Source organism: Taudactylus pleione, unplaced genomic scaffold (genome assembly GCF_031769625.1).
Source record: "Taudactylus pleione unplaced genomic scaffold, aTauple2 ptg000007l, whole genome shotgun sequence".
NCBI classification, from domain to species: Eukaryota; Metazoa; Chordata; class Amphibia; order Anura; family Myobatrachidae; genus Taudactylus; species Taudactylus pleione.
The window spans coordinates 1,504,551-1,648,729 of record NW_028284410.1 but is presented as its reverse complement, the minus strand read 5'-3'; the positions used below and the strand labels follow the sequence as shown (position 1 = coordinate 1,648,729).

The 144,179-nt window shown below is 42.4% G+C and overlaps 1 protein-coding gene across 1 annotated transcript; it reads right to left on the bottom strand.

Moving 5' to 3' along the window:
* Positions 1-25,636: 25,636 nt before the first annotated feature.
* LOC148542844 (protein argonaute-1) lies at positions 25,637-124,957 on the bottom strand. Its single transcript, XM_088460617.1, has 19 exons — positions 124,851-124,957; positions 52,951-53,134; positions 51,804-51,924; positions 51,502-51,683; positions 51,264-51,400; positions 49,771-49,905; positions 49,492-49,579; positions 49,252-49,399; positions 38,560-38,679; positions 36,578-36,700; positions 36,104-36,237; positions 33,849-34,033; positions 32,781-32,940; positions 32,054-32,144; positions 31,133-31,327; positions 30,909-31,043; positions 30,505-30,606; positions 28,696-28,895; positions 25,637-28,551 (listed from the first exon to the last, which is right to left on the bottom strand). The coding sequence occupies exons 1-19, from the start codon at positions 124,873-124,875 to the stop codon at positions 28,443-28,445; spliced, it is 2,574 nt and encodes an 857-aa protein (XP_088316743.1). The 5' UTR covers positions 124,876-124,957; the 3' UTR covers positions 25,637-28,442.
* Between the last annotated feature and the right edge of the window lie 19,222 nt (positions 124,958-144,179).

The following is a 144,179-nucleotide window of genomic DNA, read 5'->3' as shown; positions in this document are numbered from 1 at the left end:
TTAAAGTTTTTAGTTCAAAAATGGTTTGCATCTCCAAGTTAGCTAAAGCTGTTTCTATACCGCTTCATCTCCAGCTTTTCTTACACACTTTTATCCCACAGAAACTTTTTAAATCCTTTATGTTGCAAGTGTTGCTCCTTAAAATGTAGTGAAACATTGTGTTTATCATACCCCTTCTTGATATTTGAAGAGTGTTCGGCTAGTCTTACTTTCAACATCCTACTCGTCCTCCCCACATATTGGACCCCGCAGATACACTCTAAGAGGTATACCACATTTTTACTTGCACATGTAATAAAGGCCCTCATTCAGAGCCGGACGCTCTGAGCAGAGCGCTCGCTCTGAATGAGGGCCGTCCTCCATAAAAATGGAGCGTCCTCCATAAAAATGGAGCACCACCCACAGCACATACGAGCGTGCAGGATGATGGTCGCGATGGTCTTGACCATCGCGACCATCGCCAGTGCGACCAGAAGCCTGTGGTCGGGTTTTTCGACCACAAGCCCTGGAGTGATTTTGGCTCTATCAGAGCCAAAATCACTCCCACTGACATCACTAGTGATGTCAGTGGGGCCGGCTTCTGACGGTAGGCGTTCCCTTGGGAACGCCTCCGTCTGGCAGGCACGCCCCCGACACGCCCACCAAAGGGGGCGTGCTGTCAATCAACATCAACAGCACGCCCCCTTTGATCAGACACAACGAGCGAAGGAAAGTCCTTCGCTCGTCGCGTCTGGCGCATGCGCACGACGGAGCTCCCTCCGTCGTGCGCATGCGCAGTGCACACCATCGACCCACTTGCGAGCGGACAGCCGCTTGCGAGTGGGTCTGAATGAGGCCCAAAGTCTCTTATTTCATACTTGCGGGTAGTCACATTAGATTTATACTGAGAGACCTTATTTTCTGTCTTGCAGCACTTCCACATGCTGCAAGTCCCACAGCGATAAAAGCGCCTTTAGAGATGATTTTAGTGGTTTTCTCTTTTATTTAGTTGTTTATCGCTCTTTACTAGAAAGTTTTTAAAATTGTCTGCTTTCTTGTAAATAATACGTGGTTTCCCAGTAATACAATCTTTTAATAAAGGAACTCTTACTAGAAATTCCAATGTTTCTTAAGTGTTGCTTCTAATTGTTTATGTTGTGATGTATATCTTTTCCATTTAATTTGCTTGTTTATCCTTATAATTCAAAGCTTCCTCTCTTCTAAGATTCCTACTATTTTCTTTCGCTTTCACAACTGTTTCCTTATTATATCCTTTGCTTAGAAATTGTTTTTCCATTACGGCAGCTTGCTTATCGTAAACTTCTACTGGGAGCAATTTCTCCTCAGGCGGATGATAGTAGATTCACGGATGGAGAGATCGATAAAACCAAGATCTATAATCTAAGTAAATATAAGCTTAATAAAGACGAAGAAAATCTTCTAGAGAGAGGGTTGAAATTCACCCCATCTAATCGGATAAATGATTTTGAGGTATATGTAGATCTCCAAGGTTTTGTAAGGAAGTTAGCATTAAAAAGATTTTTTTTAGAAAAGGAGGAGGATGATGAAGAAAATAGTACTCCAAACATTAAAATCTTTAAGAAAAAGTCTACCTTCTTCCCAAAACATAAGAGGTTGTTATGTGGAAACATTCGAATGTCTTGTAAAAGGAAGATTTAGAAAGTACAAAATTTCCTAGAAAATCTAATTTAACGGTGGTCAGAGGAAAGCAATAAAAACATTGAAAAATAATGCTCAAATTGTCATCGAACCGGCCGATAAAGGCAGGGGTGTGGTGATTCTTGATAGGGAGGACTACCATGCAGAAATCCTCCGCCAATTATCGGATAATCATACATCTAAGAAATTACGAGGGGATCCCTCTAATAACATCCTAAAAAACTTGAAGTTCTGGTGAGCCTGTATACATCTGAAGGGATTTTATCGATGGATGAAGCTATTTATATTAAACTGGATAATCCTTCAATTCCAGTATTATATGTGTTACCTAAGCTGCACAAAAGCATTGAGAAACTCCCTAGATGACCGATAGTGGCAGGAGTCAATTCGATAACTTCAAACCTATCCTGCATTTTGGACTGCATGATACAGCCTTTTGTCATTCAGACCAAATCACATATGAAGGACACCATCTCTGTGATTAACCAATTTAGAGGGATGTAATTGGCAACTTGGCCACTACTTAGTGACTGCAGATGTGAAGGCTCTGTATACAATACAACACAATTTAGGTCTGGAGTCCTTAAAATACCATCTAGATAAAGACAATATGGATACAAGATGCAAAGAGTTTATTTTAGGAGTACCCTTCATTCTTAACAATAATCTTTTTTGGTATGAAGGTGAATTTTACCTACAGTGCTATGGTACTGCAATGGGCACCAGACTGGTACTCAGTTACACTAATCTATTCATGGCCCACTGGGAGGACCAACAGGTCTGGATGGGCCATGAAAGGGAGGCCAGCCTGGTGCTCTGGATTAGGTATATAGACTATGTGTTTTTCATATTGGGGGGGTGATGAGTCATCATTAGATTCTTTCTGTGAATATTTGAATACCAATAATAGAAATATTGAACTAACTTTTAATATTAATCAGGTTGAAGTGAACTTTCTAGATTTGAATATATATGTGTAGGGAGAAAGTCTTTTAACTAAAAATTATGTAAAACCAACAGACTAACTCATATCAGCCAAGAAAGTAATCACCATGCGAATTGGATTAACAGAATACCTAATAGCCAATTCCAGCGCCTGAGGAGAAATTGCTCCCAAATAGAAGTTTACGATAAGCATATCTGAAGTCTAAAGAAAACGTGACGTGAATGCGAGAAAGTACAATGTAAGTTTCCTCTTTCCATGGGGTCCCGATATATGGTATTATTGAATGCACCAGAGAGACATCCTAAAAAAATACCTTTGTTTACAAATCGGGACAGAACTTTAATGTAAGTTTAGATCCAACTGTTCGGGACTCAGGACAATACAGGATTGGATTGACTACACAGTGATAATATTATATTGATTTAAATGCAGCAAGTCAGCGCTGAAATACCTCTTCTTGTCAGTATTTCATAATTGTTTCTTTGGGACTAGGGTGTGCCCATTTACAGGTCAATAGCTGCAGACATAGGCGCAAGGTTAAAGAATTTGTTTTGTTTTCCACCAAGATCTTTTGCCTATCCGTAATCTCATCCTGGATAGCCCAGCGAGCTTTAAAATTAAACCTTCAAAACAGAACTCATAGGCCCTGATTCAGAGCCGCTCGTAAGCGGCCGCTCGTTCGTTCTGACCGATGTTCGCACATCTGCGCATGCGTACGGATTTTAATACGCATGCGCGAACCTGTCAATGCGGCCGAAAATCGTTTGTTCGCTATATTGCGAATGCCTGCTAAATTGAGTGATAGGAGGCGTATGTGGGTGGTAACAGGGGAAGGTGCTTGAAAATGGGGGTGTGGAATTAGAACGCAAGCGTGCTTAAAGGTCAAAACGGGCGTTTTAAGGGAGTGCATAATTAATACAGCAGCGTCATTGACCACGTCACTTGGTTTTTTTTTACTCAGAACTGCTCGCAAAATAGAGGTTGAAAAAACCAGCCACAAGTATAGCGAGCAGTTCATACGCTGTTCGATGTACTCGATTAATCTAATAAATAGCGGACATGACGTATGGTGCGAGCGGCAAGGGGGCGTATTTTTCAAACTTACAACCGGAAGTTTTGCTCGCTCGTTCAGACTTAGAGGCGTGAACAGACCGCAATTAGCAAACAGTTCATTTGAATAGCCACCCCTTGTTTTAGAACGAACGACCGCAAATAGCGAGCGGCTCTGAATGAGGGCCATAGTCCCCACATCCCTACCAGGGCCCCATCCTCTCCTCCCTTTGCTCTGTGTTGATAACATCTCCCTCTTTGCCACCCCCCAAATACACTGCTTAGATATCCTTGATTCCACGCCATCCTTAACCTGGCAATTCAAAATCTTTGCCATTTCCACCTCAACATATCTAGGGCCAAGCCCTTTCTTACCCCTGATACCACCAAAACCTTTATCTACACTCATCTACTGCCTCAACTACTGTAATTTTCCTACTCTCTAGCCCCACCGCTACTCACCTCAATTATTCATGAATGCTGCTGCTCAACCTTTTCCTTTCTAATTGCTCTTCAGCATTCCCTCTCTGCAGCCTCAACTGGCTCTCCACCCCTCAGAATCAAGTTCAAACTCCTGACCTTGACATACCAAACAACCACACTCCAACCTTATTTCTGTCCACACTCCATCTCTCGGCTTAGTCCAGTTGCTGCCACTACTTTACCCTGGTTAACTGCTACCATGTCCACCACCCAGATTTCTCCCATTCTGCACTTCTCCTCTGGTAGAAAGTCTGATTTGGCAAGTGAGAGTTTTCCAGTATATGGGAAAGATTTTCCAGTCTCAGAAGCTTCAAACATGCACTGAAAACACCTTTTCAGCAAAGCCTACCATCCCTTCTCCCTTGACGCTCTCTTCTCCACAGTTCAACCACCAAATGTTCCCCCCTCCTCTTAATATGAAAGTGCTCACAGGCAAGGCCCTGCCTTCCTCATGCTCATCCCAGGCACTATCCTTACTTCCAGTGCTTCTGGTCTTCTAGTTTGTTTTAGTGACTCTGAATACTCACCCTATGTAAACCTCCCAGGGACTCGCCTCTGCTTGCCCATCAAGATACAGTAAGAGTTACCCTGTCTCTTGTCCACATCAAATCTAGTGTGTCAGGTTATTGCTCAAAGATATAACAACTTAAATTTACTGCATCTATGATATGTTTCACTGTTACCTTGTATATTCCTTGCAGACACTACATGGCACCTTCATAAAAAAAATATATATATACATAATATGCTATTTTTATTAATTTTCTATATATCCCAATTGGCTTGAACTCAACTCATACTTCAAACACCATGCAACTTGGCTAGGGTAAAATGTTACAGTAGAGATTGAAGTACAGATTTCAAGTACTTTATCTCCACATGCACAGATCATTACTCAACATTTTATTTGCCCTGGACCAGCCACACCCCCATAGCCGCCTTGCAGTGGAATTCTTCTTAGCCCTCAATACGGTTTTTGGTGACAGACACACACACACCTTAAGCTGGGTAAACACTGAGCGATGTGTTCCCAGCCAATATGTCGGCCCGACTGTGTACACATCAGAATGAGGTAATGAACGACGGAATGATCCCTTCATTACCTCCAATGCGGCTGCATGCGATATATTCAGCACAGCCGACCAGACGATACCGCATGCGACCACGGGAGCGAGCATACTGGGCGTACACTTTGAGCGATGCGGACAATATGTCATTCGATTTAGCCGGAAAAGACATAGTGCCGACATCATCTCAGTGTGTACCTAGCTTTACTCTCTGTCCTGCAGGGGATTAAATAGGAGCACTTAAATTCTGATCCAGCCATTATTCCCTTTCCCCATGGCTAAACTATCAATCACCTCTACTGAGACGCACCCCACTAAGCAGTGCATGACCTAAGGGTTGTTACACTAAATACAAATAAAGACCAAGACATAGCAATGCAGTGAAGGCTTTAATTTAGACCATTCTTATAAACAGTTTTTCAATTATTTACAAGTAGCAGAGTTTCGGTTCTTCCAAAGACTATAGAGTTTATTCATCAATGTGTACTGTAACACTAAAAACCCAAACAACTGTAAAATATATGCCATTAGTCTAATGTTTAAAAAAAAATAAAAAAATTGTGCTGCTGTTGTGTTTCAGCATTATCGCTGGTAAATAATCTTTATTTTGTTATTCTAAATAAAACATTTCTTCCCCTAGACACATAACAAGCTAATGTACAGACAAACATAAAAAGGTAGCCTGTGTGTAGGTGAAATTTACATACAGCCCAACATGTGTTGGCATCACGAGGTATAATAAGATCTATCACTTGTTGAACCACAAATGTATGAAGTGCTAATCACACCAAAGATATGCTTATTGCTGTGCTAACATTATAACATTTCAAACAGGCTGACCAATGCCTGTCCACACAAGGTCTAGCTAAATTTATAACAATCATAATAAACTTACTAGAATTAAAGAATAAACAAGCCGCTTGTATGAGGTGAGCCTCACGTCTAGGTACAGTATGTGTTGCCGTCACCATTATACATTCCACTGTACAAGATTTTCAAATGAATCATGAGGTATGAAGCTGGCCACACATCTAACAGGTTATTTTACCAACCAGCTAACTAGGAGGAAAATCTGGTAATATATGGGAGCAAACCTCAATCAGCCACTTGCTCTCAAACAACGGAAAACGGTCGTTCAAACAAGTTGGTTAAATCTGTTTGAATTGTCCAACTTGTATGAACTACTGTTTTCTTCTAGTTTCTAGCATTTGTGAGCAGCCAACTCACCCTTTGCTCCTATACATTTCCAGATTTTCATTCCAACCAGCAATCTAGATGTATGATTGGAAAGAATCTTTAGGTGTGTGGCCATCTTAAGTGAGAGAATTATGTTCATTGAGTGCATTAAGAACAGAAAAGGTGCATACACACGTAAAGATTTTCTGTTCAACCATCCAACTAGTTGATTGGTTGGAATGAAAATCCGGTAATGTATGAAAGCAAATGACAATCAGCAATTTGCTCCCAAATGCCAGAAAATGGCCAAAAACTGTTGTTTCAAACATTTAACAAACTTGTCTGACGACCATTTTCATCTGTTTTCTGGCATTTAGGAGCAAATTGCTGATCATTTACTCCCATATGTTACCAGATTTTCATTCCAACCGATCAACTAGTTGGATAGAAAATCTTTTCGCATATACCCAGCTAAAGACAGATATCACAAGCACAATTAGTGATGGTTTTGCCTTTCACAAAGCACAAACATTTAGGCAGGATAGGCTCTACTGACAAAAAATATGGATTTGCTTAATAGAAAGCAGCTTTGTGATTATTTTTACTACATTTTGGGATAGATATACAGGAGTGAACTTTGATATACCTGCTCACAAATCAGGCTGCAATGCTTCATTTCCTGAACTTTTGGGTTGAATGAGGATTCCAAATGTGTAGTTCAGTGGTTCTCAAACTCGGTCCTCAGGACCCCAGAGTTCACGTTTTCCAGGTCACCCAGCAGGTGCACAGGTGTATTCTCACTAAAATTTTAAAAGATGGACAGGTGGAGCTAATTGTTTCACTTGTGATTCTGTGAGGAGACCTGGAAAACATGCACTGTTTGGGGTCCTGAGGACAGAGTTTGAGAACCTGTAGTGTAGTTTATTTCGGCATGATAAATGGAGCACAATATAGCACATACAGTAACTATAACGTTGGGGTTGCGAGATTTAGTCAATTCTCCAAACTAAAGATGCTTTACCTGTATCTAGACTCCTTAAATTGAGAGCAGAAGGAAACAGAGCAGATAATTCTACTTACAAACATTAAGACTGTAGAAATTCTACAATTATTCATTTCCGGTTTATAACATCAATTTAACACTTTCAGGACTGTAGCAATGCAAAATAATTAGGAGATTTCATAATAAAACTTGCACCATCTATACCAAAATAAAAGCATAAAATCCAAAACTATTTGTGGTCCATAGAGTGCAAACATTTTGTACATGCATTTACCAGATTAGCCTTGAGATTATAGGATATCAGTCACGATTTGTAAAAAAGAAAAATGTCAAATATGACTACTGTTGTACAGAAAAATATTAAGCAGTTATTAGCTGTTCCAGATATCTGAACTTTTGTTTTCCCAGGAAACCCAAACTTTAATTGAACCCATAAAAAACATGTAAATACAAATCTTCATCTAAATGTTACTCTTGTTGTACTGTGTACACTGTTTTAGGACGACACTACAATACACCTAATTCACATTTACAATGGAAACCCTTTATCTAGGCAGCAAAACCAGGGCAAATTGAGCACTTGTATCAATACTTATTAGCATATGTATTCAGTTACAACTATTTCTCCATTTTAATTTGTTTACCACAAAATAATCCTTTGCTATCTACTGAAGACTGAGCCTGCTCGTACTACATGCAGGTTCTATAAAACAGCTGCCAGCACCATCATTGCAGCATCATGGAAGGAACAACACAAGTTCCTGTAGTGCAGTGACAAATATACATTGCAATAGGCAGCAAATATCTCTTTACTCACTAATCAAATATAGATATGGTACAGTCAAACTATGGTATCTTAGGGTAGGAAAATATAAACATTAAAATTAAAAAAAACAACTAACATCAGTTGTTCCTATTAAAGCCACTGTAACGTAATATGACTACTTTATGATCATGCCTACAAAAAATACTGTGGCCTGCTTTTTATTTACAGATGAGTTGGCAGACATATGTGCAAGTCAGCTTTGTGTTTTACACCATTTTTAAATACCACCTTTACAATTTTTTTTAAAAAATTCTACCAGACCGTGTCCTCACAGGTGCCACCGCAGTACTTAGAAGCTGGGTACACACTAGACGATAAAGTGGACGATTTTAGACTAATTGGAATGACAAAATATCCCACATCGTCTACTGTGTACTCACTATTACGTGCTCCCGCGTGTAGTCAGCGTTGTGTGTTGGCCAACTGCACAGCCACACAATATCGCATGCGGTACAGTGAATATTAATGCAGGAAGAAATTGCCGGGTCGTTTAATGTGTACCCAGCTAGACTCTGTATATACAGTTTAGAAGAATGAGTCGTCAAGACACAGCTACACTCAACTATGGTGCCTTGTGCTGAATTGCATTTACTATCACGCTACGTGGGGGTTTATTTACTAAACAGCGACTTGTAAAAGCTGCCACTTTTTACGTGTTTAAGCCAGAAATTTAAAAAGGGCAATTGATGGGGTGTTTGCTATGAAAAGCATTCCCCTTTTAAATTTTGGGCTTGTATAGGTCAAGAAGCGGTAGCTTTATAAGTAAATAAACCACTTTGTCTCCTGTAACCTCTAATATCATATGACAACTGGACGAGTTCCAAGTGATATTTTTGCTCATATTGCAGTATGGACAGCGAAATGCAGATTGGCGTTTGAGCGACACATGAATGTATACAATGAACAAGATAATTACTGAAAAGCAAGAAAGAAACTGCTTTCATACCACCAATAATTTGTTTTGGGCTTGTATAGGTCAAGAAGCGGTAGCTTTATAAGTAAATAAACCACTTTGTCTCCTGTAACCTCTAATATCATATGACAACTGGACGAGTTCCAAGTGATATTTTTGCTCATATTGCAGTATGGACAGCGAAATGCAGATTGGCGTTTGAGCGACACATGAATGTATACAATGAACAAGATAATTACTGAAAAGCAAGAAAGAAACTGCTTTCATACCACCAATAATTTGGTGGAAGACAGTTGTTCTAAACCTTTCTATAAGAGACTATGGCCCTCATTCAGAGCCACTCGCTATTTGCGGTCGTTCGTTCTAAAACAAGGGGTGGCTATTCAAATGAACCGTTCGCTGTTTGCGGTCTGTTCACGCCTCTATGTCTGAACGAGCGAACAAAACTTGCGTTCGTTTTTTTAAAAAATACGCCCCCTGGCCGCTCGCATCCTACGTCATGTCCGCTATTTATTAGATTAATCGAGTACATCGACCAGGGTATGAACTGCTCGCTATTCTTGGGGCTGGTGTTTGCTACCACAATTTTGCGAGCAGTTCTGGCTCTAAAATAACCCAGTGACGTGGTCAATGACGCTGCTGTTTTAAATATGCACACCCATAAAACGCCCGTTTTGACCTTTAAGCACGCCTGCGATCGGATCTCCACTCCCCGTTTTCAAGCACCTTCCCCTGTTACCACCCACATACGCCTCTTTCCGTCACTCAAATTATCAGGCATTCGCTATTTTGCGAGCACATGAATTTCGGCCGCACTGAGTTGTTCGCGCATGCGTATAACGATCCGTACGCATGCGCAGTTGGGCAAACATCGCTCGGAGCGAACGAGCAGCGACTTGCGTCCGGCTCTGAATCAGGGCCTATGTGCCTGACCTCTTCTGCCATGAAACTAATGCATAACTCCTAAATGTCCTGGATTTACGAACCCCAAAAGGGGCAGGCATGACACTAAAGCAGACTCTGGGTGAATTTAAAGCAGGGGATTATTTTATCCCTATTTTACTTGTACAAGTGTTGAGAGTTAGGCACCAGTGATAAAAACTACAATTGCTTTAGCATGACTTGCAGTCAAATATCAGGATTTACATTATTTTTTTTAATTATTGCAAAATAATACATTTACAGTTTTTTTGCAATATTTATAACTGATCTTTATTATTAGTATTATGGGAAGTCAATGGCTAAAACAGTTATACTACTTGAAACCTAAAAGCTGTAAACATTTACAAATCTAAGTTATAAAGAGAGGCTAACAAAACACTGAAGAACACGACACTATTTAAAATGATTATATGCCAAAAGCAGTTTACTACTGAGCTGAATAATCTACAATAACTGGAGTGTTCATATTTCACTAAATATTCAGCATACATTCTCTCTCTCTACGCTCTAGGTGCCCATGTTAGGGGGAGGGGCCTCTAACTATACAAGCAGCTTGATAGATTTGCTGAGCAGGAATACGAGTATACTGGGACCAATTCACTGTTGCACACAAGTTGGTCACATTTATTCCCGCATTGCATGCATGGAACTAAGGACCTCATTCAGAGTCGGTCGTCGCGGCCGCAAGGTAAAAGGGGCCGGATATGCAAATGATGCACTCGCAAGTTGCGTCCTTAAGATCGGATTGTTAGTTGGCCGACCAAGGGGAGGATGCGGCCGTAAGACAAAAAATACGCCCCCTTCTTGTATGCATTACACGTCATCTCCGGCCAAATAAGGATTAATCGAGACCATCGGTAACCATCGGAACTGGTCTTAGAGCTTAAGGTTGACCATACCCTCTCTTAAGCACTACGATCAGGTCAGTGTACAAACCACCCATGTCACGTGTGCCATGACACTACTTTGTTAATTATGCACTCCCATAAAACGCCGTTCGCATAATTAGGCACGCCTGCGTTCGGATCTCCACTCCCCCGTTTTCAAGCACCTTCCCCTGTTACCACCCACAAACGCCTCATTCGGTCACTCAAACTACCGACCTGGCTGTGTTCAAGGAGAGAGAAATTTCTGATCGTAGCAGCTAGTTCGCGCACGCGCATTGCGAACTTTACGCATTCGCAGTTTAGCGAACATCGGTGGCGTACGACATATTGACATATGGTCAATATTGTGCATTTTTATCGTACTGTGGGCCTGATTCAGACCGGCTCGCGAGCGCTCGCAAGCGGGTCGATGTTGCACAAGTGCGCATGTGCACGACGGAGGCGGCTCCGTAGTGCGCATGCGCGAGACCCGAATAACGACAGCCAAGCCGTCGTTATGGGTCTTGCACCAAAGGGGGCGTGCTGTCGATGGTGATTGACAGCACGCCCCCTTTGGTGGGCATGCCAGGGCGTGGCTGCCCAGACGGAGGCGTTCCCATGGGAACGCCTACCGTCTGGGGCCGGCCCCACTGACATCACTAGTGATGTCAGTAGGAGTGCTTTTGGCTCTGATAGAGCCAAAAGCACTCCAGGGCTTGCAGCAGCGAGACCCTACTGCAGGGTCTCGTCGTAAGCCCGATGGTCGCGATGGTCTTGAGGAGAAGGGACGGCTCTGATTCAGAGCGAGCGCTCTGTCAGAGCATCCGGCTCTGAATCAGGGCCTGTGTGTACGCACCATAAGCCCTGTACTTGCTACAAAAGATTATTATGTTCTCAGACCTCCCAACACGACTCATTCTATAATATAGTGACATGGGCTGCATTGAATCATAGATATGAAGATAATGTGACTTCAGGTTACTAACACCAGTTATTTATAGGCACTTTCTCTGTGCTTTGGAGTGCAAAAATATCCAAACACAATGTATTTCACATTTAATTATTTTCAAGTTATGTACGTCGTCTGAGTGGAAGAAAGTAGTGCAGGCCCTATTAAACAAATAAGAGAATACAACACAGCAATGCATACTATGGCACAAGTCATTTGCTGTGCACACCTTCCACATTATGTAATGCTGTTCTATACTACTATATTTTTAACTCAATACTACACAATGGGATTCCCTGTACCCAATTTTATTGCTCAGTTCTTTTATACAAGTTAAAAGGTGTAAAGCTGCAATATTTCTCTGATGTCTTAAGCTGGGCATACATTATGCAATTATTGGCTCGATCTGCCAGATTATCAGCCGATACTTACATAGTGTATGGCCACGACTGATCAGCGATGATCGGACGGTTGGACTTGAAAATTCTTCCAACAAGCCCGACTGATCCCATCATTGGTTGGCTGCATCTGGCAGGGTATGCACTGCCGTTGTCGACATTTCCCCTGTTCCTTTACAGGGGAGAACAGTGAAATGTCTCCTCCCCAGGGGAGGAATCCAGATATTGGCGTGAACATAAACTGCGAAATCTCACTGCGCATGGCCACGATATCTGCTGGGTTTCAGGCAGTCTGATAAGATGTCTGTTGGTCTGACAGCCATTTTATCTGACAATGTATGCCCAGAATTAGAAAAAAAAATAATAAATCATTTACCTGAAGATTCTCCTCATTCCACAATTTCCCATAAAATATGGAATGTTTAGCATGTGCAATCTGGCCTTAAGTGCTTCCTCTCCTACCTCAGGGATCAGACCATACAATAGAGTGAAGGGACAGCTCCCAGCTCCATTTATTCTGCAAAATCCAAATGTACAATTTCTGACAAGCATAGTGCTCTATGGCATTGGGAAGCAAAAGCAATCGGCAACATTGGACCTTTGTGAATGGCCTATTCTGCAGCAAAACTCCAACTGCACAAAATGGTCACCACTTTCCTAATCTCCAGCATGAGCCATAGGTATCAAACTATCCTGTGGCTGCACCAGTGAGAAGCATAAAAACACAAAAGTAAAATACTATCAAATGGACAATGTGTATGGCAGTATTTCCTAAACAAACAGATGCAGGCTTCTCTGGTAAGACCAGTGTGATTATCAACTAACTTAGTCTATGCAGACCTACAAGAAAATCAATGTTTTGAAATCACTACTTGTTTACACATTTTTGCATAGATCTCTCCAAAAATGTGTGCACTATTTTAACTCATGGAAGAACCTTTCAAAGTAAGTTGTTACATATCAAGCAAACAAATAAGACTACTGGGTAAAGAAGCACCATTAAGTACATTCAAGGCTTCTTTACAGATGTGACTTATTGTATAACATTCCAGATGGCTTTGTAAAATAAAACACTGTTCTAGACCAGGTGTTTAGTTGCATCAAGAAACACATCATTTTGATATTTCAGGAGCACTGGAATGATTAAGAGCCGGATTCAATTAACTGCGGTTAATTACTGTGGGTATTCAATCATAGCCCGCGATCTGCAGTTAACAGATTTCAGTTTGAGCCGGAAAAGGCTCGAACAGAAATCCGCATTAAATGCCCTAATCGCAGGTGGTGCAAACCTGTTAACCCATAGCTCTGGGAATAGATCCTGGATAGTATGGCTTAACACGCGATAGTAACTTACCGCACAAGGAAAAGCGGCTGTAACTGAATAGCGCCGGGCGTTACAGCCAGAGTCTACCACCTTTTTTCTGGCGTGGTATATTACCGCATGAATTCGGGTCTAAGGGCCTGATTCAGCAAGGATCGGTATTCTGCTAGAACGCACGCACCGCAGTTGCTAATATTAGCAGTGAAATACAAATGTTTGCAAACGCATTGCAATCACAGCTTACCATAAGGACGCCCACTTCCCCTTCCACACATCCGTATACTTGGGCAACATAGCGAAATAATCGGTAACATCGGACCCATACGTACAGTTAAGGCAGGTCAGACCTCACTCAGGAATTGCTAACTTAAGCACACGCTATGAGCCTTCATGCTGCGTATGGTATTGCAGTGGATAATTTATGCACGCCCCTGCGTTCGCCCAACCACCCCCGTCACCACCCACAAAGGGCACTTCCTGTCAATGTGCTCAGAGTCTGCGTAGCCTCTGCAAACGCATTTCCCATCGCAATTGCTAGTTCGCGCATTGCGATGCATGCGAACTAAGTGACCAATTGCGTGCGTCTTTGCTACTGCGATCCTTACTGAATCAAGCCCTAAGAATGAAGCCATCAGTGTAAAGCAGCATACCAGACCACCACCACACATGCATCAAGTGTAGCTAAAGAGTAGAAAAACAGTGTTTCCCTTAAATACATATATAGAATAGGAAGGAAAGAGCAGCATATGACTGAAGTCCCGATCCCCCTGTCTGACAATGAATGCCCTCATCTTAGAAACTTCTTTCACCATTATTACTAATTTCGCTTTACAGCCACTGAAAGACCTGTCATCTCAGTTTTATAATCCGATCTGGAAGCGGACTTGTGGCCCCGCTAGCGGTGTAACTTCCGCTGCTCTCTCATGTCCTCGTTAGCAGCTGTTAGAACTTTGTGTGAATCAAAACTTCTCTGGATAAATGGTGGAACAGGCGGTTGATAATATAAAGAGTCAAATTCCAGATATTGACACTAGGTCACTGTAGACAAATCCCTTCGATGCATTTCGCTCCTATCTAGGAGCTTTTTCAAGATAGGGGAAACGTGAGAGCGGCGGAAGTTACACCGCTAGCGGGGTCACGAGTCCGATTCCAGATCGGATTATCGGTCTGGTGTGTGCCTGGCTAACACAACTAACATCCCGCCTTGCCATCACACAAGCCTAAACAGCTGATTCTCTGGCCGCGAGAGCAAGCGGCATCACCCGCAACGACACGAGACCGCTGTTACACCACAGTGCCGGTCAGGTACATGCCCGGCTTACAAAATGCCACGTTTACTCCACTACCCAAGCGGAATCATTCGCATCATCAGTGAGGACACAAGACCGTAGCCAAACCACGGTGTCGGTCAGGTATGTGCTTGATACAGAGACCATTATTGTTGCCTCGCTACCCAGAGGTGTTCATTGTCAAGCTGTTACTTTGTGGACATTTTCTCAGTGACTCTATTCATCACACCAAGTGCTATATATTATTTCTAAATTAAGACTAGCGCACTACAGATCCCAGCCAGACACAGAACCTTGGGTTTAGCTGAATATACTATCAAAGAGGATTGCCAGTGTGTATCTTACTGTGAGAAGAGTTACCTTGGTGGATTTATAGTGACATATCTTCAAAAGCTCTAATTCAAACATAAAGAGCTTTCAGTATATCACAAGTAGCGTCTTATATGCAAAACCTTTTTATTAGATGATCACTGGTTATTAAATGTAGTTGATACACTGAGCAGTGAGAAACCATATTCAATTGTATCCAAGTATAGATACATATATTCCAGTTATTTTAATTGCTACAGTGATTGCTACAAATTTGTTGAACTTTATTCTCTATAGAGATATTATGTCTATTAACATGTCAATTGTATTATGTGTGTAATACATTTTTTGTGATTCAGAGAAGTTTATGTGGATCAATTAAGGAATTTCTATCTAGCAGCAGCAACGCAACCTATCCTATTCCATTTCAAGTTTTTGTTGTGTGTGTCAGACTAGCAACTGACATCTAGGTATGCAACGCTGTTAGTAGTAGAGGAGATTTATTGATATATTGTCTTATTGATATCTATATTAGACCTCAATATTGTTATTTAACAACTAATTGTGATTAGGGAGCGCCAGGCAAGAACATAGATCTTCAGTTTTTCAATCCATAGAAAATTAGAACGAAAGTTTGCACCATAAAGTGTTAGATTTCTCAGACACAAAGCATCAGGAAAGGAATGGCAGTATGCTAGAAATTCATGGAAGTCTTCAAAGCCTCCATAGGCAGAAACTGCAAATCTATTCTGGAATCAACAGGCACTTGCTGAAGATTACATATTAAGCAGCAATCACTTTATTGAAATGACCAGGGCCGTAACTAGGGTAGTGCGACCTGTGCCATGGCACAGGGCACCACAGGGCAGGTGGCACTGTTTGGGCCTGTCAATTTTCCTGTTTATTATCATTCTCACTTGCAACTTCCTCTTCTTTTATCCCCAGCATCTCCTGGCCTCCCCATCTCTTCCCTGGCTCTTCCCCATGAGGCATTTGCCCTTTTTCAGGTGCACTCTCTTATGTCCCTATTTAAAAAAAGGTATGACGCCAATGCTCTCTCTGGCACAGGGAACCAAAAAGTCTAGCAATGGCTCTGGAGGTGACTAGTCTGCTGATATGTTTACCTTGTAATTATCAATAAATTAATAAGTATAATGAAATGGAAAAAATGTTTACAAATTCTATGTAGGCATTGCAGCTCAGGGCTCAGTCTCCTCTCCTTTAAATGTTATTCCATATACAGCATCACACCCAGAGTCATGATACAAGTGTTGGTATGTTTGTGTTTTAGAGAGTCCCTTGCAGGGTGTTAACCCCTGAAGCTTCTAACATGAGAATCCTGCCTATTCCCACAGTAGCTGGAATAGGGAGCGGTCCGAGACTTAAATGGTAGTGAGTCATTTTGGAAGTCAAATTTAAATCCACTAGATGCAAACATTAACAAAGAAGGAAATACCAAATAGGGCAAATTCAAGCTTTACCTAGTTACCCATCCCATAGAGGGCGCCTGCAAAATAAATTAAAGACAACGGTTTATACTTGAAATAACCATCAGATAGAGGAGCATAAAAAGGTCATTAAATGAGAGACTTACTAATATGAGATCTTTGCTGAAAACTGAAAATTCTGCAATTTTGAATCAAATTTTGGTAATGTAGTACAGGTTTCTATTTCATTTCATAAGATGGGAACAAATACATTTTAATAAAATAATTGTGCTTTTTCTATACCCATCTGCTCTTACAAAGAGCTACAAAATCTAATATAAAATGGCCAGAAAAAATAAGATAAGAGCTGCCTATAACAGATTGGCACCTGAAGGACATCATCGACTTGCCTAATTTTCCATGTTCCAGTGCTCAAACACAGTTCCAGTGCTATAAAATTTGTTGAACTTGATTGTAAATTATCAGAAATAACCGTAATCTGCCAGTGAGGGGGCACCTTAAACCACAGTATGCTCAGCACAAACAATTGTACTATTACAGGACAATAGAAGGGGTTATAAATGGTTTTTAGTAAACACAGATTTGACATTCACGAAGGTACAAGTTACTGTACGACTCTGGAATGAAAAGCAATCCTTGAACAAAACCATGTTTAACTAAGCTTGTCCTCATTTAAGGCTGTTTTACACCAGGTGATCTAACAGCTTCAGACTCTGGGCCTCATTTATCAATGAGTTTTATCATTCACAATGAGTGATCAAACTTGTTGCGTATGATAAATGGTGCTCCAGCCAATCAGCTCCCAACTGTCATTTTTCAAACAGATGACAGTTGGTAGCTGATTGGCTGGAGCACCATTATTTTATGCAACACGTTTTAAACACTTGTTGTGAGTGATAAAACTCGTTGATAAATGAAACTCATTGTATCCTGCAGTATTCCAGAACTATCATAACTTTATTCAAGTATCTGTCTAATTAACGGTGTAAGTAAAACAAGATGTAACCTCCACATCGATCTGTATAGTACAAGTTGGGCTAATAAAAGCCAAACTGGGTCATTCAAGACCTTGAAAAACATGTAAAACTAAATTAATTACTGCGCTTGGTATTAAGTTGTATTTATAGCCAATATATAGTGATAATAAATACACATAAATATCTAGGTTTGCTCTCCATTAATATATAGGAGGCTTGTTCAGTTTTACTAATAATGGTTTTATTAATAGGATCATAACCATATACTAAAAATACCACAAGACATAAGCCTTCAAATGTATAGCAGCAAATTTCTCAATCTGCATATATAGTCATATAAACCACAATAGCTTCAGGAGAAATAATATATAGAATAAAAAAAATTATAATATATAAGCAGTCTGACCTCTGTACTTATATTTCCCAAAAGAAATTGCTTTCTATAATATTTCAGCACTTGTGCATATAAGCATACAACAGCCAATTCTGACACTTTAAGAACACAAAACACTTACATTAGGGCTATTAGGACACTTCTATATTGATTTCTAATGTTAGTGCAGCTTTTTCTGGGGTGCAAACTGATTTCCCCAAAATCTTAGGGACTTTGCCAGTTTCCCTTTTCCGTCGATTTCGTCTTTTGGAATTGCATACAGAGATAAGTGGGAGTGCACAGGGAAAAAGTATCGCCTTCAAACACCCAAAGGCGGCGAAAACATTGCGGCTCGGCTTTTCGCGGCCAACTGAATACGAGCCCACACCACATTAGGGATATTTTGTTGTCATAAAGCCATTCACAATTTGATTAATCGGTAGCTTGTTTAATAAACACTAATCAATTGTAACTAGTTCAGAGTCCTCACTTTGCAAAAATGACCAAGCTCGTAGTTGGTAAGGAGCTATATATTATGTGGTGTGGATCCAAGTGTGAGAAAAGACAGTAGAGAGAATATATATATATATATATGTCAGGTCCATAAATATTGGGACATTGACAGAATTTTCAGATTTTGGCCTCTATTCACCACCACAATGGTTTTGAAATGAAACAAACAAGATGTGCGTTAACTGCAGACTTTCAGATTTAATTTGAGGGTAATTACATCCAAATCGGGTGAACGGTGTAGGAATTACAACAGTTTTAATATGTGCCTCACACTTTTTAAGGGGCCAAAAGTAATGGGACTATCAACTCAAAAGCTATTTCATGACAGGTGTGGGCTATTCCCTCATTATTTCATTATCAATTAAGCAGGTAAAAGGTCTGGAGTTGATTCTAGGTGTGACATTTGCATTTGGAATCAGTTGCTGTCAACTCTCAATATGAGATCCAAAGAGCTGTCACTATCAGTGAAGCAAGTCATCATTAGGCTGAAAAATCAAAACAAACCCATCAGAGAGATAGCAAAAACATTAGGTATGGCCAAATCAACTGTTTGGAACATTCTTAAAAAGAAAGAACACACTGGAGAGCTCAGCAACAACCAAAAGACCCGGAAGACCACGGAAAATAACTGTGGTGGATGACAGAAGAATTATTTCCCTGGTAAAGACAAACCCCTTCACAACAGTTGGCCAAATCAAGAACACTCTCCAGGAGGTAGGTGTATATGTGTCAAAGTCAACAATCAAGAGAAGACTTCACAAGAGTGAATATAGAGGGTTCACCACAAGATGTATACCATTGGTGAGCCACAAAAACAGGAAGACCAGATTAAAGTTTGCCAAACAACATCTAAAAAAGCCATTACCGTTCTGGAACAACATCCTATGGACAGATGAGACAAAGATCAACTTGTACCAGAGTGATGGGAAGAGAAGGAAAGGAACTGCTCATGATCCAAAACATACCACCTCATCAGTGAAGCATGGTGGTGTTAGTGTCGTGGCGTGGGCATGTATGGCTGCCAATGGAACTGGTTCCCTTGTATTTATTGATGATGTGACTGCTGACAAAAGCAGCAGAATGAATTCTGAAGTGTTTCGGGCAATATTATATGCTCATATTCAGTCAAATGCTTCAGAACTCATTGGACGGCGCTTCACAGTGCAGATGGACAATGACCTGAAGCATACTGCAAAAGCAATCAAAGAGTTTTTTAAAGCTAAAAAGTGGAATGTTATGCAATGGCCAAGTCAATCCTCTGACCTGAATCCGAGTGAGCATGCATTTCACTTGATGCAGACAAAACTGAAGGGAAAATGCCCCAAGAACAAGCAGGAACTGAAGACATTTGCAGTAGAGGCCTGGCAGAGCATCACCAGGGATGAAACCCAGCGTCTGGTGATGTCTATGCGTTCCAGACTTCAGGCTGTAATTGCCTGCAAAGGATTTGCAACAAAGTATTAAAAAGTGAAAGTTAGATTTAGGATTGTTTAGTTTGTCCAATTACTTTTGGCCCCTTAAAAAGTGGGAGGCACATATAGAAACCGTTGTAATTCCTACACCGTTCACCTGATTTGGATGTAATTACCCTCAAATTAAATCTGAAAGTCTGCAGTTAAATCACATCTTGTTTGTTTCATTTCAAAGCCATTGTGGTGGTGAATAGAGGACAAAATATGAAAATTCTGTCAATGTCCCAATATTTATGGACCTGACTGTATGTATGTATATATATATATATATATATATATATATATATATATATATATATATATATATATATATACATATACACACATATTATATATACACACACACTTTTTTTTTTTTTTACATATTTTTATTATTTCTAGGGCCTGTATTCATTTAGCCGCGAAAAGTCGGAATCCGCAAAAAAGTACCGCCGATTGCGACTCTTCGCCAAATCTCTGTATTCAATTGCAAACACTTTGTGTACGCGAAAAAGCAATGTAATAGGCGAAAAATTGGTAGAGGAAAAAAAAAAAGCTAATTTGCTATTTTGGTGTGCAAAGGTGTGGAAACCACTCAGCACCCTTGGGACAACCCCCCAAAAGGATAACTGCGTTAAAAAAAAAAAAAAAAGTGAGGAACACCACTAAAAAGCACTTTGAAAATGGGAGCAAAAAGTACAAAGTGGGGGTAAAAATAAAAAACGAGTGAAATAGACTTTTGGGGGGGTGCAAGTATGGGTGAGGTGTTTTTTGGATTGCAGGTGCTTGCTTCAGGTGCGTTTTTTACATTTTTTTTTAAACTTTACTTTAACGACTTTAAACCATGCTTGCACCCATTTTTAAGTACCCCAAATTTGACAGGACTACTTATTTTCATAAAAAAATTCTGCTTAATGCTATTCTTCACCACTTGTGCAAAGACGCCAATTAGAAGATACTGACACCTTAAGTACCCCAGATAGCTTTATTAGGGCTATTTGTTGATTGATCCCCAATGTTAGTGCATCTTTTAGGGGTGTCAGGCTGATTTCCCCAATTCTGACAGAACTTTTCGCCTGGTTTGCATTCGCCAAGTTGCTATTTCGCGTCTTTTGGAATTGAATGCGGTGAATAGCGGGGGCGCGCAAGAAAAGTTTTCACGGCCAAAACACGAGATGTCGGCGAAAAGTATGGCATTCGAAAAAGTATCGCGGCTCTATGTTATTTCTCCTGAAGCTAATGTGGTTTATGACTATATATGCGGATAGAGAAATTTGCTGGTATACATTTGAAGACTTATGGCTTGTGTTGTTTTTAGTATATGGTTATGTTCCTATTAATAAAACCATTATTGGTGAAATTAAACAAACCTCTTGTTCATTAACAGAGAGCAAACCTAGATATTTATAGGGTGTATTTATCATCACTATATATTGGCTATAAATACAACTTAATACCAAGCGCAGTAATTAATTTAGTTTTTGTATTTATGTTTGAGATTTATCCCTTTGGTCCTAACTAGACCACAATTACTTGCAGCAGGTAATTAGTAAATACACTTCATATAACAGCGCAAGGAAGTGCAGTCGCTCAGTGCTAAATTTGTGGTTGAAAGAAATGTGTCAAAAGCAGATTTAACTATATGCAAATGTATCGTTTCTACCTAGTGAATACATGCAGCAGCTGCATAACCTCTGTTACACTTTGGGAACCACAAAATAAACATTTTTTACAACCTTTTTCAGAATTACAAGATTGAAACGGGTACAGTAGATATAGCGAGGATATAGCTTTGAGGTCCTGCCATTGAACACCTTAGGATCAGGGGCACCGAGAGGGGGGGGGGGAGCGGGTACATAATACCCGGGCTTGCTGGAGGGGCCCGGCACCGCTTCCTCCCCTCTTACATCACACAGCAGCCCAGCAAATGCTGCTGTGTGCTCGGCTGCCCTGGAGACTGCTCGAAGCTGCTAAGAAGCAGCCACAGCAGTCTCCTATAGTATGCCTGTGGGGGGAGCAATCAAGCTGATTGCGCCCCCCCCACTAGTTATGCTCCGGGCTGAGGGGGCTCACTGCGCCCCCCCCCTCGCCAGTGCGCAGTGCCGCTGCAAAACTTTTTTTTCACCTACGGGGGCGTGGCCACGCCTCCCGCGATTAGGCCATGCCCCCTTCTTTATCGGGGCCCGCTGCGGCTCTGGACGGGTCTGCTTAGGATCACTCCAAGTACCTACAAAATTTACCATTTTCGCAAAAAATACTGCTTGGTTGAACAACATTTAGGTTTATAATAAAAATTGGAACATTACTACACTGAAGTGTCAAGTCATGGGATAGCAGTACGTAAAAGATAATGGTAGGTGGCATTACCGTACTGTGACGTCTCGGCAATGCCCAGACCTGCATCAATTGTAATCTGGCATTTCGTGAGTCAGTTTGAACACCGGCTAGGCTGCTAATGGCAAGGCAATGAAACTTATCTGAGTTCAAACAGAGCAGTATAGCAGGTGCCCGACGGATGGGACATTCAGTTTCTGAAGTTGTGCTGACATTCAGCATTCCTCGATCTACGGTGTTAGGGAATACTTCTTGGTAGGCATCATCACCCACCATTGACAGCGCAGTGGCCGAACACGGGTGCTTAATGATCGTGGCCAGAATTGTCTGTGGTAACAGACAAGCGACACAGGCTCAAATCACATCCACATTCAATGCAGGAGGTACCAGACACATATCCAGCAGGTCAGTGCAGTGTTCTTTAGCTTCCATGGGATATGGGAGCAGAAGACCCATCATAGTTCCCCTGTTAACACAGGGCACAGCATCTCACCTGGGTTCGTGACATTGCTAATTAGACCCTGAAGAACAGACATGTGGATGGTCCGATGAGTCACGGTTCCAGTTGTTTTGGGCTGATAGTACGGTTCGGGTGTAGCACAGACCCCATGAGGCAATGGATCCCAATTGTCAACAAGTCATCGAGCAGGATGGTGGTGGTTCCATAATGGTGTGGGGTGTGTTCACTTGGCATGGGTTGGATGTGCCTGAACATGTCACTGACCGGTAACCGATACGTTGCATTGCTTGATGACAATTTGCAGCCCTCCATGGACTTCATGTACCCCCACAACGATTGAATATTCCAGCAGGATAATGCACCTTGCCATCGGTCCCAAGTTGTCCAGAATTGCTTCATGGAGCATTCCGGAGAGTCCTGACGAATGGTGTGGCCACCACGTTCACCCAACATGAACCCACTCAAGCATTTGTGGGACGTGGTGGAGAGGTCCATTTGCACCCAAGATCCTGCACCTACAAATATCAGGGAGCTGTGGGAAGATATCCAGACGGCATGGGTCAACATCTCTCTAGAGGTCTTCCATCCACTTGTGAAAAATTGGTTCCATGTAGAGTTGCTGCACTTCTCTAGAAGGGGCCCTACATGATACTAGGCATCTATTCCATGACTTTTGGCACTTCAATGTACAATCTTTATTTTGATTTGTTTCCATCATAGCTATATTCATAGTACTCTGCAATATCTCATAAAACAAAAAAAAGTATCCTGGAATTTGGTCAAGGGCGTCCCCAAGAGTAAAGCAAGGACCAATCTCTGCCACCTCCAAGCATGTGTAAATATCAAGCAGGAGTGGTGGGTCTCTGCAGCCACCAGAAAATGCACTACCCACCCCTTAGAACTCAAATACACATCTAAACCTGAATCATCATTTGACCATTTGAGCACAATTTAAGACGCAGAGTCATCTCCAACAAGGAATACCCTATTCCAGCCAGCTCTACCCAGCAAAACAATGCTGACTTTTGTAGCCCCTGTACCACATTCACACTCCAACTAAGTGCTTTCCATCAATAGGTTTAGTTTACAAGAAAAACAGTTGTGTTAAAGAACGTTATTTGCTCTTTAGGTCTGCATTTTGTCTTTAATATCGGACTAGGTGCCATGAACGACATGTGCTATTTGTGTAAACATTGTTAGAGACTTAGGCCCATATTCAATTTGAGGCGAAAAGCTTTTTCGCGTGTTTTTGGCGGAAACTTTTCGCCGATGACATAATTTTCGCCTGTTTTGATTTTACTCCATATTCAATTTGGAAGAGTTTTCGCCTAGGTGGAAAGTCAATGCAATGTAATAGGCGGAAAAGTTTCGCCTATGAATAGCAGGAGAAAAAAAGTGCAGAATTGGGGTATTGGGGTGCAACATTGCGGGGACCCCCGTGCAGCCTGCAGACAGTCCCGCAAAGGTAAACTGTCAAAAAATTAAAAAAAGACAACACCCCAAAAAAAATCACTGAATTTGGGTACAAAAAAATAAATAAATGTTGGGGGACAAAGTTAAAAACTAGTGAACTTGACTCTGGGGGGGATCCCCAAGTATGCCCCCGGTGTTTTTTTCATTGCAGGGGCTTGCGGCAGGTGGAATTTTCATGATTTTTAAACTTAACTTTAGCAACTTTAAAATATGCTGACCCCCATTTTCAAATACCCTAAATTTGCTGGGATAAGTTATTTTCTGCAAAAAAAAAACCTGAATACTTTTCTGCACCACTTATACAAAATCGCTATTTAGCAGCTATTGAGCCCATTTAAAAACACCAAACACCTACAGCAAGTCAAATCGGGGGTAACCATAGCTAACCCCCATGTCAGAGCATCTTTTGGGGGGTGGCAGGCTGATTTCCCCAAATCTGACAGTACTTTCCGCTTGTTTAAGTTTCGCTGGGTCCCATTTCCGCCTACTTTCAAATTGAATACGGGGAGAAGCGGGCACAAGCGCGATACTTTTCCACCTGCAATACACGAGATGTAGGCGAAAAGTCCGGGAGGCGAAAAAGTATCGCGGCTCAGCTCAAATTGAATACGGGCCATAATAGGAAAAGCATGTTCAGTAACCACAGTAAAGGAACACTTACTCTGGCAAAGCAACTGCTGTTTTTATTTCACAGATTGTGAAAGAAGAAATCCTTACCAAACGAAAACACCGCTACTAAGCCATTTTACTTTAGATTGGTATTACAATTTTGGTATTTTTTATTTTATCTTGTTGCACTCCTTCCAAGGGCCGTATTCAATTAACCGCAAAAAGTGCCATTTGGAGAAAAGTTTTTTGCGGATTTGGTCTTTTCGCCTGTTTTCAAAGTATTTCCGTATTCAATTCCAGGAGTTTTTGCCCAAGCGGAAAAAAAAAAACCAGGACAAAAGTTCGCTATGTATAGGCATGCGAATTGAAAAGTGCAAAATCTCTATTTTGGGGTGCAAAAGTTGGGATTTGGTCTAGAACCCTTTGGACACCCTCCCCCTAATGTCTAATCAGTCCAAAAAACTTTAAAAAAAATTTAAGACCCCAAAAATGACATGTCGGTTTTGGGGCGAAAATAAAAAAAAAGTGTTGGAAAATGGGTAAAAAGTGAGGGGCCTCGTACTTTGGAGGGCTATATGGATGGGACAGGTGTTTTGGGGATTACACAAGTCTGTAGCAGGTGTATTTTTAAGATTTTTTTTAAATCTTCACTTTAGAGACATCAAAATATGCTAGTACCCATTTTCATGTACCCCAAATTTGACCTCGGTACCTATTTTTCCAAATGAAAATAGCTTTCTATAATTTTTCAGCACTTATGCATATAAGGATATAACAGCCAATTCTGACACTAAGAACACAAAACACTTTTATTAAGGCTATTAGTACACTTATTGATATCTCATTGATTATATTATTGATGACATATTGATTTCTAATGATAGTGCCGCTTTTTCTGGGGTGCAGACTGATTTCCCCAAAATCTTAGAGACTTTGCCAGTTTCGCTTTCCGCCGATTTCGCCCGTTTGCCTTTTCGCGTCTTTTGGAATTGAAAACGGAGATATGCGGGAACGCACAGGCGAAGGCGGCAAAAACTTTTGCGGCTCAGCTATTCGCAGCTAATTTAATTCGGCCCCAAGACTGAGTTTCCCAGTTCTATAAACTGGAATATTCACCAGGGATTACAGAAAATACACTAAGTAAATAAACACCAGAGATACAATAATGGCATTTTAGTTTGTAACCAGGATTTTGCCATATTTAAAATGTTGTCAATGTAACAATATAAAAACACGAGGTATTTTACACTAGAGACTAAAAGGGATAGAACAGAAGTTATCATGAGAAAACTGTTCCACCTATAGATCAGATTACAGTATGTTTATAAAACATGTCCAATAAATTCAGAGCCAGATAGTGTCGTAAATGATCAAGTTTAAAAACAGTAATAAATAGAGCCAAACCTATATGATTTCCTACAATATTATTTTCATACAATGGGCTATTTAAATGTACCTAAACAGGAATTATAAGACACAGGTATGTTAGTTTATCTAAATACTGTATACAAATCTGCAGCACCTGATCTCAGTACTGACTTGTGCATGGACTGTTTTGGCACTGTAGTCCCATAGCACCCTTATAAGAAAGAGAAACACCACGTTTAATAAAATTGTGTGTTTAACCCTTCTGCTACTGATCAGATATGCACCTTAAAACACACAAAAAAAAGCTTTTAAAAAACAATCCACATGATAGTGCTTTGTTACTAAAACATTGTTCAATCACATCTCACAAATTGACCTAGTTTCCACCCTTATATTTCAGGCATGAAGGGCTCAAAGGCAATGTCAGGTAAAACCCAGACTTGTATATAAGCCTCTGTGTACTGTACACATTTTCTCCATCATTGATATGAAAGTGTGCTAGAACAACATGTAACTGAACTAATTCTGAACTGGCAGTGAAACCTAGAACCATTTAAAAACACGAGGGTGCCCTGAGGGTAAGCAGATATACAGGAGGAGACAATTCGTACAATGGTATTCTAAAAGACCTGCATTCTATATCTGGGGCACATTATTAGTGTGTAAAACCAAGTAGACTGGTGGAGGGATATCCTTAGTCATTGACATTCCCACAGTATGAGGAATGGTAAACTACCATGCTTAAGTGTGTAGGGCCCTCCATCGCCAACCAATATACTGCCCCTTTAAAATACATAAATACATGTAATTTACCAAGATTAAAACCCCACAGGGTATCTGAATGGGATACTAGAAAAGGTTCATTAGTATGGTGACCTATCTTATTTTATTATTGCATCATCTTATTTCAGCAACTGAACCCCTGACTTAGATGGTTATGCTGAGATGATCCCCTTTCATGTAGCAGGTTATATGCCATAAAGGTCCTCCTTTGCACAGTAGTTTATGTGAGCGCTTACTATTGGCATCATACATTTAAGCAGAGTTTAAAAATAAGTTACCAGGTTCTAGATAATACAAATATTCCAAAAACCCAGGGAGGCAGGAATTGTGGCTCAAAGACTCCCCAGATGAGGGAACTTAAGAAAATGAGCAAGAGGGAACAGCATATAGTCCCACAACCCACCTTGTTGTAGTTGCGCAAAGACTGATGGATGTCCCCCTGGTCAGTTTCTTAATTAGCTGGTGTTTCTAGTGCCTATATGTACACTCTGTAGAGCTGGAGAAGAAGGAATAGTTACCTCTTTTCTAGCACTTTAAGGGTTCAAGGCACTTAGCACAATTTTGTTTTACTGCTACCAGTGATGCAACAGTTTCCAGATTTGTCAAGTGCATTTGTAAATGTGGCAAACAACTGTTTAGAGCGATAAAAGGCACGCAGGAGTCAGGTCATCATTGGATAAACACCCTATTGCATTGAATAACCCAGCTCCATTCTGCCTCATTATAAGAATATGGCACCAAAGAATTACAGGGTAAAAGTGGAGAGGAGAGTATTCCATTCGCTGTGGCAAGCTTGTGATGCCCAATAAGCACCACCTCTCCTCTATAAATATGGCATATATTTCATGTCTTGATATTACAGACATTCTAACCCCATGACATACCAGCTCCCTCATTCTCTACGGGGGGAGAGAACCCACAGCAAGGTCAGAGCTTGTGCATGACCTGAAGTTAGCAGAGAAAGCCAGGTCCTTCCAAACTGAGCCAGTATAACTGTGCTTGACATGTTCCAAGTGCTAGAATGTCTTCTGTAGGAACATTAACACAGGAGAAGCTTTCATGCTTACAGGTTACCTCGTTAAATATAGGTTGTTTAAGGCTCAAAACTGTTGGTCTTCTCATTTAGTCAAACATATTTTGCAGAGCACATCCAAAATGTTTCTGTTGGAGTGTAGCGTTTGCTTATTCTGCCTGCAGTACTGCATTTCCGGTCAGAGGAATTTGTCGTGGCAATCAGGAGACACCTGCTGTAATGATGCTCTCCTACATTTCCACAACATGTAATCATTGTCTGATGAGATTCCCATAATGGTCCTCCAGGACATCACTAGGTTTGTCTGTTTTGAGGTACCCATGTTCTGCAAGATCCCAGGAACACATCTCTTGTGAGCCAATGAGGTACAGTGTGGGGCAAACAAGTCTCACAGAGATAATCCACCAGGAAAGCTTTGCAATGTCAGGCAAAATACATGGTGCGCAATGTGTCTTGATGAACTTGCACGGCCTTTGCTAAAGCCTGTGGGTCCCTTCCATTGCTTTGCCCAGAAATGTGACTGCCTTCCCCACTGTAAGAGATATGAAATACAGCATTTAGCAATCCCAATGGTAAATAGACAAAACTCCCAGACATGGGAAATTTTGAAAAAAAAAAAAAAAAAAAAAAAAAAAAGAAAAGTTATATAGATAGATCTCTATCTATACACACAAACCTGTCATGTTCTTTATCCACTAGGTGGTACCGTGCTCGGAATGCAACCAGTCGAGCATAATATGCAGGTGCGGGTATGGAAACAGACCGCGTACAGCGCACATACGTGTGACAAAGCTGGTAAGTGAGGATCTGGAGCTCATCAGCTGTGAATCGGTTATCATCCCAAAGTACATAGTAATGGGAGGGACGGCTGGTGCCCTGCAGAGAGGTAAAATATTTGCTCAAAACAGTTTAATCATAAATGTATCATTGTAATCTTATTAACATTTTTAAGCACTATTGGGGATATATTTATTAAATTGCAGGTTTCTAGAAGCAGAAGTGTTGCCCATAGCAACCAACCAGATTCTAGCTATTGTTTTCTACAAGATGCTAGATAAATAAGTAGAATCCGATTGGTTGCTATGGGCAACATCTCCACTTTTAAAAACCCACACATTAGTAAATATTAGGAATTTATTTTTACTACTAATATATTCCAGGAAGAGCAACTTCTTTAATTTCATACTTCAAGCTTTGTTGGACTTATTGTTAGCAACTGCACCCAGCTTAATAACTGTTCTATGTACCCATAAGCATTGTATTCCTAGCTATATAACCTTGTGTGCTAGTGCATTTGTTCTCAAATGGATCTTTTTTGAAGACTTAAGTGAAATTATATTCCAGGTTCCTACATATAACCCATAATAACCAACATAATTGGTTCTTTAAGAACAAAAAAAAACAAAAAAAAAACCCCAGTAATATTTTACAAAACATACAACAGTGAAACGCAATGAAATGTATGGAAGTTCATAAATATTATATACTTTAAAAAAATCTTTTGGTACGTACTATATCTGTAACTGCCCCTATATCTCGTTCTGTCTTGAGATCCAGGCGGGCGACTTTTTTTTTCTTTTTTTATGCAAAGACAGTTCTAAAGTTCTAGTGTGATTAGAGGATATAAACGGAAACCAATTTTTACATGTTTTAAAGAACTAATTTCTCCTTTTTTCTCTTAAAAATTACAAAGGGAGACGGAAGATTACAAATTTGACAGTGATGTTTTAAATCAGCCCTGAATGCATGATGGATATAGGCACGGGTAGAGATGGCACACCATCATGCTTATTGTCTCTAAGAAAATGCCAACGCTGTGTTAAATGAATAGCAGCATCAAATAGTGATTGTACAGCTTACACTTACAGGGCCTGGTGCAGTGCTGAACGTGCACCTGTTCGCGGAGAGTACTGTATCTTACATGTTTTCGCAGTGCACAAGCTCCAGAACTGAGAGTACGCAAGTACAGGCGATGAAGCGTTTTATGTATTTCAATTCCATCTTCATTTAAAAGCATATACGCAGATTAGCATTCAACTCTACATTGTGCCCACAGTATATTCAATATATTTCAACGAATCATTGCAGTTTACGGATTCTAAACCATATCACATTATATAAGTTTCCCGCTTACTAGTATTCACTATTAAGTTTGCACCTGTATTGCTGGCAAGCAAAGAGCATACTATGGGGTAGAAATATCAAGCCTGAACGACTAGACAAGTGGAGAAGTTGCCCATAGCAACCAATTAGCTTCTTCCTACCATTTTATAGAATGTGATCAATGCCAACTAGAACCTGATTGGAGCAGTTTCCCATAAATAACCAAACTTTAGAAGGCATGATACATTTTAACTTCCAAGATCTCCCAAGTACCAGATTCCAATATTTCCCAACAAAACAAATTTTAATAATGTGCAACATTCACCTTCTTAACATCTGTTTGCTGATAACATGTCCCTACAGATAGTTTGTTGCATATTACCTGGATACCTGCATGACTGCACAGATAAAAATCAAACTCAAATGGATGTGTGATGTTTGTGTCAACAGTTGTTCCTGCTGGAATGTTACCACTTTTTCCGATCTGTAAAATATTGCAAAAAACTTTTAATAATTTGTTAAAAGGACAGTCATCACTGGATGATGAATAATTTCAAGCAATCCACAAACGTATTACACTACTGTGATTAGTGTAGTGTTTCCTTGTATTCTGCAGTCTGTTAGATCAGCCAGGCAAATATTTTCAGTAATGTTAGCAGTGACATCTACAGGCTACAATTATGTACAGTAATCCATAAACCACAGTTAAAAAAAGTATAAATATCACCAACGACTGCAATAAATGAAACAAAACATAATTTGTATAAAAAGAAGGCCACCACTTACTCGCTCACTACGGTCAGCACAGAAGAGACGTGTGTGGTGACGTTTCTGTACCACAATGTAGGTGATACCAGGCTGGTAGTCCTTCTCCAGTTTGATACATGCATCCCGGATAGCCAGCAGCTCATAGTGTAGTATCTGATGGGATAGACAATACAGCCATCACGGGTATTCATTTCTGAAGCCAACAAAAAGGTCTTTAAACTTGTTAATCCTTTTAAAGTTACCTGTGGGAGTTGTCCTTCTGGCACTCCATCTCGATAAAAGATGATCCGGGTAGGTTTGAATCGCGTAGACTTATAGAATTGGATGAGAAGCTCCCGCACCATGTAGGAAAGATCCTCGATAATCTCCTGCCGTGGGCGCTGCACTCTGACTGTGGCACAGTATCTGCTTGGATGAGCATCCATACTACCTACCACCTACAATAAGAAAAAGGCTCGGATGTCAGGTCCCAATTTTCACTGCAGATTTTCAGTTCATTTTAGTTGACTCTTAAAGCTAAATTTACTTTAGCGTCTCACATCAGTTCAAGAACATTGGTCTTGAGTATACTTTACATAAAACAGACCATTTAAGAGTTTACGACTTTATAGGATTTGGAGCTTTGAGACAGTGTATAATCAGTAGTATATGAGGTTAGTCTTAAATTGTGTTCTAATTATAAAATACGTTAAATCCATAAGTTATAATAAAATAGTCATTAAGCCTTTTTCCTAAAGCTGGCCATACATGCTACATTTATCGCCCCGATAATTGTAGCGTGTGTGCGGGCGGCCGAGTGTTAAATATTGCTCGGTCGGGCATGCCGGATTGTCCAGGTGCCCGTCCGATGGGATATTTATGGGGTAAACTGTCGGCTGCATCGGGCAGTGTATGCCCTCCCACGGCCGACAGACAGACATTTCCTGAGTTCCTTCCCATGGAAGGAATAGGGAAATGTCTCCTCCCCCGGGGTTGGAGCACAGATGTCGGGCTAATACACTGAGAAACCTCGCAGTGTATGCCGCGGACATCTGCGGCTGGGCAGGCTTGCAGATAAAATGTCTGTCGGTCTAACAGGCATTTTTTATCTGGACGTGTATGCCCAGCTTTAGTGAACTTGGCTAGATGAAATGGGTAGCTTTTGACATGGTTTAGTTTCTCACCGCAGTGATTGAGGGCTTCTTCCCATCACCAGCGGGTGGGTGCGTTACATCTGCTCCGAGAAAGATGACCGGTTGCTGGAAGACTGCAGAGCTGTCATGAGGTAGAACAAAGATCTTAAATATATTTATTACTTTCTTCACAAAGTAGTATTTTTTAAACAGTTGCAGTTAAAAGTCAAAAATATTCTTCACATATGGTTTTTACAAAATGAAGAGACACCTAGCAGAGATAACATAAGGTAATTAAAGACTAGGGTATTAAATCTGCTCATGCAAGCAGTGTCGACATGAGGAGTAGGATCACCAAATATGACAAAATGATCCAGGAATTGGAAACCTTGAACGATATTTCATATTCATCATTTCCAGTTCTTTAATACATTTTTTTTTTTATTTTAAATAATCTCTTTGGGTGTTAGAAATACTGATGATTGTCAAAACAGTGGAACAGTTTGAATTTAGGATGGCCTCATAAGATACCTTGAATTTTGTGAAACTCAAGATCGGCTCAGAGCAGCGATATAAGGTACTGGAGAAAATGTTTTAAGGTAAAAGATATCCAAAGTTAAGCTGGGTAAATGACAAACGACAATGCTTTGGAAAATGGAAACCTAGAATGATAAAAACTGATCTTTTTTTTTATTTATTATATCTTAATACAAATCCTCTAAATAAATAAGCTGCCATTGGTATTTATAAAAAAAAATAAAACAACAACTTGTATTACCGCTGATGAGGCACTAAGATGTTGTTGATCCCACCCAGTTTTACATTAATCTTCAGGCACAAGTTGCTGAGGGTCTGTGGGGATGTCTTCACCACATTCTTAACCTGGACACACTGGGTGGCCATGCCAAGTAGAGTGTCACCAACACGTTTCACTTCCGCTGGAAACAAAGCCATTATATTTGTGAAATGCGTTCAGCCTTGGAACAGATCTACAGTACTTGAATGACATAGAAGCTAATAAAATGTATTTTATAGAGGTTGCTTTACAACAATTAAAAAATAAATGGTATTCTCGGATCTTCCTGTAAAAATACAAACATACTATTTAAAGTTTAAAATGTTTAATGGTCAAGCAGCTACACAACATTATTTCAATATATTTCCATGAGTGCAAAACCACTGGGAATAGTAACATTGTGTAAATTTTTTAGCTGCAAGAAACCTGCTCTGCTATTAAACAAGTGATGTGGTTCATATTTCTTATGGTGCATACACATGGTCAGATTTGTCAGATGAACGATTGAACGATTGTTACAACGATATGAACGATTTCTGACAGTATTAAAATTAATGAAATCGTTAAAATCTGACTGCAAACACATCAGATGTCAGAGATCATTATCCGATATGCGGGAATGCCCATCGTTCGTCGATGCATGCCCCACATGTCAAAGATATGAATGATTTATACAATGATCGTTCATATCTGAAACAAAATCTGACCGTGTGTATGCAGCATTAGATCAAAAGATGCACCAATTCTAAATTGTCTAACAGTATGTACACATCTTATGGTCCAAACATAAAATAACAACAAGATCTGTCTTTCAGCCTGCTGGGTATTACTGCACTTTCCTTCTTTTGTCTTCACTTCCTGAGTTTTGTTTACCAAGAGCAGAGGAGTGGAAAAAGACAGGAGAGCTGGTCCCTGATAATACCCCCTAGCTGCATGATGAGAATTGCTTTGGTGCACACTGGAAAACTGTTTTTGGCTGAAAGTACAAGCGATGGAAGAGTGTGGAGCAGAGTTTGGAGGTACAGAAGAGATACTGGTCAGCTTTCTCACCATAGACTGGCGTTTTTCCTGGCAATATGACGATAATGAGCTGAAGACCAGAGTATGTGTTTTTGAGGTGTCTGAACATTGGCTCCACACTGTCCGAGCCCTGCGCGTATTTACAGAAGCATGGCTGTCCCTGGATGGGCATCCCAGCATCCTTAGAGATCTTCCGCAGCTGGTCAGTGAAATTCCTGGGAAGATTGAATAACCGCAAAGTTAAGGCATATGAAAACCAACAAGTGAAACAAGTATCATTATTGTGGTTTGGACCTATATGAGTAGCAAATTGAATATTAACCATTAATTGGATAATTTAACATGTCATTACCAGAGCAAATAATTATATAGAAACCATGATCTGCCAAGTGCAAGCATGACTAAAAGGTAAATGTCCGACTAGTCACCGAGTCATAATATCTGTTCTATGTTTTTAAAGAACCATTTTCTGATTTTCAATGTATACATGATAGATTTGTTTGTAGTGTTTTGCTTCCATAAATAAAAATATACAATACAAAGAACCATTTTCTTTATTCTGAATATTGTAGTAAGACAATTGGGAGGGGGAGAATTCAATTAAGGGCCAAACAGTCACCCAGCTTAATATGCGTGGCATCTGTCGCGCTTTACAGCAGCAGGATCTCACATAAAAGTGTTCGCTACCCCATAGGGTAGTGAGCACTTTTGTGCAAATCGGGCATTCAGCTGGCCGGGCGATGGGTGCAAGATGGGCTGCCGTTGCTAGTGTTTAAACGTTGAGGCAACAGCAATTTTCACCCTTTGCCGACAATTAAATTCCCCCCAAAGCCTCAAGTAAATAAGATATACAAAAGTAAAGAACATAACAGTATTAAACGTTTAAAGTTCCCATTTTACAACGTAAGGGTAAATGCGGAAGTCGGGATAAAAAGAGTTGGCATACACAAAAAATCCAGTGAGCTCATAAAAACTGTTAGGTAAACCATAGCGCTACACTCAATTCCTAAAATGCATAAAGAAAAAAAAAAAAATTATATTTAAGTAATTGCAATTTAATGTTGGGAGCCGATAGTCCTACTAAACATCAGCCACAGTGCAGACAACTGAGTAAATGTATATAAATAGTAAGTCATGCTTTCCATATGCACAAGAAACGCAGATTGTATTGAGAAGTGATGATAGACAAAATGTCCATTTGCTTATAAGATGAAGCAATAACACTAATAAGAAAAGTCAATTTATCAATACGTTTATTAACATCTGACAGGGGTAGGCACAGACTGAGGAATATGCAAAAAACAAAGTTGATCCCTAAATCTTTGTCATTTAAATGTTTGACTTCCCCCCCCCCCCCCAAATATACTTTCTGGGGATGTTCACAATATGTGGATAAAAGTGTCGGATTGGCTGCATAGTTTCCAGCTGGGAAAGTAATCTTGTGGATCTTATGGCGTTTGACAGGGACTAGACACCATGAATGGTCTACTTGCTTTAAGTGGAGGCAGAACTATTATCTGCCCTCTCTATATCTGGCCAAAAATGAGATGCTTACCTAAATCCTTCTCCCACTGTAGTTTTGGACAGACATGCATTTCACTTGTAGGGGATAGTAGACTATATATCAGGTGGAAATGCCTCTCTGTCCATGGGATCTTAAGCACAAAGAACCTAAATCAGAGCTGGGCACAAACAGGAAATGCATTTTGCTACCTACTCTGCGTAGACTGCTGAAGCTAAATGTACACATTACAGTAAATGGCCAGGGCCCCAAGTCAGAGGGACACTCTTGTATTTTCTGACAGATATCAAATGGGAGAGTGGGAAAGGTGTATAATAATCTCCAGAGAATATTCATTCTTACAGCTATGATTTTTCCCAGCCATGATATTCGAAACAAATGATGTAAAACCTGAATTATATTAAACAACTACAGTGAAGATGTAACTGTACAGGATTAACATTATTGTGGTAAAGAGACATTTTTCCATGCTCCTGATCTCCAGCAGACAGACATAACTTATATACAAGATATATGTCAGAACATGTAAGTTTCCCAGGCCATAAGAGCCCCAGTTCTACCACCTTCTTTAATGCATTAAAATAAGTTGGAAAAGATCGCTATAACAATATTTTATAAACCACCCACATGGAAGGAAGGTGGCTCTTATGAAATAATTAAACTTCTTGTCACGGGGGTTTCCGAAGTTTTGGGTCCAAAACCATACGAGCCCAAGGCAATTAGAGCTAGCATGCCTCAGATTTGTAGCCAATGCTGCACTCACTTTAGCACTTCCTCCCTGCATTGCTTCTGCGGAGCGAAACAGGCAATGGCCCAGACTTTAATCTCTATGCCGTTGTAGAATTGCTTTCCTCTCATGTCCCACACACCTTGGTTTGGAGTTGCAATCGCTCTGTTCTAGGAAAAGAAAAACTGATTGAGGAACTATTCTTTGACAATCACTGACACTAATCATCAAGACAGATGGAAAAACTGCAATTACACTGCTAGGCTATAAAATGTGGATGTCTCTTGCGGCACACCTCACAGTGGTGTTAACAGTTCACCCATGGACATCCTGATGAACATGCAAAAGTTTAAATTTCTCTCCTGCTTCAATGTAAATTATGCGATACAAGTAAGTGCGCCTACTGTGCATTCGTGTAACATGCAGGAAATAAGCAGGAACATATTACCCTCCATGAGATCTGAACTGCACACTTCAGGTTAGTCTTACATATCCATGCGGTAAACTTACTCTGCCTCCATACTGCAAAATGGGAGCTGGGAGGACCCTTCCTGTGACCTCTGTCATATCATCTTTCACTTTAATTCCAAACTCTTGGATGTACGGATCCAGATTGTAACTTGCATTTTTCATCTAAGAACAGAGAAAAATACTGGTTGGAACAATACAGTATAGGCTACAGAAATGCACATAATAGCAAATGACTATATATTGCCATTCTATGGCTGTTATGCATGTGTGTAATCTTGCCTCAGATATGCCAGGATAACCCACTAAAAAAACATTCCGAGCAATAGTTATACATTTTTTTGTATTAGGGTTCATGTGCCTGTCCTACTTTGTAATCAAGCACCCCAACTGCAAAGTAACTGGCTCAGGCATGGCTTACTTTTGATGGAATCCATTATTCACAGTGAACCAAGGGGTCAATCCAATTAGGTGCGATTTTCACTTCGAATTCGCTTAGCGAATTCATTTTGCAATCCAATCAGCAACTTGCACTGAATCAGTCAGACTGAATTCGCAACTTTCCATCTATCACCCTCAGGAAGGTGCGAGTGGTAAGGAAAATCTTTATTTTAAGGTTAAAATGTCGGGACCCTGTGCTGAACCCCTTGGACACCCCCTAATGACTGGTTAGGCATTTGGAAGTTTTAAATTAGCTTAATTATTTCAAAAATTAAATACCTCCCAAAAAATGACAAGTCCTCAAATGACCCCAAAATCTAATTTTTCGTTACATTAGGCACCCAAAGCGGGTGCTGCCTATAGTGTGGGTGTGTGTGTTTGTGTGTTGGGTGCCCAGGTGGCTGCTGCCTATAGTGTGTGTAGTATGTGTTTGGTTTAAACCTGAGGTGGGAACGTGTATGTCATGCACCTGGAGGACTGCTCCTGTGCTGCAGAGAGTCTTTATCTCTAGTGTCTCATCCTTCCCTTATCCTTGGAATTCTAATAGGTACCTGTGAAAGCGTCCACGTATGACAAAACTGTGAAAAACTGTAAAACAATAAAAAAAAAAAACCTGCTTATGTCTGAAAGGGGTCGATGCTGGAATTTCCCAGGTCTCAGGTGTAGTGTGAAAGGGGGTCTCGACCAAAAACCCAAGATTTTGCATAGGAGAAAATGCCGGGTCTGAGCAGGGTAATATCCGGGTCGTATGTCTGAAAGTGGTATCAATGTTCCCTGAGGAATGAGTTTGGGAAACACTGCTTTATAGGACTGCTAAATCATATTACTAGCTCGCAATGCACAATAGCTTGCAAAAAAATTATAGGGACACATCCTAAATGGATTTATAATATCCTGGTCCACAGGTTTAAAACATTGAATAACAGACATCTTAAAAAAAAAAATAAAAAAAAAAAATATTGGCAACAAAATATTCCTGCTCTCATTGGGGGCGAACTCGCGGAGCCATTCAATTCAGTGCGCTGTGCGGTCGGAGAAAGCGGTTATCGCGATTTAACAAGGGTGTTAAGGCGCACTAACCAGCATTCTCTGACCAAAGTTCCAGGCGTGCGGCTCTTAGCGCCGCGCTAAGAAGAAAAACTGCTGCGCGCCCAGAACTTTGGTTGGATTTCTCCTTGCATCCCCAGGGGGGTGCGGGAAGAAATTCTTAGCGCGCCCAAACAGTGCGGTGTATTGAATAGCTGGGGGAGCTCCCTCCCACGGCAAATCCACATCGCATTGAATTGAATTCCCCCCCATTAATACATATTTTTTAATAGCAGTTAATGAGGTTATTTTAAGTATCATCTATAATTGCTAGTGCGCTGACAAAGTAACATTTTACAAACACTCTTTATGCACTATTTAATCTGTTTACTACCTCTATTCATAACTACGCAGCAGTGCTAGAGGCAGAATGACTGAAAGCCATGCCTAAACCAGCACAGAATCATCAAGTTGACGCATGCCTAAAGCAAAATTAAGCTTTACATGTTAACTCTTTTCCAAATATCTTCAGAGAAATTATACACAATGTCACTCACCAGCCTGCTGATCTCCTCCTGCCTGTCTGGGGCAGACCGAGCGGTTGCTTTGATCATAGTGGAGGTCTGATTGTCAGTCAGTTTCTTTATACATCGCTGCCCAGCTACAATATTACAGACCTGCAATAAAAGTATAGGAATGTTTAGTGTAGGTTTCCATGGTACAATTTTACTGTGACATTCTAATTACAAGTCTGATAAAAGATATAGAACTCCTCTATCCCAAGAGAGATAGATAGAAAAAGTGGCAGTTATAAAGTATATGCCTGTATAATAATAACAACAACAACAATAATAATAATAGGGTCTTCAAAACCAAATGAGTCATGTAGAACTTGTGCCCTTCCTATGTCCTCTTACTGCAAACAGACTTACACACAAGAAAGGCTTTTTAGAACCATGCAGGCTGCAATGTGTAAAGAATAAAAATTTTTGTCTATGGACCTTTAGACCTGTGGTGTTCACCATTATTAAGGGGAGGCAAAAAGGGGTATATTTTAGAAGTGGACATGTTGCCCATAGCAACCAATCCGATTCTACTTAACATTAAACTAACACCTTCTAGAACAGGGATGGGGATCCTCAGGCCCGGGGGCCATATAAGGTCCCTGGAATCATTTGGTCTGGCCCTCTAAGCTTTTTTTGCTAGCTTCCTCAATCTAGCCTCATCAATCTATGGAGCAGTGCCGCTTGGAGCATTCTTAGAACACTTCAGACAGTCACACCGCTGCCTTACAGCTCCCCAAAGCATCCTCAGGATACTCCGGGCATTGCAGTAATCACCGGCAGGGGGAGTGGCCTGCACTGGGCCCGCGAATAGTGTTATATATATATATATATACCAATCAAAATGGCCCTCGGCAGAAGAAAGGTTCCCCATCCCTGTTCTAGAAGATAATAGCTAGAATCTGATTGGTTGCTATGGGCAACATCTCCACTTCTTAAAATCTCACTTTCATAAAATTTACCCAAAGTGTTCATGCGTCCTTGTACTCTGGTTCCCAAAGTGTGACTGTGCTATTGTTATGGTACACTAAATTGCAGATACTGCATACATACCTAAGTATCAGCAGATCCCAAATATAGATCTGGGACCAAACTTTAGAACTGGACCTGCAAGTTCTTTCATTGGTCAAGAATCATAAGCAGTAAAATTAGATTTTTTTTTTCTAACACACTAGGTCAAGCCTTTTATCTACCACTAAATGGGGTTAATAGTTCCCTACTTAACTCCCCCACTCCTCCAGACAGAAACCTGAGTTTTCATAAAGCAATAGGAGAGGATAAAATAGGATTGCCAGATCATCCCTTTAATTAGGGACACATATGAATTACACAGGTTTTGTGGCTAATTAAAACCAGGTGAGATGGAGACTTGAAGTTAAGGCCCCCATACATCAGAGATTGATTGCAGCAATCGTGCAATTTGCAATCGATTGTGTATAAAAATCTTTCCCTTTTTCAATCAATTGTGTATAGAAATCTTTCCCTTTTTTCAATCGAATGCAAATTGCACGATTGCTGCAATCAATCTCTGATATATGGGGGCCTTTAGCCAGCCACAGAATCTGTATAAAGGCCCCCATACATCAGCAATTGATTGCAGCAATCATGCAATTTGCAAACGATTGTGTATAAAAATCTTTCCCTCGATTGCAGAGATGCCACAATCGATTGAAAAAGGGAAAGATTTTTATACACAATCGATTGCAAATTGCACGATTGCTGCAATCAATTGCTGATGTATGGGGGGCTTAACTCATATGGGTTAGGAATTATAAGGGTGATATGACAAGCCTAGATTAATAGCCAATAATAAATAATCAAGTAGCAATATAAAAAAATCAAGTTGTTCTTCAAAGTGCATTATGTCAAGTAAACTATTGTACTTACTTGGTCTGAAAATCAAAGTGAGCATATGTCGCTGATAACAATGAGAGCTTGAATGGTTTGCACTACAAGCCTTAATGCATCACGTTTAATACTCTATGTCTATCATGCAAATATTTTCTTACAGTGAAAAGTGTTCCTTTTATCACAATAACCTAAGACCACAACTAACATGTCTCAAATGAAAAATATACTTCTTCCTCAAAGCAGGTGATTACAGGTATGCTGGGCTGAGACATTTATGTCAGGTGCTTGCTAATTACAAGGTCACACCCCTGCAAGACTTAAGAGGTCCACACATCAGCAACCCCCCCCCCCCCCCACCCCCACCCCCACCCCCACCCCCACCCCCCTCCAATTTGCAGATTCACCAAACTGTGTCCATACATACAGATAGTTTTCAGTGATTTGCAGATCATTTTCAGGAGAGAAAAAATTTGCTGATCTTGACCACAAACCACATTTAAATAAACTATCTAATTAATTTTCAATAATAATATACATAATTACATAGCAAAAATTATACTTTTAGAATATAAATAATTACTTTAACCACTTAACTGACAAATTATTTTTCCAAAAACCACTCAGAAATTGTCGGGTTTTTTTTTGTGATTGAATTAGGACAAGAACATATTATTAAAACTTATCCAAAACAATTTTATTATTTTTTTTTAACACAGTATACCATAAAAATAGCAATTTTTATGGTATACTGTAATGGTGGCTATTGACATTTGTACCATCGATGGGCAGTGGGCAAATCATCGATTAAACAGTTAATTGATTATTTGAGACCGCAGCCACCGATGTTGCTATAACATCGGTGGGGGTTGCCATCGATGTGCAGCATCGGTGCCTGTCAGCAAGGCAAAACCACTTGTGTGTTTTTTTTAAGACCATCAATGTTTTGCAAAACATCGATTGCCAGTGGCCATCCCTAGTGTGTGTGTATATACTATATATATATATATATATATATATATATATATATACACTCTTTACTACATATATATATAGAGACTCTTTACTGCCCGATCACTGTGGCCAGCAGTGATCGGACACAAGACAGGCAGAAGAGGCGCAGCTGTTCCTGGCCGGAAGTAATGAGGAGGTGGGGTTGTCCCCGGCCAGGAGGATATCATATAGCTGCCTGCGAGTGAGCAGCTAAGTGGGGGAGGTGAGGCCGTGTAGTCACAGCAGCAGTCGTGGCCGGCTTCCAGGAGCCGCGGCTGCTGCTTTCTATGCAGGGGTGCGGCTACCCTTGGAGAGGGAAATGGCGCCGGCAGAAGACACATTGCATCGAAATGGCGGCCGGCAGGAGGTGAGGTATCAGCTGCTCCGCAGCCGCGCCATGGGGGGTGATGCTGGCATCCCGATCACTGCTGCCCATAGTGATCAGGACTCAGCAGCAGCTGCGGCTACAGGAGCCGTGGCTGCTGCTACTATGGATGTCAGCCGTGCAGGAAGGGGGGTGATGCCGGGTGCTCTATCACTGTGGCCGGCAGTGATCGGGACACGCTGGAGAGGCAGCCGCGGGTGTAGAGGGACCAGGGGGTCCCTCTGATATAGGCGGCTGCGGGAAGATTAGCTTCCCGCAGCCGCCCAGTGGGCATTTCTGAATGGTCGAATCAGATATGACCATGTCAGGTAAAGCCCAGTCTGATATGGTCGTATCTGATACGACCGTGCCAGGCAAGTGGTTAAAATACAACATATTTTAAATGCAAACACTTACATTTTTGACTGTACAAGTTACACACAACAATAAGTAGGATTTAAGCAGTAGGTGCAGAAGGAACAACCACACCAGGGTGTATATTTACTGAAGTTCGATTTTGGATTCTGTTCGATGTGCCATTCGACTTGGGTTCGATTTCCATTTGATATTGGAGATTTACTAAAGCCCAAATTGAATAGAAAACTGATTTCATTCCAAAACATCAATGTTTTCTCATAGTCGAATATAGGATCCCTTCAGTTACTAACATTTGCAAATCGAATGTAAAATGAACTTCAAATCCCCAAATGCTTCATGCTTTCGATTTTAGCATGTGCAGTTCTATTTGACACAGATGCATGCATGTATCTTATTGTAAAAAGCTTAAGCTGAAGTCAATGGTGGGAGCAGTTAATTGGCTGAGAGAGGCGGAGGCTCACCTCTCTCAGCCAATGAACGCTCAGCCCAGACACTTCGATTTGTACATGAGCATGCAAAATCGAACATCAAATCCCTTCTTAAAATCGACTATTAGTAAATGAGGCATTTGCAGTTCGATTTCAATCGAATTTATAAATTCATAAAATTGAATGCCAAAACGAACCTTAGTAAACTTAAACATATGGATTTACTGATAAAAGAAACTTTTTTCCCATCAGCCACAGGCTCACACAATAGAATGTTCCAAAGCAGGGGTAGGCAACCAGTGTGCCCTGCCACAGTGTTAGCATGCCCTAACAGCAAAACTCTGGCAGGACATGCTGGGATGTGTAGTTCCAAAGCAGCTAGAGTGTCACAGGTTGCCTCCCTCTGTTCCAAAGCATCCTGTTAAGAGAAGAAAAGCTATTCCTTTGTCACCAATTGAAACAGTTTCCTGCTAAAATCTGCCTCAGCTGAGGAGACGATGTGTACCTGTGACATGATGGGCTTACTATGCCACCCTGGCTGTGGGGAAGCAGTTTTACAGCTATGTTTTGGGGTTCCTCTTAAGTCAGTAACGTAACCTGTCCTTACTTGGTCACTAGACACTCACTGACTGAAAGTGAGAACTTAGCACCGGCTGCAGGAAAGTATCCTCTGCCAACATCAGGCTCATTCTCCAGCAAAGAGACCTCAATCCACTTGAGATGTTATGTACTGCAGCGCTGGTCCCAAAACACATATGGTAACTGATCACAGTTGCATGCAAGATGGTTACTTTAATAGGCTAATACTCCATCTCTCTACCTAAAAAAAAGGTCATTACTCAAACAATGGAATAATATTGCTAAATTGAATTCAACTTGCTGTCAGTTTCCCTCTATTAGGGATTGGTTTAATCACACTGACTTCTGCATTCCAATAGATCAGATCATTCTGGCACTTGTGGAAAGATTTTCAGAATATTGCCCTTTTGGTTTCAGTGGTTGGAATTCAAGGGATCTCCTCCATACACCTCCCACCTAACTCAATACTCTACCATGTCATTGCTTTTAGTTATGGTCTTAAGCTCCCCATATAACTTTTCACACGCATTAGTAGAATCTTGTCTAAGCACTCTCACCTTTCTAATAGTCACTACCTCGAATTGCCTACCTGCATCTTTCACTCCATGCCAGTGTATACTTACCATATTAGTCCATATCTGATAATACCTTATTACTTCTTTGTCATTGGGATCTACTGTATATTGATATAGGGCCTGATTCAGAGAAGTACACTAACCCGATGGTTAGCATACATCTCCGATGTTTAGGGGTCTGCACAGGCGCAGCACCCGTTCTAAGCATTTTATTCCAGTGTTTAGGAACAAATGGTTGATTGTCGTTGCTACCAACCAAAAATTACCAGATATTCGCTCCAACCAGTCAGATTGGCCAGATAATCTTATAGTGTGTGCCTATCTTTAGGCTGGACATCCAGGGGTATATTTACAAAAGGTCGAATTTAATGGATTCAAAATCAATGAAAATTGAACAACATTGATGTTGTGTTTCTGGGGCTAAATCATACATTTACTGATACTTAAAATAGCAAATTTAAAAGTTGTCTGTTAGTAAAATGTGATTTAGCCCTAAAAACACAAAATGGATCTTAATTGATTTTGATCAATTATCAGTGATGTTAAATCGATCAAAATCGACCTTTAGTAAATATACTCCGCCCCCCCCAGTCTCTCACTGCCTGGGGAATGGGACTGCAGAGTCTCTGTGAGAGCAAACTTGCTACTTGGTACAAGTGAGCTATACTTGATGAAACTTCAAATGTTTTTGTAGTTGACAGTTAGGGAAGGCAAGGTGTTTCTATTGAAGTTTTATTTTATTTCTCAGCTTACTAAAACTGGATGTGGCCCGCTGTACCTGTACCCTCAGACTTGTGTGACTTCTCGTCTACCCCAGGTGATGGTACCTGTCCCCCTAATCCTGCTTTTTCAGCGTTCACATTAGCCAGACACTCTTTCTTAAGTGTGACTAACAGACTAACACCAAACTGTCTGTTCACCAAGATTTCTGCTCAAATACAATACAGGGTATTCCTGGCTGAGTACCACTCCAAATCCACACTATGGCAGTCTGTATACTTAACACCTTATTATAATTTGGCACCATCAGCACTGGAGCGCTAAAAAGTGCGTTTCTATAGCACTAATGTCAGGGGCAAATTGTTTAAAATAAACGGCAATTCTTAAGAATGCCAGTACCCACTGTGCCATCATGAGACGATAGGATCTTGCTCCCCAATGGCCGAATTGGGTGATGAACATTAAAGCTGGGCATCCACTATACAATTTTCTGTCAGATATCTGTCCAATCTGGCTGGTTGGAATGAAAACCTGGTAATGTATGGGAACAAATGACAGTCGAGCATATGGTTTTAAACACTGAAAAAAAGGACAAAAACAATTGTTCCAATTGGTTACATTTGTGTGTTTTAAACAATTTGTCTGAACAACCATTTTTGGTTATTTTCCAGCGTTTGTGAGCAAATGGACGATTGTCATTTGCTACCATACATTACCAGGTTTTCATTCCAACCAGTCAGATTGGACAGATATCTGACAGATAATTGTATAGTGGATGCCCAGCTTTAGTAATTTTGAGCTTCCAGGGTCAGTGGTATCTGCCAATACAGCTTACTCAGGTCAATAGTGGAAATATACTTTGCTCTGACAACCTCATCTATGAAAGCATCAAGGCAGGACTGCGAGATGTCCCAAGCTCATGCATCTCTTGTACCTTTATATATATATATATATATATATATATATATATATATATAATATATCTATATATATATATATCATCACAGCAGCAAATCAAAGCTACTGATCCTACATTCTCATGGGATGCCTCTAACATGAACGCCTACCATAACTACCAATTGACCCATATAAGTGATGCCACTCCGGCATTTTGAAGACTGTGGGCCTGATTTAGAGATGTACACCAACACAATCGCAGCTGCAATTCCGCACAGAAGGCAACTGCGAGAATATGCTAACGATTCCAAATAGCATACGAGCATAAGGACGCCCACTTCTGCCTTCTCACATACATACGACGTTGCATACCTGCGTAAAAATATCGGTAACATTGACGCACATCAAGCAGCCATCTTGCCCTTGCGGAAAGTCAGACCTGCCGCATATTTTGGCAGCTCTCCTGACACGCAGAGCTGCGTAAGAGATCGCAAGGCATAATTTATGCACGCCCATGTAACTGCGCTCAGTCAGACACACCTGCGTTTTTATGACCACTCCTCGTTGCCACGCTGAGAGCCTGTCACTCACTTTGCGTTGAATTCCTCTGTGCATCTGTGATCGCAGTGCGATCGCTGCGCATGAGCAGTGTGGCTTTATATGCGTGTGCAATAACAAACAATCACTCGATCTGCGTACGTAATTGCCATTGCATTCATCTCTGAGTCAGGCCAGGTGTCCAGCCCAGTGTTTATATTAGAGTGCCAAGCATGATCCACAAGGTGCATAATAAACATATTGGGCCAATGCTTTCCCATCAGCCATGTGATCAGATACTCTTTTTCACTTTTATTTTCATGTCCATCAGACACTCATAGGAGTTCCACAGTAGAGTTAACACTCCCGCAACATTGCCACCTGCAGATTTGGATTTAAATCCAGAGAAGTAAGGGTCAACAGAGATCAGTAGGAGTCACCAATGAAAGCTCCTTCCTCTGCCTTCTCTCCAAAACCTGCTCTCTTCAGATAGTGGGGAGGAAGAAGGTGGGGCCAAACTAGCGCACTCACAAGGATACCATGAGCAGTTCATCCAGCATCTTTGATGTCTGAGCTGCGTTGCCTACATCATAGAGAAACATAGCGGTGTGTCCTTATCCTCTCCTGCACTATCCCTTCATTCTCCTTCCACCTCCTCCATGTGGCTTCCTCCAAGTACAGTCCTGGATTCCCTGCAGACTTTAATGTATGTAGGGTCCCCTCTCCACACCCCATGTTTATCTCGTCCATTGTCTATACTCTACGTCATACTGAGCGGAGTACCCATAGCATTGGAGGCCACATAAGGGAAAAAATGATTGATTCTGCTGCAGACAATGGGTGCAATCCTGCAAGCACCTAAGAGGTCTCTGCAACCAGCCCATTTAAAGACGATACAGAAGTAGTAGCTATACTGATATGAACTACTGTATTAATAAACAGAATGGGTGCAGGTTATAGCAGGTAGTATACAAGTGTGCTTTGAACAGCGGCTGCCTGACTACCTGTCACTGAACAGAACAGAGCACTCTGCGATCTTGGATGGAAGGAAACAACATATGTTCAGTGTCAGTATGAAGGTGCAAGAATGAGGAGCAGGAACAAAGAATGGAGGAGATATTCAGTGGTATATTGGATATACAAATTCTTGGTAAGACCAATGGCCCCCACAATGTAATGCGGCTTTTTGGGGAAGGGGGCTGGTTGTTTAAATGATTTGGGCCTGCATATTTGTAGGCTGTTGAGTGTTTTAATGGTAGACTTAGAGATACAGCAAGCAGCCATGTACAAAGCTGATTACTAGTGTGGAGTTGTGCATCCTCACACTCACCTCTGCTTCCCCTCCGTTCTCCTCCTTCCCACGATTTCCCGGGAGAAGGCAGAATTTAATGTAATTAGCTTCCTGTCTCTCCCCTTCCCACCCCTGACCATCCTCTTCTTCCCAATGTTTGTCCCATACTCTTTGGCTGAGGCTATCTACATGCCTCTGTGGGTCTATGTCTCTTACAACCCCTCCCCCTTGTGTCTTGAAGCCCACTTTGACCCCTCGATTACCCCTTGTCCTCTCTTCATGCCTTTCTTTCCACCCCCTTTGCTCAATATTAAAGGAAGAACCAGTGCTGGTGGCTGCCAATCATAAGTAGCAACTGTGGCATTAAGAAAAACAAGTGTAACCTTGTCCATCACCACATACTGGAACCTAAGGATGGCAGAAAATAACCCATTTCTGGTCTAGGGGAGCCATGAAAAAGGGATTTACTAAAGATTTGAAAGAAGTAAAGAAGATTTGCAATGACAAGCACAGAAGGGGTGATTGCAAATATTAAAGTTATATTAGAACGAAAACTAACACAGAGCAAACACAGGATTTAAGTGGAAGCCGCATCACTCTTACTTTTAGTCCAATAAAAGTATTGTACAGAAGTTTCCTCATACATCTAGCCTCCTTGCGTGCAAAATAGCCCTTTACAGTCCAGCCATGCCGTGTCATGACTTGGTAGCGCAGACCGTCTTTTCGTGCAACGTTTTACCTTCAAATGCGTCTTATTCGCAAAGTGATGGGAATAGTTAGCACAAGTAGCTTCTGCTGATTAAAATGATATGCAGCATGCCTATGTTCTATGAGCCACTGCAGGTGTATCTGCATGTGAAACGCTACGTTACAGTGTCAGCAGCTGTAACATTGTATCGTAGCGTTTCGTATGCAGATACACCCGCAGTCGCACACAGCACATGCTGCATATCATTTTAATCAGCAGGAGCTTGTTTCGCATAGCAGTGCGAATAAGACACATTTGAAGGTAAAAAGTTGCACAAAAAGACGCTCGGCGCTACCAAGTCACATGGAGCTCCCGCAATATGTGTAGCACAACTTGTAGAGCACGGCGGAGGATAGATGTATGTGGACACATCTGTATATAAGAATTTTGCTTTAGAATAGCTGTAAACCTCATTGTGCAATAAATATTTAGACTGAATGAAAGGGCACTGTATTATTGGGATAGTGTCAACATGCCAGCGAACGGGTAGACGGCCGTCGATATACCAACGCTGGAATCCCGCCACCTGGAAAAATGCCAACACCACTATCCCGAAGGGGATCAGGATACCGGTGTCGGCATCCCGACTGCCGGATTTTCGAATGAAGGATCCTTGTAAGTATGATGCTTAGCTGGGGATGGGGGGTTAGGTCTAGGGACCCCGGGGGGAAATTACGGTTAGGCACCCCCCCCTCTCCCCCCCGGAGCGTTAGGCTGTGGTGAGGGGGGCTAGAGAAAGGCACCACCGGGGGGAGGTTAGGGTTATGCACTGGATGGTTAGGTTTAGGGTGCGGGATGGGGGGGTTAAGGTTAGGTACCACCAGGGGGAGGTTATGGTTAGGCAGTGGCACCACTAAGGAAGGATTAGGGGAGGGAGATGGGAGGAATAGGGTACTTACCTGCCCCTGTCGGGATCTTCTTTGATCTGGCTTCTGGCATCAGGATTTTAACCAGCGCTATTGAGCCGCCGGTATTTCATACCCAACCCGTATTATCACATGTTGTTCATGCATGACAATCTAGTTGTATCATTTTATTTTTTTCCTAACAAAATCTTTGGCGAATATTTCGTAACAAGTGATGCAGGGAGGATTCCATACTTAATCCACACTTAGAATACCAGTGTTTTTCTTGCACAGAAACTATGTAGTGTTGGCTGGTCCAAGGCACATCAGAATAAAACACACACACACACATCACCTTGCATTTGTCTGTATAGTTTTAACATGTATACACATGCAACTCCCTGCACATATTTTAAAATGCCTTTAATATATTGCTTCTATGTAGAAAATACAACTTGTAAACAAAACTTTTCCAGTTCTCACCTCCAGAGGTAGATAAGTGTGCTTCTGCTCCTGTCCCACCTGCAGGCAGGGGAGGTGAGGGTACTTTAGCTGCAAGTTATATTTCTGCTTGAAATATTGAGCTACTGTGCACTCAACAGTCTGACCACTCTCCAACTGCAACGGGAACCTAAGACATTGAAGACATTATAATAGGTACAATTATATACTTGATCCTTGCTTGCCCTAGCATACCTTCAGGAGCCTCTCTTGCTAACTTACGTCTGATGGCTGGCAGGCCTACGGGTAACATTGCAAACTCTGTATTTCCTTTTCATCTGCCCACAGTGTGTGACTTCAACTTTCAAACCTGATCATAACAAAGAAGTAGCACCAAACATCATTCTTGTTTACAAAATGATACATTATAAGTGATTTCACGTATCTTTAAATCTTGTCTACGAACAGGTTTTGTTTACTATGTTACTGTACTCTTTTCTTAATTTTTTTGTAGCACCTACTGATTTTAATCATGTTCTAAAATTCATAACAACAATTTACCTTTGATCTCCTTAGTGAAGCGCACCCTCTGAGAGTCTGTAAGAGGCTTGGGTTGTTCATCTATGTTTCGGATATCCAGAACCTCGCACATGAACTCTATGACTGGCTGAGCCTTGTAAAAAGCTGTAGCTGACACTGAAAGCAAAGGAAGGATTCATTAGGCAAAAATAGGAGGGAGAACCTTTACATGCAGTGTCATAGCTTGCTACTAATACTGAAACACACACATACATATATACAAACACTTATGCAATGCCAGTCAAATCCAACAAGTGTTCATCTTATCCACAAAAAGTTGAATGTGCATTGTGCACCCCATTCCCTGTCATCAACCCAAATATTCTGAAATTTGTCTTTTTTTTACGAAAAGACAAATGGTTTACAAAGGATAGCCCATAAAGCCATATGTACAGTATATTACACAACATGAGTAGCCTTTCTGTGTGAAATTTCTAGGTTATTCCATTGTTACCGAAAGGCAACAACAGACAAAACTACTTTTATTCTGGATCATTCAGTCCTCTAAGCCCTTTCTATATGTAGCACTTAACCTCATGTATCAAATTGCTAGTGCAGCAGAAAATACATGCATTACATAAGTATAAATATTAATAAATAAAATAAATGTTTCTGTATGTATTGTAAGTTTGCGAGCAGAACACTCTTATATATCGGTTTCTAAATACTTTTACCACTGTATTCCCATAAACAGAATATGCTAGCACTAAAATAAATTATGAAATACTCAGAAATGAGGGTCTGAGGATTCCTGAACTCCTAGGAAGTAAACTGGATAGGAAGCTGCTACAACACAGTTGTCCTAACTACTGTTAAGGATCTATGGGCCCGATTCAGACCCGCTCGCTAGGATGCGTTCGCACGCAGCCAGCCGATTGTTTGCATTCTGCGCATGCGTACGCATCACAATGCGCGTGCGCGAACCAGTGCGAGCGATCGGGAAGTGTACACTCGCCGCCTGTAGACAGCCCGGCAGAATGAGTGACAGGAGAAGCCGTTTGTGGGTGGTGACAGGGACTGGCCATTATAATCGGGGGAGTGGAAGTGCGAACGCAGGCGTGCCTGAGTATCTTAACGCCGTCTAAGAGGCGTGCATAATTAAGAGGCAGCGTCATAGTACACGTCACTTGGTCGTATTTCACACTGAGGTATAGTCAGCCACAAGCGCTGCGTTCCCTTCCGATGGTACCCGATGTACCGATGGTTGCATACACTTCCTGGAGATTACCCAAGTGGGCATCTTAAGACAGGGTGGTGGGCGTCTGCATACACGATGCAATCGCATGCTAAGACATAGTGGGTGTGCTAATGTCTTGCCGTGCGATCGCTTGCCTTGCCGAAATTTGCATACGCATCAAGCATGCAGGTCTGAATCGAGCCCTATGTATCAAGGGATTATTGAAGCACTGTACCAGTGTGATGTATGTACTGATGTGCAGTTCTTCAAGAATCGCTCTATACAAAGAAAAACTCACCATCAATGTTGAGCATCATGTTCCACATGGCAGGACGCACAGATTGATGGAACCCAAACCAGACCTCACGACCCCCTCCAAGTGGGTGATAGTATCCTTCAGGAGGTGAAAAGAAGGACCGGCCCACTGGGGTATACCTGCAGAGGCAACAATTTGAGAGTAGCACTAGTAGCACACTCATGCATTTTACTCTTTGCATTTAGTAACAGTCACAAACATACAAGTCCTAGCTTCTCACCTCATTGAGGCCAGGTGCCTCATTGCTACATCCAAAGCCTGCACAGACTCCAGGGGAAGTTGGATTCGGCCACTCCCCAAGGCTTCATGTAGCATTCTCCAGCTAACCACTGCCATCCATTTAATGGACACTTTAAAAATCCTGTCTTTTCCCTCACCAGGAATAGTCACCTCAAAATCAACCTGAGAAGTTTAAAGGACATTCATTCTAGCAGACCGCATTGCTATACAGTACATAGGTCAGTGTATTCACATTTACTAGTATGACCCCAACCCTTTCCTGTGCTGAGTGAGTTCTTTTACCCTTTCGTGACCAATAGGCAATGTTGTAACTGTATAAATGTTCTTCTTTCCATCATACACTGGTTTTCTGTCTCCAAAGATCTGTGGCTTGAAGTGCTGAACCATGTATTCTACAACTTCCCTGAAAGATGACATATCACAAGTCATATCAGTGGCATAAAGGATAGAAGAACACAAGTCATGCTGCAGCAAGATAGAACATAAAAAACAGAAGAGTTTGAGAAATAAAATTGCCATAAAATTAGTCACGGTCATGCAAATAATAGATGCTAATTGGAAATGGTCATGCAAATAATAGATGCTATTTAATAAACACAAAAGTGTACCTATAAACTTATCCATATGCAGCACTCTTATACGTACATAGCAGCAATACAGCCATAGTTCACAAACTACTCCACAATGCCATATACACATCTATATATCTCGTATATCTACATGGTATTCATTTTATTGACTGTTTAAATGTTTAAAGATTAATCAAATTTAATCATTGACTCCACCTCATCTTTTATTTTTGCAACTTTCATTATTATTTCTAATTCAACCCTCTACGTAACCATAAGCACCTGTACCTATGAGTCACAATCACTGCAGGCTCATTAGTTATATACACAGGGTCTGATGCACAGTTGTACAGTATTGCACAGCTGTAGGAAGTGGCTGTGTAATACTATACACTAAAATGCAGCAGGAAAGGTCCGGTGTGAATAGAAGCCTCCTGACTGCATCATAGATCTGTGTGCTGTGTCCTAAGACGCAGCATCAGATCTTCTGTGATACTATCGGAAATCTGAGAAACCCTGAGGTTACTCAGATTGCCCCTCACAGCTCCGGTGCCGATAGAAAGTCTGCGTTGGAAGCAGGCCCCGTCCACTCCTCGCCCCTAAAGGACAGCAGCCTGTCAATCAGTCTGCGGCTTGGGGGAACTGCGAGATCTCGCAGAGGGAGATCTGCACATGCTCATTACAGATCACGCACATGAGCAGGTCTCTCACAATCCTAGTAGTACGCAAGCCATCAGTCCCACAGTTACTACACTCTCTAATGTCTGCCTGTTCTCTTGCTTACAATGTGAAAGCAATTATTTTTACACATACAACTGTAAGGATTACAATACTCTGACTTTAAAGTCCCTGTAACTCACCTGTTAACACGTCTGGGGCATTTGTCTGGCTTTATGTCCACTTCATAATGGTAAACATCAATCTTAGGAATGTCCACTTCAAAGTAATTGGCAAGAAGTTTTATTGGTTTCCCGACTGTGCCAATGCCAGGGCGGCGTGGGGCTTGAAACACTTGCTGTAAAGGTGGAACATACCCACTTTGGGCTGGAATAGAAAGAAAGTAAAATAAAAAATCAGAATGCCTAACTGTAATGCAGGAAACATAACATCTTCTCTAGCACAGCATTTTGCATGACGTTCAATTGAATGGACTTGGATACAGATTTTTTTTTTTTACCCATATGTGTTGTGCACTTTTATCAGAAATGTTCACCAGGTGGATAACTAATAACTGGGATAACCATACAATATACGTGGCCTCTAAATCCAGCACCTGCTGTAAACATATTCCAAATAATGTCAGCACAGACAGGGCTAATGTCTGGTACCCTAACTGATAAATAAGATACACTGGCACCTGAAGGGCACCAGAGAAGGGGATCTGCTCTCCACACCTTATCACATATGGTAAATTAGCCCAACTGGTGTACTTATATTTTATTTCACAATTTCTACTGGTGTGAGCAAGTCTCTTCTGAGTAACAGTTTCATAACCCAATGCCACCCACTGCCACCTAATGTGTCCCAAAAACGAATCCACGACAAGTACCATTTTTTCACCCCAGAAAAGGAGAAAACACATAGGTCTGCGAGCTTATCGCGGACCCTATGTGTTTTTTCGTGAGATATATCCTATTATTTTATTCGAAATAATAGGATAGGGTGAAAAAAAACATCTGCGAAAAACGGGGATAATCGGCGAAAACTCAGCTAGGAAAGTAGGATGATGTCATCCACATAGACTCTGAGGCACACTACAAGTCCATGTATACCTAGTTGACTTTGGGTAAGCATGTGGGATTAATTCATTAAAATTCAAACTTCATTGATATGTAAACGATTATTCACTTATAACAAGGCAAATTATAAGATCAAAAGAAAGAGTGAAGTGAAAGTAAAGAGAAAATTAAGACTTAAAAATCACTTTCAGTGTAACCAATTGTTGATACAAATGGCTCCCAATTTAGTAATACGTTAAGTGATACATTACTGTATATAAGTATACAGCAGAAAGCTAATATAAAGAGAATCGTGTGTCAGTAAGGAATATTATTTCTCATAAGGCAAAATTTTAAATCAAAAGAAAGGAAGGTAACCCTTAGAGAAATTATACTATATCCTATCTGTAATGTTATTTGGATGAACATTTATCATTTGAAATGAAATAAGATATAATTTATAAATTATTACTTCCAGAGGTCACGTGTAATAGATTAAAGAATAATAGTTTTTTTTGCTTTTGGCTTATTTAATTTGAAATAGCAATAAGTATATTCTAACAGGAGGGAAAATAATAATATAATTATATATTCTAACAGGGGGGAAAAATGACATGTATAAAATATTAGGCTCATTTTATATAAGAGTATTTACATAAATATGATTCATGTTCTAGACTAGATGATAGAACTATAACGTTTTGGGCTAGGAAAAAAAAACCTATATGGTGGCAATAATTTTAAAATCTTGAGGTATATTGAATAATACAGTGACAATATATTTTATGGAATAATATAATGTATTTGTATTACTAGTCATTATGTTGTAATGGCTGGATGCAGATTACTCCTTAAAATGACACTATTTTTTCATACTTTAAGTTTAAATGGATCATGTGTGGAGCTATGAGACAATATACAGCTGTTATTTTTAATATCTTGTACATCAATAGTCTTAGTAAATTAATTTAAATTCATGTTTTTTTTTTTTGTTTTTTTTTACAAATGTTTCACATTTTTAGCAGCGATGGGGGATGAAATAAAAATATTACACTGCAACCCAGTGATTGTCCTCCTTTGCTTTAAAATGTAGATCATGGCTATATCTGCACACATTCTAGACTGATATTTGTAATTAACGGATTCAGAATTGTTGGTATATTTCATACCAATGTACAGACTTCGCAAGTTAATAACTATGGGCCTGATGCGGAGTTGGATGTATAATCGTTTGCTTACCCACAAATCTGTACTGTATATGTCACAGATATGCAGAGTTGCTTCTGGAAAAAGGGGCGGGGGAAGGGTCTAAAACGTAGGCCGTGTACAATAACGGAGTTCACGCAACTGCTAATAGATGCAGACCCGCACAGAAAAGCAGATACACCAGTCAGTAGTCGTATCTATTGTGGGCACCTAAGGCTGGTACAAATACATCCTGACAATGATGGTCGCGATCACTAGCTAGTACCTTCTGATTGGGTGCTTTTAGAGTAACCTCAGAAGCAGATAGAAGCTTTCTGCATTGATCGTACATACATTAGAAGATGTTACGTGTGCATTCAACAGAATATTAAATCAAGCCTAATAACACATGTAATTTTTGTTGTAAAAACAAAAAAACTTTGTGTGTGCTTTTAACTGGTTTTATGTATGCATATGTCACACAGTATGAATGCCTGGTGCAAACTTGACACATATGCCACAGGTGCATCTTCCAATGGGTGCAAGTTAGTGGGATGTAGTTATGAGACCAGCGGCCACAAGTCCGCCGGTTCCAATACCGACATCCAAATCTCGACAATGGACTTAAGATAGGCGTCGAAATACTGACACCTAACTTAATCCCAACGCCGGAACAGAGGTAAGTCCGGAGCACCCTTAGCGTTAGGGAGCATTTTGGGAGGGGGGGGTTAGGCACCACTGATGGTTAGGGTGGGAAGAGGGGTAGGGTACTTACCTGCCCTGTCGGGATCTTCTCCCTTCAGGCTGCCGGCGTTGGGATATGCAGCCGCAGGGACTTCATACCCATTCCCAAGTGAGCATATGGGTGAAAATGTGCTATATTTTTGGGCAGCTGATTTTTTTCTGTTTAAACTATTACATATATTTATAACAACAGTAAGTGTAGAACAAATTTGAAAGGTACAATACTTGAATGCCTTAATTTAAAGTAAACTACTCCCAACATGTGTCCAACTTAGCGTCAGGTACTATATGTGTCTTAATCCGTAACAGGCTCGTTAAGGTCTTCCATGTCTTCTTGCCATCATAACCTTAGCTACTGCATGCAAAACACTATAGCTTCTACCAAACATGCATCAATAATTATCCTGCCCTCAAGCTTGAGGTCTTTTGCTCTATTGGACTTGCAGAATACTTTCATACGGGATGTTGTCAGTTTACCTACGATCAGGATGCAGGCGGGTGAAATCCCAGTGCCCGAGGGAAGTTTAGGCACCACCGGGGGTTAAGGTTAGGCTGCAGGGGTGCGAGGTTAGGCACCACCAGGGGGAGGGGGGGGTTTAGGCACTAACCGGGATGGTGGTTAGGGTGCAGGAAGGGAGGGTTAGAGGGTGGAGGCTTAGGATACTTACCTAGCCCCTGTCGGGATTCTGAGCATCGGGATCCCGCTATCGGTTTTTTGACAGCCGGCATCCCGACTACTGGTATCCCATACCCAACCCTCATTCATACATGTGCTCCATTACTATAGAACCTGCTGCCATCTCTTTTATCTGTTATCATATATACACACACACACACACACACACACACATAAGCACAATAAAGATTAAAACAGAGAAGTGTGAGGAGGAGAAATAGATTTGGGTGTCACCAGTACTATGGTAGTAAAGGAGTTAATTAGTTCTAGAAAGAGCGGAGGTGTTAATGGAGCCTTTTAGAACCTCATGGTGTAGAGGAAGAGAAAGATAAAAGGGTTGGGTACAGGATCCCGGCGGTTAGAATACAGACAACGGCATCCCAACAGAATTTTGTAAGTAACCCTAACCCTCCCCCTAACCCACCTTTCCGACAGCCTAACCCTAACCCTAGGGCCTAACCCTATCCTTAAACCTAACCCTAACTCACCGTCAGGATTCCAGTGCCAGAATTCTGACCGCCGGCATCCTGACCGTTGGGATGCCGACTACATCCCAGTTAGAAGGAGTGAATTGAAGTAGTGGAGAACAGAAACAAAATGGGAAATTAGTTAAGTATGTATAAAAGAACTGTCTGGGAAATAATGTCAAACATGACACAGAGGTCCAGGAGAATGTACAGAGAAACACTGAGCTAACAGAGAGATTAAAGGTAACTTTAGAGAAGGGGCAGTCTTGGTGGAGTGAAGCTGATAGAAACCATAATGGCAATAAAACAGTTTTGGAGTTGTCGTGGGTAGAAAAGTCGAGGGCCAAGTTTTTGGCAGAGGAGTTAGTTAAATTAGGGAAAGAGGTGACATGACTTAAAGTAGTCTTATTTAGCATGAAAGAAAGCAGACCTGTTACAAAGATGGAATTCATATAATTAAGTGGAGGAAGTCAGCATCAGAGCAATGAAATATTTAGGATTAAAGAGTCACAAATTGGTTGCATATTAGTATCTATGTGTATCCACCGAAATTAAGCTGTTCCGAGAAATCAACAATAATAATAGAAAAAAAAAATGAAGAACAATGTATGTTAATAGTTGCGGAAGAGAGTGCAGCAATAAAGGACATCAAAGCAATGGGACAGAAAAGGTTAGGCATTATAGACTGAAAACACAGGATATTATATAATTAGGAAAGTGATGAGCAAGTGAACAATGAATCACAGATTTAGTGCTTTGAAAAAGCCACGAGTTGATTGTTAGTGGTAAGTTTGATTCTGCTTGCATAGGTTGGTGAGCTAGCTGAGTGCAGGAAGCAAAACAGAGAAGGAGAGGGGAAGACTAATGGGGAGATAGGAAGTTTATACCCCTTTCAGACATAAGCAAAAACCTGTGAATTTGCCGGGGCACGGCAAGTCGACCCAGGTCCTGCTTATGTCTGAAAGGGTCTGACCTGGTTTATTCCCGGGACTTGCAGCCAAGGTCAGTGCCCCGGCTTATGTCTGCAAGGAATGACCCGAGTCTTGATGATCAGGATTAGGCCTAAAAGGACTTCATTTGCAGCAACAGTAGCGCTTGGAGATTACATCATCCCGATGGAATACCCGGTCAGGTGTCAAGGGTGACGGCCTGGGAATAACCCGGATCCATCACCCAGGTGTCAAAGGGGGATAAATACTGAACCCGGCTTCAACCCGTGTTCAGGGTCAAGGGTCTGAGCCGGGCTAAAGCCAACTGTGGTAATAAGATTATACATGTAGATGTTGAATAAGATAATAAGCTTTTGAGATGAAGCTCAGACATGTCACTGCATAGAGGCAGGCTGATATCAATATGCTGATGATTGTAATCCCCTGTTGAAATAATTATATAGAGAAGAATCTTAATTTTAAATTGTACACCTTAGAAGGATCCAGGAAGTATCGAAACTGCGTTGGTGCGGAGAGTTGAGGACTATTTCAGGATAATTACAGTGACTAATACCCCTTTCAGACATCTCGAGATTCCCGGGAATTTGCCTCAGCCAAATTCCCGGGTAGCCGTGTCTGTCTGAAAGGTACCTACCCGGGAACACGTTCCCGGGTAGCCGCCCCTGCAATCGACCAGGGTTTTTCCCGGGACTTAAGTCCCGGGAAATTACCCTGCTTCTGTCTGAATGGTGCTACCCGGGAATTTACTACTCCTAGGCAGCACCAAGCAGCTTTTACATGTAGTTGACAGCGCAGAGCGTCCTATAGGATGCTCAGCGCTGCTGCTTTGAGCTGACAGCGCAGAGCGTCCTATAGGACGCTCAGAGCTGCTGCTTTGAGCTGACAGCGCAGAGCGTCCTAAAGGACGCTCAAAGCTGCTGCTTTGCGCTGACAGCGCAGAGCGTCCTATAGAACGCTCAGCGCTGCTGCTTTCAGCTGACAGCGCAGAGTGTCCTATAGGACGCTCAGTGCTGCTGCTCTGAGCTGACAGCGCAGAGCGTCCTATAGGACGCTCAGCGCTGCTGCTCACCAACCCCAGTGCCGGCCGGCTATGCCACAGCGGGCCGCCCGCACTCACGCTGGACCACCAGGGAATTAAAATAAATGTTAAAAAAATTATAATAAAATTTTTTTAAATATGCATTATGATTCGCCGGCTTCCGGCTGCTGAATGATGACATCATCATCATCAGCCAGACAGGGGATAGGCTAGTAGGAGCAGACAGCAGGGAAGAGGCAGGTAAGCAGAAAAACCCTGCTCTTGTCTGAAAGGGGTCTACCTGGGAATTTCCCGGGTAGACACTGTAGTGTGAAAGGGGGGTCTCGACCAAATACCCGGGAATATGCACAGGAGAAATTCCCGGGTCTGAGCAGGAAATTTCCCGGGTTGTATATCTGAAAGGGGTATAAATCACAAGTATTTTATGGAGGTATGCATGACTTCTAGACAAAGGTTTTAAAGTCTGGACCTTTTTCACTTGTTTATGGGAGTCAGTTTTGCATATTTGTTTTTTTCATCTCTACATTCTTATGTTATTTGCACTGTATCTATGGACTTTGTATGCCAGTTCCTGCTCTGATTGTTGTCCCTACAAGCCTTTTTAACATAGAGAAACTATTTTATGGAATAAAAAATTATTCTTTTACCAACTGTGCGAAATTTGTTACAGATGCCATCTGGTAAATTAAAGAAACCTCTACAGGTGGATCCCCACCGGTATTCATATGAGATGGGGTACGTCAGTACTTCTGCAGACAACACACGGCGATGTAAAGATACCCATTTATGTATTTCCAATATACAGTCAAAGTGAGTTTTCGGTACGCCGAACTACATTAATTAGTGGTGGCGAGGACCTGTTCTAGTTCTGGGAAAATCTCCCTCACTGTTCTGTTTTTTTCAACACAGCAGGGGAAATTTGCTAATCGAATCTATTACGATACTTCACATTGGTCCCTTGTTGTTTTTTGCATATATTGACTATCATTGAAAATATTGATCAAGTTAACAGAACCAATGTATGTGACGACCTGTGGTATAAGTATAACTTGTTTCTATCAGGATTGTGTTCTATACTCTAAATGTCATAGGTCTAAAAAATTTTGTTTTGGTTGTCAGTATTTGTATCGCCTTTGATCCTTTTTTCTTTCCAATATATATTGTGACAAGGTCACTGGCATCATAGTGGAAGGCAGGTATATTTGCCCTAGATTCCCAACCTATGTCTTTTGAAACCTCAGGAGGGTGTTTGTGTTAGGAGCTTTTTGGGTTAATAGCTTCACAGGAGGCTAATTAGGGTTTTCAGCTGTATGGCTGTTTTTAGTGCTATGAGGCTGATCATTACAGGGAGACACTGCCTGGGGAAAGGACAAACTTTCGTGTCTGTGTGAGAATCAGGTTGATGAAAGCAGGTAAATTAGACCTTAAAAACCCTTCTAATACTTTGTTTATTAGTGAGCTAGAATCACTTCTGTATAATTAGTGCCAGACGGCAAGGTGTTTATTTCTGTTTATATTATTTGTTTGCCTAATAAAAGTGACGGAGACCAGTTGCACCAGACCAGTGGACTTTGTGTGATTTCTCAGCAGCTGCGCAGTGCCATCTACCCCAGGAGGTGGTACCAGTTCCCCGACCTTGCTACAATATATACAAGTTAATTCCTCTTTAATAGTAAGAATGTAGAGAATACACCCTGGTCAACATTTATGCATCCAATGTCCCCTCTGGTGATTTCTGTTCTTCGCTCTCTCAACTCTTGAGTAGTCATACTTTACATGAGTTGATAGTGGGTGGCGACTTCAATACAGTTGACAACCCTAGCATTGATAATTCTTCTTCATTATCTCGTTTGCCTTTTCCCTCCTGGAAAAAGATTGTGCTTTTTAAAAATGCTCTTGAACTATGTGATCCTGCTAAATCAGACAGACAGATGATTGCAATCTGTTGAATGGTTTTGGCGCTTCTCCGAATATTTTGCTAGAACCAGTGACAGTAAGGCATTCCTGTATGTTTCCTGGGCAAACTTTGTGGATGATAACTTGGAACACTAGGATCATCCGGTTGTGGGAGGCGTCAAATGGCGGTCATGAGGGAACATATTATAAACTATGAATTTAAACTGAAAAGGGGTGCTTCTATGCAATATACTTCCCTACAGGAAGTATATTGCAGCAGCCTTTGACAGGAATACCTTGCATAATTACTTGCAAAGCTAAAAAATGTGACACACTTTCTTACATGCCCAAGCTCAAAAATGTCTTGATTATGTGAAACATACCTTTTACAGATGGGGCAATAAATGAAATAGATTACTATCAATGATGTCCAGGCCACGGAAGCAGCTAACTTTCCTTAAAACTCTTCCACGGACAGAGTCCGTGTTAAGACTCCTGAGATCTTATCTCACTTTGGTGCCTACTATAGGGGCTTTTAGAATACTATATACAGTACTTTGATAGTCTTCTCCATGGTAAGTTAATGATGGAGGCAACCTGCCTAAACTCAGATTTGCTGTCTGCAAAAATCATGGAGCAAGAGCTGTCTGACATTACAGCGCAATACCTGCTCACAAAGCACAGGGTCCAGACAGCTTTACGGGCACTTATTTTAAACTTTTACGACCTGTCTTCACCCCATCACTTCTTGAATTATTTTGAAAGCTTCACAAGCATAATCTCTCCTACCCTTCCTTCACAAACGCATTTATAACATCAGATAAGTAGATTCCTATCACCGTATCTCCCTCAACACAGATTTTAAAATTCTCTTCAAAAATTCTGGCTAATAGACTTCAAATGATTCTTCCGGACGTAATTACTGATCATCAGTTGAGTTTTGTTCATGGGCGTCATTCTGTTAAAGCAATCAGTGCTGCCATTGCTGCGCTTGTGGCTGCTTCTCAACATGCAGGGCTTAATAGCATGTTAATGAGACACCCAAAAAGCATTTGATATCGTTTTCAGTATTGGAAATATGTGATTTTGATTAATCTTTTAGAAATCTGAATAAAAGGCTTTTATACCCAACTCTCAACCATCCTATTATCATGCAGAGTGGAACAAGACAGGGTTGTCCCATCTTGCCACTGTTACTTAATTTATCTGTAGATCCTTTATTCCAAATACTGCAATCTTGGCTGATTTTAAGGACATTACTGTGGACCCTGCTGAAATCAAAATCTCAGCTTTCGCTGATGATATGTTACTATATAATTCCAATCCAAAAGTTTCCTTTGCTTTGATTTTGCAAAAGTTACAGGAATATGGCAGCATTTCAGGATTTGAAGTTAACATGGCTAAATCTAAAGGCCTCTATGTACACCCCAGGGTAACAAAAGCTTTGGAGTGATTCTCTATATTTCAATTGGACTAGAACCCATATCACAAATTGGGTTATAACTCTGTGGTTATACTGTCTCATCTTTACTACGGCAATATCGGAGATGTTGGTGGAACTGGACAGGAGGAGCCATCTTCTCTTATATTTACGCGAGTTTAATTAAAATGGTAACTGTCCCTCGTTTTATGTATTTTTTGCAATCATTACTACTTCTGACTAATCAAGATATTCAACTGATGCACTCATTATTCAGAAAGTCCATTTGGAATGGCAAACGGCTCAGTGTTAGCCTCTGAAAACTGCAACAACTTAAATCTAATGTGGATATTAACTTCCCTAACATCTCCCACTAAAATCATGCAGCCATTTTGCGGTACTTAATACACTGGATTCATAGGACAGAATTATATGTCTGCATGTCTATTGAGAAACAGTTTCTGAGTAATTATAATCTTATTAGCTTTCTACACCTCATAACGGAGAAATATCTCAGGAGGTTAAGGATAATCCATTGTTATGGTCAACACTCAGATTATGTCATAACCAAGGTTTTAACGCCCATAGATATTTGTTTCTGCAATTCCTGTGAAATCCTGAATTTCAATGTAGAGAGGTGACATATCTGTTTACTAGATGGTTCTAGCAGACATATCAGCTCATAATAAGATGACTTTTGTGCATGACAAATTTTCTGTACTTAAGGATTTCCCCATAGCTTTTTTTTTTCAAGTGCAACATCATTTTAGTCCTTCTATTCGGTGGATTACTGATCAAGGTTGGCAGAACGCGTTTGATAAATTATTTTAATCTCCCCCTTCCCCAAGTAAAGTCATCTGAATTTATTCAGCTACTATGCGTTGCCACTGATTATTCTAAAATCTGGATGACTATAAACCAATGGTTGGATTCCTTCCCGACAGTTTCCTCTGAAAACCTACTTAAAGCTTTGTACTACTTGTGTAAATTCTTACCCACCAGCCAATTTCAGGAAATAGTATTATTAATATTAGACAGTTGTACACCCATGAGTGTTTTAAGTGTTGAATGCCACAAGCAGACTTGACACATTGAATGGGACGGCCATTGCAAATTAGGATAAATACATTCCCACCACCCTGGAATAAGCAATCTTTGCTATTCTTCCCCATGGATATACTGTAGAATCACTAAGGGTTGTAAAAATCTTTTACTATGTATTAGCGCAGCTGTGCAAAATGACATAATTAGCCCTATATGTTCTACTTTAAACTTATTCAAAGACAAATATTTCCCTATCTTTAACATGAACTGGTTGGAATAAAGAAAAATTGGCGTCTAGATTTTTTGATACTTGGAAGAGCTATGTGGACATTTTTCCCCAGGCGGTTTAAGGTATAAATACAAAAACCACTGGAACAATATGGGTATAGGATACTTTATAGTGACCCTCCTGTACTATTTGATTTTTGACTTTGGACTTCCGTCTTATAGGAGCTTTACGGTTTCCTACTGGCCCACTATTCTCATTTAGCATCGCATTTCGGACGCGGTACATCCTGCCACTTATTGGGTGCACAGCGGCGTTAATAACGCTGATATGCACTTAGAATTACGATTAAAATCGCAAGGGACAGCTCTACGGAATAGGGCTGTCCTCTGCGATTACAGGACTACTGGGTTTATGACAAAGAAGTCTCTCGGGAGTCCTTCTGTGCATGCGGTGGTTGACGTGCACGATGCAGGGGACAAAGGTGAGAGATCCGATTGAATCATACTTGCCTACCTTGTAATATCTCTTCCCGGGAGAAGCCCGGGTAAGAGAAGCAGGAGGGTGGCGATGGAGATGTATTACAGCATTAAGCCCCACCCCCTCACTGTAAAACCGCCGCTATTGACTAGAATTTACATAGGGGCGGGGAAAATGACGCGATTCATGTAGAATCGCGTCATTAGGCCCCGTCCCCTACACGGAGACCCGCGATTGGCGCGGACATTCTCCTCATTCTGCCCACTTCACTAGGAAGTGGGCAGAATGCGGGAGAAATGCCTACCCTTCTGGGGGTGCGGGAGGTTAGCCGAAAAATCGCGAGCCTCCCGCGAAAACCAGAAGGGTAGGGATGTATGGATTGAATCCCTCTCAGTGAACCGTTGCGAAGAAAAGCCCATAGGCTTCTATCAGGCTACACCATCGGAAAGTATCGCATTACGGAGCTTGGCACATATAGGGAATGCGAGCAGAACTCCGGAAACGGCAGATTTCGGAGTTTTGGCCGCATTTTGCTTTTAGTACATCCCTCCCCTAGTGTTTCACTTTGTATATGGTTACAGTTATGGTTCAGGGAGGGTCCGGGAGAGAGAGAGGGAGAGGGAGAGAGATTTTTTCTGTCTTTCATACCTACCAAAATGCTGCACGAGGAAAAGTCAAATTTTAATACATTTGCGTCACACAACTTTGATATTAGTTGGAAAATAAGACAGGAACATTGAAAGATACAAAAAGTCTATTCAGAAATAACTATTTTTAATCTGAAGCCAAAATGTGTTATTACCATTGGTTAAGATTAGTGTTACAAGTAATCTAGCACTGAAACTCTTCTACAACATTCTTAATGTTAATGGGACAAACACTGTCAAATGTAGGTGGTAAAGGGGGGAGAACACCCAGCGCATATAACACCCTGGCTATTCAGTTAATAGATGAGTGAGTTACATCAATCAATCATTTTGCATATGTATTGTAGCACCGCAAGAGGTGTCTCATACGGTATAATAAATAAAAAAATAAAAATATACAAGTAGAAAGAATGTAAATATATAAATATATAAATTGGTGTATAAAATAAACAATATTTTATTTATAAATGGTGTAGCAAATTTATAAAAACTGGAATAGTAGAACAATACATTAGTGTATATAAAAATATATCTAATACAAAGAGTGTTAAAGCACTCTATATACACCTATATGGGGGTATTACTGTATAGAAAGAGAAAGTGAAACCATGTATAATGGTAGCCAATCAACGTTAGTTTATACTAATACCGGTATACAACGAGAAGACATTGGGACATTACAAACAAACATGAAGAGTGTGCTTATCTTGAGCAATACGCTAAATAGCGTTTTACTTGCTCTGCAATGTGTGTAAATAGTCCTGGCCGGGCTGAGCACAATGTGACTGCAGTCTTCTAAGTCAGTACTGTGTTCAGATATAACGGAGGTGATGGATTTAGCTCCGGATCAGTGCGGGCAATTAACCGCCTCTTGTTTTCTTTGCATAGGGCATGTGGTTACCTTCCTCCTCTAGTTGTTCGGAATCGGCTCCTCAGAGTCCCGTGGAGTTGGTTTGTCTGCCGGCAGACTTTCCAAGATGGCCGTGGTGAGAGCTGTATGGCTCGTGCGGCTCCAGTCAGGATAGATTATTCTGCAATCGACGTGTTTCGCCTTTAGGCTTCCTCAGGATAGCAGATAGCGTCCTGTCCAGCTGGGACTCTATTTAAGGCGTCTTGTGAGACAGCTGTGGCCATTTTGAATGTGGGATAACTGCCCATACCCCCAATAGCTTATTTTTCGGCGGTGTTACGGCCATTTTAGTGGTGGGAAAACTTGCGAGGATTACACTTGCCTCTTTGCAAAGTCCATGTAGATTATGGGACATCACTTACATAAACACACAGACACATGGAACATAAACGTAAGAACCGAAATGATAATAGAAACAGAAAAAATAAAATAAAAAATATATAATAATAAATGATGAAGATAATAAACCCTAAATAAAAAATAAAATAAAAATAAAAATAAACAAGATAAATTATTAAAAAAATTAAAAATATTGAAGTGTATAGCAGTATTAATATTAAATTAAATGGAGTGGATGAGGTATAAAATTCCCTAAACAAACCCTATATTTAAAAAATTCTATATCAAAAACTGTACCTCGTGTCCATACCACATATTCGTAGGTACATTAGGGGTAGAAGATATGGATGAGTACAGTGGCTTTAATGAGACTCATTTAAAGAAATGGCGCAATCTCTATATCTATATTTAGACCCTTAGGGTTCAGGGTTCCCATTCTATATATTATTTTGGTCTCTTCTTTACTTAACAAATGATCTATATTTCCTCCTCTCCATGGTGGCATTATTTTCTTAAGGCGGATGAATTGTAGATCTTTTGTATTGCTATTATGTTTTTCTGTAAAATGGATTGGGGTACTGTGGTTTTCTTTCTTGTTCTGAATGTTGCAGAGATGTTCCTGTATGCGGACATGTAGTTTCCTCTTCGTTTTCCCCACATACTGTAGGCCGCATGCGCATGTGAGCATGTAAATCACCCCTATGGTTTGACAATTAATGCGGTCTCTCATAATGAATTCTTTGTTATTACTGAACGAGGTTACCTGTTTTGTGATTTGTGTGCAATTCCCCTTAATTTTTCTGCAAGCTGTGCAAATCCCACATATGGAAAAGCCTATGGTTTTTGATAACTTCTGGCTGCGGTCTTCTCTCAGATTGCTATTCACCAGTGTGGATCTGATAGTGGGGGCACTTCTGTATACCATCTTTGGGTGTTCCGGTAGAAATTTCCTAAGATCTTCGTCCGTCTGAAGGATGTGCCAGTGTTTTTTGATACTATTTTCTAGTAATGTGCTTTGTGCTGAGTAACTGGAAATAAATAGAAGTTTTTCTGGTTTGTCTTCAGGTACTTCAAGAGATCTTCTCTATTGATATTGTACACTTTCTGTTCTTCTTTGAGGTGTTGAGGATTGTATTTTTTATCCATAAAATTGGTAAGCAGTTCTTGTGATTGTATTTCAAAATCTTCTACCCTAGAACAGTTGCGTCGTAGTCTTCTCAATTGTCCACCCGGGATGTTAGATAACCATTTTTTGTGGTGGTTACTGGTGGCTTCCAAATAACTACTGCAATCCGTGGCTTTGATAAACATTTTGGTGTATATGTCCTTCTTCAATGTATATGGTTAGGTCTAAGTAGTTAACAGTGTTGGCACTGATTGTGCTGGTGAACTCCAGATTTGCTGTATTGTCGTTAAGAGTCCGTATAAATTGTTCCAGGTTTTCTCTTGGTCCTTTCCATATGATGATCACGTCGTCGATATATCTTGCCCACAGTTTCAATTCTACTCCGCAATATTAATTATTCCATACATTCTCTTCCGCCCACTGGGACAGGAAAGGTTGGCGTAGGATGGCGCAAATTTGGTTCCCATTGCCGTTCCTCTCCGTTGGACATAGAACGTGTCACCGTACCAGAAGAAGTTATGATGCAAGATGAAGTCGATAGCTTCTATAATTAAATCAATTTGCGGTTGATGTAAACCCGAGTCCTTCTCTAACCTCTTCTTTACATTGGCACAGCCCATCTTGTTTTCAACAGACGTATATAAGGCCTTAATGTCGCATATGGCTAGGATTAAATCCTCTTCCCAGGTGATGTCCTTTAATATGTTGAGAATATGCGTTGTCTCTGATATACCCGGGTTGGCATCTCACCACAGGTTGTAGAAATTTGTCTACATATCAAATTGGATGTCAGTGACCCCACTCCTGCTATAATCGGTCTTCCAGGTGGTTTCTTAGTGTCTTTGTGTACGTTCAGCAGATGGTAGTATACCGGGATGATAGGGTCTTCATTTTTGATATATTGGAATTCTTGTAGAGTCAGGATCCCCGTATCTAGACCTTTCTTCAGTAATATTCCTAATTCTTTTTTATATTCTATAGTTGGATTTTTCTTCAGTGGTTCATATGTGTATTCATCCTGAAGTTGATTTAGGGCCTCTTCGTCATATGATTTTCTGTCCATAAGTACAATCCCCCCACCCTCATCAGCCGGTTTAATAACCAGATTCTTATCTTCTTTCAGTGCATCAATCGCTTCCCTTTCTTTCCTAGTAATGTTTCTTTTTTTCTTACTAGTTTTTTCCGTCATATTTTCTATGTCTTTTTCCACCAGTTTTTGAAATGTTCTTATAAGCAGTCCTTTTAAATGCTGTGGGTAGAAGGTAGATTTTGGTCGTAATTCGGTATGTTTGAATCCGTTCTCTTCTTCCTCCTCAGTACTTTGCCCGTTCTTATTCATTGAAGGTTTCTGAATAAAGAATTTTTTGAGGGTTAACTTGCGCACAAATTTATGCAAATCTATAAAAGTACTGAATTTATTCAGTCTATTTGCAGGTGCATACTTCAAACCTTTCTGTAGGACGTTGATTTCTGCATTGTTCAGCTGACGTTGGCTCAAGTTGAATATGCCTTTTGGTGTTTGCTCTTCTTTGGTTCCTTTCTGCCGTTGTGATTCTTTCTTTTTTAATCTTTGTTCCTCCTCGCTTTCCTCGCTTGAATTTGAACTCATTCTTTTCTTTCTTTTCCCCTTGTTCTTCTGGCTCTGCAAGTTTTTTGGAATGGATCCTGTTTGTGAATGTCTCTTTATAGCTACTCTGGATCAATTCCAGAAAGGCGTCCATGTAGCCTTCGGCTTCATCTTCCTCAACATTTGGTGAGTATTCTTTATGTGCCAAAAGGCTACCATTTCTTCCATTTAGACAGTTCATAAATGTGTGTGCAGATAGACTTAATTCTTCCTCCACACTCTTCTTCCCTTGGTTAAAGCTGTTGATAAGTTGTTGCTCGCTTGGATACTAAGTTTCATCTTCCGTATCCTTTCTGGGTAATCTTTTTGTAGTGGGGACTTTCTCCTGATGTTGGTATCCATTTTCCCTTGTATGGGTCGCTCTCGAATAGTCCATATTGGGACGGTATCATCCCCTATTCGTGTACGGAGGACACCACTCTGTCTGTTGGTATGGGGGTTGCCTATGGACAGAACTTCTAATAGGGATCGCTAATGTTCTTGTTGGCCGTACTGTCAAATGTAGACTTGTAATGAGAATTATGTTATATGATTCAGAGTTGTATTTAAACCTGATGGTGTACTGCATGTACAGATCAGTGTCTGCGAAATTGCTTGCAGTGTCCCGATTGACATGCGCCCGTTTGGGGGCAGCGACTGCCAGCGTCCCAGAAAACTTGGGCATCTTCCAACGCAGCTTCACTAACCCTGGCTGATTGAAAACACCAGCCATCCCAAGGTGAGCAAAAATGTGCAAAAAGTCTGTGGTTTGTGTCCAAAACGGTAGTTTGGGCTCCCTAACCAGGACTTCAAACAGGTTTAGCTGTTTTAAGCGGCTAAACCCAAGCAGCTAAACCCAGTGCATTTTGGTGTGACATGCGCAAAAAGGCATGGGCACCCAAAACAATTGAATATAGCACCTCGCTCTCCCGTCACTTTAGATGGAAGATCAGGCTCGAAAAATAATTTAATTGCTCCCTTAGTGTGATTTACTAACTTCTTACAATCTAGAAAAATTAAGCCTCATTCTTCTTTTTGTAGTTTGAGGAGTCAGAAGTGTACCAAAAGGTATTTAACCCTTTCATGCATAGAGGTCACTACAGTCATCATCTCCTATAGAAACTCTCTTTTGACTTCATCAGTGCCATCTTCTTTGGACCTCTACCAAAAGTAGAAAGTATGTAGTGGCAACTGTAGTGGTCAAATTAAAATGGTTGAGTTTGCCAGCACTGAGCACTCAGGGATTTCTGTAAAATCTTTTTACTCAAAGATAGCAGAGCAGGTCAAAAAAAATTAAAATAATGTAACATTTAGGGCATAATATGGTAGATGTTTAGATAAAATACTCAATTTATTTCACAGTTGATGTACAATCATATGTCCACTTCAGTGGAATGTTGTACAATACAAATATCCAGTGTTTTCCCAATATTTTTTAAACATGCTTAAAAACAATTAAATCACATTATAGACATTTTTCTTTACCCCAAATTTAGTATAATTTTTCCACTGTTAAAAAGGTAAAAATCGGCTATTTTACACTTTTTAAGAACCTCAAATACTTTGCTTATGGCCACTAATAGCTTTGTATACTGTTACCCAAAGTTTTTTTTATTTCTGGGATTTAGGGTGCTTTCCCCACTTTTTAATGCACTTTTCTAATCGAATAGCATGGAAGCATGCATGCATGCTGAAAATAGCCAGCGAAGTTCATGTTAGTTTACCAGCTGTAAATTCTCATCTTAATGCATATAACTGATATTGATGATTGAATTGACCCTTAAATATATTTTAAAGCACTGCATAATAGATGTGTATTATATAAATAACAATAAATATTTTTTGTTGAATACTAGTCTGTTTATTGTTTCAAGTATGGGGTAATATTGTAGTATAATCTCTAGTGCCATACAGGGAAATTACAATAATAACACAATATACTCAAACAGAGTATACAATATACTCAAAAATCAAATAGTGAAATCCCTAAACAACTAAGTGAATGTCAGATAACAGTAGCAGTCGGTGACCCAGTGCCCTCGGAGGGCAGATAGCCAGCTGTGAGTGAGGGTACACTGGGGAAAAAGATAATCGAGGGCGAGAATCAAGAGGTGGAGGGCACTGCCGGTGAGAGCTTAGTCATAGGAATGACCAGGAAAGAGATAAGGAATGAGAACAGAGGGCATGAGCAAAGGTTGTGAGGGTGGCTGGTAGGCTTTGATGAATAGAAATATGAGTTCACTGTATGAAACGTGTCACAAAACTGGGACTTAAGGGGCACATCCACTAGGCGATATTAATGAGCGAGTGCACGATTATGACATCGTAATCCTGTAATCGCTTATTAATCGTGCACGACAATGTCGGAAACGACCAGCGATGTGCGCTCCCGCTGATCGTTTCCGACATCAATCATTGCCCGAACATACCGGTCAATCTGCTGATAACAACAGATTGGTCATGTTCGGGGATGATGGAGGTTGCCTACACTGAACGACTAATCATTCAGTGTAGGCACTGCAGAGGATAGGGAATGATGAATCTTAATAAAGCACCACCGGACAGGATAAGTATGACTAAAAGGCACACATCCACATGCCGACTAGGGAAAGACAGTACGATTACAACATCGTAATCGTACTGTCTTTCCCTAGTCGGCATGTGGATGTGTGCCTTTTAGTCATACTATCCTGTCCGGTGGTGCTTTATTAAGATGGGCTGTTCTGTCCCAGAGCACTATCATTGTACTCCTAAGGGTCATGGTCGCAGCCATGTTCACTCTATAATCAGGTGAGCGCTTGTATCCAGTCTCTCCCTTTCTACTGATCTCACATGAATGGCCTTCTCCCTTGCCAGAGTGCCCTATATAAGGCTGCACCTGCCACTAGCACATTAACGGAACAATGTGGTTCATTACTTTTCAGCGTGCTCACTCACTAGTGTGTATGTGCTATCTGCAATCCACTGCCTGAACCTGTGCTGCTGTCTGCTGAATTTCTGCTAGCCACTGCCGCTTCATCTACTCTGCAGTTATGTGCTGTGACCAGACTCCAGTGTGCATCTTTACCAGCCTGTGTTCAAGCTGCTGCTCTCATGTGGTCCTAATCTGGTTCTATTGCTGCTATCACCGGTCCCAGCCCAGTCCAAGCTTCTGGTTCCATTCCAGTTCAAGCCTCCAGATTCCACTCCAGTTCTGTTGCTGCTATCACCGGTCCCAGTCCAGTTCAAGCCTCTGATTTCACTCTGGCTTTGTTGTTATTATCTCCGGGCCCAGTCCGGTTCAAGCCTGCGGTTCTGTTGTTACCTCTGGTCCCAGTACATTTCAATACTCTGGCTCTGTTGCCGTTACCTCCGGACCCAGTCCAGTTCAATACTCCGGCTCTGTTGCTGTTACCTCCGGTCCCAGTCCCGTTTAAACCACAGGTTCTACTGCCGTTCTGTTGAGGTTACCTCCAGCCCCAGTCCGGTTTAAGTCTCTAGTTATGTTGTTGTTTCCTCTGGTCCCATTCCAGTTCTACTACTGTAACCACTGGTCCTGATACGGTTCTAGTCCCGAGCCAATCCTATGTTTTACAATTTGGTTCCAGCCTGTGTAATAGTCTGAAGTCTCCTGGTTGTATCATAGACTATCCTAGTGCTTCAAGTGCCAAGTCTTCAGCCTGCAGTGATCCTGACTCCAAGCAAGTTCTCTGAGGATACCTCTCCTGCTTATTGCGGGTTCAAGTGGACTTTACCTGTATTGCGCTTCAGATTACTTTGCTATACAGCAATTCTACTGCTCATTCTCATCATTGCAGCTCCTAACCTAGTTTTGGGACTCACCATTGTTGCCCTGAGGGTCCTCTCTTTGAGTGTTAGGGTTCGTGCTGAGCTTCTGCTTCAGTGTTCACTCCGGTCGCTGGGGACTGGGTACCAAATATAAATTCCTCTTTAAGGGTGTATGGTCCAGTCATCAGGCTCTGGTAATTGGTTTGTAGCGTCTGCTAGCAGATTCCAGACAGGCTACTGATTACCTGCATTACTCAATGCTCTGTTCCTTGAGTTCTCAAACACTGGTTCTGGCCCCTTATTTCTGTATTCAGGGTAAGGGGTTGAATTCCACTCAATTGGTTCCAGGGGAAGACTGGGAGCCTTCCAGGTTTCACTAACCTCTCTGAAGGCACCAGGCATTTACCACATGGGTCACACCCATAAGTAGACTCCTGATACAACCACAATTCCACTATGACTTGTCAGCCCAGTCCAAGGGTCCTGATCAGAGCCACCCTAGCCAATTTGGTGCCCCCTAGCAGATAACCCCACCACGAATCTTAGTGTTTATACACGGATGCCAAAAATAACACATATAGAGATGTATATATAGAGAGAGATAGATACATATGTACACTGTATCTATAGATAGTTGAATATATACATCTATATATATATATATATTCAACTATCTATAAAGGGATATTTCTCTAAAAAAAATAGGTTCAGAAACTGGGGGTGGAGCTATAGAAAAACAATATATATATATATATATATATATATATATATATATATATATATAGTATTTATAAAAGAAGGCATTCAAAAGATACTTTAAAATAAAACTTATGTTATGGAAAACACATTTTGGCCCAGGACATTACGTCATAGTTAGAAGTTCAGGAACTGAGGGCCCGATTCAGACCCGCTCGCTAGATGCGTTCGCACGCTGCCAAAGTATGCAAATCCTGCGATCGCACTGTAAGGCATTAGCATGCCAACTATGTCTTGGCGTGATATCGCGGTGTATATGTAGACGCCCACCAGCCTGTCTTAAGATGCCCACTTTCCCTTAGCAATACACGTCATCTCCAGGAATTGTATGCAACAATTGGTAACATCGAGAACCATCGGATGCATACGCAGCACTTGTGGCAGACCATACCCTACCGCAAGCACTGCGAGTGCTTCAGTGTAATATTCAGGCATGTGACGTGTACTATGAGGCTGTGTCTTAATTATGCATGCCTATGAAATGGCGTTAAGACGCTAAAACACGCCTGCGTTCGCACCACCACTCCCCCGTTTCCATCAACCAACCCGCCACCAACTAACAAACGCCTCGTCCTGTCACTCAAGCTAGCGAGGCGTCTATACAAAGGGGGCGATCGCATGGACTGGTTCGCGCACGCGCACTGCGATGAATACGCATGCGCACATTGCAAACATCGGCAGGCTGCGTATGAATGCATCGTAGTGAGCGGGTCTGAATCGGGCCCTGAGTTCCTGCTGAAAACTAGCACTGTCTCTTTCTCTCTCTACAGCACCCCTCTCTGCCCAGTGGGTGCCCCCCTTCTCCTCCTGTCTCCCAGCCTAAGCTAGCTAACTTAACTAGAGTGAGACTCATTCGCACTGCTGTCTTCTTTCTTGATGCTGCTGCTGCAGATATGTGGTCCGATGGGCACTGGCGTCTAATACGGAGGCGAAGCTGTGAGTTGCCACTCACGGCTCTGCTCCGCAAAGGCCCATGGGAGCAGTGGCCGCGGCTATCTTCCTTGTCTCCTCCTGTAGCCAGAATGAGCTTCTATGCAGATGCTCATTCAGACCTGGCTGTTACAGTCAGCTGACCCCTGAGCTGCCCTATCGGAGCTGAGCTCTGATTGGAAGGAGCTGCAGAGCCGTGGAATGCCCCGAGGAATTCCAGTCGCCCTTGGCACTTGCTTAGAATGCCTGTGTCTAAGGCCGGCTCTGGTCCTGACTCAGATCTGAAACCGCTAAATGTGTCAAAACAAGCTCCACAGCTTACATTGGCAACTTCGTCTTGGACTGCACACGGCAGTGCCAAGAACTTCAAGCCTGTCTGCTGGTCAAGAGCTGTTGGGCTACTATGGGATAATTTGTACCATTGAGTATATGATTCTTTTCTGAAGTGGCATATACATATAATTTATTTCATTTCTGTGATGGTTTCATTTTCTTACATTAATAGAATATTGGTAATCTAATTAAGCACTGCTTAATTTACATATATTACATTTTGACACCCATCTAACAGGGGGTTTATTGAGAGGTGATGCTAGTGTGTGAAATATCTTATTTGATGATATGGCTCTATTAGCGCAAATTAAGGGCACTGTGTATATATATATATATATATATATATATATATATATATTGTGATAGGATCACTGGTAAAGTGGTCTGTGGCAGGTACATTTGTCCCAGATTCCTGTCTTTTGTGTTTTAAACCCCCAGGAGAAAGTCTGCAGTGTAGCAGGCTTGAGTCTTGGCTTTTTGAAAAGCCGGTTTGGGACCTGGGGGTTGTGGGTGAGAGGAGAGTGAGGGCTCCACCCACGGCCACTCCAGGTTTTGGTTCTCGCAGCCTGGTAACAGGCTTGATTGGGTTCCCACCTGAGGGTTACCAATATAAGCCTAGTGTGTTGAGGGCTGATGGTCTCACCTGGGAGAGCAGACAGGGAGTTTGTTCAGAGACACTTGAAAACCTAACTGTAAGTGTTGTGCTGTGCTTTTGTTGCTGGTGAGGGCATTAGGCCCTGCCAGGTTCTGGTAGTGAGGGAACTACCTGTGAAGTTAGTGCCCCAACAGGGCTAGGATTTATGTTTATGTTTTCTTTATGTTGTTTCTGTCATTGTACAATAAAGACTGGCGCCAACCAGCTTGTACTTGCATCCAGTCTGGCGTACTGTATTCCAGCTGCTGTGTGTGAAAGGAAGGAGTCCTCTACCCAGGAGAGGGACCCCCTAACCTAACTGTGTCACAATATATATATACATACACACACATACACACACGTCCATGATCCGGCACTCAGTAGGTAAAAATAGTTACTGCGCCGGGTGCCTTCCACCAGACCGGGACGCACTGCAATAAATAATCCCACAGGCGGAACTCCGGTCAATGAAAAAGCAATATTTCACACACATATTAAGCTGTGTGAAGTATTGCTTTTTCATTGATCGGAGTGCCGCCTGTGGGATTCTATATATCTATATAGTGCTTAAAGTGGTCCTGGATACGTGTTGGAACCCCCCCCGTCCTTGGCGCTTTTGCAATAAAGAGACAGTTGCAAAACAAGAGGCATGGCCTCAAAAGGGTGGTTGTCACACAATAGTATCCCCAATTCAAATTATGCCACAGTAGCACAACCTTATTCACATTACACCACACATAGGGCCTGATTCAGACTAGGTCTCTAAGAAGCTTTCGCTCGTAGCTGGCCAATTTTCGCATTCTGCGCATGCGTATGCTTCGCAGTGCACGTGCCCAAACCAGTGCAAAAGATCGGGAAGCGGTCGCTCCCCGAGCATAGACAGCCCAGAAGAGTGAGTGACAGGAGAAGCCGTTTGTGGGTGGTAACAGGGGCTGGCCACTAGAAATGGGGGAGTGGAAGTGCAAACGCAGGCATGCCTGAGCGTCTTAACGCCATTTCAGTGGCGTGCATAATTAACAGGCAGCGTCATTGTACACATCACCTGGTTGAATTTTACACTGAAGTGCTTGCAGTAGGATATAGTCAATCTCAAGCACTGCGTTCGCTTCCGATGGTACACGATGTACCGATGGTTGCATACACTTCATGGAGATGACGTGCACAAGTGGGCGTCTTAAGACAGACTGGTGGGCGTCTACATACACAAAGTGATCGCACGCCAAGCCATAGTGGGCGTGCTTATGCCTTGCCGTGCGATCGCCTGCCTTGCTGGGTGTGTGCCGAATTTGCATACGCTGGGAACGAGCGTATGCATCTAGCGAGCAGGTCTGAATCGAGCCCATATTGCCCGATTTACATTACACTACATAGTAGTGTCCTTTATTCATGTTATGACACACAGAAGTGCCCCTTTTACACAATGTCCACATTAGTGCCTCTTATACACAATGCCCACAGTAGTAGTGCCCCGAATAAATAAAATGCCCACAGCAGTAGTGCCCCTTATGCAGTGCCCACAGTAGTGGTGCCCCTTATGCAATGCTCCCATTAGTAGTGCCCCAGTAGTAGAGCCCCCCTGTAATAGTGCCCTCAGTAGTAGTGCCCCCAGTAGTAGTGCCCCTTACACAAAAAAAATACAATTAAAAATACAAACACAATACTTAACTTAAGCCCCGCTTCTGGGTCCGCTGCCATCTGGTCCAAGCACTCACCGGAACTATGGGAGAGACATCATGACATCTCACCCATAGTGCCTGTTGGGGGAGCCGGAAGCCGGAGCTCAAGAGCTCCAGCCTCCAATTGCCGCTCCGGGGAAGGAGCAGGGCGCCCGCAGATGATAAAATCTCAGCAGGCGCCCGGCAAATAAAGCCTCCCCGTGGCGCCGGGCTGACTGGGTGGGCCAGAGGAGGACATGGCAGCACTCAATGAACTGCAAAGAAAACACCACAGCGCTAGGTTTGATATGACCGACGTTTCAAATGTTTATTACATCTTTTGTCAAGAATACCACGTCGATCTAAAGGGGTCAGTCCTGGTCTCTGGATGTGCACCCGGGCCGTTTACATTTTGCGGAGTGCTGGCCACCGTTGGTATAGATATATATATATATATATATATATATATCACACTTACCAAATATTAAAATATTGAAAAGGGTGCAGTTTTATTACCATAAGAAAATGTCCTTCAAAGCTATAAGGTAACAATCAAATAGCAGGTTGATTTTGGCTAGTTGGAAAGAAAATATGGTAATGTATAGGAGTTAATGACATCAGCCGCTTGCTCCTAAACACAGGAAAACAGATGAAAATATTTAATTTAACCAATTTGTCTGACCGACCATTTTCTGGCGTTTGGGAGGAAATGGTTGATTGATATTTGTTCCCATACCAGATCTTTGTTCCAACCAGCCAACTAATTTCTAGTAACGCTAGGTGTTCTCCAAAGGTTATGTTCTTCGACCTCTCTTATTCTCCCTCTATACATTTTCTTTAGGTGAACTCATCAGCTCGTTTGTCCTACAATATCATCTCTATGCTGCTAACAGTCAGATCGACCTTTCCCCTGACCTCTCCTTACTCGTATCTCCAACTGCCCCTCTGCTATTTCTTCCTGGATGTACCAGCACTTTCTTAAACATAATGGGGGAGATGTACGAAGCCCAGAAACGGTATCAGCGCACGTTATGTGCGCTGATACCGCTTCTCCCCGATGTATGAGCGGGGGTCTGGGCGGTAAATGATTATCGGCGCTGCTATCTAAAAGATAGCAGCGCCGACGGCAGGGCCATGTACGAACGGTCTAATAACGCATGACCGTTCGGCTGGCAGTAGCTGTCGTTATAGACAGCTACAGCCTGGCGATAGCCTATCCCCACAGCCGGGACAGCGCTGTCCCCGCTGCGGCGGCTGCCGGCTCCACGCGGGGATCTCACGATACTTGCAAGATCCCGCGCATGCTCAGTGGAGCCGGCCGGGACAGAGACACAGCGGATCATCACTAGGCTGATGCGCTGCTGTCTCTAGCGGGTAGCGCCGGAGGGGGGAGTTAACTCTCCCCCTCTCCGGCCGATGAGATGTTTATACATCTCATCGGTAGTGTTTCCTGCTTTGCCTCGGTAAAGAGGCAAAGCGGGAAGCGTTATAGCGGCACGTTCAGTGCCGCTATAATACATCTACCCCAATATGTCTGAGACTCCCACCCTCCTGCATATCCTCACTTCCCAAAATGTTATTATCTATTAATGGCACAACTATCTCCTCTAGCCCCAAGTGTGCTGTCTTGGAGTTATCCTTGATTCCTCTCTCTCCTTCAAACCACACATTCAGTACCTCTCACTGCCGCTTCCATCTCAAAAATATTTGCAGGATCAGACACTTTCTCACCATGAAGGCAACTAAGACCCTCACCCACTCTCCGGTCATCTCCAGATTGGACTATTGTAACTTTCTCTTATCTGGCTGCCCTGACTTCCACCTCTCTCCACTCCAATCTGTCCTCAATGCTGCTGCTCGGCTCATCTTAGTCTCCAAACGTTCTTTATCTGCCTCCCCTTCCCCTTCAGAATCCAATTCAAGGTCTCACACTCGCTTACAAAGCCCTCATCCAATACATCTCACTTCACACTCCTGCCCGCCCACTTCGCTCAACAAATGCATGCCGCCTCTCTTGCCAACTGATAACTTCCTCCTACTCTCTTCTCAAAGATTTTACACGTGCTGCTCCCTACCTCTGGAACTCTCTCCCTATCAGTCTATCCACCTCTCTACAAATCTTCAAACTGGCTCTCAAGACTCACTACTTCATCAAAGCCTTCCAGCACGCATCCTATCCTGCTACTCCATGCTTCTTCCTCACTGTCTACTCCATTTGTGCCAGACGTCTGTCTGTCACTCCACCTTTATGATGTATGCTTTCACGGGCAAGGCCCTCTTCCCTCTACTCCAAGCTCCCCACAAGGGTACCTAACACTTCGCTGCTGACACCCTGCTGCTTTTTTTAGCGTTATAATCGCTATTGCAGCAATGTTTATAAATTATGTAATTGTCTTGCATTGTTTTGTACTGTAAGTCGCTGTTTTCTTGTTTGCTCATTTGTTTATGTACTTTGTGAGGTGCTGCGGAACCCTTGTGGTGCCATATAAAGGATAATAATTTAATCCTGTATGAAAAAGAATTATTCAGAGCTCACTCATTTTCTTGCAAAATAATTTAATTCTGTTTTACTTAACAATTTGCAAATAAAAAAAAATAAGAAAAGAGACGCCTTTAATGACATGACAATAAAATTACAATATACAGGTACAGACAATACTAGCTAGTGCAGATCCAGTCACTTTTCTTACATGTGGTATGCCTTTTCTATTAGTTTTTTTTTTTCCAAGTTATGCTTTATTTTAAAAATGTATATTGTTGTAGAGGGTTGAGTGCTGTTGTGCAAGAGAGTGAGTGATTGGAGTTACTTTATTCCTGTTATGGACTTAAAATAGCATATTACACAAAATAAATTATATTATAAGCACAGTGTTGGGGTGGGAGAGTTGTGACAGCAAAATGTATATAACACACAAAGCACTGTGAGGTTTCCTACATTTTTAGAATTTGGGGAGTGAAAATATGATGTCAATAGAGCTGGCCTCTCAGGTTTACCTGGAACCTGAGCTAGTGACTCCTTTAGGAAGTTTACTATCCAGGCTAAAATAGTACTAAAATAGTATGTATGTATGTATGTATGCACTGCCCCTCTGTCAAAGCTTGTCTGTTCATAACTATCCTACATAACTTACTCAAAGTTTCTCAATATGCTTTTTCTAGTTATCTGGTTTCTTCCTTAACCAACACCTGCCCTACAGCCATTTTACTGTGCCACAATTCAGTCATCTATGCATACAGCCATGGCCAAAAGTTTTGAGAATGACGCAAGTATAGGTTTTCACAAAATTTGCTGCTTCACTGTTTTTTAGACCTTTTTGTCAGATGTTACTATGGTATACTGAAGTAAAACTGCAATTATTTCAGAAGTGTCAAAGGTTTTTATTGACAATTACATTAAGTTTATGCAAATAGTCAATATTTGCAGTGTTGACCCTTCTTTTTCAAGACCTCTGCAATTCGCCCTGGCATGCTGTAAATCAAATTCTGGACCATTCTTGCCTAATCAATGTCGGGAGTTTGTGAGAATTTGTGGGTTTTTGTTTGTCCACCGGCCTCTTGAGGATTGACCACAAGTTCTCAATGGGATTAAGGTCTGGGGAGTTTCCTGGCCATGGACTCAAAATTTTGTTGTCTTGTTCCCCGAGGCACTTAGAGCACCTTGCCATAAGTGTATGTGACTGTCTCATCCTGCTTATTGCACCTATATTCTGCATAGAACCTCATGCAATCGTGTGTGGATTTAAATGTATGTGACTGTCTCTCTTGCATATATATATATTTTTTTCCTGTATAGTCTGTATTGGTCAGTGAGGCATAGTTTATGGTATATATCTGGCCTGGTTTTTGCTCCAACTCAGAGCAAGTTATCTCCTTTGATCAGCAAACCAATTGAGTCAGTTGTAGCCTGTCTTAATCAAGGATACCACTCCTTTATATTCAGTCTAGGGGCAGCTGGGGCTGTTTGCAGCTGGGGTTAAAAGCACCAAGTGTGATTACATAACAGTTAATCAAACAGTTGAACAAACATTGACCAACATCTAAAAGGTAATTTCAGATTAAGAAACTGATTGCTTTAAAATTAAATTTGTCTAAAAATAACAAACCTAAAACTCACCATGTACTACACATTTCTTTTTATCAACACCCTCCTTTGTATTTTCTCTAAGGATATAACATCCCTAACTCTCCCTGCATCTCCCATCTCTGGGCACACTGCCGCCCTATTGAGTCACTCACCTCCTCTAAAAACTAATGAGCTTTCTTTTCATCAAAAATTGACTATTACAGCCTCATTGTGTCACTATAAAAAACTTTTACACACCTACAACTATATCTACTTCTCCATCCTTCTGCTTTTATTATCTGGTAACATATCACCAAATCCAGGGCCCACACACACAGCGGATTTACTATGGAATAAATATCCTGCAAACCTCACGTCTCCCATCATCCTCCAAATCAATAAATGTGCCTTATAGAATTCACACTTGATCACAAGTTATTATTTTACATCTGAACATCTCTTTCACCAATTTCTACATTTACCTGAGACTGCTGGTTCACACGTTAACCAAACTCTCTAAATAGCCCTTCATGAAGTGGCTTCAGCTTCCCAGTCAAACTTCACGTAAACTGAAATAACTACCGTGGCTTTCCACAGACACCTACATATACTGTCACTACACTGATATAACAGCCATGGCTTTCCACAGACACCTACAAAAACTGCCTCTTAAAGTAGAATGTCAGTGGCGTAAATCTTAATTCAAATGACTTCCACACATCCTGTAAAATAGGAATCCACCCATTGGTCATCCTAACCTTCTGTCCCATGATCACTGTCTACCCCATCCGTGTCACCCGTCTGTGTGCCCATCCCCTCTAGAATGTAAGCTCTCACGAGCAGGGCCCTCTTTCCTCTTGTGCTTATCCTTTCTTTACTTATATTATCTGCTCTATACTCAAAAGCACCTAACCCATGACTTTTGCCATCCTGCTACTGTTGCAGCAGTGTTTATATACCATGTACTTGTCTTGCAGTGTCTTAAACTGTATGACACTGTTTTCTTGTTCTGCTCAACTGTTTATGTACTATGTTTGTGCACTATGTTTATGTACTATGTAAGGCGCTGCGGAACCCTTGTGGCGCCATATAAATAAAGGATAATAATACATCTCTGATGGTGTGAGATCTGCTCATATGCAGATCTTGTTCTTCGAGACCGCACACAGTGCTCATCGCCGCAGCATACAGCGTGCAAAGTCGCAGCAGCTCTGCAATAGCGTCCATCTCTGAATCAAGCCCACAGAGCAGGTTCCATTGCTTGAGAGCTCTGTAGGAACTTCCTAAGAATACTAGAGAAATTGCTCCAGCATTAATTGTTTTGGAAAGCAAAAAAAATACATCTAAATGAGAACCTCCTCCACCATTATGTATAGATCAGAGTACAGCACTTTAACCCCTTCACCTCTCACTCCTGTGCTAAGCACATTTTGGCTCTTTTTGCACTAATCACAAATCCAGCTTCAATATCAGATATCCATGCAGTAATTACACAAATTATTTTTAAAAGACTTTTTTTTTATTGCATTTTTTTTTTTTATTCAATTTGTTATTCTTGCCAGCATTAATCTACCTTTCCGAAATTGTAAAAGGCAGGATTCTAATGGTCATGTTTTATTTTAGTTTTTGCCATCTTAAACTAAACGCATATAGTGTGCTGGAATAATATGGTAGCCCATAAAGACTGTAATTTATCTAGAACAGTCTTTGAAATGGCAATTAGATGCTGATTGGTAGCTATGGACCAGTTCTCCATTTTATCTCTCTCCAACGTGCCCATTTATCCATAAATATTTGCAGCACCTATTTAGTATCCCATTAATGTATGACAGAGGGACCGCAAAAAGATATCTCTGATATCTGCTGTGTTCCCTCCATTACCGCCGGCAGCCACAACCCCCATAGGTTTCTGTGGGGGATGCGATACTGCCATATTTACCAACCTCGGAATGCAAAATGCATTCCAGAGATTGGCCCCTGCAGCTCCACCATCTAAAGGTGTTGATAGCCCACTGTAGCCTATGGGCAATACATAAGTAGCCGAGAGAGAGTTCAAAAGGAACACTCCCCCGGCAACTGGCATGGCGCATGCGTGGTCTGTAGACCACGCATGTGTTGGGGTCCTGGTACAAGAGTGAAGAGACCGCTGACGCGGTCACTTCACTCCCGACACATCGAAAGGGACAGGCTTCTTTCATAGCCCCTGTGCCTGCGAATGCTCAGTAATACATTTGGCCGATATGACCGCAATCATGGGTGCTAATATCGCGCCCAGATCGCATTGCAAATGCGATCATTAATAAATGGGCCCCCAAGGCCCGATACATCTTACCTCTAATGTTCTATTGTGTGAAAATGTAATTTAAAGTATAGTATACTACAAAAAAAAGAAAAAAACTGAACACCTTTATTAGACAATACATATATCATTGATTTTTAGACACGGACTGATGTGTACAGGGATCCCTTATCATACGTAAAGTGCATAGAGACCATTAATGTGGTGTATACATACATACATTACATTATACAGGACTATGGTATATTCACTACAGTGCAATACATATGTTGGTCTCTGTATCCATGTATTATATCCTGTGCAGAGTCTTCCTTTGTTTGTTTGTAGTGCATAATACGGCAATTATACTGCATGAACGATCACTATTTATTATGGGATGTAGTTTTGAGACCGGCGGCCGCAATGCCGCCGGTCTCAATACCGACATGGAAATCCAGACAAGGGACTTAAGACAGGCGTCAAAATACTGACGCCTATCTTAATCCCGATGCCGGAATGCCGAAGGATGCCAGCCTGTACGAGGCAAGTCCAGGGTGCCTTAGTGTTAGCCGCGGGGAGGGGAGAGTTAGGGGTTAGGCACCACTGGGGGGGGGGGTTGGGCAATAAGGGGGAGAGTTAGGTTTAAGCACTAACAGGGAAGGTTAGTGTGCAGGGTGGGGAGGGTTAGACTACAAGAAGGGAGGGTTAGGGGAAGGGCAAGTATACTTACCCGACGTCTGTCGGGATACCAACCATCGGGATGCCGCTGTCAGTATTCTGACAGGAGGCATCCTGACAGCCAGCATTACATACCCATTCTATTTACTATATATATTTAAAAAGGGGCCCAGACTATGCATTGTAGTATCCATGTTATCTGTAGACTATGTTCTCCCTAGTGGTTTGCCAAGCCCCTGTGGCGACTGGCCACACCCTTTAAAAATGGGCCTCTACCACTGCATTCCTCTTCCTCCAGTGGGCCCTTCATGCCTCAGTCCAACACGGTCACCACGCAATAACTACTAAGAGGCCACAGCATTTAAAAGAAGGGACTCCCTTTTTCCAAATGTGGATTCTCCTGAGCTAGTGGAAGAAAGGATTTGTGATACCTACCCCTGGACTTTCTTAGTTTTCTGCAATGTAGGTTATTACTGTCTTGTCATCACATGGATCACCATACAATGTGTCCCGACATTGTAGACACATTATTTGTTTATGCCATGAGGGATCTCCCTTTACTTTTTATGTATGTCTGGAGGATACGTTAAACTCGTCTACCACACTCAGTTGGTTAATCTGGATAACTTTCCTACTAGTAAACTGAGTAATACTGTGCAATTTCCTACAACTTGAACTGGTATCATCTGTAACAGACGTAATATGCTTAAAAAGGACATTAAATATGTTGTTGGTAATTCTTCTATACCAGGTGTCATCCCCATCCATGGAAGATAGAAAAATGGACTTCCTCTAAGAGAGGGGTATCCAAAGTTATTTTCTTAATATGGCTCTTCAAGAAAAAAGTTTGAACAAAGGGACAAAAAAAAATGTCTTAAGGGAGAGATTTTCAACCTTTTCCAACTAACGGCACACTGAGCGGATGCTAAAATTGTCATTTCACAACATCCGATTTTTTGGAGATTTTATTGTATAAAAAAAAAAAAAAAGGGTATTTTAAGATTATGCCCTAAATTCACACTATTCCACACTGTATTGCTCCCCCGCTCACATTATATCATCGTGTATTACCCCCATTTCACATTGAGGAGGGAAATAAATTAGCCACAACAAAACGTAAAATTTTCATGCGTTAACTTATCAAACCTATCACCTGTCTATTTAATTTTTTGCTTGTATGCGTGCTCCCGTTTTTCACACAATTCAATTCGAAAAGTCGTCTTCCAGCATTTGCACAATAATTCTTGCAGGTTTTACATGTGGTAAGAATAGGCGAAAATGGGGAAATCTGTTTGTACTCCAAAAAAAAGAAAAAAAAAAAAGTAAAACTTATATAAGATAACAGTATAGAACTCAATAAGTGGCCATAATAAATGTATATGGGTTTTTAAATTGTGTCAAAAGGTGAAATAATTGAGTGATTTCTAGGTTTGGAGGGATCTCTGCCTGTTGCTGCTGCTGTGTCACTACCTGTGCATTTATAGATTATAACTTGTCTCCTACATTATATTAATACTATGGGGAAAACAGGTCATGCTGCTGCAAAACTGGAACGCTTTGCCCGTTCCTCCACTCCTGTGCCCCCAGTGTGTTGTGATCCCCAGGGTACATCCAAGTCTGTGACCCCACCTCCCCCTGCTGCATCTGGGTCAGATTCATCATCAGAAGTTACGCTGCAACAAGTGCTGGAAGCAGTTACCTCCTGCCAGACTAAATTGGCAGATAAGATTGAGAAAGTTCAATCCGATATATCTTCTCTTCATCAAGGTCTCCAGCAGGTCCGCGAAAGAGTCGGGGAGGCAGAAACACGTCTATCTAATCTGGAAGATTCCCAGACCCCACTACAGGCTCAAGTGGCCTCCCTGACATCCCAAATGTCCGCAATGCAGCATAAAATTTCCGATATGGAGGGCAGACTGCGCCGCAACAACATGCGGTTCGTTGGTCTCCGGGAAAGAGAGGAGGGGTCTTCACCTGAAACATTCCTTGAGAAGTGGTTGGGGGATACATATGGCAGAAACTCATTTACTAACCAATGTGCTGTGGAGAGAGCGCATCAGATCCCTACCCGTCCCCTGCCGCCTGGCGCTCCACCGCGCACATTTATAGCCAAATTTCTTCATTACCAGGACCGTGATACTGTGCTTCGATTGGCTCGAGTTAAAGGGCCACTGGAACGCAACGGTGTGAAAATTTCTATGTTTCCTGATTTCGCAATGGATGTCCAAAAAGACAGAGCTAAATTCCTTCCAATAAAGCGTCGTCTCCGGGATTTAAATCTTCAGTACGCTATGATTTTTCCATCTAAGTTGCGAGTGGTAGTGGATGGAGAGTCAAAATTTTTCTCTACACCACGGGAGGCTGCGGCGTGGCTGGACCAGAGATCTCCTGGGAACAGGCAAATGGCACCAGAATGACTGTACTGATTGCATTTGCTGATTATATTTGTTTATGGCCAGAAATTGCTAGTGTCATTACGACATTAAATAGGCTTTTTCTGATATTCCAATATTTATATTTCTATAATAGTATTTATGTTGTGATATTGGTTGGATATTGTTCTATGTCCCGCTCCCCTTACTGGGTATATTTCTTTTTTTTTTCTCTGGTAGGGTTTTTCTTTTTCTTTTGTTGTTTATGTTGATATTTTGGTCAAAATATGGCCGGAGAGTTCCGTTGCATTGGTGGTTATTTTTATTCCAGTGCCTTTTACGCCTATAAGGATCGAGTAGTTGTATCCTGTGGGTTTTAGTGTAGTTTAGTTTAGTTTTGGGTTTAAGTATGCCTAAGTTCGGGTGGGTATACAGGGTGGGGGGTGGTTTTGGATGGGTTGTCCAGTCTTTTTCTTACAAATGTTTTTTTTTTCTCTGTACCACACTATTTTTAAGGTAACTTCAATTATGCTTTATAGTTCAATGTATTACAATGGTGAAACTTTTAACATGGAATGTCCGGGGGGTTAATGATCGTTTAAAGCGCTCTTTGGTCTTTAAAATGATTAAGCAATATGGGCCTGATATTTCTTGTCTAATGGAGACACATTTGGTCGGGAGTAAGGTACTAGCTCTAAAAAGACCATGGGTGGGATGGGCTTATCACTCCTCGCATACTTCATCATCCAGGGGTGTCTCCATTCTTATTAATAAATCTGTCCCTTTTTCTTTTACTGCCGTCCAAACTGACCCTTATGGCAGATATGTGTTTCTGGATTGTGTACTGTATTCTAAGCCCATTTTATTGTTAGCAGTGTCCATCCCCCCTCCTTTTTCATATGACGTTTTAAAAAAAGCTGCTGAATTTGTGGCCCGTTCTCCAGATACGCCAGTGCTCTGTTTGGGAGACTTCAATAATATAATGGACCAGTCTATGGATAAGTGGCGTGAGTCTTCAAGTTCTCTTTCTAAAGGTGGTGAGGGCTTTGCTAAGTTTGTAACTGACTTAGGATGGGTTGATGCATGGCGAGTTAAACACCCTGGAGTACAACAATTCTCCTGTTTTTCCTCCGCGCATCACTCTTTCTCTAGATTGGATTTGGCCCTGGTGTCCCCACCTATTGTATCTAATATAACGAACATTGAATATAAAGCCAGAGGAATCTCAGATCACTCCCCACTTCTAGTAGAATTGAATATGTGTAGTCCTAGAGGTCTCCGTTTATGGAAACTACACCCCTCTTGGCTTCTTCAAATGGGTGCAGGTTCAGAGCTGGAAGTTATGTGGGATGGCTATTTCACTGACAATGTGGGATCTACCTCTGTAGCTAATGTTTGGGACGCCTTCAAGGTCTATTTACGTGGGTCTCTGATCAAAAGGGTAGCAGAATTAAAAACATTTTATAGGGAAAAAGAACGTGTTTTGGAGATGGCCTGTAGAAATCTTGAGTTGGATTACTTGGGGGACAGGTTGGAATCTTCACGTTTAAAATGGTTGACTGCACAGACAGAGTGGACTGATCATTTGACAGATAGAATGAACCGTAGACTGTTATTCCGTTCTCATTTATATTATATGCAGGCTGACAGAACTGGTAGTTTTTTGGCACACTTGGTTCAAGCTGATCGTCCTTCTGCTGTTGTCTCGGAACTAATTGGGCCTGAGGGTTCTATGGTCACATTTACACAAGATATTGCAGAGGTTTTTAGTTTATTTTATAAAAACTTATATCAAACACAGTTGACTGAGGACGTGAATGCTTTGTCATTATATGTTGCTTCTGCTAGGCTTCCAAAATTGTCATCCGAGGCTCGGGCGTATTTAGATGCCCCGTTGACCCTGGAGGAGGTAGATGCTGCGATTAGTTCCTTTCCCGGTAACAAGGCACCCGGATCTGATGGGATTCCCATAGAGATATATAAAAAACATGCTCGTATCTTTGTTCCAAGACTTTTAGATCTGTTTAATGGGCTCTATGAAGAGAATTTGTTCTCTCCATCTATGTCTGAAGCCATAATTGTTGTGCTCCCTAAACCCGGGAAGGACCCTAGATACCCTGATTCCTATAGGCCAATTTCTCTAATTCCCACAGATGCCAAAATTTTGGCTAAGATCCTTTCTATTCGGCTAAACACTGTTATTACTCCGATTGTTCACCCAGACCAATCAGGATTTATGCCAGGCAAGTAGACATCGGAGAACATTAGAAGGCTGCACACTCACTTACAAGCCTCCCATGGCGAGGAATCGTCCTCTGTTATTGTGTCATTAGATGCTGCAAAAGCATTTGACTCTGTGGAGTGGCCCTTTTTGTGGGAGGTCATGTTATGTTTTGGGTTTGGGCCGGTGTTCTTGAAATGGGTAAAGTTTATGTATGCGAATCCTACTGCCAGGGTGTCAGTGAATGGGTTTATCTCCCCTTCCTTCCATCTGTCTCGGGGCACAAGACAGGGTTGCCCCTTGTCCCCAACCCTGTTTGCATTGGCTATTGAGCCGTTAGCCTGTATTATACGTTCTCACCCTGATATTATAGGTCTACAATTGGGTAATAGAATGGACAAAGTTTTCTTATATGCAGATGATTTATTACTTTTTTTGTCTGACTATGTAACAGCTATGCCTGTGGTTCTTCAAGTCATAGAACAATTTGGAATTTTTTCTGGTCTTAAGATAAACTGGGACAAATCATCTATCCTTCCTCTTAGGGGGTTGTATCTGACTGTTCCCATTGTCACTCTCCCTCTCTGTTGGGTAAATAAATTTAAATATTTAGGTATCTGGATAACTAATTCCCCAAAGGACTATATAGTATTGAATGTTGAGCCTCTGTTTGTCTACTTAAAGGGCAAACTTCTGTCCTGGCACCGGCTCCCTCTTACCATTACTGGTAGAATTAACTTAATAAAGATGGTGCTGAAGCCAAAATTTGTGTACGTTTTGCAGCATTCTCCTGTTTTTATTACAGATACATTGTTTAGGCGTTTGAATAGTCTTCTTTCTTCATTGGTCAGGGTGAATCGTCGACCACGTATTCAACTGGCAGCTCTGACCCGATCTAGGTCTGGGGGAGGTTTGGCTCTTCCAAATTTCAAATTTTATTATTATGCGGCGCAGATGGCACATATACGGTTATGGCTTCAAGATGACTGCCCTAATGCCCTGCACGTTTTGTTGGTTTCTCAGATTTTCCCTAACTTTACACCATTGCAGGCCTTGCTTGCGGGTAGAATTATACAGAAAGGCCCTCCCCTGTTGATGCAAGCTATTAAGATATGGAAATTGGTATCTAGTATTCTACAGTTTACGGGATTAGATCCAGACACTTCTCTATGTAGTTATCGTATATTACCTGAACTGGCCTCTTTACAGCTTGAGGTGACATGGGGTTCCAACGGTGTAACTACATTGGGTCATTTATATGACACTTCAATTCTTAAATCTTTTGCACAACTCCAAGAAGCTCATCATCTCCCTCAATCATATTTCTATAGATATTTACAATTACGGCATGCTCTCTCGGCTCAATTTTCAGATGGCCCTCCTCTAATTCAAATATCCCCATTGAAGTCATTCCTTTTATCTTTAGGTCCCCGGAAGACGCTTTCTTCTTATACTCCTATATATTGTCTTCTTATCATAAGGATAGTTTACCACATCTTAGATCAAAGTGGGAGAGAGATATTGGCCTTATAAGTGATACGGAATGGGATAATGCTCTAGAAGCTCCTCGTATTTCCACGACTTCTATAAGATTTCAACAGATTCAACTGTTTATTCTACACCGTACCTATTTAACTCCTGTTCGTTTGCTAAAATTTGGGGGGAGAGCATCTGACATATGCCCTAAGTGTAAAATTAGTAGCGGTACTTTCTGGCACCTTCTATGGGATTGTCCGGGGGTTAGCACTTTTTGGAATAAGGTTCTGAGAGTTTTGTCCAATACAGGTATTGCTCCCACTTTAGCTACGCCATTGACGTGCTGTTTAGGCTCTATGGACGATGAGGTAGTGGACAGATATCTTAAACAATACATTGTCAATATGTGTACACTAGCTAAGGTAGGTGTGGCTCGGTCGTGGATGGCTCCTACAGGACCAGATTATAATGCTTGGCTGTCCTTGGTCCGTACCACTGTTGAACATGAAAAACGTGTTTATTTGTCGCAAAGCTGAGAAGAAGTATGAACGTATCTGGAGCAGTTGGCTTAAATCCTGTTATGCCCGTGCACTGCCTAATGATTGACCGGTATATTATTGTTAGGATAATGAGGTAGATTATTACTTTGTTGCAGGTAATGTGCTATGTGATAAGTTGAGAATTTATTGGGATCTAGTTGATTTTGCCAATTTTTCAGGTGATATTTTTGACAATATTCCAATATTTGTATAGTGTGGTATTTTTTTTTATATGTTTTATGTGTATATATATATATATGTATGTGTATATATATATTTTCTCTGTTTATTGTTTCGGTATACACATTAATATTATATTTTTTCTAAGCAATGGATCTGGGATGCAGTTTGTAGATCTAGGTTTTATATTCCAGATACTGTTATTTGATTATGTATATATGTGTATATATATATATTATTATTATTTTAATTTTAATTTTTTTATTATATATTTTTTATTATTTATTTTGTTTGGTTATTTGTTAATGTATTTCTATAAAAACCAATAAAAATTTACTCAATTTAAAAAAAAAAAAAAAAAGGTGAAATAATTATAGAAAGCAAGGGTTTTTTTGCAAAACGAATGTTCTACTTAAATTGGGTGGGTGCATAAAAATGCCTATAATTATTTATTTGTATCATTTTAAGCCACTTTTAAAAAAACCTTCAAAATAATATGAGATATGGTAAGAACTTACCTTTTGTTATCTCTATTTCTACGAAGTCCATAGGGTTCCACAGGATACCTTGGGGTATCGCCGATGACGGCAGACATCCAGGCACCACAGAGTTAAAAACTTCTCCATCCTCCCAGGATGCACTGGGGTCCCTCTCCTATACCCCGCCCCCGAGCCTCAGGCACTCAGTTTCGTCACAAGCCGGAGGAGGAAAAAGAGAGAGAGAAGAAAGTCTGGAACACACAAGAATCACATTCTCACCAGAGGAAGACTGAAAAACCGGTGACCAGAACCACAGCCCATCTGCAGTACAGGTGCGACAAGGCTGGAGTCCTGTGGAACCCTATGGACTTCGTAGAAATAGAGATAACAAAAGGTAAGTTCTTACCATATCTCATATTTTCTACATCAGGGTCCATAGGGTATCCACAGGATACCTTGGGGATGTCCCAAAGCACTATCCTTCAAGGGTGGGGACGCTCCTGTGCTGAGAGGAGAATCCGTCGCCCGAAGGAAGCATCCTTAGAGGCGTAGGTATCAAAAGCATAATACCGTACGAAAGTATGGACAGATGACCACGTGGCCGCCTTGCAAAGCTGAACAGACCTAGTGGAATGAGCCTTAACAGAAGATGGAACAGGAAGGCCCTCGTGAGCAAAAGCTTCAGAGATAGCCAGTCGAATTCATCCTGCCAATGTTTGTTTAGTGGCAGGCCAACCTCTTTTATGGAAGCCATAAAGGACAAACAAAGAGTCTGACATCCTATAGACAGAAGTGTGGTCCACATAGATTTTCAAAGCCCGCACCACAGCCAAGGTGGCCTCACCGACCGAAAGGTCCAGTGAAGTAAACTATGGTACAATAATTTCCTCGTTGATATGGAAACTAGATACCACCTTTGGAAGAAACCCAGGACGAGTGCGCAGCACAGCCCTGTGTCTATGAAAAATTAGAAATGGAGGTCTGCATGAGAGAGTTCCCAATTCTGAAACCCTTCTGGCCGAAGCAATAGGCAGAAGGAATACAGTCTGAATGGGTAGCCATTTCAAATCCACTGAGCCCAGTGGTTCAAATGGCGGTCCTTGAAGAGTCCCAGACCACAGCCAGATCCCATGGTGCCACAGGTGGAACAAAGGGAGGCTGAATAAGAAGCACCCCTTGCATAAAGGTGCAGACATCAGGAAGCATAACAATCCTACGATGAAACCACACTAAAAGTTCAAACACCTGTACCTTCAGGGAAGCTAGGCGAAGACCCTGGTCTAAACCCACTTGTAGGAAGGCCAGAACCCTGGACAATCTGAACAGCTGAGAAGCATAACCTCTAGTGCGACACCACTGGAAAAAAGCCTGCGACACTCTATGGTAGATGTTGGCAGATGAAGGTTTGCATACTGGGAAGAGGTACGCATACTGGAAGGTCCACTTGACCCGAACATCGGCAGTTTGTTGTCGTGTCGTGAGGCCCTGGAGATATATCTCTGGAAGGCATCACTTGTTCACCAGTAGCTGACACACTTCCTGGTGAAGAGACCAATCTCCTGGATGCACGTCTTGACTGCTGAGAAAGTCTGCTTCCCAGTGGAGAACTCTTGGTATGAACACTGCTGATATTGCGGTGAGATGCTTTTCCACCCATACTAGAATGCGGGACACCTCTGTCAGAGCCGCCTGACTGCGAGTCCCTCCTTGGCGGTTTATGTATGCCACCGTGGTGGCGTTGTCCGACTGTACCTGCAAAGGTTTTCCCTGCAAGACCTGTCTTGCTTGCTGGAGAGCCTTGAATACTGCCCGCAGTTCCAATATGTTTATTGGAAAAGCAGCTTCTACCGATGTCCACCTTCCCTGAAAGAAGTGTGGTCCCATCACCACTCCCCAGCCCCGGAGACTGGCATTCGTCGTCAGAAGGGCCCAGTCTGCGATCCAAAAGGGGCGCCCCTTGTTCAGGTGAACCGTCTGTAGCCACCAGGCCAGAGATAATCGCACCTCCGGGGGAAGCACCACAGTCTGTGTCTTTATCCTTTGGGGTGACCCATTCCATCTGGAGAGGATCAGCTTCTGCAGAGGTCTCGAGTAAAACTGGGCAACCTCCACCATGTCGAACATAGATACCATGGGTCCCAGTAACCTCATTGCCGAGTGAATAGACACCCGGCGACTCTGCAGGCAAAGACAGACCTTTGCCTGTAACGCAGAGATCTTTTCTCCCGTCACCAAGATCCTCTGATGTTGGGAATCCAACAGAGCTCCTAGATGGGGCAACCTCTGGGATGGTACCAGGGAGGACTTCTTCCAATTTATCAGCCAGCCGCGAGACTGCAATACAGAGACTGTTAGTTGCAAATGGCGCTGAAGTTTCTCTGAGGACTCCGCCAGTAACAGGAGATCGTCCAGATAAGGTAACAGGTGGACTCCCTGCAACCGCAGGTGAGCTGCCATAACGGCCATAACTTTGGTGAACACCCGAGGTGCTGTAGCCAAACCGAAGGGCAGAGCCTGAAACTGGAAGTGGTCCTTGACCACTGCAAATCTGAGGAAGCACTGGTGTGCTGGGACAATAGGGATATGCAGGTAAGCATCCTGAATATCCAGCAACACCATGAAATCCCCAGGTTCCACTGCTAAAATAATGGAACGCAGGGTCTCCATCCTGAACCGATCAACCCTCAGAAATTTGTTGAGGGATTTGAGGTTGAGTATTGGCCGGTAGGACCCATTGGGTTTCTGCACCAGAAAAAGATTGGAGTAATACCCCAAACCCTTCTGAGACAAAGGAACTGGCACTACAACTCCATTCTGGAGCATCGAGTGCATTACCTTCTTGAGTTCCTGGGCCTTGTCCTGATTGGACGGAAGGCCCGTAGTGAAAAACTGGCGGGGAGGCCTCCTGCGGAAGGAGAGGGCATACCCCTGAGAGACCACTTCTCCGACCCATGTGTCTGAAGTGGTCAGACACCAGCTTTTTGGGTGAATTTTAGAAGTCTGCCTCCCACTTTGAGGTCCCCCAAAGAGAGGCCCGTCCCGTCAGGCCGAAGGTTTGTCATCGGACTTGGGAGTGGGACGTCTGGTACTCCAGGCCTGCGTCCTGGGCTTTGCAGGTTTCTTGGTGGCAGTCCTCCTAGGAAAGGACTGTACCCTGGGTCTGTTCTGCGTTCTATAGGCCCTTTTTGGAATCAGCATCCGCCTTCCAAGAATGCAGCCACAGGATACGACGAGCCGCCACTGCTGCCGAGGAGATCTTGGACGCCATGAGGCCCATATCTAAAGCTGCCTCATTAATGTAGGTAGCTGAGTCCCTTAAATTACCCACCAACTCCACCTGTTCAGGTGATGAGTCTGGGTCTAGGGATGCCTCCAAGGTATCAGCCCAGAGCTCCATAGCACACGGCCAAAGCCGGCATGGACACGCCTCCTGCAAGGGAACATTTCTACCGTACGATCCGTTGGATCCTTTAAGGAGGACATAGAGGGCACAGGCAACGTAGCACTCTTTACTAGACGTGTAAATCCACTTGTGGCGGGTTATTACATTTTGCTAAATAATTATCTGCAAAAGGGTATGCCACCGCAAACTGTCTAGGGGGCTGGTAACGCTTACCCGGCGTTTTCCACGCCTCCTCTAAATGATCCACTAGCTGATCAGATAGGGGAAACACTGTAGTATCACTTTTAATATCCTTAAAAAAGGCATATTTTGATTTAGCTACAGGAGGAGCGCCATGCTCAATAACCAAGGCCATGCGCACCGCACGTATGAGCCATCATCTGTCGTCACAGCATCCTGATCTTGATGAGGTTGCAGCTGATGTTTCTATTCCCGCACAGACGACTAGCCCTGTAACACCTCTGACAGCTGTTGTACTGAGGTAGACAGTGAATTAGCCAATGCAGGTTCATGGATGACCTGAGGGGGCGACAACGGGAAACTCTAAGGTACGATTAACTGTTTAGGAAACCCATGCATAGGGGACGACACCATAAACTGCTGTGAGACCCCCATCTGGCCCACCAGGATAGTAAGTGCCGCAGCAAAACAAGCCCATGGTAGCTCCTGCACAGGTGTAGTGACAGAAATCGGCCGTGCCACCGCAGGCACGCCTTACATAATCCATCAGAGTTACCATCACCCTCTGCCAATGGTACCTTGCATACAGTACACTGAGGCGGAATGGGGAAATCATGCTCACTGTCAGACATACTAAGTGTGTGACCCGGAGCTGTATGTGACCACCGCACTTCACAAGTTGTATAGTGAGGTATAAACCCCCTTGCAATACCGCACCGCAAGGGCTTGTTAGCAGAGAAGAAAAACAGGGATAGGGAAAATAGCTGACAGTATGTGAAAGTGAAAGTAACAGACAGCAGCGCTAGCCCAAAGTCACATACAACGCAGAATATTGAAAACCCTGCAGTATCTGCGCTTCATCAACTAACCAGACCTCAGCCTGGTAGGAAACAGCGCTGCATACACTGACCTTGCACCGGAGGAGAGGTATGCAGGGGGGACCCAGACCACGATGCCCGCGTTAACAGCTTCCAGCAGTGTTTGCCACATGTATTAAAATTGCCACCGAGGAGCACAAGGTGGTTAGGCATCTGCATGCCGTCCTGGGGCGGAGCGCATGCAGATGCCTAACCACCTTGTGGAGAGGCCGAGTGCAGCGGGGGAAGCGCAGGTTGCTTAGCGGGGAAAGCGCGCTCCCCTGGCATGCATTTAACCCCTGGGATGCTGGACATTTACTGTTTCTGTCCAGTCCTCAGTCCCAGGGGGTAGCGGAAAGCGCAGGGATCAGTAGCCTGCTTCCACACTGCAGCCAGTCCCCAGGGAGCCCCCTGCCTGGGGACTAAGGACTGTGCTATTCGGCTGGGACCCACCGCGGGACCTTGCCGCGTACCTGAACCCCCGTAAATCCAGCCACAGTCTGGGCAACCGGGGCCACCGCTAGCTATGACCCCAGTCACCCACCAGCATCCCCGGGTCAGTACCGGCGTTCTGGTACCATCGGGGTGTAGGAGCGACGACATGGACGTCAGTACAGACTGTCCATGTTGTCGGTTCGTTAGATGTGCAGCCTCAGCTGCATTGAAGAACTTCAGGGGCCTGCAGACCCCCACTCTGTAAGGTGCATCCGACTTCGGCCAGGCACCGACGAAAACTGAGTGCCTGAGGCTCGGGGGCGGGGTATAGGAGAGGGACCCCAGTGCATCCTGGGAGGATGGAGAAGTTTTTAACTCTGTGGTGCCTGGATGTCTGCCGTCATCACCTATACCCCAAGGTATCCTGTGGATACCCTATGGACCCTGATGTAGAAACACCTCTAACACCCATCTGCAATGTTAAACACACCTGCCCCATTCATACAGCACCCTCATATACCTGTCCCACATTAATTAACCCATTTTCCTGCACTTTGCACATTTTCACCCCAAAAATGACGTCATTTTTGGCCAAATAATATAAATCTAATTTAAAATATTTTTTGCCTAATTAGTCATTAAGGAGCTTGTCCCAGTAGTTCTGAACAAAGTCCCGACATTTTTACTTCAAAATAGGGCTTTTCCCCAACTTTTCACCTGCTCAGGAGATAGTGAAAACAAAATTTGCATTAAATCCTATGAAGAATCACAGACAGTTAACAAGCAGCTTTTATCTTTCTTATGCACAGATATCTCCAAATTGGCAATATGGATAGGAAAATTGGTAGCAGAGAGAAGAAAATGGGCATTATGGGCACATGACTTGGACATATGTAGAATAGAATGAGGGACAGGAGAGTTGGCAATAGGGAGAGGAGAGTGGGCAGTGGAGACAGAACCACTACGGCACCCTGCTTATACCCATCTTTGGGTGTAAAGTTGTTAGTTCCACATGCAACTCTGTCAGAGGACCAGATTGCAGCAAGTGCGCTGCTTGAACCCCTTGCTCTAAAATTTCTATGTATGGATCCCATTTCTGATAAAATGTTTTGACTCCTAACTTAATTGGAAAGGCAGCTGGCATATTTCGATATAATATCCTTCTTGAATGTCTACAGCTAAGGAGCAAAACGGGATGTCCACAAACTATCAGCCTTTTAGCAATAGTAACTATTAAAAAAGGATTTACGTTTTTTTTTTTTAATAATCTCCAAGAAGAATGCTTGAAATTGGCAAATAGAAGTGCATACTAAGTCTCAAGATTAAGCTTTTGTTGATAAAATGAACAATTTTAAAGCAAAATGTGGTAATCTATCTACAGCTCCATAGGTTAAGGACTAAGTAAACTTGATAGATTTTACATTTTATGGACATGGACATCTCCTCCCCAACCAAGGGGGAATTGTAAGATATGGCAGGGCTCGACTAATTTTAGGAAAATCTAGGAGCCAGACTATCAACCACAACCAAAATATATGACAACTTATACAGAACACCATTCATGCCACTCTGGCTTCCCCACATGCCATCACACCCAGAAACATGCTCATCTATGGTGCCAAATACTCAGATTACCACACCTCAGTGCCCTCAATATACAGAATGCCACACCACAGTGCCCCATACACAGAATGCCACACCACAGTGCCCCCAATACACAGTATGCCACACCACAGTGCATCCAAAATGTGTACAATTTAAAATAATGTGTGTAGGGAGGCAAGCTGCTATCCCTTCTTCTGATGTCTTGGCTGGGCGCTGAGATACCAGCACAATGACCTGTCTGTGTCTAATTTACTCTTCATAGGTGGGCAAGTATCTGACTTACTTGTAGCTGGGCAGCTGCAGGAACAGGATATGATGTGGACCTAATGTAGATGTATTTATTAATGTTAATATCAGAATCATAATGCCCCTATGTCCTAAAACATTTACACAAGTGTGTACTGGATGTGTCCCAATGTGAAACCATTAACACTATAGGGGAGTGAACAGGTCACTGGGATGAAGGCGTTTACTGTAGGGAGTACCTTCCTCGTATAGCTTGCACTGTCTCTTGCAATACATCCCTTATACTACTGTGTAGATAATAGCAGACCCCCAATAGGTTCGGAATGTTTGTAGAGAATGGATTCGGTGTCCCTCTCCCTGGTGACACTTACCAGTAAGGTCACCGCTGTGACTGCAATCAAGGTTGCTCCTGTGTGTCTTCAGGTCGGAGGTCTAAACAGATGCTGCACAGTCCTGGGGTCTACTTCCCTTGCGCCGCATAAAACGGTAGTAGGGGTAGCTCCTTGTCCTGAGGAAATGTGCCATAGGTCTTTAATCATGCTCACTGGCGAGCTGTGCACTCTCAGTCGCTAGCTGGTGAGGTGCTGTGGGTCTATCAATGCAGGGTCGCTGACACTGCTGCTGCTGCTCCTGGGAGTCCTGTGTGTTACTCACAGGCGGGCCAATACTCTTGTCAGTACTGCAGCGCTTCATGCAGGGCCTGCACAAATTTTCAAACAGAGCACCTCCAATCACAAGATGGGAGCAGGCACTCATTTAAATTACTATCGCTGGATGCGATAGTCATGCAGTGCTGAGTGGACAGAGTAGAGTTTTGTTTCTAAACGAAACCGCACTCTCATCACGGACGGGCCAGGCTCTGCAAATCCAGCAGGTGTAAAATCTTAGTTGCCATGGCGACCTGGCGTCCGAAATTTCTTGAGCCCTGATATAGGGTACAAGTTTGAAAAGTGCGGACTTATTTCACAAATTGGTCATGAGATTTAAAAAAAATTCTATTTTTTTTTTTAAAAAGACAAAACTAATAGGTCTTTGTCTTAAAATATATCACAGCTTTAAATCAAATGATAAACTGCCAAAATATCACTTTTACAAACTCGTACCCTAGTACAACTCGCCAAAAAATATGTTGATATTGTATATGAGCTATATATGCCCTATGGATTACTACAGTGCAGCAGGGTGTAGCCATTTCATGATGTTCTAAGGGAGTCAATAAAGATTAGAACCACTGAGAGCAAGGTCAAAGGTTTGCCAAGTTGCCTCCAATCACAACCACACAACTAAATGGTCTGTTAAAGTGATTTGATTTAATTTAGGATGCAATCAATGTCACTTTTACTAGTTTGTTCTGAGAATTCTGAACAACATGTGCTGCATGCAGAGCCAGTTGGCTGAGGGAACATCGCACTGGAGAGGGAGCACTTCACGGTGGAGGAGTGGTGGCCCGAGTCCATCTGCAGGTTCAGCATAAGGATGGACATCGGAATGGTTTTTGTCCCGATGGTAGTGGAAAGCAGTCGATGGTGTTTCAATGATTGTTTTTTTTTTTTATCTTTTAATTCCGGATAGCAATGCCTCCTCTGGCTCCTTCCTGGCTACTGTGTCTGCATCAGGGCATCTTCATGGGTTTGTTGGAGGCTCTCACTCGCTATCTGCCTCATACATGTCCCAGACTCACTCCCCTCACTAGGCTGCTGCCTAGCAACAGGGCACATTGCTATCTGTGATTGGCTCTCACTGCCTCTTGCTGTTTCAACACCCTGGCCAACTCCTATACAGAAGCTTGGTGAAAGATTTTGTTCTGTGACTTTGCTTCACTAAAATCTTCCCTGCTCAGCTTCCCTTTTGTCACAGATGAATAGCTCATACACCTACACCTTCTTTGATCAATGCTGTCTAGAATAGTGAAAACCCCATCGAAAGCTGTCCAGTGGTTCAAGAGATTAGTCCGAACAAACAGGCAGACCCTGAAACCGGGGGCGGAGCTATAGAATATATATTATTTAGAAGATAAGGCACTCAAAAGGGACTTTAAATAAAACTTATGGAAAATAAATTTTGGCCTAGGACATTACGTCATAGTTTATAAGAGATTCCTGCGTGGTCCTGCCGAAAAACAGCACAGTATATATTATATTGGTCCGTTTGTTTGTTGTTTGTCTAGTTATGCATTTGGACACCCCTGCCCCAATTGGGATGAAACCAATGCGAGGTGGTCCAGTTAAATTCTAGCCAGGTTTTAGGGGGGGATTGGGTCCTGGTCGGATCTCTTGGGGTACGCTGGGCCTTCCACTGGATGGATATGGATGAAAACTCCACAGAGGGGTGGCAATTGGTCTCGGATGCCTAATGGAGTGGTTGGAGTCCCAGTCGGACCCCATGGCGAAGTGTGACAGGCAGAACTTTGACCCAGGGAGCCTGTTCTGGGCCTTCCACTGGATATATTTGGAGGACATCACATAATAAAACTTAATAACTTAATTATTTAAACCTGGGCATGCAATGTGTGGCACTCCAACTGCTTTGGAAGGACACATCTAACATCTTGCCCTACCAAACTTTTAGCATGCCCTAAAAGCAAATTATGGCAGTGCATGCTAGGATGCATAGTTCCATAGCAATACACTAGGGGCACATATGTGTATAAAAACCATTAGCATATGTGCTGCGCATTGTACACTGACTACTTATTGCGCCCTTCAAAAAAAAAAAAGTGTTCTCCTCGGTGATCAGCACCGTGCCTTGAAAAAAAAGTGAACTTACAGGGTACAGTCCAGTCCAGATATGTCCACCTTGTTAGCACCACATTGCACACTTAAGGGAAATATGGGAGAAACAGGATTTACAGAAACCACTGAGACTCAATGTAGCAACTTATTATTAGCAAAACATTGGCATGTCAAGATATATAATAACAATGGGCACGATTCTATTCAGCACGATGTAAATAGCGCCAGGAGTGAGCTCCCGGAGCTTTTCAATACACCGCGCTGCTAAGTCCGACTAATTATTTCTTCTCTCATCCCTCCGGGTATGAGAGAAATCCGACAAAAGTCCCGGCGCGAGGCTGTTTTCTGCCCTTCACGCCTGGAAAACAGCCTCGCGCCGGGAAGTTAGGTCGGGGAATGCCCGTTGTCGCGCCTAAACACCCTGTTTAAAGGCGCGAGAACGAGCCTTCCCCGACCTAACATCGCGATGAATTCAATAGCTCCGGGAGCTATCTCCCGGAGCCATTTACATTGTGTTGAATAAACATGCAAAAAAAAAACAAATGTCATTTTAATTCTTTATCATTTCATTAACACTTATTGATTTATCTTTACACATCTTTTCTTTATACTTCACTATCACCTTTTTCCGTGTGATGCCCTGGGGATGGCCCTTGGTTGGAATTTTTTTGGGGTGCCTTGCTTCTCGGACGTGAACCCCTTAATGCTAGGGACGCCAGTATAGAGGAGCCTTGACGATTGGCCTGGCGCTTATTCATATATTTGCAAATGTGTGTAACTAATACCTCTAAATCGCTATTATCATGTAGGATTTAAGTATTGTTTTTGCTGCAGTGTGCTGGGGAGCAAATCTCTCTTTTTTTCTGACATCGCGTTGAATAGAATCGTGCCCAATGTAAATAATAAAACCCTAAATCAGGGCTCGACAAATCCCGGGGGCCAGGTCACCATGGCTACCAGATTTTGCTGCCTGGCTACTAGATTTTGCAGTGAGGGAGGAAGAAGATCCTCATCGCGGTGTTCATATCATGCACAGGAGTGCATGCGCTGAGTGTCGCCTGCGGTGACTGCTGTGCCTCTGTCCGACCCGGCCTGCACTGACGACTCCTCTCCATCCTGGTCTGCCCTGATCCCTGCTATCTGTCCCAGTCTACACTGATCCTCCTGTACGTCCTGGCTGTCTACTGTCTCCCATCTCCTATCTCCGGCTGCATAGAGCTCTCAGGTAGTAGGGTCTATGCTTGCCCAGGGATTGCGGAGCGGCTTCATAGGGATAGTGGTGTGACTGAGGGAAGGGGGATTTTGTTGTACTTTCTGGCACCATTGTTTAATATGAAATGTGGTCCGTTATTACTGGAGGGTGGAGCAGGGGAGCTGTGCAGAGCAGTGAGGGGGCCTCCATTTTACAGTATCCATTCAACTGTGACCATTTTGTGGACTAGTATAGTGTGTATAACAGTTGCATAACGCACAAAGTTGTGCTCCTCACTCACTCCTGTAATTTTTTTGGGGTGGACGGTGATCTGGCTCCTGCACTTTCATCCTGGCTCCTAGATTTTAGAAAAATTTGTCAAGCCCTGCCCTAAATCATATAGAAATTCAATATAAGGTATTCAATTGCTGCTCTGTTCAGACGCGAACAGCCGCTGGCACCAGCATTTCAGCATGCCCCCTCCTGAGGAAGCAAGCAGAAATGTGTGAAGTTTGTGATTTGGGCGACCAAACCGAAGGGAAAATTCCATTGTTGCTCCGTCTGAGCATGATAGCCGCCGGCGCCGACATTTCTGCTCGCACCTTCAGGAGAGTGCGAGCAGAAGAGTGTGAGAACCTGCAGTTAAGGCACCTTAACCAGAACTTTAGCGGCTAAACCCGGTCTAGCGTGAAGAGGGTAATAATTAATGAGCGCCCAGAACAATTGAATTGCAAACTGGGTGGTCATTAATTATGACAGCCCAAGCAACATTTGAGTCACCCACACTGAGCCTAATGGTGCATACACATGGTACGATTTTAATGAACAATGACGATATCGATAAATTGTTCATTTTTATGCTGCCAACGATGCGCATTCCCGCATGGACGATAACTATATCGTTAATCGTCCATGCATGCAGGCCAACTTGGACGATTTCAGCACGATTTGCATGTTAAGAGATGACTGTACTGAAATATCTATCATAGATATCTATCAATGTGAACAACCAAAACAGTTTGCCCTGTACTAAAGAAAGATGAAGGGAAAAATCTATCAGTGATATCGTTGGTTGTGCAGGTTGTACCGTGCATACCTAGCATAAAGCTGAGCATACACTGTCAGATAAAATGTCTGTCGGACAGTTCCCCGTTCCTCCCCTGTGAAGGAGCAAGCGAAATGTCGGTTGGTTGGCCCCGGCAGTGCATACATTGCCAGATGCAGCCGATAAACGATTGGATCAGTCATTTATGTATGTTGCAAGATTTGTGTTTTATGCCTGACTGTCTGTCACAGCCATACACTATGCAATTATTGGCTCAATTCCTAGAAAATCTAAAGCTGGCCACACATTTAAAGATCTGTCCAACCAGCCAACTAGTTGATTGGTTGGAATGAAAATCTGGTAACGTATGGGAGTAACTCATGATCAGCAATTTGCTCCTAAATGCCAGAAAACAGATGAAAATGGTCGTTCAGAAGTTTGTTAAATGTTTGATCTAAACAATTTGTTCAAACAACAGTTTTTGTCCATTTTCCAGCATTTGAGAGCAAATTGCTGATTGTCATTTGCTTTAATTCCTTACCAGATTTTCATTCCAACCAATCAAGTAGTTGGATGGTTGGATGTAAGTTGGTCTAGTGTGTGGCCAGCTTAAGGATCGAGTCGAAAATTGCATAATATATGCCGGCCTTACCATTTGGCACTGCAACTAATTTACACATTATTATGTTCTGCTGATTTAGCCAGTTCTTTTGTTTTTTGCTCACTGGTGTTACTAGTTTGTGCAGTACCTGCGGATTGTAGCTGTATTCCTTTCACAGATATTCAAAACGGATTGCAAAATCTAAGAATGAGCTGAAAGTAAGCAAATGAGTTTAAGTTGTTTTGTGTGCTGGAATACAGGATAAAATTACAGGTGACAGCAGATCACCAAAAGTTTATGAGTGGAAACCCCACTGTAACTCGAAGAGACTTTATTGTGAACACAGACTGCGGGCCTGATTCAGACCCGCTTGCGAGCGCACAGCGGGTCGATTTTCCCCCACTGCGCATGCGCCGCCTCCGGCATGCGCAAGTCCCAGCGAGCGACGGCAGCACTGTCACTCCGGGGCTCACTACAAGACGGGCGGCTGTCGATGTTGATTGACAGCTCGCCCCGTTTTGTAGGCGGGGGGGGGGGGCGTGGCTGCACAAACGCAGGAGTTCCCTCAGGAACGACGACAATTGAATAGTTCCAGAAACTCCATCCTGTGGCTATTCACATCACTTTCAATTGAATTGCTCCCTATAAAACCATTATCACTTTATGATGCATACTATTTTCAGCTAAAAACAAAGCTTGAAATATTTAATCAAAATGTTAATAAGTGGTTGTGGTAATTGACATTTAGCCCTAGGTAAACAACTAGAAATATGCACAGAATAAAATTAGCTTGCTAGATAAGACGTAGTCATTGATCCGACCCCAAATCTGTTCTGCCTTTTTTCCATAGTGCCGTATTATTTTTTTTGGGAGGTCTGAGAGAAGAGAACCCAAATGTCTGAAAGGCGCGTGTGTAGAGGGGTTTGAAGGCAGGAAGGGGGGCTGTTGCCAGGAGAAAGATGATCAACCATAGCAAAGAGATGGCTGCATTTTCCCCCCTCATTCTGAAACAGACAAGGCTTCAAAGGCTCCCCTTTGTCATGCAAATTAGCTTGATGGGACATTGTTTTTGGTAGGGGGGAATAAAGATGTAGAGTTAAAGCGGGACCTTGTCCTTTAATGTTGCTGTTTAACCCCACTACTGCCAAACAGACCCACATTAAAGATCTTAAAATATCATCAAACTTTAATTGGGGAAGTGTCGGATTGGGTGTTTGACAAATTTAAAGACTGTAATAGGACATACAGGACAAGTGTCACAGGGAGAGGTTAAAGAGAACTCTGGCTCATGGAGATGCCCAAAATATATGACACAATGATATTAGAAATCAAAAAAGGTACAATTAAGGTTAGAACAGTGCTATATATTAAAAAATATCAAATTTAAGGAGAAAATATTATATGGATGTTTTAGGAGTTAGTTATCAATATGGCTAGGAGGATATACAGAAAAAAAGTCCTAAACAAAAACACAATTGGGCAAATATACAAGTACTTTTTGAAAATAAATAATTACTGTAAAATATCTGCGGTAAATGGACTTAATGTGTGAAACAAAGCACAAAGCCTGGGCCTCCACAACCCCTCTTGCTGGAGAGGCTGTCCATCTGTCAGCCAGGTTGGGGGGAGGGTTACTGACACAGAAAAGAAATGAAGAGTCATTGGGGTGATCCAAGAGGGAGACTGGCATATAAATCACAGCACTGGCAACAATTGCTTCACCCATTACTGTTGGCAACAATTGCTTCACCCATTACTGTTGCAGGGTCAGATCAAGAATCTATTCAAGTACGTACAATCATAGAGCCAAAGAACAACAAAATAAAGCCAACCTTTTTTGCAAGTAACACACAAATCAAGGCAGCAGAAACTAAGCCAATTTCGTATTATACAAATGTAGCAAGCATGTAAGTAACATTATAATAAACAGCTTTAAAAAAAATGTAAACAATCCTTATAAGCTCTGTCTTTTAAGATTAATATAGCATATGCTGAAAAATAAAGTTAAAATTTAAAAAAGGACACACACTGCTGTAAAAGGAAAGTTTCCTCCCAAAAGACATCTAAAAGAAACATTAAATAAAAAAATACAGCACTGTGAGATCAGGATTATATTTCCAAACTAAATACTAAAACTACCATAACTGTGTGTCTATACACATAATGTATTCTACATTACAATAGATTCCATACAAAAATTTCACAACACATGATCTACGGAAGAGAAATATCAGCTATAGCAATACATAAAGTGGTATAAGAGAATAACACCCAAGTAGGCCTGATTCTGAGTCGGCGCAATGCGGACGTTCACGCAGTTGAGTGATTTTATTTTTCCTACTGTGCACGCGTGTGATTTGCCGAGAAGTCGCAGTACCGATTGAGACAGACGATATCTGTTTTGATAATGTGTTGAGCGTTCCTGGGTAGTGATTGCTATTGAGACGCACGGATATGGTGCATCTAATGGGCGTTTCGCTGAACTGTTTGTGAACTCTGATGCTAAATCGCTCACATTGGAGGCCATACGCAGACGGAGAGTCTGCACCTAGCATGGGGTTTGTGCAAGTTTCAATGGTGCGACTGATGGTTGTGTCTAAAGACACACCAAGTGGTATTTCAGAATCTAGAGATGCTCAAAGTGGGCGTCACAGCCTTGCACACTCAGACGCATGGATATACACCAGGGGATAGGCTTGTAGCTGTATTAGCATAAAGTCACATACGCAATACAGGCAAGAGACATAGATGCTGCAGTGTCCAACTCAGAATCAGGCCCAAATATGTCCTATAGAATCACCTTGCATACATCATAAAACACCTGTATACTATTATATAGAATATTAGTCTTTATATAAATATAAAAGCAAATCAAAAGTCAGTCATGTCTCTATATATTCTAATGCGGAGTGAGCAAACATCATGTAAAGGTCCACAGTTAGAGAAAAGTGCCCGTTTCAAAGTGTTATGGTCTAATTAGTCATTTTGTAGGTGATGTTAGGTGCCTGGGTAGGCAGTTCACTTCCACTCTTCCACTTCATCTACCCAGGCTAGCTCGTGAGTGTGGGCAATGAGTGACTAACAGGACCCCGCACACAAAGGTTTTACAACAAAGTTTTTCGTATTTTTGTCTTTGTTGTGAAATCACACGGTGATGGTGCAGTGCAATACAAGCAAGTTAAGAGCCAGGCCATCTCTATTCCAAAATATATTACATTACTAGGTTGCAAAACGATAAATGTGCATCTCCTCTCCAGACCTTACTTGGTTACAAAGTTTATTAAAATATTTAGATCATGTTCTCTTATCCCGCACATTGCTTGGGTCACAAAATTAAAATATATAGATCGCCTTGCTAGTGCCCTTCATTCCAAACATATTCCCCTTCTTTTAGCAGGCCCCCCCTGATCTACACAGTTATAGGGACACGGCATACACAACTCATATTCAGTTCTTACACTCCACAAACTGTTACTCAGAGCTATTTCTTTCTCTTTTTGTTTGTTTTGGTTTTTTCTTCCCTCATGCTTTTGGGCACTTCTGTTGCCTCAGCATTCCCTCAATTAGGGCTACACAGCTAAGGTTAGCCATCAATCAGCAATATGTTCTACCAATGGTCGATGGTGGGAACCCAATGGTTCACAGGTCATTTGTCTTCTGCACATGCATGGCCAGGGTTTCCTTTCCTCTGTGAATGCAGGGTGGTGTGCCATAGACTGTTTTCAGACAATGGTTATAAACTGTCTATAGCAGTGGTTCTCAAACGCAGTCCTCAGGACCCCACACAGGTTACGCTTTCCAGGTCACCCAGCAGGTGCACAACTGTACTCATTACTCACCGACATAGTTTAAAAGACCCACAGGTGGAGCTAATTATTTCACTTATGATTCTGTGAGGAGACCTGGAAAACATGTACTGTTTGGGGTCCTGAGGGCAGAGTTTGATAACCTGTGGTCTAGAGCACGCCCAGAAAACAGGTGTGTTTTTGTAGCCACCCCACTGTTACCTCTCCTGAATGGTCACTAGAGTCCCAAAAATACCTGAGATTAGATTAATTAAATCCCGAGTATTATGGGATTGAAAACACACTGGGCCAGGGGCAGTGGAATAATACTAACCTTCTCAGTTTTTGTGCTCTCAGGTTCTCCCAGCTGCCCAATGATGCAGTTGTTCTCAGTCACTAATAGGTTGGGAGCACACTGTGTGGTGACATCATTACTGTGTGGCGCGCTCACAGCCAATCAGGAACTGCATTACATAATACCCCTACTGTCTACTGTACAAGGAGCTAAAGACAATCAGTCAGTCAGCAATCTCTGCTTTCGAAGGTGCTTGATGTATTGGAGATGTTTGTCGATCATTGTATACTGTTAATGCAGCAAGAGGTGGCCAAGTGTGCAGGTAGCACTCAGCAGGGTTGGTGTGTGCCTAGGAGGAGGTGGTGGCTATACTAGTGTATGTGAAGCAAGTATAACAGGAGAGGGCTGCTGAGATGACCTGGCAGATGCCAGAAAGGGCATTACATAAACTGAATTTATGATATTTTCCTAATAGCATAGCTTTACATGGGCACATCTGGCTGCTTCTTGAATTGCTTTTATATTTATATGATGATTGTACTATTCTATATATGTGTTATACAGACATTTTATGGAAGGTTATTCTAGGACACACTTTTGTGATTTTCTATCTATACCCTATTTATTATTGCTAGCAGATTATTCACTCCATTAGGTTATTTATTATTATGTTTTGTAAAGAATGTATTTTAATGTTGAATAAATGACGCATATATAGACATCCAGTTTTAGATTATTTTTTAAGAAAATTTGGAAATGTATTTTGTTATGGAAGACTATATTTGACCTAATCCCAGGAATCACGACATGTGCATAAAAATTAAGCCATATAAAGTAAAAAAAATAATGTCTTACAAAAATATTGTAGTAAAATCAGTTAAAAATAAACAGAAAAGGAATGTAGAGGAAAAGAGCTATAGATATATATATATATATATATATATATATATATATACATACATACATACATACACACACACACACACACACAACATGGGAATAATTTTATATGGAAGTTCATGTTTATTAGGATTTTCTGTGGGCTGCTCTGGGTTTCTACACCTGGCCTAAGCACTCTTGTAAGAGGATGTTTGTGTATCTGCATTTGCATTGCAGAGAATTTAGACTGTAAGATCCACTGGGGCATACACTGATGTGAACGTGGAAGAAAGAGAAAAAAAAAAATTATCTGCAAAGTGCTTTGTAATATGTTGGCACTCTATAAAGGTCAATAATTCATAAGAAATCTGTCAAACATCATAACATTTTCTGGATGGCTTCAGTTGGTATAAACTAGCCTCACAGAAGAAATTACGGTTAGGGCGCCTTAGTGGAGGCTCTTTGCTTTTATTGCAAAAACAAAAAGTGAATTTTTTAAAAATGGAGTCCAGTTAGCAATATAATCAGACCTAATAAGCCTTCAGATCTAGTAAGTAAAGTGTAATGAAGAGCTATCAAAAGCATACAGTGGTTTTCAAGAATGTTGTCCTAGTTCATATTTGGAATGAGACCAATGATCAGAACCCTTGAGTTTTAATGTAATACCTAATTTTTACATACAAGTCTACATGCAAAATCCCTAATATAAACATAGCACAGCTAATTTAAGGCAAATTTTAGTTGTGGTACTACTCAGCATAAATTTAGACTTAAAGTAATGGTAGAAATAGGCCCTCATCTTGTGAATGGCCAATACTAATCTGGCTATATCTTTATTAATATATAAATTCAAACATTCTAAATAGACAGACTAGAACTAGATTTCTCTAGAGGATATGCATGAGATTTATAGCCTTAAATACACTCTTATGGTGCATACACACGGTCAGATTTTGTGTCAGATATGAACGATAACTATTGTAAAAATCATTGAATCGTTCATATCTGACATGTGGGGAATGCATCGAGGAATGATGCGCGTTCCCGCATGTCAGATAACGATCTCTGAAATCTGATGTGTTTGCAGTCAGATTTTAACGATTTCATTAATTTTAATACTGTCAGAAATCGTTCAATCATTCATCGTGGATGAAATCGTTCATCTGACAAATCTGACCGTGTGTATGCATCATTAGACGTGCAGCACAGATACAAGGTATTCCAAAAGACAGCTAAGGTTCATTTTATTTATTTATTACCAGTTATTTACAGTATATAGCACACACATATTCCACAGCGCTTTACAGAGAATATTTGGCCATTCACATCCGTCCCTGCCCCAGTGGAGCTTACACTCTATATTTCCTACCACATGCTCTCACAGACACACATACACACTAGGGGTAATTTTGTTAGGAGCCAATTAACCTACGAGTATATTTGTATATTTTTAGAGTGTGGGAGGAAACCAGAGTACCCGGGGGAAACCCACGGAAGCACAGGGAGAATATACGAAGTGCACACAGTTAGGGGCATAGTGGGTATCGAACCCACGACCTCAGTACTGTGAGGCAGTAATGCTAACCATCTGTATATGTGACCAACATAAATACTTAGGCACTTAAGTGATAAGAAATAGTATAATGATATTCTGAGAATTTCGACTTCTATAAAAACTACCATGGAGTCATCCAGCTTTTTTTTTTTCCTCTCTAAAGCCATTTATATTCAAAATCATCATCATCTTCTCTCATCAATGGATCTAGTTATTTTCTAAATACTACTAAAGGTGCACACACACAATGATTTTTTTGTACGGTTATCGTTAAACGATATCGTTTAACGATAATCGTTTGTAAAAATCGTTCACTTTCTGAGTCAAACGATGAACGATTTTCGTTCATGCGCGTTCACGTTTGTAGTTCAGTCAGACTTGTCAACTCAACGATTTTCAGTAAGGGAATATGCAAAAATCGTTCATTACATTTAAATGAACATAGTAAATGAACAACTTTAGTAAACGATTTTAGTTCATTTTTTCAAGGTAGAAAATCATTTACTAAAATCGTTCATTAACTAAATCGTTGTGTGTGTATGCACCTTAACCTACTGTTTCTCAAAAACATACAATGTTGAATAACAATTAATTAAAGTTAGGTGCTTTCCTCATTTTTGCTACTTTCATTCGTACACAAGTAGGAAGAAACCTTCTGCATTAGATTTTTATTTTTTTTAAATCAATGATAAAATATTGAATTTGTTTTTTCACACTCAAAAACAAAACGGTAAAAATGTTCATCCCTTGGCTTTTACAAAATACAGGCTAAATTCTGTTAAATTTTACCAATTCTTGCAAATCCGCCATTTTGTCTGCTCTCTCTTCCCGCAATCCCACATCAGACTCCCATGGAATGTTACTAAATGTATCATCCTTTAGATTGTTGCTTCATCTGCCGACTGTAACATGATATGCTCCACAACCCTAAAATCCATAATCAGTGTCGCCATGCAAAAGAATGCCTACAAGGTTCTCACCAGATGGTACATGGTCCCAGACAACCTACACAAGATGTACCCTAGCGTATTTGCTCTCTGCTGGAGACAGTGTGGGCAACCAGGCACCTTCATTCACACCTAGTGGTCATGCCCCAAAATCACCCCATTATTGTCTATGGTAGTGTCCCTCATAACTGCCACCACAGGACACACTATACTCCTTGAGCACACTTCTTACTCTGCTTTCTACCCCACACTTTCCACAACAAATGTCAAATTGATACTTCACGTTGCGTGCGCAGTGAGATACCAGGCTGCATGCTACTGGAAAAACCTGATCCCCCTACTAAACAAGAGGTTTGTGTCCCAAATGAAATGTATTACTGGATTTCTTAACAATGTCATTACCAAGTACCATACAGTTTATACACCATGGTTCACTCAATTTGCCACACCATTACCGGGAAACCACTGATTGATTATACACCTCTGTCAGTCCATTCCCGCTATGCCCTGGCTTGCTCCTCAATCATACAGCCATGCAATCTGCAATTACTAGTATAATAGGTGGTACTGAATTGCTCTATTATACAATGACATATTTCAAGCAAATGAAGTTGTCAAATACTTGCCCTGCTAGAGCTGTAAATGTCAATTGTAAATGCTGTTATTATGAAGGGAAAACAACTAGTAATAACAACTCAAAGTGGTAGGCCACGCAAGCTCACAGAAAGGAACCACTGAGCGCTGAAAGGCGAGAAACATAAAAATGGTCTGTCCATCATTGTAACACCTACTACAGAGTTCCAAACTGCCTCTGGAAGCAGAATACAATGTCAGTACAAAAACAGTTGGTCAGGAATTGGGTTTCCATGACCGAGCGGCCGAGTACAAGGCCCCATGCACAAAGTAAGTTCAATCAAAAAATTGTTTCCAGATTTTGATGTGATAGAACATGACTGGCCAGCACAGAGCCGACTTCAACACCATCCAACGCAATCGGGATGAATTGGAATAATGACTGCAAGCCAGTCCTCATTTCCCAACATCAGTGTCGATTTCCACTAATGCTATAGTGTAGAGGTTCCCGAACGCGGTCCTCAAGGCGCCCCAACAGTTCAGGTTTTAGAGATATCTATGGTTGAGCACAAGTGGTTAAATCAAATCGACTGAGGTAGCAATTAAGTCACCTGTGGTCAAGCATGGCTATCCTTAAAACCTGGACTGTTAGGGTGCCTTGAAGACAGTTTAAGAACCTCTGCTGTAATGGCTGAATAAATGTCCCACACCCATGTTCCAAAATCTACTGGCGAGTCTTCCCAAAAGAATAGAGGTTGTTACAGCAACAAAGGAGGCACAAACTCTGAATTAATGCCTATGGAACAAAATGTTCAATAAGCACATATTGGTGTAATGTTCAGGTGCCCACAAGTGTCTGCCCATATACTGTACATACTATTTCTTGAAGGAGCTTAGAAAAGCATTAAGAATGTCATGGGTGAGCGCAGAGTAGCAATATCTTTGTTTACACTATTTGTACATCCCCCTCTTGCACCAGTTTTCATTTATTTATTGTTTTACAACCATTTGATACATCACTTCTATTTATTATTATTTTTTTATTTTATTACTAAACCCTTATTGTCTCATACCACCCTTTCCTGTCCAACTCGTGTCAGGCGATACCCTTAGGGGGCAATTCAATTGTTTAAAGGCGGGTATCCACTACCCGACAGTGAAAAGACTGAACGATAACGATATAGTTATCGTTCAGTCGTTCACTACACTGCAGGGTGCCCACGCTGAACAATGTCGTTCAGTGCAGGCACAATCAATCATCTGCAAACATGCTGAACCTGACGATATCGTCAGGTTGACCAGGATGTTTGAACGATGATAGATGTCTAAAAGACCAAATTTTCAAATGATGTTCAAACGATGATCGAACGATTTTATCGTTAATCTTAATCGTCTAGTGGATACCGCCCTTTAGACACAGATTCTGAAACACCTGTGGATCTTTTAAAATGTTTCAGTGAGTAATGAATACACCTGTGCACCTGCTAGGTGACCTGGAAAAAGTGACCTGTTTGGGGTCATGAGGACAGAGTTTGAGAACCACTGGTTTAAGAGAATTAGCTCTAGTCTAAAGTGGCTGGGAGCTAATTTAATTGTTTGTGCAACCAGCCCGGCGCTGGTCACTACAGCCGCAATTTCACGCTGTAACGCACAGGATTAGCTGCATTAAGCGACTTCTCCTGTGCTAAGTGCCGAGCGATCTGAAGTTAAGGAGTGCCTGGTGCTCGCAACTACTCCCCACAGCCCTACTCTACTCAGATTTTTGCTTACACCTCAGGAGGGTGCAAGCAAAAATCCACCAAGAGCAAAGCGTCACAGCGGGTAACCCAAAACAATTGCATAGCTCCCCAGCCCTTTAGACAGGCGTTACAACAATTGAATATGCCCTTGTCCTTCTATTTTTCATGAATTTCGCACCAAAACAGACCGGGTTTGGCTGTTTTACATGGCTAAAGGCGATCTATTTGGGTGTGACATGCGGGAAAAAACAAACAATTGAATATCATCCCAACTGTTTAGATGGGGGATAAGGAGCAACAACATAATTGAGTCACTCTCTTAGGGGCATATTCGTTATGTGTAAAAGAACTGGTTAGCGTGGCCGACTAAAACCAAGACATTCGCACATTTATTATTATTATTATCCTTTATTTACATGGCGCCACAAGGGTTCCGCAGCGCCTTACATGGTACATAAACAGTTGAGCAGAACAAGAAAACAGTGTCATACAGTTTAAGACACTACAAGACAAGTACATGGTATATAAACACTGCTGCAACAGAAGCAGGATGGCAAAAGTCACGGGTTAGGTGCTTTTGAGTATAGAGCAGATAGTATAAGTAAAGAAAGGATAAGCACAAGAGGAAAGAGGGCCCTGCTCGTGAGAGCTTACATTCTAAAGGGGATGGGCAGACAGACAGGGGTGACACGGATGGGGTAGACAGTGAGCATGGGACAGAGGGTTAGGCTGACAGATGGCTGGATTCCTATTTTACAGTATGTGAGGAAGTCATTTGAATTAAGATTTACGCCACTGACATTCTACTTTAAGAGGCAGTTTTTGTAGGTGTCTGGAGAGCCATGGCTGTTATATCAGTGTAGTGACAGTATATGTAGGTGTCTGTGGAAAGCCATGGCTGTAATATCAGTTTACGTGAAGTCTGACAGGTAGCTGAAGCCACTTCATGAAGGGCTATTTAGAGAGTTTGGTTAACGTATAAACCAGCAGTCTCAGGTAAATGTAGAAATTGGTGAAAGTAGTTACTGTAAAGAGATGTTCAGATGTAAAATAATAAGTTGTGATCAAGTGTGAATTCTATAAGGCACATTTATTGATTTGGAGGGTGATGGGAGACATGTGAGGTTTGCAGGATATTTATTCCATAGTATATCCGCTGTCCGTGTGTGGGGCCTGGATTTGGTGATATGTCACCAGATAATAAAAGCAGAAGGATGGAAAAGTAGATATAGTTGTAGGTGTGTAAAAGTTTTTTATAGTGACACAATGAAGCTGTAATTGTCAATTTTTGATGAAAAGAAAGCTCATTAGTTTTTAGAGGAGGTGAGTGACTCAATAGGGCGGCAGTGTGCCCAGAGAGGTGAGATGCAGGGAGAGTTAGGGATGTTAACTCTGTCTGCTTGACTAAAGGTTTACCGTGGTAGTCGCACCCAAAAGGAGCAACAATTGAATTGCTCCGTCGTACGCCCATTAATTATCGCAGAGCAGAAAACAAATGAATTGCCTCCCCCTGACTTTGACATGAGTTGGTCAGCTTCACATATATATTACAACTACACCATGTAGTAGCTAGAATAGCATTAAATGTCTTTTTTCTTCAATCAAATCAGACATTAATAAAATAAGACTTCTTTGACAGACAGACATATTAATATTGGCTAAGCACTCCACCCATATGTCCACAGGTGTCTTTTTTTTAACCAGAGCAACATGACTCCTACCAATATAACTTGTATTTCAAAGGCACAAATATAGTAATTACCGCATTATTGTAGGTTCTCCTCTTAAAAAGGTCAATCACCTTGCCATGGTAGATTGGCATCCACAATTTGATCAAAATCATGTTTGGTCCAAAAGTCAGTTTATAAAATCTATATATATATTTTTGGTTTTGGTGTCAATATCACAAAAAACTCATACACATACACACACACACGTGGAAGCAAATGAAGGCATAAACATGAGTCCATACAAACATGATCAAGAGGTTTAGTTGGTTAGACCAAAACACAGAATGGGGAAGAAATGTTATTGAACAGAGGGCCTGATTCAGACCCGCTCGCGAGCGCTGAGTGAGCGTAAGTGGGTCGATGTTGGCCCAGTGCGCATGCGTACGACGGAGGCGGCTCTGTCGTGCGCATGCGCGAGACCCGGATAGCGATGGGCAAACCATCGCTCCGGGTCTCGCTACAAAGGGGGTGTGCGGTCGTTGAGTGACAGTACGCCCCCTTTGGTGGGCGGGCCGGGGTGTGGCTGCCCAGACGAAGGCGTTCCCATGGGAACGCCTACCGTCTAGGGCCGGCCCCACTGACATCACAAGTGATGTCAGTGGGAGTGCTTTTGGCTCTGTCAGAGCCAAAAGCACTCTTGGGCTTGCGGCAACGATACCCTACCGCAAGGGTCTCGTCGCAAGCCCGATGGTCTTGACCATCGCGACCATCTTCCTGGCCGCTCGCTATAGCTGTGAGTGGTCACCCACAGCTATGCAAGCGACCAGGAGGCCGCTCTAAAAAAAAAAAAAAAAGAGAAGGACGGCCCCGATTCAGAGCGAGCGCTCTGTCAGAGCGTCCGGCTCTGAATCAGGGCTAGAGTTTGACCTTAGGATGATTTTTGGTGTCAAACTGCAGCAGACAAATCCACAGCAACTGCATAATGCGGTCATGTCAACATGAATCGAAATCTGTAAGAAATGTTTCCAGCACCTTGTTGAATCCATGCCAGCATTCCAGACTGTTTTGGGGAAAAGAACAGGTCCCTCCCAGTACTAGAATGGTGTACCTAATAAAGTGGCTACTAGATGGGACAATGAGAATTAGAGAGGAAAGAGGATCGAGAAAAGAGAAGGATAAAAAAAAAAAAAAAGAAAAAAAAAATACCATTTATTATCACTTTATGAAGTAATGATAGTGGAGAGCTAATGACATCTACTTCCAGATTGTTGGAAGTGACATATCACAGGAGAGGCATGGAGATACTTGGAAACTTTGGGGTTCTTTCTTTTTCTAGGTCCATCTCAGGTTCACAGGTTTTATGGGCAAAAATATGCTGACCAAGCTAAAACTCTGAATTCAGAGACAATGGGGGTGATTCAATTGTTTTAGATGCCCCCCCTGCTGGGCATCTATACGAACAAAGCTGCAGGGGTACGCATTTCTTCTCGCAGCCTCCTGAGGTGCGAGAGGAAATGCGTTTGACACCCTAATAGTGGTCTGTCCGCCCAAACGGCACTTTTTTTTTTTAGACAGGTTTAGCCTTTGTGCACAGCTAAACCAGGTGCTTGAATTGCTCTGTCGGGCGCCTATTTGTATAGATTCCCAGCAGGGGGTGACTACAACAATTGAATCGCAGACCTTAGGTTTATAAATGGCATGTGTTTTTACTCCAACCCTTCCTTACTCACCTGCAAAAAGCTAGTCAAAGCAGTACTACCTCAACAAGCACTTTTGTTTGCACTTATCTTTTATGGTACAAATATTTCACATACACATTACAATAACCACACACTGCAAAGAGAAGTGTTGACAGAGTAGTGTCAACTGCCCCAATATGCTCCTGATTTCAGATTACGGTTCTACAGGTACTAAAACACACCGCACAACGCAGACAGATGATTGCTATAAGTCTGATTCGAGTCATCCTCTATCTACCATATCTGGCTACAAAGAAACCAGAAGTGATCTGGCTGCTCAACTAAAGTGATGATTGGCCAGATAGTTACCCAATCAAATGACCTCAGTGAATAATGAATCGTGCTGCTCGATTTTCAGGTGTCATGGCTAGATTAACTAGTTTGCAGTCACTTGAACCAATTAACAGTCTCACATATCTATTTTAAGCATTAGCAATAATAACCTACCTCATATACTACTTAAATAATTGTGTTTAGATCCATGCTTGAGTCCAGATGGTTAAGTCAAATTGACTGAGGTACTAATTAAGTCATCTGTGATTTTATTTCCTCTACAACATCCATATTCAGAAAATGTAGAAGTGTGCTGGGCTACAACAAACATGCAGTCCGTGCATCAGATTGTTCACAGTAGGAACAAGTTAGACTCAACTGCACTAGAAACATCAAAATATTGTATATGAAACAAGTCTAAGCAAAGCCAAACAATCATATTATTTAATATACTGTACACATCACGCTGGATTGAAACGCCCCCATTAAGTCTTAAGGGGAGATGCATCAAAACTTCTAAAGAGGACAGATGAAGTTGCCCATAGCAACTGTTCACCTAGCTTCTGACTGGTTGCTACGAACATCTTCTCCACTTGTATCAAAACTTCTAAAGAGGACATCACCTTCTTAGGCAGAAATGTCTTAAGCTGGGTACACGCCATAAGATGTATCGTAAGATATATATACGCGGATCGAAATGATATATATCGTACACAAGGTATAGTATGTACACCCAATCTGTCGTTCCCGGCTGTCGTTCACTGAACCATCCTATCTGCTGTGCTGCACGTGAGAAGGGACGACATCACTGTAGACGCTGTGTAGTTACATGTAAAGATACATTGCTTCGTCATACGCCAGATTGTGCAGTGTGTATGACACACGCAATTTATTGTTACATCACCCACCACATTGCTGGTTTCCACCGTCGTAAGGTGTGTATCCAGCTTTAGACTAAAGGATTCATGCAAAACTGCTGCACGTTTGGATTTAAATTAAAAAAAAAAAAAAAAAAAAAAGATCCTTAGAAAAATATTGACAGTTCAAACACTTATCTTTTACAAATCTATGTCATCCCTGTGTTTTAGCCCCTCACCTCCGCTTTCCCACCTTTTTTTGTTTTCTCATTATCCCCATCTTTCCTCTTGATATAGATAGATATATATATAGCAATACACGGGCAGCAATCCATGTGCACGATGTGAAAGGCTTGAAGGTTATGTACAAATCCGTGGAGTGCTGCCAGTGTATTGGATTGTTACTAATCAGCCTGCTATTTATGGCTTTAGCAGACCGGTTGTTGTTTTTTCTAAATGGAGTGCCGGTCCCAATGTCTGTATTTATTTTAAAATTATATATGTGTATATATAAAAAATCCAAAAGAAAAAGGGCACTCACCGGACTTCATACAGTAATAGTATTCTTTTTATTTCAACATGGTCCTTGGTGGTAAGCTGTGCTGTTGTCTTTTGTTGGGTCTTGATAAAGGTCCTGGTGGACCGAAACGTCGATACAGTATGATCTTGAGTTGAAATAAAAAAAGAATACTACTTTTGTATGAAGCCCAGTGAGTGCCCTCTTTCTTTTGGATCTTTCTACATTTTGGGCTGTATGCCTTTAATGGGAGCACCTCATTATGAGAACGTCTGGTCCTGTGTGCAGTTCAATTGGGAAGTGAAAAATATATATATATATATATATATATATATATATATGTAACTCCACACTATCTCTGGTCGCCCTTGTGGATGTTACTTTTACAGTGAGTATCCAAACTTTAGAGGGACCAAGAATGACTTAAGATACTTGTAGTATGCAAAAGAAGTTTCAGCATACAGTAGTTTAATATTATTTCATTCTGTTGTCCTTAGCTACTTTTATGTACAGCCATGGCCAAAAGTTTTGAGAATGACATAAGTATAGGTTTTCACAAAGTTTGCTGCTTCAGTGTTTTTAGACCTTTCTGCAGATGTTACTATGGTATACTGAAGTAAAATTACAAGCATTTCATAAGTGTCAAAGGCTTTGATTGACAATTACATTAAGTTTATGCAAAGAGTCAATATTTGCGGTGTTGACCCTTCTTTTTCAAGACCTCTGCAATTCGCCCTGGCATGCTGTCAATCAACTTCTGGGCCACGGGATGTAGCCCGGATACCGGCGGCCGCTAAACCCGGCCGCCAAAATCCCGACACTAAAAGCCCGACATGGGACTAAAGATAGGCGGGGCTTATCTTTAGGAACCCCGGGGGGACTTAGGGCTAGGCATCCCCCCGGGAGGTTTAAGGATAGGCTAGCAGAAGGAGGGGTTAGGGTTAGGCACCAATGGGGGGAGGTTAGGGTTAGGCACTAAGGGGGGGAGGTTAGATTTAGGCACCACTAAGGGAGGGTTAGGTTGAGGCACCCCCCGGGAGGGTTACGTTTAGGCACCAATGAGGGGGAGGTTAGGGTTAAGCAGCACCACTAAAGGAGGGTTAGGGTAGGAAGAGGGGAGGGTTAGGGTACTTACCACCCCCATCAGGATTTTGAACCGTCGGTCTTCCGCTGTCGGTATTTGATTCCAGCGGCTATTTAGCCGCCGGCATTACATACAGATTCCCTGGGCCACATACTGACTGATGGCCGTCCATTCTTGCCTAATCAATGCTTGGAGTTTTTCGGAATTTGTTGGTTTTGGTTTGTCCACCCGCCTCTTGAGGATTGACCACAAGCTCTCAATGGGATTAAGGTCTGGGGAGTTTCCTGGCCACGGAGCCAAAATTTCAATGTTTTGTTCCCCGAGCCACTTAGTTATCACTTTTGGCTTATGGCAAGGTGCTCAATCATGCTGGAAAAGGTACTGTTCGTCACCAAACCGTTCTTGAATGGTTGGGAGAAGTTGCTCTTGGAGGATGTTTTGGTACCATTCTTTATTCATGGCTGTGTTCTTAGGCAAAATTGTGAGTGATCCCACTCCCTTGGCTAAGAAGCAACCCCACACTTGTATGGTCTCAATATGCTTTACTGAGGCATGACGGAGGACTGATGGTAGCACACGCCTTTCCTTCTCCGGACAAGCATTTTTCCAGATGCCCCAAACAATCTGAAAAGGGATTCATCAGAGAAAATAACTTTACCTTAGTCCTCAGAAGTCCAATCCCTGTACCTTTTGCAGAATAGCAGTGTGTCCCTGATGTTTTTCCTGGAGAGAACTGGCTTCTTTGCTGCCCTTCTTGACACTAGGCCATCCTCCAAAAGTCTTTGCCTCACTGTGCGTGAAGATGCACTCACACCTGTCTGCTGCCATTCCTGAGCAAGCTCTGCACTGGTGGTGCCCCGATCCCGCAGCTGAATCAACTTTAGGAGACGGTCCTGGCGCTTGCTGGACACTCTTGGGCGCCCTGAAGCCTTATTCACAACTATTGAACCTCTCTCCTTGAAGTTCTTGATGATCCGATAAATGGTTGATTTAGGTGCAATCTTACCAGCAGCAATATCCTTGCCTGTGAAGCCCTTTTTCTGCAAAGCAATGATGACTGCACGTGTTTCCTTGCAGGTAACCATGGTTAACAGAGGAAGAACAATGATTTCAAGTTCCACCCTCCTTTTAAAGCTTCCAGTCTATTATTCTAACTCAGGGCCTGATTCAGAGCCGGACACTATTTGCGCTCGCTCGTTCAGAAAAAGGGGTGGCTATTCAAATGAACCGTTCACTCTTTGCGGTCTGTTGCCGCCTCTATGTCTGAACGAGCGAACAAAACATGCAGTCGTTTTTTTGATAAAAACGCCTCCTGGCCGCTCACATCCTACGTCATGTCCGCTATTTATTAGATTAATCGAGTACATCGACCAGGGTATGAACTGCTCGCTATTCTTGTGGTTGGTTTTTGCTACCACAATTTTGCGAGCAGTTCTGGCTATAAAATAACCCAGTGACGTGGTCAGTGACGCTGCTGTATTAATTATGCACACCCATAAAACGCCCGTTTTGACCTTTAAGCGCGCCTGCGTTCGGATCTCCACTCCCCGTTTTCAAGCACCTTCCCCTGTTACCACCCACATACGCCTCATTCTGTCACTCAAAATAGCAGGCATTCGCTATCTAGCTAACAAACGATTTTCGGCCGCACTGACTGGTTCGCGCATGCGTATTACAATCCGTACGCATGCGCAGTTGGACAAACATCGCTCGGAGCGAACGAGCGGCCGCTTACGAGCGGCTCCGAATCAGGCCCCCAATCAGCATGACAGAGTGATCCCCAGCCTTGTCCTCGTCAACACTCTCACCTGTGTTAACAAGTGAATCACGGACATGTCGTCAGCTGGTCCTTTTGTGGCAGGGCTGAAATGCAGTGGAAATGTTTTTGGGATTAAGTTCATTGTTCATTGCCACGGCAAAGAGGTACTTTGCAATTAATTGCAATTCCTCTGATCACTCTTCATGACATTCTGGAGTATATGCAAATTGCCATCATAAAAACTGAAGCAGCAGACTGAAAACCAATACTTGTGTCATTCTCAAAACTTTTGGCCATGGCTGTAGTTATATTTGTAGTATAGTTTAATGTAGTAATACACTGTGCAATAATAAAACTTCAATTAAAGAGGAAAAATTACTTCCATAAATAAAATGCAACAGAGACAGTAATGCCGCGTACACACTAGATGATAAAAGTGAACGATAACGTTAAATGATATCGTTCATATCGTCTAGTGTGTATGGTCCGAACAACCAATGATGTACGCTCCCGCAGGATGATAACGATGTCTGCTGTCGTCCGAACATGCAGGTCAATCTGACGATATCATCAGGAAATGCCTGTTTGGTGATCTGGCAGGATGACGCCACTGAACGATATCGTTTAGTGTGTATGCACATCATTTGGCCGGCAGTATAAGGACAAACACTGACGATATCACTCATGGAGCATATCGTTTAGTGTGTATGAGCCTAAAGTTACAGAAAATTATTACCTCATCCATTTCATTGTGTGTTCATGTATTTTAATAAAGATACATTCAACGTATAACTATTTGTAAAGTGTTGTGGAATAAGCATGTTATACAGTATTCTGTAAATACAGGATTACACTTAACATTTTCTGTAAACTAGAATTCTACAAATGTAACCATCAATACAGCAAAGATCGCTTCCCTAAATCAGACATGTTCACAGTATACTACAAGCCTAACTCTGCTTCTCTTATACAGTAATAGAGGCATTTGGCATGAACCCAACAACTTTGGAAAGAGACTGTTCTGTAACAACACAGTTCGCCTGATGGAAGGCAAGATATGCCAGGCTCTAACCACCTAATTAACTCCTGAAGTTCAGGGCGACAGGTCAGTGGTAAGGTATGAGTTTATGTTTTAGCACAACTCAGGAATCACACTAAAGCCCCCCATACACGGTGCAATTCAAAGTTGGTAAGATGTGTTGTACAATTGCCATTGAAATTCTTCCCTTGAAATTTTTCATAAGATGTGGTCAAATGATGTACGATTGATCGTTACGACCATAGGATAAGATGCATAGCAGTGTATAACATTGTAATCAAAAGATCGTAGATCTCTCTGCAAAACCATCTGATCTGTGATCCAACTAGAGGACGGCGAGGACACGCAACGGAGTTGCAGAACATACAAAAAACACCTATTTTCATAAGATTGGTCTGTACAACCTGTTGAAACTGTCCATATTTGGTAACAAATCTTACAGTGTATGGGCACCTTAATACCACACCACTTTCACACAGAATAAATACAAAAACCTGGCATTTGATGCCAGTCCCAGTCTGTACTCCCCTTCACATTTAAAAAGTAAACTGCCAGGTCAAGCATTTGGACCCGGTAATCAACATGGGAAAAATTTATTCTGTACGATAGTGTCAACCAGGGTCGCAATTCCCGAGACTAAAGCTGGCCACACATCTAAAGATTATCTGTCCAACCAGCCAACTAGTTGATTGGTTGGAATGAAAACCTGGTAAGGAATGAATGTAAATGACAATCAGCAATTTGATCCCAAATGCCGGAAAATGGACCAAAACTGTTGTTTGAACAAATAGTTTAGATCAAACATTTAACAAACTTGTCTGAATGACCGTTTTCATCTGTTTTCTGGCATTTAGAAGCAAATTGCTGATCATCAGTTACTCCCATACGTTACCAGATTTTCATTCCAACCAATCAACAAGTTGGCTGGTTGGATGTAAGTTGTTCTAGTGTGTGGCCAGCTTAAGAACCTGGTAAAATCCAGGGTTGAAGTCCCAGGAATTACGACCCGGCCTGATCCGCTAATTACCGGGTCCAAATGCTTGACCAGGCAATTTGCTTTTCTGTGTGAAAGGGGTATAAGCTTGGAATTCCTTGCTCTTAATTTATCACAGAGACTGTCTGCTGTTAGTGAAGCCGTTTTTTTTGTGCTTTAAAATAACTAGCATTTCTTTGTTAAATTACTTATGTGACATTAGGACTGCAAATTTAAGAAAATATTATTGGTCTGTACCTAGATATAATATAATGTTATGACAACTGATGAATACACCTGTAATTCAAGGTTATGACGACTGATGAATACATCTGTAATTAAAGATGTATACATGTAACCAGAACTTGCAAAACAAATTTTACAAACTAAAAGGAAACCAGATTCCTATTTATTTATTTTAAATGACAGCTATCATTTGCAGGATTCATACAAATGTTTAGAATAGAATGCCATAAAGGTTTACACATTGCCGCAAACGCTGGCAGATAGCTCGGTTACATACATAGGTTGCAATTTAACTTTCCTAAGAGCTTCAGAAAGAGCAGGGCGCTGGACGCGAAAGCTCCAGGAAGTGCAGGGCGCAAGAGCTCCAAGAAAGGCAGGCGCTGGACTTGAGAGCTCCAAGGAAGGCAGGCGCTGGGTGTAAATCAGTATTTTTTAGAAACACACATGGTCACAGAGATTTTCTTCTCTGACCTGTGTATTCCTCTTTCACATACCTCCTGGCAGCCTCCAGAGGTAACACAACAAAGAGGAGAAACACAGCTTGCCCCCGATGGGGGACGTGCAGAGAAATTTACAGAGTCAATGTGCTCTATTTAAGAACAAGTAATAACCCTTTTAGCACTTGGTAAAGGGGTTATGCTATCCATGTCATATTTAGCAAAGAGTAGTAAGCTCAGCTTACCACTGTTAATTACTGCTTACGCTTATGCCATCTACAGATGATGTTAGTAGTACGGTCCCAACTGGCAATAGGGACCCGGGGAATACTTCTAGGCTTTACTGAGTCACCAGCAGGTTGCAGTACTAGGTGCACACAGACTTCCTGGCCTCGCAAGCTGCCAGGACCCAATCATGATGCAGTAAGCTTCAGCTACCGCAGCCTGGCCAAAGAGACAACAATTGCGGCCGGTGGTCGCAATTCTTCCGATGGTGATACCAGGCTGCGATCTCGGACGCAGATGCATTTTAAATGGACAGAATTGCACAGCCGCTTATGTGAGGCAGTGCAATTCCATCCATCTCTGAATCAGGCTCTATGTGCATGGGCATTAGTCAGCAACTCGGTGCCAATGTTATGCTACCGAAAAGTCAGCTGAGAACGCTGCAGAGGAGGGAGACACTTCTGGACCTCGGCAGGCAATAAGGTTCTATTAAATACCAGCGGCATATTCGTATCACTGTGCTACAAAACGAAGTATGCTGCCATAAATTACTATTGGTCTTAAATGTAAATCTACGTCCCAGCCCAGATCCACCCTCCAACCAGAGTCACAGGTCCCATTCAGGAGCTCCCACTGCAACTTCAAAACCAACATCGCATAACCTCCATGCCCATTTCGCGGTGCGGCTCTCCCTGCCTGGGATAGGTCAGTGTGCAGTGTCGGGGACAGGTCTCCCAGGTCAGAGCTCTCCATCATTTACAGGCAGTTGTGACAGCATCCCAGGACGGACGCCGGCAACTTCCCAAATAAGCAAAGTTTCTACAGCTGTAAAAAAAAAAAAAAAAAAGTGTGTCCCGGTATACGGCACGCAGGGACCAGCCACGTCCCCCGTCCCCATGCAACAATCACCCCCAATGGTAACATTTTTTAGGGGGACTCTCCGGGAGCATTAGTTGCAGTCTGTTACAGACTCTCTCCTCCCCACCACAGTGCGCTCCCTTACTGCCGCTAGCACAGCAACCCGGCCCATGGCTCACCTGGTGCAGAAGGTCCTACTTCCATCCCATGCACCCAGCTGCTCCCAGCCCCAGCGTACAAGGTGGTAGCCCGGTCCCCGGCTGCTCCGCTGCAGCTGCTGCCTGTGTGTTCCCTTCCCTAAGCCTCCAGCATGCCCGCGCCTGCGCACCTGCACTCCCCCAGTCTGGCCAATCACACAGCTCAGCTACCTATTTTGTTCGCAAACAACTTTATTTAAAAGCCGCATGTGCACACGCAGACAGGGTCAGCTCTCTTATATGGATTACGGCAGCTCCTACCGCCCCCTTTTCCCTCTGCTCCCTGGCTCCGCTCTGTGGTTCTTTCCAGTATCCTCTCCTCCGAGTCCTCCATTCCTCACTGCAGACTCTCGGTGGCTTTTTTATTAACTTCCCTGATGATCAGTTTACGGGCTTACTTCACTAACATTGTCCATACACCGACAGACCAGACTGTGCAGCCAGAGGTTATTTAGGAGGGAACAGGTTGCCTGGCATCAGTAGCTCTAGTCTAGGGGCACCACCACCCTGCTGAGGAATCATATTCTTTGTAGTGGGACCAGAAGTTATAGATATCATTTACTTTTATAGCACCAGTAAATTCCATTGCAGTTTACAATTGGGAAAAAGACAGTAATAAAATGATGCTGGGTTATTAAAAGACTGTTTACAAAAAAAACAAGAACAAAGGGGAAGGCAATGGGTGAATAATGGATGTTACAGAGATGGTATCACAAATGGGCGGAAAAGTGATGGGCGTTCATAGGCAGTGACTGGGAAGTGACTAGAAGATAAAAAGTCTGCCTCATGGGCGTGTTATGGGTGTGTCCAGAGCCGCATTTAGACCTCATGGGGCCCTAGGCAAGATACCGGTATGGGGCCCCCACCCTCAAACAAACCTGAGAATACATTACAGGTGTCGCTGGAGCATAATACACATTAAATTATATACACACATCATAGTTACATATGATGTTATATAATGCGTTTAACGTGCTTCAGGGTTCGCCAAATACGCGCTATAGCGCTTTTTTACGCGCTACAGCAACCTGCGGACCCAGTTTTAAAAACTGATCGGGTCCTGCAGGACGCGCTGGCGCTGTGTATGCTGCAGCCGTTTCACCTGCCAATCCCTGCATGTCTGGCATCTTCCTGGCCAATCCCTGCATGGTGGAGTTCTCTCCGGTCAAATCCCCACGCGGCGTCCCCTCCGGCCAATCCCTGCGCTGCATTCCCTCCTGCCAATCACCGCGTGGTGTGCTCTCCAGCCAATCACCACGCGGCGTGCACTCCAGCCAATCACCGGGCGGCGTGCCCTCCAGCCAATCACTGGGTGGCGTGCCCTCCAGCCAATCACCAGGCAGCGTGCCCTCCAGCCAATCACCGCGTAGCAGACACCACGCCATATCGCTGCACCCAGCCAGACATTGTGACTAAGAAGATACTGCCCGAGAGCAGCTACTTAAGGTACCATTCCTACATAGGGGCAGTAGGAGGGTGCATTCAGTGGACTGATAACTAAATCAATTGTATCCCATGTGCTGTCTATTCTTACCCCCTCCCTACCCTCAGTTCTGCACCAGCTGCAATGCTAACCCCTCCCTAATCCAAGTAATGCCCCCAGTATTACCTTCCCCTACCCCTCCTTTCCCCCTAGTACTGCCCTAGTTATCTACCCTAACCCCAGTATTGCCTGCCCCCTGACCTCTTCCTTGTCCCCAGTACTGCCCTAGCTGCTAACAACTCTTTCCCCCCTCTGCCCAAGCTGCTATCTACACCTGCTCCCTCTCTAGCCCCAGTGCTGTCCCAGCTGCTATCCTGACTCGACACTTCCCATAACCCCCTCTTTGCCCCCCCAGGTACTGTCCTAGCTGCTATCTACCCTTGCCCCCTCCCTACACCCAGCACTGCCTGTCCCTAACCTTCTCCTTGCCCCCCAGCACTGTCTCAACAACTGTGTGCATTTACCCCTCCCTGGCCCCAGCCCTGCCTGCCCTTACTCCCCTCTAGCTGCAGCTCTACCCCAACTTCTCCCTGCCTTTACCCCAACCCCCTCTACCCCAACTGCTACATACCCCCTAGCACTGTTCCAACTCCTGCCTGTCCTCAACCCCAATAATATGTGTTGGGACCCAGAAAAAGTGGTGTAGGACCCCAATTTTTTAAAGTGAGGGGTCCCTGGGACCCACAATTTTTTTCGCTCAGCGCGAACACTGCTCTAATCGGTACGCAGTCGGTAAGCCGGCGGACCTAATCCCGACAGCCGGCTTCCCGACTCCTTAATCCTGGCGAGGGTTAAATGACAGGCGTCTAAATCTAGACGCAAAAGAAGTGTGTCTGCGCTGGTGTACACCAACAATTTCAATCAAATGGTCAAAATTGATAAATGCAACAGTTTATTATAAAATACATATAAACTAGAACTGCAGTTCCTGTATTAATTAAGTATACAATCAGCACAATACACAGCGGTGAGTGCTTTATACCATAGGACACTCTCTGCTGGCTGTTTTTTCCCCTCTGGATATTGGGAAAGCCAAGTATAGACTCATTTTACATTTTCCTTAACAGGATCTTTCCATAGGAAGCAATATACCATTCATGCATTCATTATCATTTTTATAAATTGGTATGTTTTATTAGTGTATTATGCTGATTGTATACTTAATTAATACAGGAACTGCAGTTCTAGTTTATATGTATTTTATAATAAACTGTTGCATTTATCAATTTTGACCATTTGATTGAAATTTTTGGTGTACACCAGCGCAGACACACTTCTTTTGTATTTGCATTTTGTTGAGAGGAAGTCTGGCAGTCTCCTCTGTATGTCAGCTGCTGTGTAATCACCTAGATCCCTGATTGAATAAGCGCTCCACTGATTTTTCTTTTATCTGTCTAAATCTAGACGCCTGGCATTTTACCGACGCCGTGAGACCGGTCGAAGCGATGCCGAGCGCGGACAGCCGAGGGGGGGAGGGTTAGGTTTAGGGCTCCCGGGAGGACTCAGGGTTAGGCACCCCCCCGGGAAGTTAGGGTTAGGCTAGGGGGAGGGAGGGTTAGGCACCCCCCCGGGGGACTTAGGTTTAGGCGGCGGGAAGAGGGGGGGTTAGGTTTAGGCACTTAGAGGGGGGATTAGGGTTAGGCACTGGGGGGGAAGTTTAGGGCTAGGCACCCCTAAGGGAGGGTTAGGGGGTAGAATTAGGCTAGTGAATACTTACTTGGGGACGATCAGGATTTTCATCCTTGTCGGGCTGCCGCTGTCGGGATTTGAATCGCCGGCCAGGGGTCCAGCGGTAAATCATACCTATTCCCTCTAATCAATGACACTACTGTAATATATTAAGTTATCATAGTAGGTGTAATCAAGTACACAGTGGAAGCACTAATTTAGAAAACATGCAAATAAAGGCCCCCATACACCTATCGCCGGACTGCCGTATCCTGCAATGGGACCGGAAACACTCCATCGGTTATCAATGTTTTGTGATCCGTCGGAGGATAGGTGACATTATACATGATAAATTTCACCGATTTGCAAATCATGATCATATTTTGATCGCGATCGGCAAATCAGTGAAATACAACATATTGGATTCACCGATCCTGAGATGCCAGGTTGAAGGAACGCAGCAATCTGTTGGACAGACAGAGGGAGACAGGAGGAGAGGGGGACAAACAGGGACAGGAGGAAAAGAAGGAAGGGAGGAAAAGGGGAAGAACATGGTGAGACAGAAGCAAAGGAGGAAGAACTCAGTGAATAAATATATATATACAGTCAGGTCCATAAATATTGGGACATTGACAGAATTTTCATATTTTGGCCTCTATTCACCACCACAATGGCTTTGAAATGAAACAAACAAGATGTGCTTTAACTGCAGACTTTCAGATTTAATTTGAGGGTAATTACATCCAAATCAGGTGAACGGTGTAGGAATTACAACGGTTTCTATATGTGCCTCCCACTTTTTAAGGGGCCAAAAGTAATGGGACAAACTAAGCAATCCTAAATCTAACTTTCACTTTTTAATACTTTGTTGCAAATCCTTTGCAGGCAATTACAGCCTGAAGTCTGGAACGCATAGACATCACCAGACGCTGGGTTTCATCCCTGGTGATGCACTGCCAGGCCTCTATTGCAAATGTCTTCAGTTCCTGCTTGTTCTTAGGGCATTTTCCCTTCAGTTTTGTCTTCATCAAGTGAAATGCATGCTCAATCAGATTCAGGTCAGGGGATTGACTTGGCCATTGCATAACATTCCACTTTTTAGCCTTAAAAAACTCTTTGGTTGCTTTTGCAGTATGCTTCGGGTCATTGTCCATCTGCACTGTGAAGCACCGTCCAATGAGTTCTGAAGCATTTGACTGAATATGAGCATATAATATTGCCCGAAACACTTCAGAATTCATTCTGCTGCTTTTGTCTGCAGTCACATCACCAATAAATACAAGGGAACCAGTTCGATTGGCAGCCATACATGCCCACGCCATGACACTACCACCACCATGCTTCACTGATGAGGTGGTATATTTTGGATCATGAGCAGTTCCTTTCCTTCTCTTCTCTTCCCATCACTCTGGTACTTGATCTTTGTCTCATCTGTCCATAGGATGCTGTTTCAGAACTGTAATGGCTTTTTTAGATGTTGTTTGGCAAACTCTAATCTGGTCCTGTTTTTGTGGCTCACCAATGGTTTACATCTTGTGGTGAACCCTCTATATTCACTCTTGTGAAGTCTTCTCTTGATTGTTGACTTTGACACATATACATCTACCTCCTGGAGAGTGTTCTTGATTTGGCCAACTGTTGTGAAGGGGTTTTTCTTCACCAGGGAAATCATTTTTCTGTCATCCACCACAGTTGTTTTCCGTCGTCTTCCGGGTCTTTTGGTGTTGCTGAGCTCTCCGGTGTATTCTTTCTTTATAAGAATGTTCCAAACAGTTGATTTGGCCACACCTAATGTTTTTGCTATCTCTCTGATGGGTTTGTTTTGCTTTCTCAGCCTAATGATGGCTTGCTTCACTGATAGTGACAGCTCTTTGGATCTCATATTGAGAGTCGACAGCAACTGATTCCAAATGCAAATATCACACTTAGAATCAACTCCAGACCTTTTACCTGCTTAATTGATAATGAAATAACAAGGGAATAGCCGACACCTGTCCATGAAATAGCTTTTGAGTTGATAGTCCCATTACGTTTGGCCCCTTAAACAGTGGGAGGCACATATAGAAACCGTTGTAATTCCTACACCGTTCACATGATTTGGATGTAATTATCCTCATATTAAATCTGAAAGTCTGCAGCTAAAGCCCATCTTGTTTGTTTCATTTCAAAGCCATTGTGGTGGTGAATAGAGGCCAAAATATGAAACTTCTGTCAATGTCCCAATATTTATGCACCAGACTGTATATATATATATATATATATATATATATATATATACATATATAACAGGTAGGGAGAGCTATAAGGTTTTTCAGTTAAACTTATCTCAGGGGAATGGAAGTCTCCATGGTTCCCACAACCATGGGGAGGTAGAGTTGGAGGCTGCTTGCCACACTGCCTTGGGCAGGTGGTCAGAGCCGGAGGATGCTGCTTACCACACTTAGGGGTGGGAGGTGTTCAGGGCAGGATGGAGGAGGCCGTTTGCTAAACTGTGCGGTGGGGGGTTGGAGCCGGCGGATGCTGCTTGCTACACTGCGGGGGGGAAGGAGAGGGGTTGGAGATGGTCGGAGGCTCGGAGCCAGAGGAGGCTGCTCGCTACACTACCGGAGGTAGGTGGTCGGAGCCGGTGGAAGGGGGCTGTAATGGAGAGGGAGGATTGCAGGAGGGGGTGCTGGCTGCTTGCGAATTGGCAGGATGGAGCAGCGATGGCTAGATGCTTCTGAGAGGGGTAACTGGAGGGGGGCAGTGGAGAAGACCGGCTACACTGAGTCACAGTGGTGTGAATGCAGCAGCTCACACTGACTTTGCAGGTCCGGATTTCGAGGGGTAGGGGGCCCGGAATATGATGGGCCCTAGGCGGGCACCTAGGTTGCATAATGGTAAATCCGGCCCTGGGTGTGGCGCGGGCATGTCAGTGAAAGCAGCTGCATTCCTAATCATACAGCCGCAGCCACAGAGGCCATAGATCAGTGGTTCCCAAACTTTCTCAGTTCAAGCCACCCTTAGGGTCGCCATCATTTTTTCAAGGCACCCCTAAGCCAAAATAATTACCGAATAGTCCCGTTTTAAGTAGTTGGGCCAAAATAAAGTAAATATTTTAAAAAGAAATAGAAAAAAGTGAAAAACTGCTATTCTTACCCATTGCCCCCTCCATCTCTCTTCCATTACCCCATCAGTCTCTCTTCCATTGCCCCCTCCATATCTCCCATGGGAAGACAACCATAGGACTAGAACAAAGGAGGGTGCCTACACCGACCCACCTGGCATTAAGCAGAAAGGCCACACTGAAGGGGTAAAGAAATGGTTTGACAAGGGAATGTGAGGACACTAGGGCAGGATACAGGAAGGGCACCAGATGTCTCACCCCCAAGCTGTGGCGCTTCTGCCTCCTCCGATATCCAGACACAGCCCGGTATGCAAAGCACCGCACTGGGCTGTGCTCAGAGCATTTGTGATTCAGCTACTGGTCCACTGCTACTCTCTCCCTCCCCTCCGGTGCTGTCTCCGTCGAGCGCAATAGGGGAAATCCTCTGCTCCGGAGGCATTTCCCTTCCAGTGCCCTGTTTGTTTCCAGAGGTCCTCGCTGGGCAGGTGATGGTTGGAGCTGTCAAATACACTGCTGGGGATGTTCGGCGGTAGGTGGGCTTCTCCACAAGACAGGGTCCGGTCGGTGGCGGCAGGTCTCTGGGAGTCCCTCTCTTTGGCAGTCAGCTCCTTTTCCTGGGTCTTCTCCAGGGTCCTCATCTTGGGCAGGCAGCTTTCCAGTCCCCTGTCCAGCGGCCACGTCTTAGGCGGCAATGGGTCCTGACTCAGCAGAGTTGGGTCCTAAGGGGGGTCTTCCCTCTTCAGCAAGCACACATCTTTGTCTATCAGGCTCTGGGTAAGGACACTCAGGGTCCATCACAGTCTCCCTTCTTCACAGCGGGGTAACAGCAGCTTCTTGCTCCTCCAGGCGCCGGCTTCACCTTTTCGGGATCCGCTCATGCTCAGTGGAGCCAGCCGGGACTGAGACACAGAGCATCAGCTCTAGTCTGATGCGCTGTGTACTCAGGCAGGGAATGCCAGAAGGGGGAGTTATCACTCCCCCTCTCCGGTCGATGAGATGTTAATACATCTCATTGTTAGTGCTTCCTGCTTCGCCTTGGTAAAGAAGCAAAGCAGGAAGCGTTATAGCGGAACGTTAAGTGCCACTGTAATACATCTTCCCTAGGCTCTGTTGCTTAAACTGTCTTCCTGCAAATCAGTTATTGGCTTTGGGGAGATTAACAATAGGTGTGTGGTTTTCTCAGAGAATTGTGCTGTTAGAGCAAGCCTGCAAAGGTGCTGCTTACTCCCACATTCCAGTTTTTAAGTTCTAGGAATAGTTAATAATGGAGTTTGAAATTAAGACATAATAACCAGTGGTAACAAACTATGGGCTAAGTAGTAGATGGTGGCTGCGAAGCGCTACACCCTGTACAGTGGGTATAACAAATAGTATGATGATCTAGTTCCCTTAATGATATGAGGTCGAATGAATTACCAGTGCACTGTAATAAATCAAATTACTTTTACTGGATGAAATAAATTAAATAGTAAGGTGCTTAAATTACATATGAAGTGAACCTGTATAGGTATCACTTGACCGGTATTGTTCAACAAAAAGAATGTGCAGAAAATAAGATGGTAACTTAGATAACTGATGTAATAAACGCAGTGTTAAAACATATGACTGCGGCAGGTCATTCACAATAAACAGTGACCACGGCGGGTCATAACAATCCTAGCTGATATTATGGGTATGAGACCAGTCAGGCTATGTATGTATGGTATAACAATAGTATGTCCGGATAACTGAGCGGCGTCCCGCTATTTGGTGTTACAGGTGGCTGGTGCCCCGGGGACGTCTTCTAGGAGTACGGCTGCAGGGCTCTGGGTACTGGGGTGTTGGTCCTGGATGGGTGTTCCAAACTTCTGTATCGTCTGGGCGCTGGTGTAAAGGCTAGGTGACCCAGCCGCTCACCTGCGGTGCAGGAAGGGGAACTGCCGTCTGGGGAGGGGATATGTCGGCGTGAGTTGTGTGGAGACTCAATGCCGTGTATCCCCTCAGTAGGACACTTACCTGCCTTCGTATCTACCAGGCGGCCGATCCTCCTCCTAGCCGGCTAATCTTCTTTCTTCAGATTCTGTCTTCGATGTACAGTCCCGGCGGTGGTCGCGTGACCGCCAACTCACGGGATATTACATCTGTGTGATAGCTGGTAACAGTCTGCTCGAGAGCAGGCGTGTTGTATCTTCCTCCAATGCGTTTCGGCTTGCACCTTTGTCAAGGAGTTGCTCATTGGTTCTAGCTCCTGAACTTTTTTTTTTTAACAATAATTTTTATTGAATTTTCGATTTTGTTTTTGTAAACACATAAAAAATAAAAAGGGAGGATACAGAAAATAGAGAAAAGGGAAAAATATAACAAGGGGGGAAATACAGGCAATTGTTAATCCAAATATCACATATAACTAAAATTCAAAACAAAGTCAGTGGAAGATCTACACAGATAGCAAAAAACACTCCAGACCTCCCATTATATTAACCAAAATATAGAACACATCCAAACTTTGATATATCAATGTGTGGTTATGAAAGACATGAATCCGTCATTATAAATTCCTGCCAGCTGAACCACTTAATCATTGGTGAGTTAACAGAAGTAGAGTAAGAGCAATTTAAAGTTTCCATACGAAAACTATAATTTATTTTGGACTTTATTAAAGATAGGGGGGGAGGTTTATCCTGCTTCCAGAACTGGGCAATAGCTGCCTTGGTAGCAATTAATACGTGGCTAATAAAATATCTATGGTGGGTAGGAACATCATCCTGAAATAAATGTAAAAGAGCAGTAGAGGGGGTCAGAGATAGCCGCATACCCGTGACCTTCAGGATCAAATCTTCCACCTCCAACCAAAGGGGGCGTATAGTAGGGCAACTCCAGAAAATGTGGAATATCTCGCCTATTTGGCCACATGCACGCCAACACAAATTAGATTGAGCAGGCCAAATTTTGTGTAATCAGGGGTCAAATAAATGCGGTAGAGCAATTTCACATACATTTCAATATGCGAAATACATCTAGACATTTTAAATACAGAAAAGAAAAGGGTAGCCCATTCATGTGTCTAGACATATATTTAGGTGATATTCCCATTTAATAATGGCCGGTATCTTGTCCGGCTGTGAGTATAAGAGAGTACCAAAAAGATATACCTCCTTTGCGTGAGATTGAAGATATGCGTGAAAATACATGGGGAGGAATCATTTTCGACAAGCCTGCTAAATGCGGAAAGGACTGTATCCAATGTCTGACTTGGAGAAATTTGTAGAAATCTTTAGAGGGAATGGAAAAGCTAACCTGTAATTGGGCGAACCTGTAATTGGGCGAAGGAAAGAAGATTATTATTCAAGAAGAAGTCTCGGAGAGTACGGATACCATTGAGGTACCAGGAAAGCAGGTTTAAATTTGGGATTAAAAATGATAAACCATGGATAGAGAGGTGGAGAGAAGGTTGGTTAAATTGTAGAAGGAAAGACAGGCTATCCCACGCTTTGAGAGAAGCTATTGTTGCCCTGGACATAGATTTGAAAGAGACTCTAAAATTGGTTGGAATCCAGAGTAAATCACAAAGGGGGAATTTGCCTAACATATCACTCTCTAGCCTGACCCAGGGTTTAGGGTTAAGAACGTTCGACCAATCACTAAGCTGGTCGATCAAGCATGCCGTTTGATAGAGTGCTAGATTGGGGTATGCCAAGCCCCTAGATGATCTGGACATCATTAAATATTTCTTAGCGAGTCTGGCTCTCTTATTCCAGATATATTTGTTCAGCACCGCATAAAATCTATTTAACCATGAAGAAGGGAGGGCCCTAGGTATTGACCTAAATACGTACATGAGTTTGGGGAGAAGGGTCATCTTGACGGCCGCCATTCTGCCCATCCAGGAGACCTCATGGTTCATCCAATCTTTTGTGAAAGCAATAAATTGGTTTAAAAGGGGCCCATAATTATATTCAAGAAGCTTGTCTTCATTAGCCATCAAAGAAATACCCAAATAACGGAGAGACAGTGGTTGCCAATTATAATTATATTGGGATTTAAGGGAATACAGGAGCTGGGGTGGGACATTTAGTGCTAAAACTTCCGTTTTGGAGGTGTTTAATTTATAATATGAGGCCGCAGAATAATCATAAAGTAATTGTTGTAAAAGTGATAGAGAAGTTTCTGGGCGCGTAACAAACAAAAGGACGTCGTCCGCAAACAGGCAAATTTTATGTTGAGACCTATTTATAGAGGGACCATGAAGAAGAGGGTTGGTACGGATGTGTTCTGCTAAAGGTTCTATTGCTAAAACGAAAATTAAAGGGGACAGGGGGCAACCCTGTCTAGTGCCATTACTTATAGGGAACAAAGATGACAAAAAGCCGTTACAATACACTCGCGACCCCAGGTGAACTGTACAATGCAAGAATAGCGTCCAGAAACCGACCTGAAAAACCAAATTTGGATAGTACAGCCTTCATATAGCCCCAATGTAGTCTATCAAAGGCTTTTTTGGCATCTAATGAAAGCACCAGGAATGGCACCAGACAGGGTTGCCCCCTGTCCCCTATAATTTTCGTTTTAGCAATAGAACCTTTAGCAGAACACATCCGTACCAACCCTCTTCTTCATGGTCCCTCTATAAATAGGTCTCAACATAAAATTTGCCTGTTTGCGGACGACGTCCTTTTGTTTGTTACGCGCCCAGAAACTTCTCTCTCACTTTTACAACAATTACTTTATGATTATTCTGCGGCCTCATATTATAAATTAAACACCTCAAAAACAGAAGTTTTAGCACTAAATGTCCCACTCCAGCTCCTGTATTCCCTTAAATCCCAATATAATTATAATTGGCAACCACTGTCTCTCCGTTATTTGGGTATTTCTTTGACCGCTACTCGTGTAAAATGCTCTATAATAGTCAAAGCTCTTCGTGTATTGTCTGGAGCTTGACGACCCAAAACAACGCCCACCTGGTCCGGGTTGATTAAGTCTGGGAGCAGCAGATTTAATCTATTGGCAACTAATTTTGCATACAATTTAATGTCGGTATTTAGTAGGGCTATGGGTCTATAATTTTGCGGATAAGTGGGGTCCTTGCCTGGTTTGAGAATGGTAATGATACGGGCCTCAAGCATTTCAGGGGGAAATGAGCCGGAGTTGGTTCCCTCTTCGAAGACCTGCATCAGTGTTGGGATAAGATCTACGTGAAACCCCTTATAAAAGTTGTTAGAGAAGCCATCAGGACCAGGAGCTTTATCACATTTCAAGGACTTGACGGCATCCCTCACCTCCCCCTCCGTCCAGGGAGTATTTAGAAAGTCTAAAGAGTGATCAGCAAGTGAGGGCAGTGAAAGGTTCGAAAGGAAAGCTGAGATAGTTTCTGATGTAGGTTGAACTGTGTTTACCTCATCTTTCAAATTATAGAGACAAGAATAGTATTCTGCAAAAATATTAGAAATATCTAATGGATTGGTCAGTTTGGCTCCTGAGCAATTATACAAGGCCTGGACTGAAGCGCGAGCCACTTTTTCCCTCAGTTTTCGGGCTAGAAGGCGAGATGCCCTATTACCATCAATGTAAAATTTTTGGTTCAGCCTGTCAATAGTGGATTTAATCTTTTTCAAAGTATAGACTTCTAGTTCGTCTCTAACTTTTAAAATTTCTTGTAAAAGAGTGGAATTGGAGGGGTCAGATTTATGTTTAACTTCTAGGGCTCGAAGTCTATCCTCCAATTCCTTTTGCTTTTGAGCTTCTTGACGTTTGAGTCTAGATGCTACCTGTATTACGGCTCCTCTAAGAACCGCCTTAAGGGCACACCAAAAGTTAAAGGGTGTAGTATCTGCAGGCTTATTATACTGGAGATATTCTGAAAGAGCAGACTGGACGGCCTGTTTTGCCTCTATAGAGGTTAAAAGGAAATTATTAAATCTCCACGGTCTGTTGAGAGGAATAGACCCACCACAGTCCCACTGGAGCGTCAAGGGGGCATGGTCAGACCATGTAATAGGGAGAATGTTTGAACCCCTAACTTGTTGCAGTGACCATTTATCCATAAGGGCGATGTCAATCCTGGAATATGATCCATGCACACGGGAGAGAAAGGTGTAATCACGGGTTGTAGGGTGCATAGCCCGCCAAACATCACATAGACCATACTCCAGGAAAATCCGACTAAAAACCCCCGAGGCCCCGTGAGGACCAGCAGAAGAACCACCCGCAACACTAGATTTATCCATGAGAGGATCCGGGACCAGAAGTCACCGAGCAAAATAATCTGGCCTGAACATACTTTATGGGTGTCTCTAAAAAACTTCCTATTGAAAGACATTTGACCAGATTTCGGGGCATATACTGATGCTATTGTTACAATTTTCCCCTCTAACTCCCCTATTAGAACAAGGTATCTGCCCAAAGGGTCAGCTACTTGGGATTTTAACAAAGTTACAGCTGCGATGAAAAAGGATTGCCACTCCACCTCTTTTGGTGGGACCAGAGGCAAAATAACCAGACGGGTAGTAAGGGTCGGAAAAGGATGGAGAGGCACCTTTGGCAAAGTGGGTTTCTTGAATCGCTATAATATCCATATTGTGAGTTCTAAAATAGCGAAGGGCGATCCTGCATTTCTGAGGGGCGTTTAAACCCTTAACATTAATAGACATGAAATTCACCATCTTGGCAAATCTAGAACGATGCAAATATCAATCAAAAACATCCTATATATACTGAGTTGATCAGCACTGACATAGGAAATTATAATAAAAATAAACTGCACATAGCCTGCAAACAGGATAAGGGGAGAGAAAGGACACATAGGAAGGGAAAAGAGGGAAAAAATGACTCCACGGCGGGAGTCAAAGGGGCCATGAAACAAAGTGGCGAGAATAGTAGAACATTGGGGGTAGTGACACTGTTCCCACCACCCGGGAACAAAAAAGCGCATAACACTTAACAGTCGGATAAAACACACCATACATAGCTAAAACGGCATATTTTTCTTGAAATAGGGAAATTAAACCTATCATGAATATAATAAACATAGAAAACAACAATACAAACACACTGTTATGTTCTGGGTTGTTTGTGGACCCGGGGTGGTAGCAGGAGTGAACACAGAAGCGGATTTGAATAAAAAACTAGGTTTTTTAATTAGTGCTTGAGTAGACAAAATATGGCAGTAAATAAAAGTCCAGAAATATATAAATGTGCACAAGAGTTCTGTGGTGGGAGTAATGGGTTAATGTCCAAGTAGAAACAATTAGAGCTGTCGGGGTGTGCAGGTAGTGAGACTGAAAATAATCAACAAGGTATGCAGGTAGTGATGCAGGAAAATAATAGCCAAGTATGCAGGTAGTGAACTAAGGCAAATGAGCAGGAGGTCAGCAGGCTCAGGCACTCAGGTATGGGCAAGGGTGATGGAGGAAGCGAGGTAGTCCAGTGGAAGCTAGGAGCTGACAGGCAGACAGCGAATTCACAGGAACAGGATAAGCACAGAGAACTCCCTCAGCTAGGCTGAGATACACGTTGCACTGGCAAAGAAGGAAGGCACTGACCCTTCCTAAATACCCCATGCCGTGCTGTTACTGGCCGGAGGGAACATGTGACTCATCAGGATTGGCCAGCCGCATCACATGGCCAGAAGGCAAGATGGCGGCGCCCATGCCAACCGGAACGGAGATGCCGCCAGGCCTTACCAGCGCAGAGTGACAACAGGCCCGCACAACAACGCGCGCAGCCAAAGCCCCCCGCCAGACACCAGCTCCGCCACCAGACAGCCCGCGCCACAACGACCTCACAGGTAACACCCGCCTAGCGCCATGCTGAAATACCCTGGCCGTGACACACACATTGCATCAAACGACCTTGGAAACAAATAAAATAAGTATAATTACGTTAATCTTTATCTGAACAGTTTGTATGAGGAGAGTCCACTATAGGTAGAATACCGCAAACAGAGGCATAGTAACTAAGTTGGAGTAAGGTAGTGAAGGCAGAAAAACAGTCATCCGTTTTTGCCCGCTATAGCCCAATCCGGACTAATTGTAGAAATGTGAGCCGTTGATGTGCTAGTATACGGGATCTTCCAGAGATCTAGTGCTCTATTACCATCTTCCAAGGAGGTTAGCACTTTTGTAGAACCATCATGAGTGACAATAAGTTTAGTTGGAAATCCCCTTCTATATGGAATTTGAGCTTGACGTAAAGCTGATGTGATGTTGAGAAAGGATCTTCTTTTGTACAATGTGGCTGGGGAAAGGTCTCCAAATATTTGTAAGTTACCCAGTACAGTGGAGGAGGGACCAGCATCTCTAGCCGCTCGAAGTAGGCGCTCCTTCACGTGAAAATAGTGCAGCCTCATGATAGTATCCCGTGGAGAGGCCTCAGGGGCATTACGAGCCTTAGGAAGACGGTGAATGCGGTCCAAGAGAAATTGTGTGGGAGGTAGTTCCGGGATTAATTTCTGGAATAAAGCCACAGCAAACTCAGAAAGTTCGGAAAACTGTACCGTTTCAGGGATTCCACGAATTTTAAGGTTATTCCTGCGTGCCCTGTCCTCAAGATCTACCATCTTATCTCGAAGAGTAGAAAGTTCCGCTTGAGTATTTTCATGGGCGGATATTAGGTCATTATGAGAGGCAACAATCTCTTCCAGTTTATTCTCAAGATGGTCCGTGCGACCTCCCAATTCAGCGACATCGTGCTTTAATTCCCCAACTGTAGAAGATAATTCAGCCGTGATATCATTTTTAAGATCACCTAAGAGCTGCAACATATGCCTCACCGTGATAGGTTCATCCATAGAGGCATCGTCTGAGGAAACATGCGGAGATGAAGCTGTGTGGGGAACAGCAGGCTTATCCTGTGACATTCGTAGTCGTGTAGGTTGTGCGGAATCTCTCGACAGCGGGGAGGTCGCAGATGTAGTCTTGAAGAAGCTCACCGGAGGGATACCTTTAGCCGATTTATTATTTTTCTTAGGCCCCATGTCTGCTGGTTATAGATCTAATTGAAAAATTGGCGTTTGGGTAATTGCAGAATAAATGGGGATATATTTTGCGGTGTGTAGATAAGGTGGTGGTGGGAGATGGTCACATTATTGAATCACAGCCATGGAGACATAATATGGTGTAGAGATTTCTTTGTATAGTAATGAATCACATCATCCACACGGTGGCAGTAGAGCATTACTGTTAGATACCATTAATAAATGAATGCACTTGTAGACAAATGGAGTGGAGAGAAGTAGGAAAAGTAGCAACAGAAAAAAAAGAACCACTTTTCATTCACTATAAACTAATAGCATGGCAGATTTCCATAAGCAGGGTGCAGGGAAGATAGGATTGAGAGACACCAAATCTATGGATACTCCTAATCAGTTGTGACAGGCAGGGAAAGTGAGTTGGGATTCCTACAGCCGTGGGAGTACTGCTGTATACATTGACTTCCAGCCCAAAAGAAGAGTGGAGACCCCAGACCAGCCGACAGGTCACTCACCGCAGCTGCTGAGAGGAAGGATGCAGAGAGCAGGAGCTGGAGAGTCAGGCGCCAGGATCCGCTATCCAAGATGGCCGCCGCTACTGAACCTCGGCAGTCTGCTCACCGGCTGGGAGGAAGAGAAGCCCGGTGCACCGCGGGGAAGCCTATCCGCAATGGTCGGGAAGCGTGGCGTCCAGGAGGTGCCGCGAGCGGTAAGTGTCAGGCTCAGAGGGCACCCCGCAGCGTCCGGCGGGCGTTCGCGGGACTTCCAGCTCCAAAATTTAGTCCCCGGTTCCCGTATTGGCGCTAGGCCCAAACAGTAAATCAGGCGTCTGGGTGGTTTAAAGTGCTCCTACACGGAGGGCACCCCACAGTATCCCCAATCCTCCGTTGATCTCTGCTGGGATATAGGGAGAGATCCCACGGATGCGTCCTCTCCGCTCCACCGCTAAGCCACGCCCCCCCGCTCCTGACCTTTTAAGTCTAGTAAGGCCATCCAGGTTTGGTTCAAACAAAAAGGGGGTGTGGTTGGGAATTTCAATTTAAGAAAATCAGAGTCTATAAGTTATTAAAGTTACTAGCAAAGCAGGTATTGGGAAATGTTCTCTTTATCCCAATATAATGCTGATAACTTAATACAGAAATGGGATTCGTTGTTTAATGGTGATACCATGCACAGATACATAAATAATAAAGAAATATATATGTGTGCACCTATCTGTGAATAATCACACCATATACCAATTGATCTGTCTGATTGATTATAGACATCTACTAGATAATATGTCTGCTACGTAAATAGTAATCACTAAAACAGTTGTCAAATGATAGCAGATGTCCGTATAATGATCTAAACGATATACAGTCTTGTAAAATGATCATATAATACATACAGCCTCAGGTGCACACTATGTATTTAGTTCTGGCCATCTATGAATCCATATGTTACTTATAAGGTCCCATTAATAGGCACACCTATACGTGCATGATGACTGGTCACTACTAGTTCAAAAGACTGGCAATGTTGAAATCAATATTCTGGCCCTGGGGTTCTAAAGTCCCTAGTGTAAATATCCAATTGGCCTCTCTTTTGTTTAAAAATTTCAGAAAATCTCCTCCTCTCCAATTCTATTTGGGTTTTTCTATTAATATGAAGTCAATCTCAGAAGAATTGCAGTGGTGTTGTTCCTTGAAATGTCTTGAGGAGGAGGAGCGGCCGCCTGGTAGATACGAAGGGAGGTAAGTGTCCTACTGAGGGGATACACGGCATTCATTGAGTCTCCACACAACTCACGTTGACATATCCCCTCCCCAGACGGCAGTTCCCCTTCCCCGTCCTGTACAGCAGGTGAGTGGCTGGGTCACCCAGCCTCTACAATTGCTTAATTGCTTCTCTATGCTCTAAAGGTGATCTATATAATGTATAAGAATCACACTTCGAAATATGGAATATTTTTAGCATGACTGAGATAGTGAAACCTTTGCTTTTTGATGGTTCAATGTACACAAACTTTGTTTAAGGCACAAAATGATGAAAAATATTGTATAAAATTACCTTCAGGCTCTGTGTATAAGGTCTATATAAAACATAAATTCCCTACTGTTAAGGATTATATTTATTATTTTGCTCCTCACTCTGTATATTCCCGAAATGATTATTTTTTTGTTGACCACAGATATTTACAATTCTACCCTGGCAGTGAGATTGGACGAATGACGTGGTCAGACCACGCCCCAGTGTATGCTTCTGTGAGATTCCACTTGGCTCCTCCCCGGCCGTGGACATGGCGTCTCAACGAGCTTTTACTATCTGATCCACGCCTTAAAGATTAACTTGGCTCTGTTATATCTGATTATATATCTCTCAATGATGATCACGGGACGTCTCCGGTTGTGGTCTGGGAGGCGCACAAGTGTGTTATAAGAGGTAAGTGCATACAGTTGGGATCGCAGTTAAAAAAGGAAAAGATGACCCAGAAAATACAGCTCCTAGATCATATTAAAGTTCTCAAAACATCCCACAAGTCCTCACTTTCGGCAGATGTACTGCGAGAGCTCACAGAGGCTAGAATGGCACTTAATAAACTTCTCCAAGATTGGACCAAGCTAGATATGCGACAATGTAGCCATAAATATTATTTATGGGGTAATAAACCCGGCTTGATGCTGGCTATAGCATTGAGGGCACAGAGAGAGGATACAGTCCTATGTTCACTCCATTCGAGACTCTGGGGGGAGAAATGTTTATACTCTCGCTGAGATTGCTGAGGCCTTTTAGGCTTATTATACAACTCTTTATAACTTAAGGGGTGACCACCTCTCTTCTGAACAACCTTCATTAAAGGAAGCAATTAGTACGTATCTTTGTTCTATTAACTTCCCACGTATTACTGAAGAAGATATAGCTTCCCTGGAACAACCATTTACAATTGAAGAATTGGGGGTGGCATTGTTGGCAACTCCGAATGTGAAGAGTTCGGGCCCAGATGGCTTCCCAATTATTTATTATAAAACATACAGTTTCTCATGCCCCTTTTCTTAAAAGCTTATAACGCTGTTTTGGGCGACTCAACTTTTTCCCCCCCAGAGTCTCAGGGCTCATATTTCAATAATTCCTAAAGATGGGAAGGACCCTGCCCAGTGCTAGAGTTACAGGCCGATATCTCTCCTGAATACAGACTTAAAATTGTTTGCTAAACTTCTCGCCAATCGATTGGGACCTCTCCTACCGGGTTTGGTTCATGGGTACCAAGTGAGATTTATTGCTGGTAGAGAAGCTAAAGATAACGCTACCAAAATTATTGATTTAATTCACCTCGCCAGGAGGGGTGGATCCCATGTGGTCCTCCTGTCCACTGACGAGAGAAGGCATTTGATCGAATAGACTGGCGATTTATGGAGGGTCTTCTCAGGCACTTGGGTTTGGGTCTGCATTGTCTACATCATATACTTGCTTTATACTGTTCTCCCTCTGCCAGGGTGCAAATTAACGGGGCTCTTTCAAACAGTTTTCCAAATCGAAATAGTACCCGACAGGGCTGTCCCTTGTCCCTTTTGATTTTTGTGCTCTGTATGGAGGCCTTGGCAAGGGCGATCTGGTCGAATTATGACATCAGAGGGGTCCAGGTAGGGACTACTGAACATAAATTGGCTTTGTTTGCCAACAATATTCTTGCTTCCCTTTCTAGTCTGGTGACCTCTTTCCCTGTTCTCATGCACGAGCCCATCCATACCAATTCAAATATTTAGGAGTCATCCTTACTAAAGAAAATTCTAACCTCTTCCAACTTAACTTTCCCCCTTTGCTAACCAAATTTAAAGTTGACTTTCTTAAATGGTCATCATTAGGACTTTCTTGGTTGGGTAAGATTAATACTGTAAAAATGAATGTTTTGCCAAAAACTATTTACCTGTTCCAAACACTCCCCATTATGGTCCCACTTTCTTATTTTAAGGAACTTGAAAGTATAGTAGGGAAATTTGTTTAGGGTAACAGTAGGCCCAGGTTATCACAAAGGAAACTTGTCCAAAGTCGAACTAGGGGGGGTCTTCAACTCCCTCACTTTCTTAGTTACTATCACTCGACACACTTGGCTAGAATTGTGGAGGT

Coding starts and splice junctions, on each gene's coding strand:
- LOC148542844 (XM_088460617.1), bottom strand. CDS start 124,875: ATGGAAGTAGGACCTTCTGCACCAG. Junction 53,135..124,850: donor AGTAGGACCTTCTGCACCAG/GTGAGCCATGGG, acceptor TTTCTATTCCAG/CCCAAAGTGGGTATGTTCCA. Junction 28,552..28,695: donor GTGGATAAAGAACATGACAG/GTTTGTGTGTAT, acceptor TATCTCTTACAG/TGGGGAAGGCAGTCACATTT.